Genomic DNA, 144,179 nt, shown 5'->3' on the forward strand with positions numbered 1-144,179 from the left:
GGGCATATTTTCTTCGGCATAACAGCTGGCCCCTTACAGCGTGTCCAGGTCATATGTATATTTAAGCGTGTGAGATTTCTTTTGCCCTTCATCCAGATGGTTTACACAAGGAAAGGAGAAAAAAACAAAACACCAGAAGGCCTCGTAAACCAATGGCCAGGTTTGCGCGCACGCGGCACGAAAAATCACCCATCAAAAGCCAATGATGGAACTCTGATATGCACGACTGCAAGGGGCGTCGCCAAATCACCTTCAAGATCGCCCGAGTGTTTGGACCGTGTCCAAGAACGAGTAACCTTTTGGGCGTTGTGTTTCGTATCCGAGCGTTGGCACGTGCGACCCATGACCGATTGTGATACGCTGAGTATCCACGGCTTTTGTACCTTACCACGTACATATTTAAGGCAGGGCTCGTGTTGCCAACTTTCATTCAGAAAAAACTAAAGGACGCCTCCCGCAGTGCCCAGGGTCATGACCATCAAAGGCCAGTGGCTCGCCAGCAGTGGTAAAGTCATAACTTAAAATAGGGTTTCAAAGAAAAGTATATGGTTCACATAGTTTGAGCTACTTTGTTCCCAAAAGTCACTGGAAATAAGATGTTGAAATTGTATAGAAATATTTTCATTTAACATATTTTCACACAATAACCAAGAAAGTTGCAAGATCGATGGCTTTTACAGGGGAATTGAATGAACAAAGCTGAAAAGAACAAGCGTGAATGGGTTGCGCAATGGTATTGCTTGCCGCTAAGCAGATTATGATTTTGAACACAAACTCTTTCGGAAACGAAAGTGAGTTTGCGTCGAAAAATAAAGTGACGTTCAGGACAACTCGGAAGTACGGGACAAACCCCGAAACCGGTCGCACCATTTCATGGTCGAATACGGGACGATTCTGTATTTTAAGGGACGCTTGGCAACTCCACACAGGACGTATTTTGAGCTATACATTGACATTTACTACACATTTTTATTAGGCTGCAAGAAAGAAAAAAAAATCGCAGCTGGTAGCTTCCCGCCCCCTCATTTAAGACATTTCACATGGAGGGGAAACAAGTGTAGCTAATAAGGTCACTGATGTCAGAAGACCGGATGAACATCTGCCCGGCGACACACATGCCTGGGCCTGCACGCGGTAGCGCAGCCCAACGTGCAGGCAGCCGATGCTTCTGGACATCAGAGACACACACACACACATCTCACACACACACATCTCACACACACACACAGGAACACAGCGGGAGGAAGAGGAAGTGGCTGCCAGAGAGCACTAAAGCAAACAGCATTTAGAGCAGGAAGTCCCCATAGGAAGCTTGTTGCTCAGAGGAAGGAAGTGCGCTCGCCGGGGTTGTCGTACTACAACACACACACACACACACACACACACGACAACCCACAGCGTCTCTCCGCCCTGTGTTGGTATCGGAGGCGGCGCGCGTCCCCCGCAGTTCAAAATTCGGTCAAAAGAAGCATCTGCTTTCCTTCGTGCTGCGTCGACGTCGTCCAGCGAGCCGCTCGGCCAGTGAAGGCCCGATTTATTAATGCAAATCCATCCTCTTACTTTGAAAAGCTCAATTATGTCACGGGCAAATGGCGCAGATAAGCCAAGGGTATGGCGTTAAATGGCGAGGGGGAGGAAAAAAAAAAAAAGCCTATTACGGATTTACTTTTTTTTTATTTCACCTTTCTGCGTGTCGAACAAGAGACTTGAATGGGTTTTATTCAGAATGCGTCTTTTTGTTCACTCTTGCCGCCCTGCTCTGGCCCAAAAAAGTTGGCGAACCGATAGGCTTTTAATAGAATCCGGTGAGTGATGACTCAGCCGCTGACCGCTAACTTTTTTCCCGAAACCTGAAGATTTCCTCTTTGTGGGAGGACGAAAAAAGAAGACGAAAAGAAGAACATCTGAAAGCCGAGTGATCTTCGGACGGTTTAGGTGTTCGGCCGTAATCCTCCGAGGAGCTTCCTTAAAAGTGAAAAGCCTATTTACTTTTTCTTCTCTTTTTTTTTCCCTTTCCCCTTTTGTGTCACCGTGTACGTGTCAAAGGAAGCTCCAGTGCCACTTCAGTGAACCGCTCGTGTCATCTTCACCCCTATATTTTTTTTTTTGGACGGGCTGCCGAAAGTCACACTTGCAGGAAGTGAAAATGAGCGCGACGGCTGGAAATATCGGACCCGTCTGCTTCTTCCAAAAGTTTTTCCACGCGCCGCACCTGTGGCAGCTGCCAAGCGGCGACCGACGGCTTGAGTCCACTGCTGGCATTCCGGAGTGCTGACTCGCGTCAAGAGATTGTGAATAAAGTGACAAGAACAGCTGATTTTATGGTCATTTGGCTGTTGGCTTCATTGATAATTTGTTTCTTTTTTCCCTTTTTTTTTTTTTTTTCTTCCTTACTGCATCAGGCACTGACGAGCTCTATTTTTTTTTTTTCTTCTGCAGAATTCATTTCACCACACGGTGCCCGTCTTTTAAAACTGGAGCGACGGCTGTATTGGAAAATACACCCAGCGCGAACCTCGGACGCGGCGGAGAGCCGTTGTGCGAAAATGCAAAGATTGACAACATTGATTTGGATACACTTGTTACCGCGGGAAAACAAACAAAAGTTGCGTAACGACAGACTCCTGTATTTCCATTTAAATTTGCCTTCCATTCAAATGTGCCCCCCCCCCGGAGTCGAGCCGCTGCTCTCGGTGTAGAAATGCTGTGGAGGATTGACTGGATTGGAAGTCATTTGCTCCGCTTTGCATTACTGTTTTGGCAGCACAGATATACACTTATTTTGTGTGTGTATGTCTCGGCTAGGGGTGGAGGTCGGTGAGAAATTTACAGATTCCAATTCCATTATCGATATCGCGTTATCGGTCCGATTCCTTATCAATTCTCAGAGTGAGCGGGGAGTGGAGTACAAATGGTCTTATTCGCATTAACTCAGTTTAACGCATAGCAATCCTTGAAAACAGTCATTTCCTGCCAGAGCGTCCGCTCTGTTTTGCACTTGCAAGTATTTTTCAGGCTTTTTTTTTTTTTTTTTTTTTGCATACAGCCACAGGAAATTGAATAAAAAAATAAAAATTTATTCCAAGAACTCTAAAAACAAGCAAGTTTGGCTGATGAAAAAGTTTGCCTCATTATTCGTAAAATGAAAACAAGTTTACGCTGTAAAATAGAGCTAACGCTAACCTGGTCTGGGGGAGATTTGTCCTTCCTGTTTATATTTGATAGTCTCGTCTCCTTGTATTTTTCGGTGCTTTTTTTTTTGTCGCCCTTTGATTTTGTCACGTGTGTCTCGTTGTCTGTCCTGCCCTTGAGTGTCACCTGTGTTCCCCTATCCACTTGTGTCAATAGTCCTCGTCTCCCTTTGTCTTTGTCGGGTCACGGTTTCATCATTGCTTCTTGTCTTGGTGGAATCAGGTCTGTTGTTTCATATTTTCCACACTTTTCATCATGTTTTTTTTTTTTTTTTTTTTGTCCCGCTAGCCTCGTCTGTTTTTTCCTCGTGAAGTCTGCCTGTTTTCACTTCATTCTTTTCTTTGAGGACAACCTTGGTTTAGTTAGCAGTTTCGTCGTTGGCAGCAGCATCGGCACGTCGGCTTTTGAATTTATTCACGAGTGAATCACAGCCACAAAATTTGTCTCACGTTCGTGTCGGCTGCACGTTCCGAATCAAACAACAGATTGCGTGGCGTGGCGTGGCGCTGCGCGGCGCGCGACGTCGTCCCAGATTTCGCGACGTCTAGATTTCCCATCTCTCTAAGGCTGCGTTCAGACTGCAGGCAAATGTGATTCCAATCCTTGTCGAATCCGATTTTTTGTTAGGGCACTCCACTCGTTGCGATCCATGCCCTGGAGCTTAGCTTGAATGGAGCTCTCTCCCCACAGACTGATGAGGCAATGAGTTCCCTCCTCTGTCCAGGGACTGCTGTTTTCTACCGCTTCTGTCTCCTCCATTACGTTACAGCTCCGCACCTGGAATGGCGCCCTCTGGCCTGGCGCATTGGGTCTTGCGTCGCGCAGAGTGACGTCACTGGACGGTAAAAACCCATCGGTGTGTTTGGAGCATGTTCACACTGAGACGCGTCCGTCCAAATGCCATTTGAAGCTACCGCCCGAAGGTGGTTTCAATCCGAAAATCGGACTTTGTGTGATTTGGGACTGTTCAGACTGCAAAGCAGCAATCCGGTTTCAATCTGGATTGGCTAAAAAAACGGATTTTGGCTGGCAGTCTGAACGAGGCCCAATATCGGCCGCTCTGTATTCTGTGGAGGCGGTCGGTGGAGCTCCGCTGGAAACACGTAACTTGGCTTTATGTCTTTGAGTGGCGAGTAAGGCTGCATTCCTACAGTTCCAGTATAGCCTCTTGGCTCCACCCCCATCCCTCCCCCCCTCCCTCCCCCTCCGCCCGGCAACCCAGACGTTAGATCTCGCTGGTGCGATTTGCGCTTTTCTTCGTAGTCCTTGTTGCGAGCCAATATCCCCCCCCCCCCCCCCCCCCCCAACCCCCCCCCCCCCCCCCATCTCGCGGCGATAGAAAGTGAGATATTGTATTTCACGCGGGCCATTTCTCACTGTCAGTAATGCACATCAAATCCCACGAGCGGCAGGGCTAAGAGGCCTGATGAGCTCTAATGCCTTTACCTACATTGCGGGGCTTAAGAGGGGAAATCGCATCCAAAAGTTTTTTGGCCCTGGCTCATTGTGGGGGTCGGGGGGGGGGAGGGGCACATCTGAGCCTCGGCTCGCTTGACACATTTTTTTTCCCCCGCCGTCCGTAAGGCCCTCGAATTTAGAGCTTCCCTCCCTCCCCACTTGATCCGTCTTGATCTCATTTACACAACCAGTAGGGCGACTTCGTTCTCTTTTGCTAATATTTTCCTTGATATGACGCCACCACGGTGGGAGGTGGGGAAGTGGAAGCAGCTTACGGAGGTCCTGGCCCGGTCCAACTCGGCTCCGGGGTTATTTTCAGACTCGGGACTGGCTTGGAAAAACAGCACGGCGGTGATATTTTCCTCTCTTCGCTCAGCTCGTGTTCCACGTCCTTCGTCCTCCTCCTCCTCCTCCTCACCCCCCTCGTCCTCCCGGCATTCAAGGTGTCCTCGCACGACCGCCACGCTCTGCCTGTTGCCTCCGTTATGTGTTCTTTTTTGAAAAAAAACAAAAACAAAAAATTAACCTTAATTTATCTACCATGATGAAGTCCCCCCTCTTTATGAATGAGACAGATTGTCCCGTCCGTCCCAATAAAGTTCAATTCAGCAGTTAACGAACGTCTTCCCGTCTCATTTCTCCAACCGGACGGCCCGACGCCAACCCCAGGGCGCACTAGATGGCGCTGTTGACAGCGGCGAGCCGTCTTCCCATTTGCTGAGTCCCACCCCCCCCCTTAATCCAATAAATCAGATTGTGCATTATGCAGTTTTGTAATTACACGACCACAATAAACACAGTTAACAATGCACAACGGCTCCAGTTTCCACAGCTGTTGCTGCATTAGATCAGTGGGGGGGTGGGGGGGGGTGAGATATGAAACAAGATATCAGATTTGGGCGATCGATGTGAAACACGGAGATGATCAGATCACCCGCTCCTTTTTTTTCTTTTCTTTTTTTTCCCTTCCCGCTCCCCCCACCGCCGGCCCCGGCCTTTTTTAATGGCTCATAATGTCGTTAAATTTGACTGCCATTATTTGCAAATACGTTTAGCGAGTCCGCGGGGGCGGGGGGGGCGTTTAATGAAAAGTGGAGTCTTATCGTGCGCTGATAGCGTTTCGTGTAGGCCGGAGTTATTTCGTCGTTCTTCTTTTTCATTTACCGTGTTTTTCGGACCAGTCGCACCCGTCGAAAAACGCTTCACCAAGAACCAAAAAACATATAAGTCGCACTTTTTGGGAAATTTATTTTACAAAATCCGAGATCCAAGAACCGACATTTAATATGGAAAGGTGAGTTATTGTTATAATAATAATAATAATAATAATAATAATAATATAATAATAATGCAACGATTCTTTAAATAAACCATATAATGTTGTGTTTTGATGTTTGAGTCCACACTAACTGGCCGTTTTAACAGCCACGAATGAACAGAACATATTATTAATGCTAAATGACTTTACTTTAGATAATTACTTAACAGCCAACTTACTTCATCCAGTGTTTTGATAAAACAAGTTTTCTATCGTCGTCGTTCTACCTACTGTTACCGGGGCCAAAAAATCTCTTTCCGCCTGTGAAATTACCGACATGTGAAATTACCGTAAAAAAAAATGTAATATATAAGTCGCATGACGAGCCAAGCTAGGGAAAAAAATACAACTTATAGTCCGGAAAGTACAGTATTTATTTTTCCGTACATTTACGTCTTTGTGAAAAGTGTACATCATTTTTTTTGTAAATAAAGCGTGGTTGTAAACACATTTATTTATTTATTTTTTTAAATCTTCCTCTTCTGCTGCTCTTCTTCCCCTGCTGTCTGTTCACCCCGCACCTCCCTCCACCTCCAGCCCCGCCCCCCCCTTCTTGTTTGTCAGCTCGTCTGCGACTTCCCAAACCCGTCCTCGCCCGTTCGTCTGTCTGTCTGTCTGTTTGTCTGCCTTTCCACGCGTTTCCTCCCCTTTGTGTCTGGGCCCGTGGGCAGGTTTAGCGACGGGGGCGAGGCGGGGCTGCCCCGGTTAGGCCCCCGACGCGGGCATCAAAAGGTGAAGAGGGAGACAGGCGCTGACACATTATGCCCCCCCATCCTCCTCCTCCTCCTCCTCCTCTTCCTCCTCCTCCTCCCCTGCATTTGATTGAGAGTAGTGATCCAAAGCTGATGCGGGAGAGGAGCCGGAGCTCACCTCTTGTCAGGCGGCGGCGGTGACAACGTTGGATACGCTCGGCGGCTCCCTGACAACCTCCTTCGCACGTTGACACGCTCGCTGATATCTCACTCAGTGTCTCGCTGTTGTCTTAGCCGGGGGGAATTGATTGTAAAAGGCGGCGGGATTCAGAAGGGGGGGGAGTGGGGGGTGCGGGCGCTTAAGCGTTGGCTCGGCAAGCGGGGATTCCCTCGAAGCCGGGACTGAGCACGGCGGAAGGGTTTGAAATTGCGCGGATTTGCGTTTGGAAGAGTCGGAAAACGAAGAAATTCGCGATTCTCGCGTGTTTTTTTTTTCTTCCCCGAAACGAGAGAAATGGAGACGAAGGAAACGCCGCGGTCGGCATTCGTGAATGGGGTTGCACTTTGGCAAAACGCGTCGCGCGGGCTGATGGTTTAAAAAAAAAAAATAAATAAATAAATTTAAAAAAAACCCAACACGACGAAAATGAATTTAGATTTCACAGTTGGCTGCGAAAGTGTTCCCGCCGTCGCTTCCTTATTGATGACGTCGCCTTTGCCAGGGCTCAAGCTCATTGTTTTGTCACGCTGGACGTGCCGGTGCTTCTATTCGAGCATGTGCTGCTGACACATCTGATGTCTGAAAAATGATTTAAAAAAAAGAAAAAAAAAAGAAAAGATATATTCCAGCCACATCTGCACTGCCACCCTTACATCAGAATAAAACAGAGGGGGGGGGGGATGGTCTGAATTGAGCATTTCCGCAACATGAAAAAAGGGAAAATTACTTTGCAGAAGTAAGAGAAGGCAAAAAAATATCAAAAAAATATTCCGACTGTTGGAGGATTTTCTCAACGTCTCAGCAACCACTTTCAGAAAAGAGATTTTTTTTCCCGTCGACTGCCGGATGTGATGGCAGATTTTCGAGGGACCTCTCAAGGATCCCACCCCCCCCCCCCACCTATTTCCCACCCATCTCCAGCGAGAGTTGAACGTTCATCCCTCAGAGACTCATTTATTGCAGCGCCACCGCCGCCGCGGCCACGGGCTCGACAACCGGCCGTCTGCGTGAAATATGCACGACTTAAAGAGACGTTTAAAGGGGGGGGGAGGGGAGGCACGCTTGGCAGCTGCCATGTGTCAACCCCCCCCACCACCCCCCCCCCCCCCACACACACACACACACACACCCACACCCCCACCCGCCCACACACACGTACACACTTTAATGTGGTGCGCCCCGGCTGATTGGCGCGTCATGCGGCTCAAGGAAAGGAAAGGACCGGCGAGGAACATCCAACGCCGTTGGAGACGTTTCCTGCGCTAAAGAGACGTGTGTCTTTTTTTATTTTTTTTATAATTTTATTCTTCTTCTCCTCAGCGAAACTTTTCTCCGTCGCCGACGTCCCAGCGCTTCTCGCCATATGAGGCCTACAACTGCTTTTGTCTGCACTATTTCTTCTTCTTTTTTTGGTTGAACCCCCCCACCACCACCCCACACACACACACACACCACCACCCTCACCTCCCCACCACACGCACACCCCACAGCCCTCCCCCCGCCCCCGACTTACTGATGACTCTCGAGCGCAGCAGCACATGGTGAGATCATTAATTTCAAAAACCCTACCGTTAAAGCGCTTCTTCCCACACACGCGCGGTGTTTCATTCCCCCCCCCCAACCACCCCCCCTCGGAGTATCCGTCCGCATGTGGAGGAGAATTCCTGCTCTCTCTTCCATTCGGTGGCTTTGAAAGAGAGAGAAAAAAAAGCTGCACTGCCCTGCATTGTGGGAGAAGAAATGCATACATATATACAGATACTGTATGTATGTGTAACGTCTATATATACACACACACACACACACACACACACATGTAGCCTGAACAGATTTGTGTTGAAAAATGAAAAAGAAAGAAGCTCAATACATATATATATATATATATATATATATATATATATATATGTATATATGGGAAAAAAAAAAAAAAGGTTGCGGATTTGTGGAGCCGCCGTGGGCTCACGCACGCCCCCGGTGCTCCTAACACCGCGGAAAGCTGCACCTTTTCACGGCTTTGGCAGCCGTGAATTATTGGTGAGGCCGCGGCCAAGGAGGAGAACCCTTGCGCACGCCTCCCGCCCGTCCGCCCCCACCCACCCACCCACCCCCCGCGCGCCTCCCGCCCGTCTGCTCGCCCGCGCTCTCTCCCCTCGCACTTTTTAATTTTGAAAACTTGATGATTATTAGTTCAAATAGGACTCCCGCTCCACAGCAGGAGGAGCGGTGGTGGTGGCGGCGGCGGCTGCCGCCTCCGGTACCCGAGCTGCATTTTTAACAAGTAAAAAAAAAAAAAAAACAAGGAGAAGAAGGAGGAGAAATCCTCAAGTGGTGGTGCCGAGTGAGGGAGAGAAAATGAGAATAGACACGAGGAAGAGAGTGCTCTTCCACAGTGTGTGTGTGTGTGTGTGTGTGCGTGTGTTTGGGCGAGCGACTGCTGCCGGTCCTGAGAGCAGAGCCGAGCTGGAAGCCCGCTCAAAGCCCTTCACCTTCACAGCCGAGCTGGCACGGTGTGCCTGGCTGCCTAGCTGGCTGCCTGCCTGGCTGACTGCCTGGCTGCCTGGCTGGCTGGCATAGCGCGATGTTTATCGCACAAAGGCGCGATCAAAGAGCGCCGCTATCTGGCTGCACCACTTTCATCTGGGTTCCCACAGCTGACAGTAGCATCCGTAGGGGGGCTCTCCTCTGCTTTTTCCTCTTGCTTTAATGGTCTCCTCTAGCGCGCGCACCCCCCACACCCCCCGCCCCCCTCCACACATTTTATCGCTGCAGATAAAGAGACTTTATTTGAGATTCCATAGCCAGCAGAGAGGGAGAGAGAGAGAAAGAAAAAAATTCTCAACCCTAATCAATTACGGTTTTAGAGGCTGCCTGTGGATCAGCTGCTGGTAGAGCGGTATTTTCCTGTCTCTCTGCGCGCGAGGGGGCGGGAGGGGCACTAAAACTTGAAGGCCCCACATGATGCAAAATATGCTTGACTGATGTTTTCCCACACTCGCGTTTGTGCGTGGAGGGGTGGCAGCGTCGGTGTGTTTACATGTAGCGGGTAGTGAGAATGTCTGCGCACGACGGCCAGAAGGTCAGACAGCAACTTATACATATGTATATATATATATATATATATATATATATATATATATATATATATATATATATATATATATATATATATATACATATACATACATATATATACTGTATATACATATGAAACAAACTGACGCATTGTAGTTGCTTGGGCTTCATAATGAAACTATGCATGTATGTTTTCTTACAAGAATCTGTCGTTTGTTTAGAAATCCTTTATTCAAAACCAGAATAATAGACAACGTAAAATGTATTTACAATGTACTTCGCTGTTGTTTCTAAACAATAACTAAAACAATTTCCTGTCAGTAGCTGCGTTTCCATTACCGCCTAGAATCGCGCAAAACCTAAATATCGCAATAAAAAAAAATGTAATGGAAACTTTTTTTTTTTTTTTTCGCATTTACACATCACCGGACATGACGTACGGGCGTCACGTGACCAGTTCAGAAAGGGGAAAAGTCTACTTGCTGTACGCTAAAGCGCTGGAAAGCAGCCCTTTGTGATGTCACCAATTCCTTACCATGACCTTCCTAGCCCAGTGTTCCCTGCATGTTCTGAGACTCTGAGCCTTGCTTTTATCTCCTTCCAAAAATATGAACGCTCCGTCAATGCGTCGGCCTCGGAAGACACCAAAGCCCAGCGCTTCGCTAAACAGGGGGCTAAATATGCCATTTCCTGGAGACCAAAGGAGCATTAATGGATAATTATTAATGCCAGGATGCTCCACTGGGGACTGCAAAGAGAAATTCTAATGTCAAACTGGTGCTTCCAACAGGCCATTCAACACCAAACCCCCTGATCTTTGTTCCTGCAAGCCTACATGGCTGAAAGCGCAAAAAAAAAAAAAAACGCTTTTGATTCCCCCCCCCCTTTTCTTTCTTTCTTTTTTTTTTGGCGTGCATAAAGTTTCTCTCTCTTTTTTTTTTTTTTTTTTGACAGTTCCAGCGTGAACTTTGACAATTGGTATGCAGCCACCATGTTGCCGAAAACGCAGCAGGCAGCTGAGCCCAGATCTGAGAGAGTCACAGCTGGAGAGGCGTGCTGGTCCAGAGCTCCCACAAGAAACCGGGGGGGGGGTGGGGGGTTGGTTGGTGGTTGGTGTGGTTTTGGGGGTGGGGTGGGGTGGGGGTGGTGTTTATCATTCTGGAACAGCTTCAGTTTAGGATTCAGACGTGCCGCGGGAACAGCCAGCAAAGTCCTCCCCCTTGAACTGAGACATTAGGCGCCCCCCCCCCCCCCATCTCACCTGACGCGGCGCCTTAAAAAAAAAAAAACCCAAAAAAACCGACGCAAAACGTGCGCGGCTGTCGCGGCCGCATCAAACTGCCTGACGCTGCCAAGACAAACGGTCCATCTTCAGCACAAACGCGGGGTTGTTGTTTTTTTTTTGTTTTTTTTCCCTCTCTCTCTCTCTCTCTCTCTCCCTCTCAGCCTCTCTTCTGAAGCGCGCGCCCCCGCTCGCCAAACGGCGCGGCTCCCCTCGTCGCAATCAATCCCAATTTTACAGACGGTGGCTCAAAGTCAACCTTCGGGGAGCCGCGGAAGCTGACAGGTGAGGACTGCGCTGCCATCTCTCTCTGGCTGGCGCACATCAAAAGGTGCGGCAACGGGTGGCAGCGGTTCCAATGGAAGACAAGCGCTGCTTCTTCTTCTTCTTCTTCTCCTTTCTTTTTTTTTTCAGAAGAGAACAAAGAGACTTGAAAAGAGGAGAGTGCGCGCGCGACTCGTCGGGAGACGGGGTGGGGGTGGTGGTGGTGGTGGGGGGGAGAATGGCCGAGAGGCTGAATAGCAAAAGGGCATGAATACTGAAAAAGGTTCCATCTGCTCCGGTGCAGATTTTTTTTGGAGGAGGGAACCGGGATTGAATGCAGCAACAAATTCAATACGATGTTGGCTGCACCAGAACATCTGCTTCCCAAGTCAATTTCCACTTCCACTCGCTGTTTCGCTCCCGACGCATCCATCCGGAACACGTTTGGACGGTGCGCTCCCGCGCCTCCTGCTCAGTGTGGGAATAAGAGCTTGAAGCACCTGTGCAGGTGGAGACAGTCTCGGCATTGCCGCACAGATTATCAGGACTTCATTTGGTTTGGTTGCTCGGACTTTACGCTCCCAGTTACCCGGACACATGAGGGTATTCAAAGGTCAAGTGTGTAATATTTGGAGATTTTGAAGAAGAAGAGACGGCGACATCCTTTTACCTTTTTCGATCGTAGCGCTCACCCTCCCTCTCCCCGAGCTCGCCAGTGAACTACGGTGGTACCTGCGCGCACAAACCTGGATACCTCGTCCACCTTCTTCTTCGTTGGTTGATTTGAGGACGCAAGCGTTCACCCTAAATACGAAACGCAAGACCCTTATTCATCTACTTACATTATTATACATGAATGAAAATCCTTTCTATGCGTAGGAACCACATGAATGTTACTGTTCTGCGAGTATACGCTTTTATTACTGTATTTGTGAGCATTCTATAAAGCTCCAAACAGTACATGAATGATAATTTGGTGGCCAAGTTGTACACGCTGGACCTTGGAAGGGCTGTCCATGTTGAACACTGCTGAAAGCTGACCAAAGCTGTAAATCTGTGGATTTTTTTTTTATTTCTTTCGTTGGACCTACCAAAGTCCAAACCAGTGTCCGTTTTTTACAGGGTGCTACATTTCTATTTATAGTTAAGTACTTTTTCTTTTTCTTTTTCTTTTTTTAAATGTAATTGTCTCACGCTAAAAAAAAAAAAAAAAATCCACCCGGGTGGAACAGCCACTTCTGAAAATTTGCTGACGCTAACCCGTATTTGAAACCACCTCCGTGTTTCCAGCTTCCTGGGCCCTGAGTGTCGGCTGATGGGGGTGACACGGTGAGGAACAGCAAAGCATCTTAAAAATGAATTAGGTCACTCATCACAGCTCTAACCGCTGTCATAACTTAACGTTTATATATAAATATATATATATATATATATATATGTATGTATATATATATATATATATATATATATGTATGTATATATATATATATATATATATATGTATATATATATATATATATATATATATATATTTCCCCCCACCTCCACGAGACCTCTGGAAATCATTCGGCTCCGCTCAGCGCGCTCACTTTTTTCTTTTTTTATTATTATCTACCAGCTGTTGGAAAACTTTACACTCTAAAGGCGACAAAAAAGGAACGGGGACGTTCTCTGAGGACCCATTTGCACAGCTCCAGCAGTTTAAAGACGCCGCCGCCGCCTCTGTGCTTGCAAGCAGGTGTGCACCCTTTATCTTTTGCCTTAATTCAACTTCCAGAAGGAAAATGAAAAAGAAAAAAAAAAAAAACCCAATAGGAAAAAAAGAATAATCGTGTCAAAACAAAAGTACGTGTGAGCTTTTCGTGTGTCTCTGGTACTTTCCTCCGCCCTCCCCCCCCACCACCTCCAGCTGAATGTTTTACACCCACAGGTCTGAGCAGTGTCTTAGTGAACAAGTTGTCAATACCGTGCGCGTACAGAGAGAGAGATCAATACTCTCTCAGGCAGCGGGTGAACAGGGTGGAGAAGTTACTCAAGCCAACACGGGGGTTGTCACGCAAAGCAAAGCCCCCGACGAGGATGGAAAACGGACCCGGGGAGCTTGTCTATATAAGCGGCGCCTTTCCGCTCGGGTTCACCGCGCCAAAGCCAATTTGCAGCCCAAATAAGAACAAATGTAATTCTTATTTCGGTTCCCCCCTTTTTGTCTGGGTGCAACCTCCATTCCCAATGCATTTAAAAGAAATCCAGCAAAAAAAAACAACAAAAAAAAAAAAACAGGGGTCCATTTCTATGTGTCGCATGATTTCCGTCCCATCTGATTACACCTCCGCCTCTGTCTCTGGTTCCCATCCAATCATTAAGGGCGAGTATCTTTGGAGCAGGAAGCAAAGATTGGAAGCATTTAGATCTCTCGCAGATCTGCTTAATGCTGCCCATCGATTGCTTTTCCCTTTTAAAAAAAAACAACAAATGGACAACTCCGATGGTCCAAATGGCCCTTTTCCCCAATTACAGGCTTGGGTGGCTTTCAGTCCTCCTGCAGAAAACACTCCAGGCTTTCAACTCCAGATAGCTGCTAAGTGGTTAGCGTGTGGGATTCTTCTTAGCAATGTGTATAAAAAAAATACTCTCTCTCGCTCTCTCGCTCAAACACACACACACACACACACACACACCATAGCCCTGACGAATTTATTCATCTTTTCAGGCTTTTTCCATTAGAAAAAAATTTCCTTTGGCAAGGGGCGGGGGGTAACTTTTGTTGTTCAATTGGTAATAGGATTATAATCTTCTTCAGCTGTTTCATTTTGTATTAGGGAATAACTCAGGCTGAGGCATGCTATCAGATATTGAATTGGAGATCAAGTGTTATGGTTGCACTCAAAGGGCCGGTTGTAATAGTAAGACTGTGGGAATACATTGAATCCTTTCTGGGGAAAAAAATTCCATATTTGACTATTATTTATTCCAGCGACTATTATGTGTATGTGTGTGTGTGTGTGTGTGTGTGTTTAATCACGATTAATCACATTAGTGACCTGAGTTAACTTGCGATTAATCCCAAATGAATTGCAGTTTTTTTTAATATGTATATTTATTTTGCACTGAGCCAGTTGCTCGAACAGACAAGCCTTTTGACAGCCCTTCGTCCGGACAACATGTCCAGACGGTGAGAATAACCTCTCACACGATACAGATGTGGCAGTTTTATTTTGAAAATTAACCGGGTGCAACGACCTGAGCTTCCTGTCGCGGATGGCTCGTGGCTCACTCACAAAATAGAGCAGACGCCGAAAACGGGCGCTGCGCAGCGCGAGCCGGCCACAGAGGTGCGCGCCGCTTCCAGTCTGGTGTGAACGGCGCCATTGGTTAACAGGGGCGCCGGTGTGAACGCACGCACCACATGGAGAGGGAGTTGTCTGAAAGGGAGTAAACACCAGCTGAGCAGAAGTGCTCGTCGACCGTCAAGGAGAAACGCGTGTCTGCTTGATTTACGCGCAATTTATTTAAGCTAACACATTACTAACGCGTTAACTTCAACAGCCCTAATATATAGATATATATACGTGTGTGAAGAAGAAGAGGAAGAATAAGGTGACGAAATCGAAACCAGAGCTCCCCCCCATGATCTTAAATTTAAGGAGGCCTTATCCAGGGTCACAAACCTGACCCCTCTTTCCCGTCAGGCAGCCAAACAAAGCAGGCCCCTCACCACCAGGTTGGCTCTGTGTTGTAGTTAATCTTGGATGAGACGGCAGCGGCAGCAGCACCCAAGGAACGGGATGAACTGGGGGTTGGAGGGTTGGAGTGGCTGGAAGAGAAAGAGAGGAGTGCTGCTGTCAACAATCTCTTATGGTGAACAGATGTGGGGGAACTCCCTCACTACTCCTTAGCCTGGAGGCACGCACGCACACACACACGCTGAGAGAGATACTGTAACACACACTCAGGAGGAGTAGCAGGAGAAAAACAATCATTTGGAGTAAATTCCTGGGATGACTGAAATGAACGTGGTGGCCAAAAAAAAAAAAAATCATGGCCGAGAAAAACGCAAACAAGAGGTCAGTAAACTAAGTTGTTTCATTCCGTGGTGTGGTTTTGGAGGAATGTTGCACTCGGTGAGGCCAGGGTGAATGAGGAAAGCTGCGCCACTGGGCTAGCGCTCCCCGTTGTGCATTTATCCTCACAGGGAGGTCTTCTTACGTAACTGACTGGGTCCTGATTTACGGGCTCGCTGAAGAATCCGAGTGAAAGGTGCGTTCCCAACACCGTGTGTGGGGCCCTCGAGCGTGTTTCGTCAGGCAAAGACATTTCACAGCCTTGTCCTCGGGCCCATGCAGCCCTTTAGTACGTTGGACCCATTTCCATTCGGGGTTTAGGGTTCGGGATTACAATTAGGGTTAATGGCAAGGTTTGAGGTACTTCAATCAAGCCAACCCCTGTCTCCTGTTTCCAGCATTCACAATGCATATCTGGAACCCCCCAAGTCTCAAGTCACAAGCGCCCAGTCAATGACCAACAAAAAGGGTAAGTCCAACGCAGCTATAAGCGAATGAGTTCCTGGAACGGAGGCTAAAGAACATAATCAGTTTTTGTTATTAAAATAATATGGACCATCCTACAAAGATTAGACGGTAGAAGTTAAGTTAAAAGAAAATTTACGGTTAATAAAAAAAAAAAAAAAAAAAATGCTCCCAGTCCATTCAATCGAGTTCTTGGCTGAGCTGAGAAGTTTTAAAGCAATTTGTTCATTAAGGTGGTAAAAACAATAACTCTGACACTGCGTCTGCATCCATCCGCTTGCACAGCGAGGTGTCGCACTGCGGCCAACGGGACATTTGACACCCATCATTTTCTTGCTTACTTGCCGTAAGGATTTTGATTACCTTAGCTAACCTGCAATATTGCACCCTTGTCATCCGACCTTGGCACAAATCCATAAGCCAAATTGCATTAGCTGGAAGTACCCTTTGCCTGTTTTTTTTTTTTCCCCCCTCACAGTGCACTTCAGGCTCTGGCATATACAGTATGTAAACATTTGGTCAATAGACCTTTCATCCCCTCGACGTTGTAAAGTCATTAACCCCGTTTGGAGCCGCCCGCAGCTCTCTAGCCCTCGCTTCCGCATTGTCCGCCATCGTTCCCATAGCTATTCACTCGACAAACAGCTGTGTTATTAGTCAGAGGGCCCTCTGCAGGCTCGGATTAGCTCTCCAGGCTTTCATTACTCGTCGATTCAGCCACCTTGATTACTTTCAATTGGCGTGAACGCCTCATTTTGCACCATAATCTAATTCAATATCATCTCATTTAGGCGCTGATAGAACGAGACGCCGGATAATTTGCTCACTTCGCTGAAGCGCTAGGATTAAATGTTTGTCTTGCAGAGCAATAATGATAATGTGCAGAAAATATGCGCTTCTATTAATTTTACGTCCACACTCAGCGAGAGGAGGGGGTTGGGATCGGGCGGGTTTGCACAGGTTGCATACCAGAGGCAGAGGTATCTGACGTGACCTGGTAGGAGTCAGTGACTCATTCCACCTCGGGGCGCATACGCACTCTTGTGACAAGAGCTCAAAGAATGTAAACAAGTTTTAAGACTCGCGCAGATCTGGTCTATTATCTGAAAGACTGCAACAGAGAAAGATTTGCCTCGCTGAGGACTGACTGTCTGTTCCTTGACAGAGGAGAGAAACATTCTGATCTGACGCGAGATTATGTGGTATGTCAGCCAACATTCCTCCTTTTCTTCCCCTCCCAGTCAACCTTGGAGTACCTTTGAAACTCGTTGTAGTTTAGTTTGACTTGTTTGCTGCCTCCTTGTGACACCGCGAGGGCAAACACCGCAGCGGTGAGGCTGTGAGTCCTCCTCGTCCGGCCCCAGTCGGACCTCCTGGCGCTCAGGGAAAGTGATCGCCGTCTTGTTGGTAGGAGACGAGAAACGTGACTATCTGTCAGCGCGATCTCATGTCTCTCAGCTTGTGGTCAGAAGTGCGCCCCCAGAGGTCAATCAGTCATCGGGACAGCTGATCCAAACACAGATTGCACCTCGGGCCAAAGGTGGGCCCAGCCTACCCAATTACCACAGCCACTCCTCCACTTTAGCCTCCATTATTCTGCCACTGCATTGTAGGAATGGAATGTTACCCGTATAAGGAGCACTTCCATGAATGGCGAAGCGCAAACATGAATCAGTGCGATACCTATACCAATATTTGCACGCCAATATTTACATTTTACACACATTAAGTACAGGAACAATGAGGCAAGGTCAATATTTACTAAAGGTCAACAAGATGGCATTTAAAAAAAAAAAAAAAACTGAGCAGCTTCGAGAAATGACTCAGATTCCAGATTGATGTCCAAAATTTGATCGTACCGGTGCACTGCACGACTCCCTTCAATTTCCTGTGGCGTGCGGTTCTCGGTCTCGACATGCTCCATTTGCCTCTGCCACACTCTGAGGAGCCTATCCCAGCTATGTTAATGCGAAGTTGGAGTGCATCCTGGACGGGATGCCTGTTCATCCCAGGGCCAACACAGAGGTGCGAACAACCATTGGCCATCACGCGCATGGATCATCAAGCCGGTTAGCCACATGTCTAATGCTTTAGCACTGTCCGACCAAATTACAGGCAACTGTGCAGTTACCAAGACAAACAATTGCAGCAAACAATCAGGAAGCCTTTCTTAAACTACTGGACTTCCATACCCGTCATCTTTCATGATATTGGCGTACAATAATGCACCCAAACTACGGTTTAACTTTGAAAGTGACATAATCGACAGAGAACACGCGTTGACGTTCCGTGAGGTCACACTGACCCCAAGACCAAGTCGTGGCAAGTAGTACAAGGAAGTGCCCTGCTCAATAATGGCACCACTAGCGCACAGCTCCTAGAGTTTCTCAGCCATTCATACATTCATATTCTCTTGTCTTACATATACTTTCTGGTCCCCCCCCCCCCGATGTAATCCAATCAAAATACAGGGCAAGAAAAGGCAGGAACTGATCTCTTATCTTTGGAAGATGCTGCATCCCCCCCCCACCCCCCACCCCCCCGCACAGACAGCATTATCAGTCATTTGATTACTCCGAGTAGCAGCAGCAGCAGTTTGGGCCTCTGGAGGCCTGACGTGCATGTGGAAATCCAATTGAATGCTGTTCCTTGCGTATTTGTTTAAGATTTGGAAATAATTAACTGGGCTAAAAGCTGTTCTAGCCGCACAATAGGATTACGCCAGACACTGAAGTTTTTTTTTTTTCATGCCTTTTTTTTTTTCCTTACCTCTCAAATTTTATACACAATTACCAAAAAAGCCTCTGTGTACAGGCACGTTTTAGATCCAGTGGACATATGGTCTTTAGATGGGTTTTTTTTGTCTTTTTTTTATGCTGCATGTGTGTGTATGCACACTTATCTCACACACACACACACTGTACTTAAGCCTGGGGCATCGGCAGGCTAACAGATGTTGGTCACAGAGGACAGCTGATCCTATGAACCGACTGCGCTGCCAAACGTGTTTTCTCTGCCATCCATCTGGACAAAACACATGTAGCTCGTAGCCAGACCCATGATGGCATTTAAGACCACTTAAGGACATCAAAATGGATAATAAACTTGGTTCTGCTCTGGGGCGAAAAAAGGCTGAAATAAAAACCAAAGAAATACATACATTTTTCATATGGAACATCTGGAGCGCACGGCATTTACAAGTCTCTGCTTTCCTTGAACGGAATCGTCAAAGCCTCTCATTTGGACTCATGATCAAGTGGTTCTTGATTGGATGGGACTTGGGCCGTGGGGTGTCGAACCAGTTCTTTACATTAGCTTTGCTCGATATAGTCAGTCATTTGTCTTTCTCCTGCGTCATTCTTGGATATTTTGGGGATTATTTGTCGGCATTTCACGACTCAATTTCGAGGAAACGGGATTGGAAACCTGAGGTGTAAACGTTGGATTTTACTTTGTCGGTCACAGAACCAGCATGTATTATTGTTATAGTTTACGCTCAAAAGCGCTATATACTCTGCTTTGTATGTGTAATACTGTTTAAAAAAAAAAAGGTATCTTAAGGACTATGCGTCTTTTAAGATCTTATGAACGGCATAGAAAGACGTGCTGAGTTCGTCCCAAAGGGCCTTGAGTTTGACACACGCCGTCCGGCGTTTGACCTGGAACAACCTCAGCCGCCTTAAACTGCACACGTCCCTTTTGTTCTGCGCTTTCCTTTCTTGCTGAAGTGTCCTGGACGTTCCACGGGCTGCAATCGCAAAAAAAAAAAAAAAAGAAAAAGAAAAGGTAATTGCGCTGGCAGATCACGGCCAAGCTTTGGCTCCCCTGAGCTGCACCCTGAGCGCAGCGTAAGGATGTGATTAACTGCCGCGTCCCGTCATTAACTGTGAGGGCTTTTGGCAAGCGGCCTCTCAATGTGAGTAATTGTCATATTAGACCCGTTTCTTGGTCGGAGCGACTATTGGAATCAGGTTCCTGGGGTTCCTAAAGGGGCTGTGGGATTGAACAAACTGTTAGCTACCGTGATATGTGACTACGGAGACACCATCCAATGTTACAGGCGCTAATACAAGCCAACACAGAGCACCAACGACGGATGAGAATTCCCTCCAATTTTTATTTTATTTTTTTTTCTCCCTCTCCACACACGACGACTGCCCCATAGATCAAGGGGCCAAACATCTTTGGAGTGACATCCAGCTGCATTGCTACTTTACTGCGCACAACATTAAGCGCCGTGGGGATGAATCATTCGCGCTTCGCCGTGACACCGTAACAACCGCAAGCTGCGCGCAGACGGCGGGGGGGGTCAAGACAAATAAAGTGGAGTGCGGGCCGTTCACAGAGCTGCAGAGAAGTTGTTAGTCACTCTGTAAAGGCAGCGCGGACCCTCCGCTGCTTTGGCGTTAACTGGCAGAAGCGGGGGCATTGATCTCTCCCCCCCCCCCCTTTGGCTTTCTCTGCGCTGTGATGTCTCTGCAGACGGATGGGAGGGTAGCGGCGGCGGTGGTGGAGGCGAATCGCACAGAGACGTGCGTGCTCAGTGCCCTCTTGATAGTACTTCAGAGATGAGCCCAGATTTTATTTATTTATTTATTTTTTTGGGCTTGGACCCCTCAATGGGCTCATCGGGAGCAGTTAGCATCACTTTGTAACCGAGAGAGAGCTTAGCGACGAGGGTGGAAATACTTTTTTTCTTTTTTTTTTTTTTTTTTAAACACAAGGAGGTCAGTAAGAGGGGAAAGGGGCGAGCGCGACAGTCTAGCTCAGACAGATTTGAACACAACAATAATGAACAATAATTTTCCGCCTGAAAGGTTTTAAGCGGCGCTCCAGTCCGATGTGCGGATGACGAGACGGTTTTGTTCCGTGCCCCCCCCCCGCTGCTGGCGTGACGTTCTCCATTCGATGGGGATTTTCCTCTGAGTGGGGATAATGGAGTGTCAGAGGGGAACCCACGAGGAAGGATTTAGATGTGTTGGAATTGACTCAGATATTTTTTTTTTTTTTTTGAAGTGTCATCGAGCATGTCCATTTTATCCCCCCCGCCCCCCTCCTCTAACCACTAGTCCTATCTGTGAAGGAAGAGATTTGCCTGTGTTTGAACACGCGTCTCGGCTGGTTGGCGGAGCTACGCGGCTTAGCAAGGGATCGGTGCTGACTTGCAAATATGATAAATACCCGCCGCAGATCGGGAACTTGACTTTCTCTCAGACGAGGCAAAAGGTTGTGTGAGGTGAGCGTGGATCTGACGTTTGGGTTCATGTCTGGGCCAGGCGGCTAAATGAAGGTAGTGCTTCGGTTTTGTTAAATCCAATACATTTAACGTGAATGTGTGGTATGGCCACCAAACATCGATGGAAGCAACATTTTTGAGTCTTTTTGTAGCAGGAACTGAGAAACACAAAGTCAAAAAAATGTAGAGTCCACTCATTGTGAGCCTGTTCTCAGCTATGCCGATGAAGGTCTTGGTTACATAACCCTTCTGGAATCACACTGAGTGAGAGATTTCCACCGAAGGCGATGAATGAAATCTTCAGGTGGCCATTTGCTCAAGCATCTGAATCACTCCACAGAATGATTCATTGTCGTTGGCGTGGCATTGTTCAAGTCTCTTTAAGATTTTGCAGACTGATCTGACTTGAAACGGCTGTTGGCATCGTGCGAGCGAGCCATTCTTAGTTACAGACACAAAATCTGTGAAAGAAATTTGACCCCTGCCGCAGCATGAAGGCACGTTATAATTTCCTCTTCTTTTTTTTTTTTTTTTTAACATTTGATAACATGCCAACCAAGTATTTAGTTGAATTTATGCATCTGCCACTCTCACACAGCGCAGCAAACCAAATGGTTGGAGAAACCGCAGTCTCATATAACATATGTAGCATCGCCCTGCAGACGTTGAAGGACCTCTTCAGAAAACCCGGGCAGTAACTTTGCCCATTCCAGTTTATTGCCTGGATGGACCCCCCCTCCCTCCCCGATAGTGTCCGCAATAGACCCCTGGATGGAAATTGGGATTAATGGAACCTTGGTTCCTACCAACTCCTTGGTCTTGGTCACGCTGAGCTGTCTCATCACCCCAGTTGATCCATGAAACGACGGCAGAGTCATCAGGGGACATGTGGAACTGGCAGGGCTCTGACTAATAGCTGGAGCCTCTGGCGTAGATGGTAGAGTGGAAGTGGTGTGTGGCGGGGGGTGGGGGGGAGAACGGTCCCCTCGAGGGGCCCCACGGCTACTGACCAATTTGTCTGACGCACACCTCTGCAGGTGCACAGTGCTACCAAAGTGTTCCAAGGCTTCTGTCAACACAGCGGTCAGAGGGAAATGTTTCAGATAAAAAGAAAGTCTAGAATCGGGATATCGTAACAGACCAAAACGCATGCATTTCCATGTTTATGTACATAGAATAGCAATAAATATACAGATATAGTCATGGGAGTCTTACTTTCTTTCTTCGCCACATTAATTCAAGTATAAAAAAAACAGTGCTTTGCCACCAGAAATAGCGCTTTGCTCTAAAAATGTGTGAATTCACGCCCAGAAATGGAACAGGAAACCCGCCCGGCCATCTGCTCTGAGCAGATCGCGCGGGTCGGACGGAGTTAGCCGCCGCCGCCGCCGCCGCTCCCAGCTGCTCCGTTTCAACCCACCGCACCTTCTCCTCATCGGCCGGCCGGTTCGTTTTGGTTAGGGGGGGGGAGAGTGTCAGTGTTTACAGATCCCTAACGTCTGCGTGTGCTGCGTGTCTAAGGTCAGGGTCTCGTGTACGTCCTGTGGCGTGTTCATGCTGAGCTCCAAACTTGGTGCTCTATGGCCGCCATCGAAACGCACCTAAGCATTGCATTAGCGAAGAGTTTTGCATCTTCGGGATAAAAATCTAAATGGAAAAACTTAACCTCTCTTACCCAAACGATTGTGGATTCAATGCACTTTTAAAAAAAAATTTTAAAAAAAATGTGGAAAGAAACATGTAAATAATTAAATGTCATTCCCTAAACACTTCAAGCAGGGAACAGTAAAGCGCCCGAGAGATTGCAGGTTGGAAGGATACGGACGGCGAGCAGAGATTTACGGACTATTTGTTCATCTGACACGGACGAGGAATTTGTTACATAAGCCCAGAGGCAGAACAGTGAAGACTTTGTCAACACGCACGCTCGCTGAACTTGCACACTAACACACACACACACACACGTACTTTAGCTATTTGGAGTTGGGTCATGAGCGGGTCAGATTGTGCCAGGTTATTCGCACGGTGTCAGAACTCGTTGCGCCGAGTCAAAAAAAGCAGAGGGAGACCATGTGGCGTTTATCTGAATACTCCCTTGTGACCCCGCGTCGTTGTATTTGACTTAGGGTGGGCAGATATCAGTAGAAAGGGGGTGAAAAATGAACAAACAAACACGTGTACATAGAAATAAAAATGGATAAAATGCCATTCTTACTGAGAGAAAAGAGGTATTAAAGGACTTGGACGCATTCAAATAGGAGCAGAAGGGAGTAAATAGTATGCGATGCGGTCTGTAGTTCATGTTGTGCGGCATTTTGGGTTAGCGTTTGTTGTTCTTAAGTGCGCCGTATACATAAATTGGATGGGATCAGGTTAGAATTCATCATCATCATCATCATAATGATAATAATAATAATAATAATAATAATAATAATAATAATTGTGATTTCTCACACAATTACTGACAGAAAATAGCCTTTAAGTGGAGGAGTTTTGGAGTGCAAAACAGAAAAACAAATCATGAAACGCTACTGCCAATTGAGAACTCAGGCAAATTACTGAACACAAGACCAAATTTGAAAAAAAAAAGGGGGGGGGGTCAATTAAACAACAACAACAAAAAATAAAAAAAACACGCAACTTCAGATGATTAAACGCAACAACGTTAACTTCTATTGCAAACGGTAGCTTCACCCAGTCAGCAATGACTCATCTCACCCACTAGCGCCCTAGCAAGGAGTTAGCGCAGTCGTGGTTAGAGGATTCTCTGTTGTGTTTTTGGACTTTTTTTTTTTTTTGTGGGGGCGGGGGGGATGTACTGTTGAGAAGATCCCACGGGCCGCGCTCTGCACCGAGCTAGCATGATGTTGTGACTGCAACTATAGGAGGTCACAAGAAAGGAAACGCATGTCGCAAATAATTACCGGGGACGCAGAATAAACAATCGGGAGGGGGGCGCGTTGAAAAACGCAACGCAACGCACCGCACCGCACCGGTTCAAGTCCAAGTGGAAACAAAGTGCACGCTGTTCGCAGGACCACGCGCCGAATGACTCACCGCACCGGTATCTAACATCCGCCTGGGGCTCGGCGTTACAACTCGAACAATGGGCTGCGCCATTGTTTGCCGCGGGACGCGGAGGGCCATCGAGGATACGGCGAACATCCTCTGAGGGGTCCGATGTCAACGAGCGGCGAAGAGCCGCCGCGTGCGAGGCGGCGCGGCCGCACCCGACGCGGCTCGGCGGCCGCGGGCTGCAGGAAACAGATGCGGCCTGATAAGTGGAGAGGATGTCACATTGTGCCCGTCGGATTTGTCAAAGTGCGTGTTTTTCCGATTGTAAATACGGCCTCTGTGTGTGTGTGTGTGTGTGTGTTCCTTTAGCTTCCAGCTGCTTCCCCCCCCCCCCCTCTCCCTCCGACTCTGTCCGACCCCTGCCAACAAATGTTTCGGACCAACGTGTGCAGCGGGCTGCTCTCAGGGAGGCCAAAAGGTGGTGGTGGTGGTGGTGGTGGGACGGCCCGGCCCCTCCCCCGACGTCTCCGGCCCGCCCGCCCGCCCAAAAACGTGGAATCGCGCGGTGGTAAATCACGCTTGTTTATATGCCTTCCGTCCGCAGCCCGGGAGCGTTTCTTCTCACTCCCGCCGGCGCAGAAACAGTGCCGCGCGGTACCAAGCGAGGAGGTGCTGCCCCCCCACGTCCCCCCCCCCCCAACCCACCCCTCTCTCTCGCAGCCTCTGAAGTTCAGAGTGCAAACGGCGAGGGCTGCGAGTGGCCCCCACGCCGCAGCTTTTAACGCCGGCGCGGGAGCAGAAAATGGAAAAGGGAAGTAAATCACAGCTGTTTATCTGGATCGCTCAGGCAGCGGGTGCACGGATTGTCACGCGGGGAGATATGGCTTTGGCTGTGCGCGCACGACGTCCAGTGTACACACTGGTTCCGCTGCAATTGTTTGCGAGTGCAAAGGGAATGAGTCACTGCGTCGCTGGGACGGTTGGGAGAACCAGACGGGCGGACGGGCCATTTAAAAAAAAAAAAAAAAACACCCACGCCAGTGCGAGTTTTTGGCCGTGGCAAAGTCCCGTTCATGGCGTCAAAACGGGCGAGAGTCCGTTTTAAGCAATCCTGAAATTGCACCAGATGGCGAATTGCACTTGCGTTACGGTTGTGTAAGCACGAGTGTTGGGCACGAGGTCATACCTCGGGGAGTCGCGAGCACGGTTGAGGTCCAGCGGTACGGTATCACACATATACATGCATATGACTGAGGATGAGGTCACGCAATATAAAAGGGTTAAGATGGAAAACTACGTTTAACGACTAACGACATAAAAAACTACCGCAACAACAAACATTTTTAATCCAAGAAGCAGAAATCACCCCACTTTGTACAAGAATGCCACAATAAAAAAAAATAAAAAAAAGTACTGCAAAACATTATTCAGTAGTGGACCCTGGAAGTGCTGCAGGATATCAACTCTTATCTCCTTTAAGAAAAAAAAGAAAAAAAGAAAAAGTGACCTTTATATAAAATAAGCATGGACCCTCCCTTACATGATGTTAATGCCAGGCAACATAACGCAGGTGTTGGCACTGAATGTCAATGCCGCTGTTTCATCCTACCCCCCCCCCCCCCCTTTTTTTTTTCCCCCCACTCTCCCCCGCAGGTTGCAACTTCTCCCTCAGAGCAGAGGGAAACTTTCCCCTTGGTGATATGGACTTGGTGAAAGATAGACCTGTGTAAAATTCATGAATTCATAACTTTTGAGGGTATATTTCACTACTGATCTATTGGGCCGTGATAAGAATTCAAAGGTGAATGGAGCTGGAGGACATCTTCAAAGCGGCGGAGGACATCACAGGAAAGCCAATGAGGCTCGTTGCCCTCCTCTGACATCCTTGGAATACATTCCATGTGTCTCCCCACGATGCGCAGCGAAGGGGGGAGAAAGGGGGTGAAAAAAAAAAGAGAGAAAAAAAGACACACACCATGCCATTAACTTGATTTACTTGTGGCGATTTTCAAGTCAAATAAAAAAAAAAGAAAAAGTTGTGTCATCTGCGAATTTCATCACTTTCTGCTCTTTTTAATTCATGCAACGCCGTGAAAGGAAGCGACCCTAAAAGTCGCGCTGACACTTGAAGGATGCCGTTCGTCAAAGGAAACGTGGATGTACTGTGCACTAAAGCCCCTGCTCTCTCTTTGGAGCACAGGCCCTTCAGCTGGCCCTGCTCCTCCCCGGCATGATTATCAAAGCTAACAGCCTTTAGCATGGGTTGGTCGAGGCAAGATAACCCCCCCGCGCCATACAAAGGTACACCGGGGCAATCAAAGGCAGTTGTCTCCACGAGAGTTGACAGTGGTCAGCTTCTGGAGGTGATAAAGGGCTTTGAACCCGAAACCTGGCTCGCGGCCTGCCTTTGTGCCCCCCCCCCCCCCTCCCCCCTTAGAACCTCCACTCTCTAATTCCCTTCAAGTGCAGCCACAGTGGGGTCTGTACTTTGATTTTTGGGCCCCCGGAGAGCCGAGACACTTTCTCTTCATCTCCGCGGGAGACAGAAGCCAAGAGACACAGGGAAATAGTGAAAAAGAGCAGATCTGTCAGCTCGTGGTCCGTCAGCGGCGGCAACTCGACTGCAGCCCAGGTCACCGTGTTTGACCCCACACGCTTGACTTGGGAATGCACAGGGGTAGGAGATAGATAAGTGCATCTGCAAAAGCCTTGCAGCCGCCCAATGATGACAGCCGTACAGTGGCGTAGTCCCCCCCCCCCTCCCTTTCCACCATCTCTAAAAGAAAAAAAAAAACTGTTATCATGGTTCCCCATTAACGCAAGCGCTGACTTAGGCCAAGGTCAGATTACTTTCCACACCACATCCTAATCATCAATTCCTGCCTTCGAACTGGCTCAAACACAAAGTTCACAGTGGTCGTTCAAGGCCGGCCGCGCTCGCCTAACTCAAAAACGCCGGAGCGGAGACCTTGAAGCGCGCGCAAAAAAAAACAAAAAAACACCACTCGCAGCGAAGAGACGCGCTTAACGATTGGAAAAGACTCTCGCATGAGAAGAAAGTCCCAGAGAGACGTGTAGAGTCGGGTCATGTGGAACGAAAACACGTTTCCCCTCTAAAATATTATTGCGGTTTGTGTCGTGTCTGCTTGGCAACCGCGCTGTCTACATTGGCACTCGGCGAGAGGTTCAGCCCTGCTCCTCGATACGGGCGGACGCGGAAATTGAATAGGAAACACATTGCGTGCCGATCGATCCGGTGGGAGATGTTCCTCCGGCACCGTTTTTAATCCCACCTGCTGGCTTTTTAGCAACCAACCTAATGTGTTTTGACATATGGCGTAATCGTTTTTTTGGCCTGAATTTTAGAGTAAACTGGTGAAGGGCGATGGGAAACATTTGAAAAGATTAATGGAAAAGGTTTGACATTCAATGTAAGGAAGACATGGTGCAAATATTGACCTCTGTGATGTATTGTAATGAATACTTAACCCACGGGGCTGACTATTTTGCACTGACAATACCTTAATCGCCCGTTCAAATTGTGTTCGACGCAGACGGTAATAGCTGAACTGAGGGGACAATTGCAACTTGCCCGTAAAGAAATGGACTTATTTCATATCCCTCCATGTTGTTTGCTGCCATGGCAACCATTTTTAGAGACCAGGTGTGCAATCCGTACCTTTTCAGTTATGGTACATTGTCTATGCGTCGGCCAAATCCCTTAATATGATAGAAATGCACCTAATTGCCGCATCATTTTGTTGCGGACAGTTCAAAGATTACTTTCCCATTCACATGGAAAACCGACCCATTTCGTGAAATGCAAAAAGGGGCCGGCAGGGAAGGAATGCAGATAAAGGTTGAAGGGGTCGCAGGTGAGCCCTGCCTCCAGGGCAGCTATCAGTCATCGGACGGAGAGATGGGCGCAATCCCAGCGTGCGCGCCAGCCCGGCCTGTTCGCCCGTTGCCAGTGCGCATGCATGCGTGGAGGTACACATATGCATCCTCGACATATAACAGAGAATCTATAATTGCATCTCGGCTCCGGCGCAGGAGGGAGGGAAAATAACTAGAGGGGGCCTCGGCGAGCTGATATTGCTGCAAAGTCAGAGGATATTTAAGCAAATTGAGTTACGTCTGGCTGAGCATGTTTGTCTTTTAGGCTTACAGTTCATTTTAGACTCCTCGGAGGACCGCAAACCCCTCGGAGCTTTATGTATTGAAAGGACGCGCCGAGCGCTGCTTGCTTTCTTGCAGCACCGGGATGCTAAAAATGTTAGCCCGGAGGGGGGGTGGGGGGGAAACAATAACAGAAAATCACAAAGCTGAGTATCATTGACTCGATTAATCAATTTTACAATGTGTTGTTCCTTGTAATTGTGGCCACTTGGGGATAATGACTCGCCCTCGTATTGGAGTTTACCTGTGGTCCATTTTCCCGCCCGCCCGCCCTCCAAAAAAAAAACAAAAAAACAAAAAAACAAAAAAACGTGTCTTTGTATTTGTCAAATTCTGCGACGTGGGCGTTGCAAAATGGTGCCCCTGATGAGGCGAGGTAGAGCGAGCGTTAATTATTCAAAGTTCAAATCGGAAAAAATAAAGATGGCAAAAAACAAATTGTTGTGAATAATTTTCCTCGGGTGTGTGTCTGTGTGTGTGTGTGTGTGTGTGTGTGTGTGTGTGTGAGCGTGTCAGGGGGGCCGGGTGGAGGTGGAGGTGGAGGGTAGGGGGCGTGCGCGGCGTTGGCAAGCCTCCGAAAAACGCTGTTTGAAAATGCTCTTTGAAGGTAATGAGGCACGCTCGTGGCACACAGAAGTGGGGAGTGGTGCCATGGCAGAGCGGCATGTTCTCAATCCACACACCCCCACCCCCCTCTACCCCCCCCCCACCTTCTTTTTTTTTTTTTTTTTTTGCTTACATACCACTTTAGCGCGGCACATGTGGAACATCTCTAATGAAGCGCAGGATCTTGCCTTGCCCTACCCCCCTGCACCCCCCAACCAACGAACCCCACCCCCCCACTAAGGGCATGCGTGTCTTTTAAAAGAAGATCTGAGGGAAAGGAAGAAAAAGCAGGAGCAACAGTACAGAGGAAACTTTGTGCCATTGGGTCCTAAACTTCCGACAGAACGCGAGAATGCCTGAGATGGCGAATATTACGTGATAAAAATAATAAGACGCCGAACTGGCAGGGAAAGAGAGAAAAAAAGAAAAGGAAGACATTTTTCTACCTAGTAAAATGTAATTTCACCCTCAGCTCTATTAAAAAGCACAGCTCCATCTAATGCAATGAGCAAAGCGGTTATATTAAACCGACTGTCAGGGCGTTTTTATGGGTGATGACAAATGAAAGGGTCTCCTCTCTAGTAGTTAATAATACATGAGAGGTATAAGGGGGTAAAAATAATATTTTTTTTTATTGTATCTGCAAAAAAAAAAACCAACAACCCTTCAGAATGTGATGAATTAAAGCGGTGGAAATCCACTCGTAGGATCTTTTGGTGGTAAACCAATATGGGCCCATAAAAACACACACAAAAGGAGTTTAAGCTCCAGCTATCTTTTATTTCCTGTATGTTAACGGATAGGCGTGATCAATATAAATTCTCTGCAGAGTTTTTTACGTGGAAAAACGGAAAGGCGCGAGGAAGTTCTTTGTGTTCCTGCCTGAGCAGATTCCTCCAGTGATAAATGAAGCCACCTGTGACTCGTTAGACTCTAATGGCTAGGGGGCGGAGTCATGAATAAAAAGATTTATACATATATATTTCACCAAATCCAGAGATTGAAAGCATGTTTTGTTAGATTCTGCTGTGCTTTATGTTTGTTTTTCTTAATTGTTTTTGACCTGATTCTGGAAGGGGGGGGGGGGACTTCAACCCCTTTCCAGGTAAATAAGCAGATTGTATTGAAAATTGAATGGAAAATGAATGCAAACTCAGTAATTGTATTCATCGAAATATTGTTTTGAAACTACTACTTTGTAGAGAATTAGGGTTCAGGCGACTTGTTGGTGTTTTTTTTTTACCTCACTGTCTCACACCACCGCAGTGCTTGCAGATGTACACATTTCATTGGAAGAAAGTAGATCAAAAATGTTTCCATTTACACCAAACGACAAACTACCACAATCAATACCCGCTGAGACCACAAAGTCTGCGCGGCCTCCATTGTGCCCTACAATCTGACACACATATATTCCGAGGCACGCGCACGTCACAACTTCTCAAAGTTGCCACGTGATCCGACCAGTTCGTGATTCTGGGTTATTTGCCCCAATCGTCGAAGCGCGTCACGTCGCAAATTCCATCAGTAAACTGTTTGTGTCTGTGATCTTCCGCATGATCGTTTTGCTAGTGGTGTGTGTGTGTGTGTGTGTGTGTGTGTGTGTGTGTGTGTGTGTGTGTGTGTGTGTGTGTGTGTGTGTGTGTGTGTGTGTGTGTGTGTGTGTGTGGCACAGCAAGACTTGGCATCAATCCCATACCAATTAAATACAGGGCTGGTGTCACCGACAGCGATACTGATCACGATACTTTTTAATCAAGGTGGACGCATCGTCAAATTGCTTAATACGATGTTACCATCGCCTTGATGGTGGTAATATTAACGATGGTGATCATTTCAATTTTTTTGTTGTTGTTTTGAATAGTATGATGAGTAGTAGTAGTAATAGTAGTGGTTGAAAGTACAGCTGTCTGGACCTGGACTGGTACCTTATTTTACTGTCGCGGTATTATTTACGTATACTTTGGCCAAAGTGAAAAATGTCCGGAGGTGCGGACTGACCACCCCCAATTGTTAGATTCTGAAGTCAAAATAAGACTTCCTGCCTTACCTAGAGTGATATTTGTGTCACGAGCCGCAGTTTCGTTTCTTCCTGTTTTATTTTGAAAGTCTTTCTTCAAGTTTTTTTTTTCCTGTTTTGGTTTTCCCGCCTTTTTTTTATTTACCACCTGTGTCTCGTTGTCTTTCCTGCCCCTGATTGTAATGCCCTCTTTGATAATCCTCGTCTCTCATTGTCTGTGTTAGCTTGTTGTTTGTAGTCTGTGCAAGTAGTGATTGTTGCCCCAGTTTCTTTAGCTTCTTGAGCTTGTTTTGATTTTTTTGGGGGGCTAGTTTCCTTTTTGTGTACGTGTGTGTCAGGTATTTCGTGCTGGAATAAATGTCATTTTGTACCAATAATATATGTGGAATATCTGTTGGTCTTTATGGCGAAGGGAACACTGCATTTCAAGCTAATGTCAGGTACAATTTGTGCTTCCTGTGTCTGAAATTTGAACGCAAACACCCCGATCTTTTTCTTCATTTTTTCAAATGCACGATCTTCACAGAAACAACAGCCCTCAAAAGCCTGCCCCGCTCCCAAACAGACGAGGAGGAGGAAACCAAATCCGGCTAATCTGTAATGCATTAGCGGGCACACTAACAGTATGTTCCAGCCCATTAGTGGTTAACAATGATAGCTGATTTTCAGATGGCACAGATAGCCATTACAGTAATTCGCTGCAGCCCGCGTCAACCCCACAATGACAATCGCCGCTTCCGGCCCTGACATTAGATCAATAATGCATCCGCCGACAACCAAACCCCCCCGCCCCTCCCCCCCGCCTCTCAAAGTTCCGCCACGCGGTTTCATTTTAAAAGCGCTTCCTCTCAAACTAATGACGCAGGTTAATTGGCTTGTCATCGTTTGAGAGTTTACGGGGGAATGGACGGCTTTAAAAAGGAAGAGGCGGGTGTGTGTGTGTGTGAGTGTGTGCGCGCGCGCGCCGCGAATTCTCTTTGTATTGCCCGTGTAGCTTTTATCGACGGCTTCTCCGCGGCTGACCACCAAATTGCCCGACTTTGCGCGCGTGTTGCTCTTCGCCAAGGGTCAATACAACTTAAAAGAAAACAAAGTGCCAGGGAAACTGCAAGGGAAGCAGCCCGGAAAACAAAGTTCAACACATGCTCGATGTTTTCCCTCCACACAGAGCGACAAATTCAGGAAAAAATAAGCCGCGGAAATAAATCAGCGGAAGCCGCTGACACACACCCCGCACACCCCGAGCGAGTTCAGCGGGTCAAACATATGGTCCATTAGAATCTATGTCCAGTCTGGAGGCCTCCCCGGGGAGGCCTCCACACCTCCACCCTCCTCAAGCCCCTGCTTATTAATCACTTATTGGACGCCATTTGTTTAGCAGCTCTCAAGCAGGATGCCATTAGCGCGTCACCATTGCGCGTTACCCTGAATAAGTAATGAGGCGGCCGGTAAAGCCGCCACTTCCTCCGCACATTATCAGCAAATGACTTTGCAGGGGAGGAAGAAAGAAAAAAAAAACAAAAAGAGGAGGCACATTTAGTTAATATGCATGTGTGATGGGGGGGAGGAACGGGTGGGGTGGGGTGGGGGGGCGAGGTAGACGAGAGGAAGAGGAGGGTGGGAGGCAGAGAGACGAGCAATAAGGACGGGACAAACTCAAAGTCTCCACAGAGAGAAGGACTTTCAAGATCAATTGGCGGCAGAAGATGCAGACTAAGTGCTTTTGTTGCAGAGAGAGAGAGAGAGAGAGGGTGAATTAGGACTGATTGCTCCAATACATCCAGACCTTGAATTTGCTTGAAACGCAGCAATTTTATCCTTGTTTTCATCAGGATGTTTTTAGTTTGTCTGCTTCTTCTTTTTCTTCTCCCCCCCTCCCGTTGTTGTTCCAACGGCATTGGATTGCAAATTAGAGGCCGCATTTGGTGGCATGGGGAAACGCGAAATGTCGCCGGTCCTGCTGAGTCACGTTCCAAATGACTGAATGCAAGAACAAAGCGCGTAAGAAGAATAGGGGGTCAAAATGGGGCCTGGAGATGGCTTTATTTTTGCGGGGTGTTTTTATTATATTACCCCCTTGCTTGATTCAGTAAAGGTGCATTTCTTCTTTGTCTTAGAACATAAAGAATAGCTATTTGTGTTTGGGTCTATCTAGTTAGTTGTGCCTGCAAGCCTCCCAGCAGCCAGTCTGTCCTGTCTCACTGAGACCCTTGAGGGGACAGCTTGATGGCCCCTTGAAGTTAAAGGCGGAAGGAGCTGACTGGCTGTTTTAGCTGTTGGCCAAACCAGTAAAAAAAAAAAAAAAATCATAGTAAGTCCAGAATTTTTTTTTGGTCTTTTCTACTACAATACTCTAGATTGTATTCCTCTTATCAAACAGGCACCTTGACGCTTATCTGCATTAGCGCATTAGCATTAACAGTAAATGTCTTGTCAGGGCTGTTAAGCACAACACCAGAACAGAAAAAACATAATTTAGAAAATTTGCTTTTTAGAAAAACATTCTAACCTTACTGTGGTGCCCATTTTTTATTTTCCTTACTCTGTAAAACTCTGTTACATTTATTAAATTACTGCTTTATTTATAAGTGTCATTAAAACTTTGAAGTTTTCAAGGTGTCCCGCTATTTATCGGACAGACAACGACTAATTAGCTTGGCTCCCGATGAAGGCCCACGTGAATAAAAACCAAACTACTTTGAATTGTTGTAAACACCGGCAAACAAGCTTCGCGGCGCTGATCTGTCGCGCGACAGCCCCGACAAAATAAAGCGCATCCGTTCAAAGAGACTTGGGGGCTTAGGGGGTTTTAAAGTGTCACGCTGGTCGGCTGCTTTGTTAACGGCTGCAGGGTTTTTCTAATTAGGCAAATTCTGATATTTGGGTCTCGTAAATCCCGCAGTTGGGGAAAAACATAAGTCAAGTGTTCGCAAATCTTAATGTAGCACGAGGAAGACATCAGCGCTGGTTGTTAGCGTCGCTCCCGCTCTCTTATTTTAAGTCGTGTGTCATTTCGGGAAGATCTCAGCGCGTCAAGGATGGCGGGGCGTCCGCTGACCCCTGCTACGCTAAAGCCGCGCTCCAGCTGGCTAGCAGATATTTTGCGCTGATAGCGTCTACTGCCGGGGGAGCCAGTTTCGGTCCTTGTCAATAGACGGGGGGGGTCAGAGCCGAGGGTATGGCGGGCGGGGGGCGGGGATTTGCAGTGTGAAAATACCACTGTGGCATTTACAGGGAAGGTTTAGCCTGCGCCGCCGAGGGAAGAAGGTGCAGTTAACTAACTCAGTGTGGAAGCAATCGAACTTATAGGTTCCCCCGACCCCCCCCGACCCCCTTCTCTTCCGCTGACATTAAAGGGAAGCTCCTTCTCTGATGTTTCCCCTTCCTGCTTATTTTTCACGAGGCGGGCCGTAATGCCAAGAGGAAGCCCCTGCGAGCGAAGAAGAGGTGCGGATGTCGCGTTGGCTTGGGGGGGGGGGGCAGTTGTTTACAAGAACCCGGGCTCCCTTTTTAAGGAGGCACGCGTCCGGGCCTCGCCGACGTCTCGGCGTTATGGCCGGATCATTGGTGCCAATGGGTTCTGGCTCTGGTCTGAACTGGCGCTTGATTTTTTGTGGAACTCTCTTTCCGATTGTGGCAAATAGGGGGGGGGGGGGGGTCTACGAAAACTACAATAAAAAGGAGATGATACAGAGCAGAGGACATTTCCTTTTTATTTTACTTATGAAAGATCCTTGTTGGATTCATTCCACCGGACGTAACCTACGAGCAAGTGCATCGGATCTGTTAATAGTGGTGTTTCATGATCCGCCTCCGATCCGTCAAGCAAATTTGAATCTGGCGAAGGCTTTGCGATAATGGAGCGATATACGCTACAACCTGGGAGGTTGCTTGCAAAAAATTGGAACGCGAAATTTCATTGCCTTTTTTTTTTTTTTTTTGATTTATTTTTACATTTTTTTTATTCCTGGCAGATTCGAAGTCACCCACACACCGACCAGGCCCAGCAGCGTGGAGAATAATGCTTCCTGGCAGGAGAGAGCCGGACAAACCGGATGAATGCTACTCCCCCTCAAGGTCTGATAATTCACTTATTTATTTATTTATTTCTCTTTGGTTGTTGCCCGGCATGTGCGCGCAAATCAATCAGTCCCCCTTGTACTAATCAGTCCCACTTATATCACCCTGCGAATAAATGACACAGTTCAAGAGGGGAGATCGATCGGAGATAAAGGCGAAAGTCTCTCCCTTGCTGCCCCCGCGGGCCGGAGGGTTGGGATGGATACGGCAGTGGGGTGAAACCTCGGCGGCCTTCCGTGAATTTTTTGGCCCAAAAAATAAGAGTATCAAATAAAATCACATCAGTAATGAAAGGGTTACTGTCCAGCTGGCTCATTCATCGGTTTGGACTTCATGAATCCAGGAGAAGGTCAAGCTGTGCGTCTTGGTTACCAGGGTGAGGAGTGAACTGACCAATCACGGCTCGATTTCAGGCTGGTGGGTCAAAAAAAATTGTGGATCTTTCTTAAAGTCCTGACTTTTCTGTCTCAGATGCAGCAGTGTTGTGAGACCAGTAGGGGGAGTTGGAGAGCGAAACGGCGGTAGACGATAGCCATGCGCGAATTCTCGTGTATTGTGCATTTGAAATTTGATTTTATTTTGATGGTGAGAGTGAATCTATTGGACACGGTCAGTGTGGGGAATCTTATTGTCGTCACAGCCCAGGAGTTTCGAACCGAGGGCTCGTTAGCGATACATGTCTCTCACGATGACTGCATTCCTGCAATTCTTCACACGGATAAGTAGTGAATGAGCAGACAGCAAAAATGAAAAGACTGATTTCGAAGTTGGGGAGTGGGTACGTACTTGGGTGGATGAACATTTTTCCCGGGTTTCTACCTTGTACACGTTGTACAGTCGGAGGGAATCCGGGATGAGGACTGTCGGAACGATGTGCGAGACACACTTTTTCCTTCCTCCAGCCGCTCTCAGCCGGAGCTGCATCCAGCGGCCAAGCCGCGCTTGGCTCAGGCAGCTGCTAATTGAAGGACGGTTAGAGTGCTTTCAGCTCTAATGACTGTCATATCCTTTCATAACCGCCGCCGCCTCGTAGCAAGGCGGTTCCACCTCCGACCCAGAGCCTTTCCGTGCCACGTTCGCCCATGTTTTTCCCTAGTCCACGCACGTCCTCTCCGGCTACTCGGTGTGCTTCCTCCGCGTGGCTCTCTGCCATGAACGACGTAAGACCATAACTGTAAAAATCTACAATAGAAAGAGTTGCTATGAATCTCGTGTCAGGTCACAGACGTCCTGTCAGCCTTTATAAAGGCGTTCCATCGGAATTTTTTGTTGCAGTACCTCGATTGGCCACTGGGAAAAATCGGCGAACCGTATTGCCAGTCCGGTATCCAGTTCTTACAATACATACATACGTTTCTATGTGTGATCTTAATTTAAATAGCGAATGGGAAATATTTGGGCGTGCATATCTCTGTGGGCTTTGAGGTTTCTTGACACAAATTGTCGACTATTGTCCGATTTTATTCAAGCACTTTCCCCAAGCTGGCAAAAATGTAAAAAAAAAAAGAAAAAAAAAAAAGATTTGTGTGTGTTTTAAATGCACATTGGCTAATTTGAATAACCCCGACTGTTACTTCTTCAGCCAGAGACACGCCGCCCCGCTTGTTAGCCGCTTGCTGTACGCGTCATACCCGGTGGCTGCTTGTTGTCATTCATGCTGCACCGCTTTCATGCAATCCTCGGATTAAAATGCTGCTGACAAAACCTTTTTTTTCTCTCTTAAACAGAGTCCTTCTCAGTAAGTCACATTACGGTTGGCCCGGAGGTGATGTTTTTCGCCTGCTCTCGAGTGCTCCGCTGCCACCACCCCCCCTCGCCCCCCCCAAAACCCCGCTGTTTGTTTGTTATATTTTCTTCTGGAGAACAGTTGAGGAAAGGCTGGGTTATCTCGGCCTCAGCTTGCAGAGAATACAAATTGATAACAGAGAGCCTGCAGTACAAACTGTAGGTGTGGAAAATAGAGTGGGGGAGCAAAAAAAGCAAAGGATTTTACCAGACAGAGGTGGTGGGTGTGGAGCCGGGTGGGGTCAAATAAATCATCTTGTTGTATCGTGGGAAAAGCAGGGCCTCGCCGCTTTTTGGAGTCGCTACTTCTTCTCCTGAGTTTAAAATTCAGGATATTTTATTGTCTGCTGCTTTTTTTTTGTCTGAGCCCCGTCCTTTCTTCTGCGTCTCGTGAGCAGCCAGCCAGAGTTTGTGGATCTGACAAATCGCTGGAAGATCCTTTTTGATGAAATCACCAGCTACCTGGGCGCAGACGGCGCTGGTAAAAATAGTAAAAAAAAAAAAAAAAAAAACCTTCAGTGAGTGACTGAGACACTTAGACGCGGCGTCCTGATTTGCGCGAGGAAATCGCGGAATGAATGGAGACTGTCATTAGTTTGAATAGCTCCCAGGTCAGCGGCGCACTTCTAAAAGCCCCGTGTCCTACTTGTATTAATTTATTTATTTCAGAAGTGACAAACACGGTTGAAAATGACGCTCGGTGATAATGGTGTTTTCTTCTGTCCGTGGTTTCGTGGGCGAGGGAAAGAGCAGAGTTAATGAAACTTCCTCTCGGTGGCGGACGCTTCTTAGTATGTGCATCACAAGCGGAGCTCGGTGGTGAACTCTGATCCAGGATAATAAAAATAAAAAAAAATTATTACCGTCAAATCTGGCATCCCGTTCGACTGATTGGGTTTACGAGGACTTCAAACGGCGTCTTGTGCCAGTTTTGATCTCATCCTGCGTTCACACGCGCGGAGAGAAACCTGGGTATTTATATCCCCCGCGCGGTAGCTTTCTGCGACACGATGACGGGAACAAGCGAGCCACTTAAGTTCCCGGTCGCGTGTGCGTTAGCTCGTCGGCGCGTTCGTTTCATCTTCGACAATGGAGAACGTCGTCGATCAGGCCGTCACCGTGGGCGACGCGGATTCAACCTTGAGTGAAGACGGCGTCGTAAATCTGCGCACATGATCGTGCAGCGAGTGCCAACGTTGATGTACATTGGACTCTTCATTTGCTTCCAAAGAAGACTTGCCTCCAAGGACTCCAAGGTTTCAAATGGCAATTGACGTATTGGAAGCTGATGAGGTTGTGCCAAAAAAGACGGACAATCTGATTTTGTCGTACGCCCGGGTGGGAAAAATGCTCTCGATGCAGCCTTAAAAATTTCGGAAATTGCGCCTTATGTCAATCAATTAACCGGCGAATCAGTCAATTAATCAATTTGAATCGCTTTACACGGTCAAATAGAAACCAGCTGATCCCTTCAGAGCAAGCACAAAGCGACAGTAGCTTCCCCCACACTTCCCCCAGTGGGAAGAAACCTTGACCCCGACTCAGCAGGGCAGCCATTGACTTGACTGGCCGGGGTGAAAAGAAACACAAAAGAAATGAAGAGACAGTAGCTATGTTTACGTGCGCAAATTCCTCCAATCCGATCTAAACCTTGGTCGTAAATTCCAAATCCGCTGTTTCCATGCACAGCTAAATGAAATGATCCGACCATAACGTGCGCATACGTGCACCTGTGCGGAGTTGTCTAATTTTCCGGAAATACGCTGACGTAGCACACATGCACAATGGAGATCATTTTACCCCAACCAGGACGACAGGATCCGTATGGGTGTGTACATTCGGAATAATGATCGGCACAAACCACCTCTCTTTCGGAACGAAGTTTCTTTCCGAATGGAACGTATCGGATCGGAATCTTCCGAATGACGTGTTCGCATGAAGCATTTTCAATCTGATTGGGCCTTTACTCCGATTATTTGCGTCCACATATACATGGCTAGCGCCAGGCCGGAGTGAGTGCGCTACACTGTGCTACATGCTACAATAATAAAAGATTGGTTAAATTAACAGAAGGTTTCACGATTTCTGAAGAACACGGGGCACTTATAAATCAATCTTGCATTAAAACAAGATTTCCTGAGGGAACCCAGGTCACGGTGACATGCACCAATGACCGTCAAGACTGCCCACTTGGCAAACGCTCGCCATTTTTTCTCGACGGCTAGGTTTGCACGCGGAGACCTCAAAAACCGCCTGCCGGGTTTGAGCCTCTCGCGCAGCTCCGCTCCCTGCGAGCCAAACGGTGAGCAGTGAATCAGATATGCTGTGACTCAGAGAGGCCCGGGAGGCCGGTCAGCCAGTCGGGCCAAGGAAGGAAGGATGGCGTTGACTGAACGTGAGCCATAAAAGGTCCAGCGATAAAACTCTGAGCAAAGGGAAGGTGCACTGCCCAGCAACCCCCACCTTCATCTCATTCCTTTATATGATTCATGAATGACTAAAGATAAATGCGAGCCGGCTCTATTGTCTTATTGTTCTCGCCCGCGGTCCGCGCCAGCTGAACTTTGAAGAGCCGCACCATCGGCAAACTCCGTAGGGGAGGGAGAGGGGTTTGCGCAGCACTTGCGGTGTCCTTTGGTGCGGCCGCAAGTGTTTTCCTCCGCCGGCTGCTTGACGGAGAAAGTGGCAGCGGCAACTCACAGAGACAAAATCAAAAGGGAGAAAGTCCAGAGTCAGTCCCATGGCATCAAAGTGTCTCCCTCTGTTGCGCGAAAAATCGGATTTACTGCGTAAAAGAAACGAATCAAATCCACATTTGTGCTTCAAATAAAAACACATTGTATGATCCGCTGTAAGACAGCTTCAACTTCCATTGTTTGATTTCATTTATTTATCTATTCTCAGTTCTGTTGAGCATCTCGGGTGGCCACAGTTGAAACATTATGACTTCCTGTGACAGACAGCCATGGAACTCGCACACACAGCCGCCTGATTCATCTCTGCCGAAGGGCAGTGACTCATAAAAACACATTTTTTGAGGCGAAAGGAGAAGCAAAAACATAAATCGGAGGTCGGATTGAAAGCACGTGAAGTTTCTGCCTTCACGCAAAATCACTCGAATAACAGTCGAAGTGTGTTTGGACCAACCGCTCTGCAAAACACCAGCCTGTATTGCAGTCATGCCTTCGGAATAACCGCATTAAACTGCTTTTACCGGCTGTCTTCCTGGGTGGCTGTACTGACAAAGTAAGACAAGAAAAAAAAGCCTACTTTGCACTTTTTTTTTGGGGGGGGGGTGCTTTTCTCTGGCAGCGGGCGAAAGCAGGAACTCACGTTAACGAGCCGGGCCTCAAATTGAGACGTACGAGATGGATTCCCCTCCCGCCCGCCTTCATTTAATTATTTACCGCGAATATATAATTAACTATTAATAAAACACTACTCGCAACATGTTGGGCAGTTTATTTTCTCTGCCTCATTACGAGTCTGGATTTAATCTTTTCCTGCGCAGCAAAGATCAGTGAGGAGGAAAGGAAAAAAAAAATAAAAAAACGCGGCGAGGGCAACGTTTGATAAATTGGAACCAATTACATAACAAAAATACTGTATGGTACACAGGCTGGAGTAATTACAGTTTGACTAATTCATAATGCAGCAGCGTGGATCCCAGGCTCTGTGTGTGTGTGTGTGTGTGCGTGTGTTCCACCTTCCTACATGCTGCCGAAGAGCACATTAATATACCGAGGTGTAAGAACAGTTAATGGCCGGACTTCCTGTTTTCAATCGGCCATCTTGCTCGGCTTTAAACCAACATGGGGATCCACATAGCTGGACTCACGCGAGGGGCACCAAACCGCTAATATCTGAGGACACGCTGAGAACGTGTTGAATAAAGGAGGGGAGGAGGACTGAAAGCCAATTTGGGGGGTAGGGAGAGGGGTTTTTTTTTTGGGGGGGGGGGTGGGCTAGCGTGTAGCCGCTCTGTGCCAAATGCAAAGTAACGCACATTAGCGGAGAAAAATAGAAAATAAATTAATTCCACCGAGTAATTTTTTATTCAGTTTTAACTCTGGGAGTTTCTTTGATCTGGCTAATTTTGATCGTGTAGCTGTTCAATGGTGAAATAAGCCCTGTTTTATTTATTTATTTATCTATTTTTCTTATTCCTACGCAGCCTTTCGCCGCTTTCACTTAATAATCTGGCGTGCGAGGATTCCGACTGCCCATTGTGTCGGACGCGGGGGGTGGGGGGGGAACTCCCTGAACCGGCGGTGATATTTTGACGGCGCTGAGAAATCCTTTCCCGCGCGACTCTTAGCGCCCCCTGGGAGGGAGAGAGCGTGTGTGTGTGTGTGCGTAGCGGGGGCTGGGAGTTTGTCGCGGTGGGTTTAAAGTTCTTCCCACGAAGCCGGGCCCCGCAAAGGTTGAGCCCGGTCCCTCTGACATCATCGCTTCCTCGCAAGCGCCACAGGAAAGAGGGGGGGGGGGGTTACGTGCGGTCACGTCGGGTTGGATGCCCCGGCTCTCTTTCTGTTTTTTTTTTTTTTTCTTGTTTTGTTTTTTTCTTTTCTCCGTGTTCTCGCTCCGGCCAATGAAAACAGCAGAAGACGGCACGTTCCCATCAGCTAAAGCCCGCTGACACTGGCGACCCCCCCGGGGGGCGGGGGGGAGGAGGAAGCGTGAGTAAATACCAAAGGCAAGGCCACGGGCTGCGGTTGAGAAGGGGGCAGGGCGGGATGTAGCGGGGGAGGCGGTGGGGAAGGTCGGTAGGTAGGGGGCAGCGTTGAGGCGGCCGGCAGCTGCGCTTCAATTCGGTTAGGCTCTTAATTGGACTTTAAAAGCTCATTTGTTTTCATTTTCTTTGCCCGGCTGCCCGGCTCTGCCGAAGGCCGACTCTACCTGTCGCGTGTAATTGACTCCCCGGGGGAGGTGGCCGCGGTTCAAGACCCGCAGGTGACGTGGGATTTTTTTTTTTTTTTTTTTCTCTCCCCCCCCCCCAACTTCCCCGCCCCGACTTTCTCACGTTACCTGATGTTTCGTCTCGGGGTTGACCTTTATTTTCGGTTCATTCCCCACGGCTGCAGAGAGTGGTATTTAATACCAGCGTTGCGGCGCGTTAAGAAGGTCGCAGTAAGACGCAACGCGTTCGGGGCTTTAGCTTCTTCAGCGTCTCATTTTCCCTCCCCTGAACGTCGTCTCCCCACCGATTGACGGATTGTTTTGTCACTTGAATTTATATAAGACGTTCCGGCGCGCATCCCTCGGAGGGCTCGAGGAGACAAAATAGCACGCACATGTTTCCAATTACGCCTGCGCCGTGGCTCCCCGTTTGCCTGTGCGGCCGCAGCGGGCGTCGCGACGAGGGGAGCTTCACCGAGCATTCGAAGAACGGCTGCAAATGCTAAGGGGTGGACGACAAACTGTTTGCTTTCAATTAAAGGCAGATGATTAATGGGGGGGGGGGGGCGTCCTGACACGGCTGGGATGCATGGCAGGCCAGCGTGTGCCTGCATCCAACCCAGCGAGCATTGTCAACGCCAGGCAGCTCGTTCACGATCTTTCTTGTCGGTCGGTTTCCAGACAGACCCTCACTTTGCTTTCTTTTTTTTTTTTTTTTCTTTTTACCGTCGTGCTCGTATTTAGACATTTATGAATTGGACCCTGGGAAACGTATATGGAGGACAGGTACACATGTGTAATTCCAGTTGCCGCAGTTGACACCCGGAGGTCCATTTTGGACTCTGTTACAACAAACTTTGCAATCTAAAGATGTTCAAAGCGAATGCAACAACAGGGGCAGGACAGATGTTTCTTTCATGTATGGCCAAATCAGGGACCACGACCTGATACTTGGAAAGACTGGAGGTCTTTTCAGGGTGTTTCAATAGTCAAGCAGTGTGTGAGCGGTTGTTTGTGCGTGCTTTCACGGATATTCCTACCCAAAGAACGCAATTAGTTTAACGATGGGATTTGTTTGCCTCGCTTTGATAGGTAATGTTCAAAACAAGCTTTTGCTTTTCCTCAATTAGAACACTAATCCTCATACTTCCAGCTTTCATTAATCCACGTAACTTTTATTAACTCTTTTTTCTTTCTCTCTCTCTCTCTCTCTCTCTCTCTCTGTCTCTCTCTTTCTTTCCCTTTCTTTCTTTCCCTTTCTGGCACGTCCAGCGACTGAAACAATGAAAGGTGTGGACGCCCTTACAGTGCCTCCGAGTGCGATCCCGATAGATTGTCTCAGGATCCACCCCTTGCAAAGCTCACATTTATTTAGTGTCAATATCAAATTGTGACAGTGGCTCAACAGTACGAACGGCGATACAATATAATGGCAAAAGATGACGCCTGTTTGGAGGAAGATTTGGCTCAAACAGCAGCTAAATGGAAACACAGTGAAACGGGAACTGAGCTGAAAGGTAATAACCCCTGCATCGTCATCATCATCATCATCATCATCTCGAATGCGGGCGTGAATGGAAAACCCACGATCCAAAACCTACGGCTGTGAAAACATATCGATGGCTTCGCATCGTGAGACTCGCTACACGGAGTCCTGGGCGTGGGTCGCGCTTGAATCACAGATGGGCCTCGAGTAATGATATACACCGACTGGTCAACACCCTGTGAAGTCACTGAATGTCAAGCCGTGTAATTGAACCATGTTTTTTTTTTTTTTTTTTAGGTCTCACTTAGAAAAAAAAAAAAACCCAAGCTAGCTGGTACATTTACAGTCATCCCTTCCAAAGACTTCAGCTCGGCTTGCGACCTGTCAACACAGGTTGCGATGACCTGAAATGGCACCGGCGGGTTCTTGCGCCCCCGGTTGGAGGGCGTATCCTTCCCAGGGAACAGCGGCTTCCTCCGACGCCGCAAACAGGACGAAGTGTTCTCAATGTGGGAAAAAAAAGAAAGGAAAAACACAGAAAATATGCCTGGCAGTGAGTCAGACCTCTGTATGGAAACCATGGGGGGATATCCCTGCTTCCACTCCCACACATGATCGCACCCAGAGCGAATGCAGGAGTGGCGTGTGCGGGCGTGTGTGTGTGTGTGTGTGTGTGTGTGTGTGTGTGTGTGTGTGTGTGTGTGTGTGTGTGTGTGTGTGTTTGGGAAAGCGCACACCCCAAGCATCTGTGACTGTCTCCTCACCTCTCCCCTCAAATCCCCAAAATATTCAATCCAAGTTTGCTTCAAATTTTTTTTTTTTGTCAACTTCCAAAAAAAAAAGAAAAATCCTTGAGCGTTTTTTTTCCCCCCTTTTTTCCGAAAACCCTGCCCACCGGACCCCCCCCCCCCGAATACATTAAGAGGCTTCCCCCTAATGCAGGGCAACAATTAAGTTATAAAACGGACGCGCGGGCATTAGGCGAAAAAACGCGCCGCCGCATCGGCAACAATTTGAACTCTGGCGGCTTCCTGGAAGTGCAGACAAAATGTCAGGGTACAATATTTCAAGGCTATTAACTTGAGTGCTTTTTTATTCAGTCTCATTACTTTTTAAACAGCGCAGGAAGTCACGGAAATGTAATATTAATTTTTACATGGCTTTCATTTTCATTCCTATGGAGCCTGTTTAAAATTCAGGGATTTTTCATGCGAAAGAGGAGGAGGAGGAGGAGGGGGAGGAGGAGGAGGAGGAGGAGCAAGAGGAGGTGGAGGAAAGCCGATATATTATTCTATATGACAAACTCACATCTGCGACGGATTGGTGCGTTGGGGGGGGGGAAGCGGAGGTGAAGGGTGTTTTGTCGAGCGCAAAGTCATTCCGCATTCGGTGCTAAACGACGCGACGGCAGACGTCGGCGGCGCAGCGGAACCGGCAAGCAACGCGCGGGGAGCGGCAGGCGGAGTGCTAGCGTCGCGACAGACGCGCGGGCGCACCTGCGCATCCCGCGACCGCGTCTCGCGGGGGTACACAACCACGACGACGGCGGCGGCGGCGGCGTCAACATTTATTTGCATATTAAGGCCAGACGCCGACGCAAAAGACGGAGACGTAGTTCATCAAGTCTGTGTTTTAGAATTCTGGAAGGAAGGGTGGGGGGGGGGAACTACACAAGCCCAATTTTGATGTATGAGAGATCCTTAATTTAGGCCCTAATGAGAACTTTTCAAATGTCGGGGAGTCTTCTCGTGAAAAATGGCCCCGGGACCATTAATACTTTATGGGGGTGAGTTAATGACAGAGATGAGTCCTAATTGAGCTCAACAGGGCCCCGCCATCCGGCGGTCCTGCTCCGCGGCTTGCATAATATCATGCACCGAAACTTTCTTATTTTCATCTTATTGCGTTTTATTTGATTTTTTTTTTTTATCTTTTGGAGGGGGGTGGAGGGGGGAGCACAGATAGATGGACGGATTGATTTATGGCCCTCCAAGAAGAGGCGGCTCAACGTCCACAAGTCTGAGGACCGGGATGTGTTGGCGTGACTTCTTGTTGCGCAATGATTTATTCCCTTTCTTAAGAGCAGGAGTTGAATGAATCACTGCAGACCCCCCCCCCAGCCAAGGCAGCGAGGGTCCACGCTGAGACTGGTAGGTTTGGGGATTGTGCGATCCGTCGGCGGGGTCATACCAAAGACTGTTCAAATGGTACCCGTTGCCTCCCCGCTTGGCACTCGGTATTCTGGGTTGGAACTGGGGGCACATTTTGCATCCTTCCGGGATGTGACAATCACTGGGACTTTAACTTTTAAAGTTGTTATACCGGGTGTCGCGAGTTACCAGGGAGATTCCATGGAACAGGTGCATTTGAGAAAACTGCCTCCATTCCAGTCAATTTATCCCTGACGGACATTTTTGCACTCCTGTGCAAATTCTTTGTTGGGTATGTAGTTTTTAAGGCAGAGGGAATATGTCGGTTACTCTTTACTGTTAGAAAAAAAAAATTGCGAATTTATTATTTTTTCCCTCTGCATTTTGGCACAGCGAGAGAGGAGACATTCCCAGTTTTGACATTTTCGACGACAGCTTTTCCACATTTGCATTTGTTTCGGCACGGAAGGTCGTCTTGAACGAAATGCTAAGAACAACTTTTGATTCACTCTCACTGAGATACGGTGGGATCTTTTGCGCGCATCAGTCATAGATACTGGTCTGACTTACCAGGCTTTGCTGAGTTATCACCCTGGAAGCCTCGAACGGTGAATGGTTTGGGAATATAAGAGAGAACTCGACACAAGACACAGTTGAACAGTAGATTCTAATGTGTATATATATATATATTTATATATATATATATATATATATATATATATATATATATATATATACATATATATATATATGTGTATGTATGTGTATGTATATGTATGTATATGTATATATATATGTGTATGTATATGTATATATATATGTATGTATATGTATATATGTATCTATATGTATATGTGTATGTATATTAATATGTATATATGTATATATATGTATATACATATGCTATAGCTATATATACATAAATGTATATGTCCGCTTATATTTTATACTGTGATGCAACTCCAACGGGGAAAACAACTGTTGTCGTCTCTGTTATGAGGCCGTTGCCATGTCGCCGTGGTTTCCGCGCGGCCTCAGCGTGGACCTCCTCCTCCATGTGGTCCTTCCCGTGGCCCGGCGCCCAACCAACCGCAGCGGGGCCGAGATTCCTCAACGCGTGCGCATCGCAAGTGCAGCTGCGCGCCGTTATAAATAGGCAGGACCACGTGAGTGCGTCATCCGCCAGGGCGGTAAACAGCGGCGCGTCGCCATGGCAGCGGCCCCAAAACAAGCGGCTGGCAAAACAGTGAGGGTGAGGGGGTGGGGTGGGGGGGGGGAGAGAAACAGGAAGGGATTCCCTTTCAGCTGAGTGACAGCGTGCCACGCTGGTTCCCGTCAGCCTTAACCTGGCACGGTGGAGGGATTTTCCCTCGGCGTCTTCCTCCAATGTGCCAAAAAAAGAAGAGAAAAAAAAAAAAATCACCCACAAACCCACCCACCGACTTCTGAACATGTGGCAGCTGCAACATTACGGCAACACGGAGGACTTGGCTCAGAAAAAAAGACGCGAAATGGAACATTCATGACTTTAAAGGACCAGTCTGTAATATTTGGCTTGATTTATGATTTTTTTTTTTTTTACATTGGTAAAAACTCAACATCCTGCCCATAAATGCATTAAGAATAGTGTATTATGGCAGTACAATAAAAGTAATATGGATTTCCTACCCATAGAACAGTTCTCATTTTATGTAAGAATGTACATATAACATATGCTACCAGTTAGCTGCCATCTTGCACCCCCATATTTCTAAGGAAGCCTGGTGTGGACAATCCAGCTGCCTGACAGTGCGTTTCGTACTTAGGTTGAAAGCTCACGTCTTCAGACAGACCAACAAAGAAGAAGAAGATGAACGAGGTGTCCATGTTTGGGTGTGCAGGCCACTGTAGTTCACAGGCAAGTTCAGGAGGGGGTGGGGGGGGGCGAATGACTGCAATGTAAACGCTTGATGTCGCCGTTTCTTCTTTCAAAATCTCCAAATATTACGCGCTCAACCGTTTAAACGTCGGACCGATATTGGGTTTGCTGCACTGTTTCGGACGAATGCGCTTCGCTATTAATAATACTTTACAAGCCGGCAAAGACTGCAAATCCCACTTCTGGAGAGGGAAGACGCGGGCGACTCAGTGTATGGGTCCCGCAGAGCCGAGCTGAGGGCAGGATCCAAAGGCGGCAGATGGCGACGGGCGAGACAGTCGGACGCTCAGAGCTCCAACTTGAGGTCGACGTGCGACGTCTGCGGTTGTCCCACAGCGCCCCGATCGCTCCCGACGGCAGCAGAAAATGGAAATCAAACGCCCTCCGTTCGAGCGCGCGGACCTCCGTCTTGCGATCCGGAGCAATGGGAAACAAATTGCCGCTATCGCTGTCGTTTGCACGTCAAAACACCGCCCGCTCCGTTGCCCACCGTTTAGTTTGGGGGGAATCGGAGTAACACTATCGCCCCCCCCCCCCCCCGGTGGCTTTTTTCGGCTTTCTGTTTCTCGTTTGGCGGTTGGGGGGGGGGGGGGGGGGGGGGAGTGGGCGAAGATAAAGCCTCTCTGGACCCCGCTCTGCTGTAGTGAGGGGAGGACGTGGAGGCATAAATAGCCCTTTCCTGTTTGAAGCTCAAATAAACAAGAGAGCACAATGTCACCCGAAGCTTCCTAATGGTGTAGAAAGATTCCCCCCCCCCCCCTTCCTGCGAAGTGACATTTCGACTTGGCCGGTCGGTCGAAGCGGAATTTCAAGACTGTGTGTGTGTGTGTGTGTGTGTGTGTGTGTGTATCCAGGCTATTTGGTTTTAAAAATGTGATATAACACCCAGTCTCTGCTCGCTGCTTCCATCCTAATGATCCTGGAGCCCGAGACGGTCTCACCAAAACACTTTTTAAAAATTCAAGAAATTAACATTGTTTGGTGGAACTTTTGCGCTCAGCACATCTGCGAGGCTGCATATCTGAGCAGGGATCCCCAAGTGGGAAGTTCACCCCCCGCTTCCCCAGTCTTCCCCCCCCTCCCCCGACAAAAAAAAAAAAAAAAGGAAAAAAATAGGGCTCAGATCATTTGGCGAAGCTCCCCGCAACTGAGGGAATTCCTCTCAGAGATGTTTGCTTTTTTTGTTCTACTGAGGGAAACGAGGGTGAAGAGAAGAGGCAAGATTTGGGGGGGGTGGGGGGGACATTACCAAAATCAAATCACCATGGTAACTTTAATAACACTCCCCGCCTTTGCGCAAAAACACACACGCGCGGAAAATGAGCCTCAGAACCGAGGCGGCGCTTCAGTCGTCATTTGTTTGGCTCTTGACGCCTGCCAAGCAACACAGACATCGTTGACTTGATAAGAACTTAAGAGTCGATTTTTTTTTTTTTTTTTTCTTCCCTCTCCCCCGAATCTTGTTATTGCGTCGCGAGGCGGCCAGGCACCGCTAACGTTGCTAACGGCTCACCGGTCCTAACTGCTGGCAATAAAGGAACATTATGAAAGTATTTTTTTTTTTTTTTCTTCTTCTTCTAACCCAATTCTGCGCTTCCCGAGTAGTGGAAGGAGCCCTCCGCTTGCTCCCCCTCAATCGCTCTTTCCGCTCGCGCTCTTGCCTAAAGAGGCATCTCGGGAATGTGGAGGTGCTGTCAGAAGCCGCAGGGCCAAATTTGACAGGGGTGTGAAAGGAGGGCCCGCTCCGTGGGCTGCGGCGCGCGCACATCAGAGGATCTGCACATCACAGACCGGAGAGAGGAAGTCAACGGTGAGAGGCACTAGTTTGAAGGGATGCGTATATAATCAATACGCGAGGCGTTAGCATGTTGGTCAGCCTTTTTTCTTTTTTTTTTTTTTTGCTGTCCTTGCATTAGTGGGCAGCCTGATGGGAGTCATGTTTTTTTGTTTGTTTTTTTTCTCCCCCCGGCAAGGTTGATCGTAAAACTGTGTAAACGAGATGATCAAACGACCGAAGGTCCTACCGGCGAAGAGGTGTTTTAGCAAGAAGCTAATGATAAGAACTAAGGATCTGAAAAATGGGACGTTTAATATCTTAGCACGGGGAAATGGATCCGGGATATGATGTCGATGTTACGCCACGGTATCGCATCGTCGCATCATCCAAACACCCGCAAACCCCCTTTCGTTTGCATCCGCCAAACGTATCCCCGGGCTCACGCGAGTCCCTCACGTTTTTCCCGAGGAGACGACAGGCGGCTGTTAATGACACTCTTGTCTCGGTGTGTCCCTGCTATGCGGCATCTTCAGGATGCCCCATAACGGTCAGCTCCCCCGTCGTCCCCGGCCTTTATTTCCACCATGTGCCGCCGGGCCGTAAAGCTAAAGATACCTGACGCCATGTGTTTGGCGGTGCGTTAATGACTGCTCCGAGCGCGGCTTTTATGGACGTCCTCTGGTGGCTCGGGGACCAGGGACTGGTCCCAGTCTCAATTAGAGCCGCTGAAGAGAGCCAGCTTGCTTACCAGTAGCGGCTTTACGTTGTTAACACCCCTCTGGTGCCCGCGTGTTTCCGCCTCGTGCTGCGATATTAAAAAAAAGAAATGCATGCGGGCTGCAGTTTGATATTTACAACAAAATCCAGGTAGGGCCCTAAGGCTGCCCATATACTGTAGACTTTGAGAAATCTTGTGGTTTAATTCCACCTCATTCTGTATAAATCAGTCATTTACGAGGGGAAGCCCTGCCGTGGACACAGCGCCCCCGACAGGCGGCGATCATAATACTACACTAACACTAATTCTGGTCGCCTGCCCGGTAAACCCGTTACAAGAACGAGCTTATCCGGCCTGGATAATCATCAGCTAGCGAGAGCGTTTTTTTTTTTTAAAGAAAACCAACCAAAGTAAAATTCTACAAGTAAGTACACAAATAAACGCCATTTCAACTTCTCACACTGTTCGGTGTTATCGTCAAGCACTGACATGAGTGCCCGCTCTGTACGTGTGAAAAAGTCCCACCTGCTCCTTCTGCCTGGCTCTGCCATTGACAGCTGTCAATAAAGATTTATTTGGAAGCTCCAAGGCTGTCTCGTTTCACTAGCATGCTAATGCTAAGTTTGAGCTATCATTTTTTTTTTTTTTGTTGCCACGATGTCTGAAGTAAGAGATTCCTGTAAATGTTTCAAATGGCTTCAAAGACCTGAACAGTGCGACCTGACCAAGCTCAGTGGTTAGCTTGCGAGTTGTGCCGTTGTTGATTTGTAAGCTAACATTAGCTGCGCTACGGGGGCGGGGGGGATTCTGGTTGAGGCCTCGCTTTAAATCTGATCTAGAGCACCAACAAGAAGGACAGCTTGTAAAATCTATAGTGGGTGAAATATGAGTCTGCTGCAATAATGGTACGTCATAAAAGAAACAAAAAAAACAAAACACAGGAAGTAATATGTAGGGAACAATGGTACTATTGTGCATGGTAGGCTTAGCAAACATACACTTTACTCAATCTTTACTTTTGTTGTATAATTACACAAAAACTGAAATAGTTTTAACTGATCTTTTGATGGGGTCTATTCATTTATTCATGATATAGAAACACTGTTCACCGTAAAATTGGAATAAAGTTTTTTTTTTTTTTTTTTTTTCCCTGTCTTTGGGCTGATTGGGAGACATAAACAGAATGCGCCTGGTCAAAAGTGATCATTGAAGCATTTGAATAGGATTAAATGGAGGACAACAGTGTGTGAAAAACAAAAGAAACCCAACTTCACGGGTGACAGTTTAGATACGATCACGAGCAAAGGTTGCTAACTCCGGCACAACACGTGACTAAACAAAAGGCAAACCGAACAGCGGGGGAGAAGAAAAAGTATGCAGAGACGATCAGTGGCGGCCGGATGAGGACAGGGAGAAGAGGAGGGAGCCGGGAGGAGGAGGAGGAGGAGGAGGAGGAGAAGGAGAGACGCGGAACGAGAAAAGACAGAGATGAAGACGGAGGCAGAGAGAAGCGAGCGAGACCAAAGGCGCGAGGGGTTCACCATCACTTTGCTCGGCTGCACTGTGATTAAAGCCAAGGCTCCCCGGAGAGCCGGGCGGCTCCGGGCCTGCCCAGTCAGTTCTGCCGCCGCCTTGATCTCCTCCGCATTGTCGCCCACAGAAACGTACCGACAAACCTTCAGGAAGACGCCCCCTCCCCTGCCACCCCCCCCCCCCCTCTGCCCCCCCTCCACAGAAGAATCTGCAGAGCAAGCACCGCCGAGTGTCACGCAACCAGCTCCTCTCTCTCAATTTGGAGGCAGGAGCTCAGTCTCCACCCGGAGAAGGTTTTTTTTCTTTCTTTTTTTTTTTTTTCTCTTTTTCTTTTTTGATGTTTTAATCAAGACGGCGGTGGCTCGTTTTTTTTTTAAAAGGCGCCTAGTTACCCGTGAACTTGTCAACCTCTGAGGTCTAGGTAAAAAGAGAATTTTTTGGCAAGTGATTCCTCCCGTAGTTTCTGCCATTAAAGGCAGGGGGAAGTTGAAATAAGGCCTACTTAATCGCCAGGAAGTGTGCGTGTGTGTGTGTGTGTGTGTGTGTGTGTGTGTGGGGAGGGGCTCCTTTCCCATTCGATTGAAGCATCTCAACCGGGGTACGCGAAAAAGAATCTGTATAATTATTTTGATTTAAAAGGTAGTTTTTTTTTTTCCCCCCCTTCCGTCGGAATTCCCTTTCTTGCACGTTTAATTAGCTTTTCTAGCTTGAAATTCCGCCTTTTCGCCGTCAGTCAAATTTCGCCGGGCCCTTTGATCCGGCGCCCCCTTGCGACGTGTCTCGAATCGACGTCGGGAGCGCTCACGGAGCGACGCCCGCTCAGTTTCGCACATTAGTGGACCCCCGCACCTCCCGGACCTCCCCCAGGCTCTTCATCTTAATTACATCTAAACCGTTCTTTATGTGGCGCCCCCTCCTCCTTACGCCCACCCACCCTGACCTTTTTTTTTTTTTTTTTTTTCCCTCTCGCGGTCAAGTGACCTTCGCCTCCCGTCTGTGGAAGCGTCTGACAAGGTAGAAAGCGCCTGAGGGGCGCGCGCGGGCGGTGGGGGGGGGGAAGAAAGGCCGTGACATTACACACATCCATAAGCCGCCGCAGCCGGGATAATTACACCGATAGGCACTTAACATGCATCGCAGGCAGGCCGCTCATTTATCAGCCGCCGTGACCTCCACCCAAGGATCTCTTCCTCTGATATGTCTAATTATTCCTCTGCTTCTTTTTTTTTTTCTTCCTCCTTTTCTTCTCTCCCCCCCCCCCCCCCCGTCACCGTTTCCATTCTGGCACCCGGTGGCGAATTGTGGTAAAATTGAAAGAAAGAAAAAAAAAAAAAAAACTCCTCGTACGCGCAAATCGTCGCAAATCCGGAGTCGAACTTGTAAACATCGCGCCGTGCGTTGATGTTTTTTTTTTGCGCGAGGTTTTAAATTAATTCCGCTCCCCGCCCGAAGCTATTTTGTATTATTTCTTCCTCCCAATGATAAACACTGATCCAGTTTTCTTATTATTTATATTTATATTTATTATTTATTTATATATTTTTCAGCCGGCTGGAGCTGGCTGGAGCGCTGTCGAGGGTTTATGGTTGTCATAAACCCTCAACAGCAGATTTATTTGAGAGGGGGATCCCCCCCTAAATCTGGTTGAGCTCACCATACCAGATTTACAGACGCGCAAGCACACCACGTGGAGCAGCTGATGTCCTAATTGCTGGTAAAAGTTAATGAGTGTTGGCGCTAAAATATGACTAGAACGCCGTCATGGCTTAAGGTTCTTTCAATTAGAGGCCTATTTTACTTTAAGTGCAGAGTTTTACCTCTTTAAAATGAGGAATTCCGAAGTGCGCCTTTGAGGCTCACCATTTGGTCTTTTTTTTTTTTTTTTGCTCACAAATTAAAAAATTACTGTCAGCTAGTATCCATACCGGTACCGCTCGTGCTGTTCTGGATTTTTAAGCTCCAAACTTCGAAACCTGGCTGGTTAAATTTTAACGCCACCGTCTATATAAAGTATCTGGCAGTTTTCAGTACCCACGCAACTGGGAAGCTAACCTTTTGCAAGCGCGCGATGATGGGCTGACAAAGAGAAAACGAGCGCAGAGAAATTGTAAAAACATACTGCCGAGTGACGGCGCTTCAAATTGCGATGATAAAGAAACAGCTGGAGTGCGTCCATGTTTCTCATTTAGTCCCCATTAGCAGTGACGAGGATGATGAAGAGGAATATGACAAGGAGGAGGAGGAGGAGGGGAGCGTCGGGATGAGGTGGAGGGATGCGAGAATGACGATGAGTAATATGAAGATGAGATGAGTCATTTTTATGCCTTACATTGTCAGGTGGGACAGACACTTGTAATTGTGTTTCGACGTATTTGGCCATTGAATCAACATTGCGTTAAAATGGAATGAATTGCACGGTGAAATTCAATAAAGCGCAACACTTACGTTTGGCGAATACATTCCAGGGCGGCCCCACGGAGTGCAGTGCGAGTCAGGCATTTTAGTCTAATGGCGTGAGAGGCAGGTGGTCCTCGTGCCTGGTTTAAAGACACTGTTTAACAGGCATGTGATTCTCGGGGGAGCAGAAGCTGCGAGATGGACGAGGAGCTTTATCACCCCTGCGGATTGCAGAGACCCTGTGGTCTCTGCTTACAATCTGCCGCGCCGTCTGCGTAGCAGGAAGTCACGCAGTGCGTGCCGATGCTTCCAACGCTTGTGTAAGTCGTCGGTCAGATGAAATCCCGGGAATCTGTCGCTCTGAGATGACCGGTGGAACGTGGTGGGTTTTCCCCTAAAATTTCGAAATCGACTCTTTTGCCTCGCCTAGTTTCGGGTTTCGGGTTGTGGGTTGCGCACCGCGAGACCGGACGTTCCACCTCTACCGTGTCTGCAAAGTCGTCCTTGTCGCTTACGAGGACGTCGTGAGTGTAAGAATTTTTCGGGCCCGATTGGAATTGTGGTGAGCAGATCAGTCAAGAACGGCAGTGGGCTCAGGACACATCCTTGAGGAACGCCTTGAGGTTACTACTCATCATTTGTTTCTTCCTACTGCTACTGCTACTGCTACTACCACTACTACTACTACTACTACCACCACCACCACCACCACCACTACTACTACGAGTGGTGGTAGTATCAATAATAATAATAATAATAATAACATAATAAAATAATAATAGTAATAATAATATTTGTAGTAGTAGTTTTGTTCTGCCTAGTAAGAGGATGAACAAGACAATTCTGTGGCAGCCTCTGCAACTTTGGTTCCCCTTTCCTCGGCAGGGGGAACCAAAGTCAGAGATCAGGCTGGGAGTCGAGCCAGACGCCGTGAAACTGAACACTGCGTGCAGCGCTCGGCCGAGAACCCGCGGCTGATATTTCTGGATCGCGAATCCGTGCGGGCGCCTCTCTCACCGCTCTAACCTGTCAGCCTGTTACATAACACACGGCGGCCGAGTTTCCCCTGTGCATTGTGTGTAAGTTTCCACTCTGCCTATGCATCCGTCTGGTTGGCTGCTGTGTAACACGCCGAGGAAGACAATTTCTCACTTTTGAAGCCGCCGCCGACGTGAAACTAGAAGAACGAAGCAGGGAAAGGCGGAGGCTCCAGTCAGTCCCCCAACTTTTCAACCTGTTGTACATATTCCACTTTTTTTTTTTGTTAACCATCACCGTGACAACTTTGACAGCTTTCGCTGTGTCTTTTCTGAGGGAACATTACGTTGACGGGTGGATGGTTCGCTAGAAAAAGTGAAAAGGAGAAGCCAAAAGATCAGACTAAGGGTTCCAGGGAGCCGTGATGTACAACCTTCTCTCAGCTCTTGACAGTCTCGACTGCGTATTGTGCATAATTTGGTCCACATCTCGAATACTCCACCGCGCATTTCAACTGTCTGCGCCATTCCACAAGCATACTTTGGAACCCCCCCGCCAAAAAAAGCTGCTCTTTGCGGTGACTATCGTTCAAAAGCCGTGCAGGTTTCCGAATGACTCATGAAGTGAGCTGTTGGCCAACAACAGGAAGTTGATGTTGGCATGGAGACGCTGTTGGTGTTGCTGCTGCTGCTGCTGTTGCTTCTGCTGCTGCTGCTGCTGCTGCAACAGAGATGTCCTGTTGTCTTTTGCGCTATACAGGGTTTCGGTTTCGGTCCTCGTCTCCGGCAGCACCGTTCCTGTGTGCGGTGTGACACCAAAATTTTAGGTGACGCTCGCTTTCTTGAGGAGCAAGCGTCCTTCGTTTGAAGATACTCGGGGCTGCCCTCTTGGGCGGGCCGAAGCTCTCCATGCCCTGAAAAGCACTCTTCTTTAATGTACCATGACTCCATCATTAACCGCATGGATAAATAAGAATACATTAGCCCATATATGTAGTCTTAGAAGGATGCCAATGCTGATTCGGGATGTAGCAGCAGACGATGCCAGTTGGGACTAATTGTTGATAAAAATGTCTGTTCAGCAAAAGCATTTGTTGTTTTTGGTTGATGTCTTTTTTCGGACAAGAAACACAGTGGTTTCAAATACAATCCCTTAACTGACTTAACTCGATCGACTGGCAGAGTCTGACTTAACCTTTGTCTTGTGTTCGATTTGCTTCCATCCCCTATCTGCCTTGGATAAGCCATCAAATACCCTCAAAACAAAACAATCATTTTTGACCCCATCTGTTTTGAAACTCTTGGTTACATCGCATTATTATTTTTTTGTTGCGGGCCTTGAGTGGCCTTGAATTGCTGAATACTGTATCTGGCGTAGGTTTTTCTACTCCGCTTAGAGGAGACCTGACAGTCTAACCCCCACCTGGCCGAAGGACCTGAAGGCAGAGTCAAAGGGGGGGGGAGTCTGACGAAGGAGCGGCCACAGCATCCAGGTGTGGCTGAGCAAGGCGAAGCGTTTCTTGAGCCTGCGGCGGTTGCTAGCCGTCAGAGTTAGCGAGGTCCTCCCTGCTGGAATCGTAATACTTAGAAAAGTACATTTTCTCGTAAATATGACAATAAAGTTATTCCCCCATAGTCGTCATACATTGTTGCATAAGATCCACTTGGTTGCGCTGCTTTCAGTGTTGTATATTTTTAGAGTTTTTATCCAGTCATCTTTTAGCTGTTGTCGTCAGGTTCTGTACAACCTGGTTCTGTCATGATCTGTGTTTTTATTTCGATAGTCTCGTCTCATTGTGTCTTTCCGGTGCTTTACTTCCTGTCGCTGTTTTCCCGCTCTTTTTTTTTTTTTTTTTTTTTTTTTGGTCACTCCTTGATTTCAACACCTGTGTCTCGTTGTCAGCCCCGCCCCCGATTGTTCTCACCTGTGTTCCCCTGCCCTCCTGTGTAAATAGTCCAGAATCTTCATGAATTTCAAAAATAAAGAAACTTATTTGGAATCCAAACACAATCAATGCAATAAATGGTCACTGGGACCGACTAGATGCACTTCCATGCTTGTCATTGTGCATGTGTCAAGACAAAACCCATCAAATTCTTCAGTACTAGTGAAATACAAAGGAATGAACAGTCCAGTGTGTAAAAAATTTGAAGGCAATGTTAGGCAGGCTTCCTTACAAGCAAGACGCTTGATCTATGTGTATTCGTATATTGGGCAAACCTAATGACTTTCACTAGTTTTGTACTGCGAGTATACACTTTTATCAATGTATTCATGGGCAGTATGTTGAGCTTTTACCACTGTAAAAATCATAAATCAAGGCAAATTTTCCACACTGGACCTTCAAAAAAAAAAAAAAAAAAAAGAGGCTACACACCCCTGGTTTAAAAAGAAAAAAAAAAAAAAAAAAAGACATCCTTCACATCCCGGCAACGGGAGCTTCCCTACGACATTCCACAAGAGGACACAAAATGTGTTTCAGCCCGCAGGCCCCCGGGAGGAAGCCGTCACGCAGTGAGTGCGTCTCCTTGCACATGGATATTAAAAAAAAAAAAGAGTGAAAAATGACCCCCACGTCAGAGCGACGGAGAGCCGCACCGCCGGGGTCGCTCCCGTCTCGTCGCGCAGATGGTGCGAAAAACACCTTCTATTTTAGCGAGCCGCTAATTGATAGGGACGCGCGGGAGGGTTCGATCAAAAGCGGGGGATGATTGCACGAAAATTTGCGGCTCTCTGTAAATCAGCGTAAAAAAAAAAAATACCATCCATCACCCTGGGGAGGGGGTCTTGTCGGGTTGGGGGGAGGGGGGGGGGAGGGGGTCAAAGGGCAGCGTTATGTTAGAAGGTCTCTCCGCTCCCAGGGGATGAATTTGACCGGACCCTGAGTGAGTTTTGTTCGCCGTGGCTCGACCTTTTCGGGGTTTCCAGTCTGTCGCTATTGACCGTCTGCCCGGAACAGAAGACGACGAGGAGGAGGAGGAGGAGGAGGAAAGAGAAGAGGTTGAACGTGAACATCCCCCCCCGCCCCCGGTGGAACGGCCCCATCACGCTGAGTGATGCCTCCCTTTGACAGCGGCCAGTCTTTTAATCCACGATCGCTGTGCGGCCTCGCCTACATGTGGATCGGGGGGGGTTGGGGGGGGAGAGAAGTTGTCACTACCCAGGTTCCTCAGCACTGTGTGGACATCATTTCCCCCTGCAGTTGACTTGTTACTGAGAGATTAATGATGACTGTGCTCTATTGAAGTAATGTAGATGTGGTGTTTCTAGGTTTGAACGTTATTGGTTTGTGTACTGTGTATGTATGTATATATGTTTGTGTACGGTTTTCATTGTATGTGGACAGTGTTGGCGAGTAATCTATTACAAAGTAATCCACTACTGTAATTAAACTACTTTTTTTTTAGTAACGGAGTAATGTAACAGGATTACTGTAATTGTATCATAATTACAAATTAAACATTTTCGAAAAACAACCAAAAACAACGATGTCGCAGATTCGTGATGCAGCCGTGCATGCAACGCCATTGATATGTGACGACGCACCAAAACAGGCATGGCGGCTTCAAAAAAAAAAAAAAAAGAGAGAGAGATTGTCTTTGTAGCTGGAAATACAAACATTATTTTGAGTTCATCTCGTCCAAATCAAAGAATATTGTGGTTCGTTGTGCGCTCTGTGTAGGAAAACAAGGCGTTCTCAACTGTTACTTTATGTTTTTTTTTAACGAAAGTAATTAGTAATTGATTACTTGTGAAACAAAGTAGCTAAAGAAGTAATTAGATTACTTTTTTAAAAGAAGTAATCAGTAACCAGTACTTGGATATACTTTTATGGAGTAATCCCGACAACACTGTATGCGGACCCTAGCTGTAGAAGCTAATGGGGATCTGAGTAGAGAATAAAGCACAAAGAATTTTGCCATCAGGTAATGGGGGGGGGGTGGACAAATTGCACAACCGCCACCCTCGCCTGCCGCTGCCCTCGTCATTGACCTCATCGTGGTTATTGGCAAGAGGAAGACGCCAGGAGTCCCTGAAGTTCAAGCGCTGCCGCCGGCGTCGCGCTCAGCCGTTATGTGCGCCGTTACTGCCGACTAAGCGCGCCGTTATTGCTGTGTCAAGAGCGTTCCAGGAATTAACATCCACGTGCAGCGACGGAGACGACCATTTTGCAAAAATTTGCAAAAAAATAAATAATACAAAAATCCCTGACACACATCTTGAATGCAAGCAGGCGGTTTCAAATATTAATGGGCTTTTTTTTAAAAAAAATTTAATTCCGAACGCGATGCTAATCTTGCCACGTGGCAAATCTTGCCGCTATCTATGTTTCACCGTGTAGCTAACCAGGAAAAACCAGCACTTTTTTTTTTTTTTTTTTTTTTTTAATGAGCAGCACACCGCCCTCCTCCGCGTTTCATACGGTGGTGGTGGTGGTGGTGGTGGTGGTGGTGGGGGGGTTCTCAAGAGAAGAAGCAGCCTTGAATTTCGGAGCGGCGCAATGATACTGAAACCGAGAGCTCGCTCGAAGGATTCCACCCCGTGTCAAACAAGCCTCCTCCTCCTCCTCCCCCCTCGCCTTACTCCTCTCCCTTCCCCACGCGCGTGCAGAGCCAACAGAAGAAGGCTTGGGGGATGAGGTGGTGGTGGTGGGGGGGGGGGGGTGTTACGGGGCAGGTCGGCTGTGAGAAATCAGCATTTCAAAAGCCGCTCCACTGTCAATTATCCTCTGCTCGCGCTCCCTTCGGTCTCGGCGTTTCGGGTCAGGACGCGCAACGTCTGGGGGGGTGACGTCACCCTCCCCGGGTTAGACGGGGATGGGGCAATTGATGCAAAGAGTCGGGGAGGGGGGGGGGTGGCTTGTATCTCATTTCACCGCGGCCCGAAGCCGATGCAAAAACAACGATAAAAATAAACAAGACGACGCTCAACCGTGCCAGGAACGCTTCCCAAATTCCATTACTCTGACCCTCCATTCAGACACATCCCCGCCCCATTATCTGCAGATGTCACCGCTACATATGTGAAAACCGCCTCACGCGGCCTGCCAGACTGTAGAATAATTCGCTACTCCCCCCCCCCCCCCCCACCCCCATTGACTGTTGAATATGAAACATGCGCTCGGAATCAGGCCGCTCCCTGTCAGCGGGCCAGCCGAGTGTAGCCGGCGGGCCGGCGAGGTTCCCCCGGACTTGCGAGAGGAGCGACCGCACGCTTTCAAACAGACGCATCATGAGAGTGGATGTCACGCATTACACTCGGGGGAGCGGCGGGACAGGCTGGTAATTTCCATACGGGGCTTCTGTTTCGGTGTCGTTTGAGGCCGCGGCGGGGTCTCTCTCTCTCTCTCTCGCACGAGTGCGACCAGCTGCGTGAAACGTCCCGCTTATTAAGTCAAGAGTGAGGAAGGCCAGACGGGGAGCAGCCAAAAAAAAAAAAAACAAGCAAAAAAAAAAGTGAGAGAAATCCTCCCGGCAGCATTCTGCAAAGGTGGTTTTGACATTGGAGTGAGTCAGATCAGGGCGGAGGCGCAGGACGGGCGGGCCGGGACGTACAAACGAAGCGCTACCTAGCTAGCCAGCCACGGGACGTACAAACGAAGCGCTACCTAGCTAGCCAGCCACGGGACAAAACAGCAATCTCGGCGAACCCTCGGTGAGCTTCCAAATACGATTCACCCATCACATTGGATCGGCTGGATCGCGGCTTATATAAGTCTTCGTGCTGTATTCAATTTCTCCAAGGCCTCGTGTGAGTGCAAAAGTGGCCTCCAACGAGCAGAGCCGACGCCTGACGGGTGCTGTCGCGGCTCCATTTCGTACCGCCGTGGCTTCCGAGAAGTAAACGAGGCGGAGAAAACAGTTCCTCGGATTTCTGGATTGCTGATGATTGCTCTGAAACGGACAAAACGAATAAATTCTGAAGGAAAATATGAAATGTTTAAACGCTTGCAGGCTAAACCGAGACGTACAACGACGAGCACTTCCCAAAAAGCACTTCAATAAAAACGGGAAATTCTTCGGTGTTCTTTTATAGCCGAGAGATGCGCCCAGCCAGATCCCTGCTAATGCTGCTTTTTCAGTCCTTTGCAGCTGACTCTTAAGCTATTTTGATCCTCTGACTAAACTGACATGTCGCACTTAACGGGCATCGCCGCGGCAAAGCAGAACCGCCCGCGATCCTTTTTTCGGTCCGACGTTTCTGCTTTATTACACAACATTCGGCCTCGCGTATGGGGAAGGAGGAAAGCAGCAACTTCCTGCGTCGCTTTTCATTTAACTCGCGAGGTCGATTATAAACGATCGGCTCGGCCGACGCGAGTCGCGCACGTTTAAAATAGCCCGATAGAGCCTCGGCTCCTGGCAGTGTTTTAAGCGGACAGGCTGTTGGAGCTAATTCGTGTTCCAAAAGTCTGCGTTCTAGTTTCTCCCCTCCAGCCCACATTTACTTGTAGTTTACAAAGTTTTCCGCATTGAATCGCCGTCCTTAACCTGCCGCTCATTGATTCGGTCGGGAAATCGGTCTTCAAGCGATTCACGTGTCCGTAGTTTATCCGTACTTTTTAAACGAGCGAGGAACGGAGTTCGGTCTCGAGAATCAAAATAAATCAAGCTGAAGAAAGGGGGACAATTTAAAGCTCCACTGCATTGTAACTGATAACAATTGCCCACGGCTGAAACATAAACAATACACAATAGAAAGATTTATTGTGAACCGTGTTTCAGGTTGGAACAGGTGGTGTGACACTTTTAGCTGCAGTACCTCGAGTGGCCACTGGAGAAAAAGAAAATAATTTGCTTGCTTCACATTTCAGAATGCTCATCAGTTTTGCTTTGACTTTGTGGTTTCCCCCTCTTCCAAACATGGAGAATGTGCATCAGTGCTAGCGGGAAGCTAACCAGAAGGGCTAAATATGCCTAATATACTGAGATCTATTTTACATCTATATCCATAACAAGGAACCTGGAAAAGCACAGCGCATCTTTACACATTTGCTCGGAATATTATTACTTATGCAAAATACTCCACGCTTGTTTGACAGAGCGCGACACTGTGCAGGGGGGGGGGGGAACGGGCTCAGGTTATTAACCGCGTGCGTGCACCGACACAACTCAGGGTCATCACAGGGCCCTGAGCTCTGAATACACAGAGCCACAAGAGACAAGAAGAAAAAAAAAAAGCCTCCGCAGCGTCATTACATTGATTTGAGCCCCTTCAACTTCCTGCTGAGCCACATGTGACTCATCAACGGAGTGTGTGTTCTGCGGGGGGGGGGGGGGGGGGGGGGGGGTGGAAACCGGGAGGGTTTCGCACGAGCCGAGCCTCACCACCATGCGCCTTCTTGCATTATTCAGCAGCGTGCAGCGGTTGAGCCCGACCGGACTGGAATCTGTTCAATTAAGCTGCAGAAATGCTGGGAGGGGAAATGTGCCGTGAAATCTAAATGGTTTCTTTTTTTTTTTTTTTTTTTTTTTTTTTTGTTGCCCGAAGCGTCGTCGAAGAGGTTTGGCCCTGTTGGCTTGCCTCGACGTCCGCAGTCTTGAGCAACAGTTTAGCAGTATTCGTTTTTGTGCTTTTGTCTCTTTCTCTCCCTGTCTCTATGTTTGAAATGGCAGCGAAATCGAACTGAAATACTCAGTTTAAAAAAACAAAACATCAACAGCTAGCTAGCTAGCTAGCTTTCAATGTTTTGTTTTTGTGTAAAGATGTGCTGCGCTTTGCAGGTCCTTGTTATGGATATAGATGTAAAATAGATCTCAGCATATTAGGTATATTCAGCCCTCTGTTTGGCTTAGCTAGCCAGCTAGCCGGCGAGCGCATTGACAGAGTCGCAAAATAACGTGGCTATCGCCAGAGCAGCACGGAATGAAATAGAAACTGACTTGATAGAGAGCATGACATGAAAGAAAATTGCATGTTTTGTGACTCAGAGAACAAGTTGAACTGGCGCAAGACAGGGAAGCACCGAGTTTGCAATACACAAGGTGAGGGGGAACTAATAGAAACAATCGACGGAAGAGCAGAATCGGGCCAGTGGGAAACCCGACACGAAACGGAGTTAAAAGTAATATAGCTCCAAATAAAACAGAAGCTGCTAATGTGCTGTAATTTAAATACAAATAGCTCCTCGTTCCTATTAAACTACCGTACGTTTCCGACTCATCCTCCTGCCGCTCTTCTTCCAGCCGGCGACCTTTTTAGCCCTTCCATCCAACATCTTAAGCGCACGTCGTCCCCCCGAGTCCTCACTGAATGATGAGCTCACAGACTCACTCCCCGTGTTGAAGGAAATTAGAACTAAAAGATGACGCGCCCGGCACCGTTTATTTAGCATAAATCTCCTAAAAGTTGGTTCCCCCCACAGCCCAGATGATGCATGGATCCCCGGGTGTATTTACCATCTAAATTGCGCCTCCACAATGCCAGGAACGGTGACAGAGATGAATCTGCTAAAGACCCCTAAATCTTCTTTCCCCCCCCCCTCCCCCGGCCCCCCCTCCCCGCCCGTCCCCTCGCCTCAATATGGCGGCGCGTCTCGGGGGCCGCACATTTCCGACTTAAAGGCGGCATTTGTATTCCCCGGGAGCGTTTGCCTCTCGCCTGCTTTATGATATTAGCGTCGGGAGGTGCGCGCGGGAGGGGCAGGCAGGGGCCTCGTCTCCGCGTGTGGGGGGGCTCCAATCGGAGCCTCATCCATCGCCCCACCGCCCGCCGCCACCCGGCCGTACTATCTTTTTATCATTACGCAGTCTCATAAATGTGCCGCGTGCTCTGTGACGCCGCATCATACATCAGGCAGAAGTAACCCGGGTCAGCGCGTTGGCGGCCGGGGGGGGCGGGGAGGGGGAGGAGCGAGAGGCAAGGTTAGCCCGTCTTTCTCTTCCTCCCTTTTTTCATCTTTTTATCGGCGGCGAAAGACGCTCGGTGACAAGGCAATAACCTCCCGGCTGTCCCCGCTTTGAATGTCTGACGGCTGCGTCTCTTACCGAGGGAGGTGGCGGTGGCGGTGGCGGCGGCGGCCGTGGCGGTTTTTTGATCCCGGGGGCCGCCCGAGTGCGGCGCCTCCTCTTATCTGAGCAGCAGGTTGCCGCGGCTATCACCGCGTGTCCCAGTGTTTTCTTTTCTCTGACTCGGTCGTGGCATTATCCGGGTATTTTGCCACGCACGCTGCAGACGGAGAAGCAACCGAGATATCGTCAGTGTGTAATCTATGGAAAGTAGCGTTTCTCAACTGGTGGGCCGCAACCCAAAAGTGGTCGAGGAGCTGTTTTGTCTTGTTTTGTTCGTGGGGGGCAGTTTTCATATATAAATATATATATATATATATATATATATATATATATATATATATATATATATATATATATATACATATATATATATATACATATATATATATATATATATATATATACACACGTATATGTATATACATATATATATATATATATGTATATATATATATATATATATATATGTGTATATATATATATATGTGTGTATATATGTATATATATATATATATATATATACATATACATGTGTATACGTGTATGTGTATATATATACATGTGTATATATATCGAAGTTAGCGAAAACTCCTTGATTTTTTTTAACGCCTGGTTTACACCGGCCGCGGAAGCGCCACAAATAGCCGCGGAACAGCTAGATAGATAGATAGATAGATAGATAGAGATATATGTATATATTCAAAGAGAAAATGTTGGGCATTTATTTTGCAAGACACGCAATCCAATCCAATCATCATAGTTTATTGACTCGACGTGATAGAAAGTGCGCTCGCGTTTTTATTTTTTGTGGAATGATTTTAGGTTGCCACGTCATTGTCAGGGGTAAGAAGAGTCTCCGCCAGTGGAGAACCGCTGATATGAAGGAGTATTTCTTTTGTGTGCGATTTCAAAATAAAGTTTCCGCGGATTGAGGTCCAAGAAATACACATTTCACTTTCGGGGGCCCCCGCGTGATCTGTCAAAACCCGGCGGCGCGCCGCGTGCCGCTTGTCTCCCGCCGATCGCTCCTCTGAAGCGAAGAAACCCCCCACCCCCACCCCCCACCAGAAAGCCGAAGCGCTGATTGAAGCCAGATTGGAACAAGGCCTCCAAATCAAAGGGACACGCTCGGCGACATGGTCCGGCCCAGTCCAGTCTATTATCGCCGGGGATTAACCCGCGCCGGTTGGCCGGTTGGAAGTGCTCTCCATCGCCGGGTGAGGGGGATGGGGGGGCGCTGGATTGTTACGTGACAAAGTGCCGGACGGCAAATGGTCGCAGTGGCACGAGAGAGAGAGAGAGAGAGAGAGAGAGAGAGAAAAGAGGAACAAACAGCGCTTGATGTATGGCCGCTGTGAGATACTTGCCTCGTTTAAATCAGTCAGACATGCTGCTGGTAGCAGGGATGAATAGAGTGTGAGTGTGTGTGTGTGTGTGGAGAGAGGGGGTGGGCAGGCCTCACTCCCATGAGGGAGGGGGGGTGGGGTGGGAGGGGGTGGGGGGTAATGACTGTGCCACTAATAGAGAATCATTATAAACAACTTAAGCAGATCAAAGAAAAGATGCATTTTCTATAAGTCCACAGAGGCCAAGCTAGGGCAATACATCAGCAAGCTGTTCCGTGTGTACACCCCCACCCCCACCGCCCACCATCCATCCATCCACCATCCACCCTCCACCGTCCTCCGCTCCGCACACCAAAGCCGCAACGTGACGTCTCGTGCAAACCTTATAAACGTCCAAACCGGGTTTGACCACCGAGCTCGTTAACTTTAATAGCGCGCCGCGGAAGATCCAATAAATTACTGCAAAGCCGAGGCGGCGTCAGGTGAACGCAGCCTTACATGGAGCCGGAGAGTCCATCCGAATCAGATAGCGGCGAGGTGGCCATGGAAACGGCCAGACTTCAGTTGGGTTTATAGAAAACAACGGCGCTATCTGACCTTTTTGTTTTTCTCAACCGAGAGCCACTTTAGCCAGTTAGCTAACAGCTAGTTTTACATGATAATGACCTATCTGCATACTTGCTATGCACATTTTTTTTTTTTCTTTTCAATAAAGTTTTTTCAAATCAGTGCGTTCAAGGGTTTTCAGAAGTAGATTCGCTGAACTGACTCTGAAGTCTTGCCGGCCCATACGACGTGTGCGTACGTGTAGGTGTGTGTCCCCTATGTGTGTGTGTGCACGTGTGTGTGTGTGCGTGCGTGTGTGTGTGTGTGTGGCACGTCAATGTATTTGCACTGGCACAGCTGCACGCATTAGATTTCTGTTGTTTTGTCGTCATCTAAGAGCAGTAATCCTCGTGGCTAGCTGACCCGCAAGAGGAATTACAGCTCACCCAATTAATTCCTTAAACCCCCCCCCATCTCTTCTTCTGCAGGTTTTGTTTACCTCCGCCAGCGCAAGAAGTTGTGCCGTCCTACTCTTTTAAAGGTTTTTTTTTTTTACAGTGTATATTCAAAAGTTTGGAGTTCACTTAACATTTTTATGGAAACACTCTGAACTTAATTGAAGGATTGTTTTTTTTTCCAACAGCCAAACGTCTCCACACTGCTGCAAAAAACACAGCCAAGGTGGAAGTAGCCTAAAGAAACTTTTAACAATGCATCCGCGCTTAAAGGTCTCATTTCCTGCAAAAAAAATCACTTTAGCCGTGTCGTCTAATCCGTGCAATCCATGCGATGTGTGTCTCTTACCGTTTGTGGGGAATGAACCCTTTGTGATGTCACGAGGCACGGCAATGATGTGTCAGATTTCTCCAAGAATCTGTTAAAAAAAAGAAAAAAAAAAAAAAAGAAAAAGTGGGCTAAATGCTATGCTGCTGTTTTGGAACTTTTCACTTGAATTGCTGGGATGAAAAAAAATAGTAACCTGGAAAAAGGGTAAAATATGGAACCTTTCATATTGTAAAGTAGAGGATGGCAATTTAAAAAAAAAAAAAATGACGATGACTCACAGTCCATTCTCCAATGATCTTGGCACTAAAATTGTCTTTCTTTTTTTCTTTTTCTTTTTTTTTTTGTAAGGAATGAATAAACAGAAGACTCTCATTCAATTGCAATGCACATACCACATGGACCGTGGCCCAAATACAACCACGGCACAACTCCACAATTTTCGCTTAACTCAGAATGTCAAACGGCAGTCAGAGGCGATCTTTGGAATAACGACGGCGCTCCGCTGTGGCAAAGTGCCGCCGGCCTCGCGGAGCAACGCGCTGGAATTCGCGTGTGATAAATTCCATCCTGTCGGTTGTTGATTTACAGGTCAGGTCGACACATTTTAAGTGTGTGAAAACGCCCGTGGCATTTTTTTTTTTTTTTTCTTTTAACGACGATGTGTGCGCGCGATGTATTCAAAAAGGGGCCTCCGACTGTTTGCTCCCGGCCCTCCGCGTATCCATTTCTTCACTCGTTACCTTTTTAATCTTTGATTACCAGGCGGCGGGTTTGCCCCAAAATCCTCCCAACGGTTGAGCGATCCGCCGGTTATTATTTTCCCCCTCGCCGCGTCCTGCAGTCCGAGCGGCAGGGCTCAGCCCGTCCGAGAACTGTTAATTACTTAATTATGGAGATAAGGAAGTGGTCGGGAATTCAAAATGGCAGTGATTAATGCAACATCTGTTCGCGCCTCGCGCCTCTCATTAGCATTCCGCTTTAGATTCAGCCCCCCCACCCCCTCCGCCGTCACACCAAAAAAAAAAAACGCATTTGAACTTGTTGTTTTAACCTCGGATCGCCGTCTCCCGGTTTCCGGCTTCCCCCCTTTTAGCCTTTTTGTCTCCGCGCGTTAACATTCCGATGAAAGTGCGTCGGGGTGGAGGGGGCGTGCGCAAACAAGCGACCGTAGTATTCGTCTCGCTTCTTTTGCCTTTTTCTCCATTTCATTTCAAAATGAGAATCCGCGTCTGCTGCTACCATTTTAGGAAGCAGCTATCGCACAACTCTTGAAAACCATTACTTGTTTTTCAAGTATTAAAGATTCAGGACCCTCAGGCGGCGGCTCAATTCAGGGTCTGCGTCCTTCGGAAGGAAGCGTCCTCGAAGGACGAAGCCAAACCCGTCTCCTCGGTAAACACATGGGGACGGTCTGGCCTTCGGCGTATTCCCTGCTGGCCAACCCCGGAATTGATGTTTTTATAGCATCAAGCTAACCATTGGTTCGCCATCCAACGATGGCGTTGGATGTTCACATAAGTGAAAACCCTGCGTTTAAAAACTTCAAATTTTCTGCAAAGTCTGTACCGTAGCGGCGTATCCTAGCATTTGGAGGGCGCATTTGGAGCGTCCTTCGGACTTTTGGGGAATTGGGACGAGCCTTCGCGCAGTGCCACGACGCAACCGGCCTTCAAACGCATGCTTCGAAGGATGCGGACCCCGAATTGAGACGCGGCCTCAGTCTTTCTTCCGCTCCTCTGGTTGGCAACGGACGCATGTTTGCAGCTCAGTTTTTCAAATGAGCTACATTGTATAGCCTTTTTTTTTTTTTTTTTTTTTTTCCCACGGATTCTTTGATCACTGCAGGACCTCGATCTTCTTCTCCCCACCGCCACCGGTTCACTCTCTGGTAGAGAAAGTGAACTGCGCACGTCCCAGTGTAATTCCAGGGGTGAGAAGGCAAGAATTGGAAGGCATCGACAGCCGAGCCCTAGGAAGTGTGTGTGTGTGTGTGTGTGTGTGTGTGTGTGTGTGTGTGCGGCCGCCGTGGAGCAACACAGGCATTGTGTCAGCGTGACAACGATGCCATTATCCAACCTGCTGGCCCGCGGGGGCTTAAGGCAAGCTATGACTGACTTTGAGGCGCTACGTGTCAGATGGGATTTTAAGCTCGGGCTTGTGTGACACGCTGCTCCATATTTCTCCCCCCGAAGCAGGCTTGTGAGTCGGGGGGGGGTGGCAGGGGCAGGCCCCTTCTTGCCCCGGCTGATTTATAGTGCTTTGGTAGTAAAATGGCAGACTTGGATAACATGGGTGGTAATAAATAGCTATAAGACGGCGACTAGCAGCTGTTAATGCTACAGCCATTAGCCTGAGAAATGAAAGGCAGCAAAGATTTCGTCAGATTTACACATTTCTTTTCCTCCTCCTCCTCCTCCTCCTCTGCTATCCATTAGTTTGTGTCATGGTCAAGTGGAGGCCATGTATATGAGCATTAATCGTTTGCCAACGCAATTTGGTCGCGGCCAGAATACGCCGCCGTATATTTCTCAGAGGCGTGTGTTTATAGGGCGCCGCAAACGAGGAGCAATACGAGCAGTTTCCCCCTTTTTAATTCAGACCGAGTTGAGGCAGCGGCCTTTTCATCAGTCGGGCATCAGTCCCGAAAGCGAGAATTAGCTCTCAAGCTAGAAGAACCCGAAGTTAGCCGAAGCCGCCTCTGCACGTAGCCTTCTCGGATGACTAAAACGAGTGACACAGCAAACACGACAACCAGTCCTGACACGGCAAACACACCTGCAGCCGTGGATTTGAGGAGGATTTGATGAATCAGTGCGTGACTGTAGTCAGTGTACCCCCCCCCCCAAAAAAAAAAATCTTCCACTAGGATTGATTCGAACGGTCGGCCATCGCCAACAACTCCACCGCACAACACACACACACACACACACACACACATCTGGGATCTGAGAGGATTTCGTTAGTTGTCTAGAGGAAATTCACAGAAGTTGGCTCAGATCTCATTTTTCCACTTCCACTGATTTTATTACTATGTAATAAATGCATATGTGTATTTAAACATAAAAAAAAAAATGGATTGTTTCAAGATGTGAGATGTGTCATTTAAGCGTTCTTTATCATTATTATTATTATCATCATTATAATTATTATTATCATCATTATTATTATTATTTCGACTTTCGACGTAAACTTGAAAATAGTAGCCTGGATGGTTTGCAGGATTGCTGTAATGCTGCAAACCACATTGTGAATAGATTCGTCACTGGACGTTTGCAAAGTGCTCTGTCTCTCTAATTGAGGAAATCTTCAAGAATCATGACATCAGCGGGGGGGGGCGGCAGTTTCGTGGAAAGTGAAACATGTTGTCCGAAAAGGGAAAATCCTTCCGTGACATTATCAAAAAAAAAACCCTCATGTATTGAACAATAAGCTGCCACACGAGCGAATGTGTTTTGCAGCAGCTTGCCTCACAGTCTCGGTCTCTCTCCGGTTCTCTGTCCCCTCTTGGGGCTTTGAAGGACTGTGCGCATTTACATGGTTCTTGGGTTTTCCCCCAGCTGACAAGGTATTTTTTATTACAAATGTCAACATTAAGGCCACTTTTAGTCACATTGGGTCCGGCATCATACATCCAATCAATTATAGAATAAAAAAAGCTCGATCGCCATTTTTCTTCAAAACCCTTTTACATCTCTAACACCTTATCGTAACGAATCCATCTCAGGGTATTTCATATGTGAAACCGTACCGGACTCTTCCTGCCACCGGACTCTTCCTGCCGATTGCTCCCACTGGGATGAAGCTCTGAGGTGACGGAGTCAAGGAAAACCTGTCCTTTTTTCTTTTTTTTTTCAAGGCAGAAAACCTTGAGTGGATCCTGAACCAAAGGTGGGAGGTCATCCATTGGAACTACAGAAGGGGGGGGAGAGGGTGTAAATGCTCGAAAACTCAATACATACAATACAATATAAAGCTATGAGCGATATTGTTAATTCAATGTCAGCCGCCGTAATTGATTGGCCAAAGCAGGTGGCTGCAGTTACAGGAGTAAAGAGAGAATGACAAATTAGCAATAGCCAACGAAACTGGCCTTAAAGTAGCCTCACGCTGACCCTGAGTTTCGCCCTGAGGCCGGGTTGGGAATCACAGTTTATTGGGGGACTGTGATTGCGGCGATGACAGCAAAAGCCCTGTTCACATCCCTCGTCGAGAGACGAAATGGACTGCGCTAACATAGCGCTTAGCAGCACCTTCACGGTAGCCCCAAAGCGTTTTACAATGGCCTCACCCATTCACTCACACACACACTCATACGCCAATGGGAGAAATTTAGTGTCTTGCCAAAGGACACTTCAGACGCATGGACGGTTGGATTTGCCAGGATTTGAACCGCCAACCCTTCGATCGTCAATTCGCGAGCCGCTCTACCAACTGAGCCGCAGCTTCAGCTTCAAAAAAACAACAACAACAACAACAACAACAAAAACAACCACTGCGTTCAGTTTGACTTATAATTGAGCAGTGACACACCAACTGCAGCGAGGCGCGGCAAAGGGGCGTCGCCGCGTCATCACTTCATGTTTATCTGCGGGGCGTCGGAGTCCGAGCGGGCGGAATTGGCAGAGGTAATCAGAGACTCTTTGATGGCCACCGAAACAAAGTCTCCAACCGGCATCTTCTGATGGTGAGCGAACACAGCGTCGTCTCTCAAACAGGGGCGGCTTTTCATGCGAGGGGACGCACGGCGGAGCCGGGGCCCGTCCTTGTGCGCTGATTAAAGGCGATCCACGTCGACGGAGTGGGGCTCGGCAACGTCGCGTTCGCAAAAAAACAAACCCGAGCGGGAGACAAAACTGCCTTGAGAGTTCGCAATGAAAGCAGGCTGCAGCCTTTCATCCCTGCATTTGCAAAACCCATCGCTCTTCTTTTTTTTTTTTTTTTTTCTGCCCATCCAATTTGATGAGCCAATTTAAGTGGACCTTATTCTGCACTAACTACATCCATTGTCTCTGACAGTCGGCAGTAAGTACAGCAGAGGGCTTCACATCCTGCAACAAATACAGACTCAGGGATACATCTTCATATATATGTATATATATATATATATATTTTTTTTTTTTTTTTTTTTTTTTTTGCCATAATGCACATATGCCACTTTGGACTTGATGGGGCACATGTCCCCTTCCATGAGTCGCTGGATTAGCATGAATATTTATGGCGTCCGCATGATGGTGGCAGCCTATGAGGTAATTACATTACAGATGGAGAGAATAGATGTGAGTCGAGGCATATTTCACTATCTCGCGTACAAATTGGCCATTGTGGGGGAGATGTAAAAAGGGCTCCTTGAATTAATGGCGCCCAAATGAGCTTGGTAAGCACAATAAAGGATTTACTTTCAAGCGGACAAGCCAGCCGTGGCGCCGCGCTCTAGGTTTTTAAGCGGCGCGTTCCCTTTGTTCTCGGAACAAAGCGGGGAGAAAACGCAAGAACGTACGTTTGGAGTGCTGTTTTCCGATATAATAACGGTCTCTTTTTTTTCTTTTCTCTTTTTTTTAGTGCCATTTCATTGGGTAACGTTGCGTTGATGCTCGGCGCGAAAACAAGGGGAGGAAATCATCGCGGCGCACTTCCCGCTAATGTGTCCATTACTTTGTAATGACGCCGAGTGTTCAATTTCACAGCAGTGGCATGAATTTGTAATTACCATATATAGATTTCCCCGCGTATCCTGATTTCGGAAAGGAGCGCGCCGCACTCACCGCCGCCCCAGGTCCAATAACCAGATGTGGAATCCTCTCCGAGCTTGCCAGCAGCAGCCCTCCCAGATGAGCCCCAGCCGGCTCCAATGGGAAGTGTTTCTTTCTTTTTTCTTTTTTTTTTTCTCCCCCTTCTTCCAGTTAGCGATCTCGCGGCAATCGATAACCCACCTCCTCCCGTAACGCCGAGAGAAACCCAAACTTCTAATGAGGGACTTTTTGTAAGCCGTGTTCCCCGAGCGCGTGGTCAATACGGGGCTGCGTGAACTCGAGAGGCGGGCGAGGGGAAGGCAAGGCGGAGAGAGAGGTCCATGGCACTGCTCGATAATAAGCGCTAACAGCCTGGCAGCAGACTGGACCTGACCCAGATTCAGTTTACCTCTGACTGTACTCGCTGTTCTGTTTCTGATTTGTTTGTTTTTTTTTCTCCTTCCCAAGCCTGCTTGAAAAAGAGGGGCTCTGGTTTTCTTAATCCGCAGTGAGCAATGGCGTACATAATGCCAGCCCCCCCCCCCCATTTGTCAAATTCTGATTCGATTTTTTGGGGGGAGAAAGGTTAACAGCCGTGCGCTCAACAATCCGGAGCAAAAATATTTAAGGAGGGCCCCTTTTCTGACTTCTCACAAATTGGCCAATATTCCAGGTTCCGGTTTCCGATATTTCCCGGTGACCTTTTGTCAGAAAAGAGCTGATTAAACTGACAGAGAAGTCAATGTCACAGGGAGACAATGCAGTTTTCTTTAAAAAAAAAAAAAAAAGACGAAAGGCCAACTCCGTAAGTCTCGTTACCGCAAACTTCTTTCCCCGGCAACGGCAGCGACGAGCTGCTAGCTTTGGGGCCGGCCGTTACGGATTGCAGGGCGGATCAATCAACCGTACAGGGGGGGTTCTGTGCAGACGATTGAGAGTGAGCAGAAGAGGACAATTGGACAGCTGACCAGCTCTGCCCTCACTTAATGGGGTCTGATTTGAATTTGGTTCAGCAACATGAGGTCAATTCTGGCTCGGGTTTCTCAATTTCACAGACGGCTCAGATAATCAGTCTTTTTTTTTTTCTTTTCATTTTACAACCTTATGAAAGGGAACAAAACCGCATTTGCTATGAAGGCCTCAACAGGTCCGTTAAGAATAAACAACATGAAATTATGGATGTTGGTACACAATTAATTTTGCATCAAACCACGTAAGACCAGCTGCTGCTTTTTTCACTGTTTACATAAATAAAAGTTTCACAACCGAAAACTTTCTTTGACGGCAAAAAACTAAAAAAAAAAAACTGTACAGCCAGCAGTCATGGCAATGCAGACGTCCTGGATCTTCAGCGGTGAGGGAGTTTCCTCATCTCGCGTTTCACCAATGGTTCCGAATAAAGTGCCAGGTGACGATGGGACAGTTTGGGGGACTTCTGTGTCTTGTTGTGCCCCATCCGAATTTGTTCCAAAGGAAAATTGTAGACTTTGCTACATATAGCATGTGTATATAGCATGCGATACTATATAGCACATATAGCATACAGCAATTCATTGCAATATATAGCATACGGCATCATGTGATGTATTGATGATGTATGTGTTGTTGTGTATGAAAATAATCGAAAGCGAATGAAAATTGGGCCACGTGCAAGCACGGATTTAACACAACACGATTTGAAAGAAAATGAAACAGTCCAAATTAATCGCACAAAAAAAAAAAAAAAAACGCACAAGTCTTTAATCTGCACCTCGGCTGCCTCGTCTTGAAAGTTTGAAAGTCGGCTAATTAGCGCAAATTCACACTGTCGTCGGCTAATAGAGATTAACTCGGCGCACCTGAGTGTCCCTTCCCCCCGCAGAACAAATGAGGAATTAACGGCTCCTTCACGACCCGCGCAAATGTTAAGCTGAGTTTAATGCGGCCGGGGTTGATACATTTCGCAGGTCTTAGCGCATTAAAAAGAGATTTTTAAACAAGCTCCGAAGATCAAACCGCCGTGGGGCGGCGAGGGCTGGCTTTTGTTCTCCGACGGCCATGATTTATTTAGAGGAGCCATGCTCAGACGAGCAGCCGAGTCTTTCATTCATTTATTTTTATTTTATTTATCTTTTTTCACCCTCTCCGTAGCGCCGCCCCGGCCGACGGCCGGATTCATTTGTGTCGAGAAAATGCCACCTGGCTCCGGCGGCGAGAAGAAGAGGGGGCTTTACAAATCAAAGACGACCCCTCTCAGTATCTGCGGATGAAGTGTATGTTTTTTGAGAAATGAATAGCATTTCCTGTTTCTTTCGATATCCGTTCGACAGAAAGGGCCCCTTTTTTTCGCGCCGAGAAACTGCCTTTTTTTTTTGGTCCCGGCGGGCGCTCGCAAGAAATGTCACATTCATGCCGGCGATGATAGTCGGAGAAGGGGGCGCGAGGTGAAGCCCTCGACGCGGTTATTGTAGCACACCCCTTTGTGCAAAACTCCTCGGTGACACCGGCGGTGGCGGCCGTACATCAACCCTCCTGTCACTCTCCGGCGCGACGGGTGACGCAGGCGAGGCTTCTTTTCTTTTTTGTTGTTGTTGTTTTTCCTCACCGCTATGACTCTTTGCCCGACTTGCCCGCAAAACGCTCCGTGTGGTTCGAACCGCCGCCGTCCTTGCCCGATGCACTTTGCTGCTCGGCTCGCAAACAAAAGTGACAAATCCCCTCAAGTCCAGAAAGGCAGGGGGGGGGGGAAAATGGGTTGGGGGGCAGGGAGGGTGGGGTATTATCTACTGCTTCTCATGCACCGCGGCATCCGTCTTTTTATGGCCGCATTATGTGTGCTCACATGAAACATGTTTGACCGGGGAATGATGGATAGTGCTCGATAGGAAATAGATGTGCCGAAACGTGGCAAGGACAAACAATATGGCGCCGGGCTGTTATTGAAGAAAATCTGAATCGTTAGGGTGTGGGTGTGGGCGCGTGCGCGCGCGTGCGCGTGCGCCATGACGATCCATCACATGTCCTCGAGGAGCCATTGATTATAAAAACAAAATGATTGGTATTGGAACAGCAATATACTTTACTTTACAGCTAAACACGTCTAGTGATGACACGCCTAGTCTTCCAGATCGCATTTGAAGTAATGCCGTGCGCTTTCAGGTAGCTATATACATATATTACACACACACATATATAGATACAGTATATATGTGTGTGTGTGTGTGCGTGTGTGTGTATATATTAGGGCTGTCGAAGTTAATACGTTAAAACGTTAACTCAAACTCCTTTAAACGGCACTATTTTTTTTAACGATAATTTATTGTTGTCCTCTCCAATTTTTAAAAGAGTATAAGAAACACAATAAATACTTTGTAAAGTTACATATAGAGCAGGGTAAAAAAAAAAATTGCACTTAATTTGCCATTAATCGCAAGTTAACTCAGGACACAAATGCAATTAATCGCGATTAAAAATTTTAGCCCTATTTTTTTTTTTCAGCCCTTACATATATATATATATATATATATATATATATATATATTTTTTTTTTTTTTTTTTTTTTTTTTGAATTTGCTCCACTGAGACATAAATGTCATGCCCTCCAGTCAACCTTCCGTCATTTGGAAATGCATCTTCCAAGTCAGCCGACATGAAAATACGTTGCTATCCCCCTCCTCCCTCGGACCACGCCGCCCCACTTCTACCTTTCTTTCCCTCCTGAGCGATGCCGTGTCTTCTGCCTCCCTGCACAGGTTAACGGGAAAAAAAAAAACGAGGCAGAGTTTAATCAATGTTCCAAAGGACCAGACGAGAGACGATGCAGCCGGACCCATTACTATGCCTGACCCACTTTGGGGGGGGGGTAAAAAAAACAACAAAAAAAACAAATGGCAAGACAGCCGTAAAGCCGTGTCTTTGTTTGTTTGTTTTTTTTGTTTTGGTCAAAGCACAAGTTTTTCTCATGACTGACCTATTGGCACAGAGAATAAGGAAGTGTGAGTCAGCTCTCCTCAGTTAAAACTATTAGCGGCCGAGAGGTCTCCATCGTCTTTAAACTTGGATACACTGGGAACGCGACGCGCCAATAAATCTGTCCACCTTTCAAACGGAAGCGGTCGCGGCAGAAACCCAAATGTTGTAACTTTGTCAAATTTTGGGGGGATTCGTCATTTTTGCCCATTGGCTCCGCCTTGCGGTCTGTTCGCGGGGGTTAACAGAAATGCGCTCGCGACAGAAACAGGAACTCCTCACACCTCAAGCGCCGTCTTTCTCTCATACTATAAATAGGGCCAAACGCGGGAACACGTGAACCCGTGAGGTTACGCAAGCGAGGTCGGGTAAAGTTGCATTGCGTGACGATCGCTCAGATGACGAAGACGCTGAACCCTGAGCCGGATGACTAAAAGTCTGATGACTCCCGCCGAGGACCTGATGGACGTGCGCACGTAACACCGCGTTGCCAAATTGAACCATCACCGAGACAACGGAGCGCAACACTGAGCTTTACTATCTCAGTAATGTAATTTGAAAGGCAATTTAAAATGCAGAGGACTGAAAACTGGGAAGAGCACCCCGTGTTGAAGACATCTGCACCGGGGCATGTAGCATGTAGCAGCAGCCGTCTCGGTGGGGGGAACTGAATGGTATTGAGCAAGTGCATTAGAGGAAGGTTGCGCACTTGCGCGCACACACGCACGCACGCACACGCACACACAAAGCAATATAACCTCAGGCCATACGGAGACAATCTGTTTCCGAAGTGTCATGGATCTCTGTCGGGAATGAATCAATGCCAAAAAACATCGTAAACAGGGAAACATATGTATGGGCATGTGCAGTTTGGTAGCGGGGGGGGGGGGAGGGGAGGCAAAGCGCGCCGTAAACGTCTTTGTTTATGTCTTCCACCACCGCAGCAGTTTGTCAAATGTACACGCGCGGCCACGCGGGCGAGCTCCGAAAAGCGCTCAGCGCGACGAGGAGCTGCGGCAGGATATTGTGTGCGGCGCGCGGGCGAAAATAGAAACCAGATGTCGCGCAAATTCAATTCCACCTCACGGTGTTTGTACAAGTTGCGGAGCGGCGCGCTGCTCAGAGGCATGTTCCCCCGCGAAACCGGTTCCGTGTGAGTCATTCAATGAGCGGCTTACTCATTCTTATGCTAATGTTATGGGTTAATATTTGTTCCTCTGATTTGCAATAAGCCAAAGTCCACCTCCTCTAATAAGCCCGATGAATAATGCACAGTGCTTATACAGTGTTTAGAAATGCATATCTTTGGAGATGGAAATCTCCGCCAACCCTCGCCGTCTTAATGGGTAAAGACGGAGCTCCCCTGAGGACGGCAGGGATGTTCTGCAAAGTCCGGTAAACACTCCGGCCCGGCTAATCGAAGGGCTCACACTCAGGCCATGTTGCATGTTTGCATAGCTGCGCTCGGTTTTGAGGGGAGAGTTAATCTTTTTAATGTGGGTGGGATTTATTAAAACTTTGGTCCTAATTGCCTCAACAAAAAAAAAACAAAAGAACAAGGCAGATGCTTAAGAGTTACTTTTTTTTTTTTTAGCAAAACAGAACTGCTTGTTCCCTGTTAGATACTGTACCGCGTTGAGCTTTGCCTATTACTGCCTCTTCTGGGGGAGGAAAAAAACACTGAGCTCGGTGATATGGATAAAAAAAAAGAGGAACCCGGGGCCTAACTGGAAGAACATATTCAAATCAAAATGAAATTTGAAAAGTCATAAGGGTAAAATTAACTCAAAGAGCCTTTTTTTTTTTTTTTTTTTTTTTTTTTGGAATATCAAATCTAGATCAGCCTATGTTTTTTTTTTAGGCACAGTAAAAGAAAGATGTTCTTTGGGTGAAGAGATTAGATTTCTGGGGGATGAGATGGAAATAGTAGCAATCAAAAATAACTGAAATACCAAAATACATACCTCCCTTTGCCATTTCATGATGAGACATCAGTGCTTCTTTTAATGAAAATCTCACCAAAAGCCTCAATGGGCCCCTCCTGCAACTGATGCCACGCTTAACTTTTCCTCATGATTTTGAGAAAACACACAAAAAAAAAAAAAGCCGAACCAAATCACTATGAAAAGTTGATTTGGGCAGAAAGTAAACCAATCAATACAAAAGTCCAAGGGTAGAAGGTGACAATGTTACTTTGAACATTTGCGCAACCGCAACCCTCCCAGCCTTCATCACCCAGTCGGTGTGATGATGCGATAAGCGTGTCAGTCGGACTCAGTCGGTCTTGCCTCGTGACATCACACGAATCCGGCCTCACATCTGTCAAGATCAGTGGTGTTGGCTGCGCTCCTCCTCCGCTCCGCCGTCAGTGTCTTCTCTCCATCTGGGGAATAGTCTTGTACAGCCTCGAGGATGACTAACGCTGGAAAATATGATGTCATGATTTGTTCACATATTTCTTTCACTTTTTTTTTTCCCTTTTAAGTCGGCGAGTGAGGCAGTTCGTGGGCTTCTTTTAGCTGATTAGCCTGTCTGGCCATATTGTACCTGAATGATACTGTTTGTTGACCCTTGGTTCAATTAGTTTATACATTTGGACTATTTTTGGATTATTGTTTTATTTTCACATCAACCGTTCAAATACTATCAAAAGCTAATTCCCTGTGTCGCATATGATGAAAACGTATTCGCTTCATTTAAAATCTCTTCAAAACAAGACGTGCTTATGTATGAGGCGTTTCCACTGGGGTTTCTTTTTACATGGGCCATTCCAGACAGTTTAAATGAACAGTCCGCAGTTCTGCCATTCTAAACGTAGGGGGAGACCAGTGCAACAAGGGTTGCGCCGCCACAATCCGTCTCAAGTTGAGCTCCAGCCACTATCTCAGCGTGGGACTCGCGTTTTCATCGGCTCCCATGTGTCTACATCACATATACGTCTCACAGCCAATGATGTTTGGAGGAGTTGGGGGCTGGGGCGGGGGCTGGGGAGGTGGGGGGTGGGGGGGTAGAGTCTGGCACCGTTTCAAAAGCACACACCACCACCACCACCACCACCACTCGCTCAACACGTAACACTCCCTCCTCGAAAACAGAACACATTCCGCACTCTGGATACCCATCTGCCCCGCAGCCAAATTCCAGACGGGTTCTTTGGGGGAGTTTGAGCACCAGGCTTTGGTGAGCCCCCCCCCCCCTTCTCCCGTTGGTGAACGTCTCCAGAGTCGGTGGCGGAAAAATCCGACAAATGATGGAGGGAGTCGAGAGACGCTCTCTCAGTTATCTGGATTGTAACGTGACAGACGGGCAGGTCTGTGTGGTACTTGGAGGCTTCCAGAGATGTGCATCTTCTGGATGAGTTGGCCTTGTTACGTTAGCCATTTGTCACCGAGTGCCTTGTTGAATATTTATCGAGGAAGCACAGTCCAAAAAAATACAAATCCTGAAAATGACTCATGGCAGGTGACGGCGATGAATAAAGGAAGTGTGTTGGTCAGTCCTCATGAGGAAGTCATTGTGAAAATACAAGTTAAAGAGTATCTGTACTCTTTAACTTGTATTTTCACAATGACTTGTTGGAACTCTTGAAATTAGAGCACAGATAGCTTCCGGCGAAGGAGGAGAAACAATTTTTACGACCGAAGCAATTGTAGAGTCAGTGATGTTGGTAACGCTAGCAATTAATATTTAATGTACAGTTTAGGACTCGAACCCTGTGGATTATTTTTACAGGCGAAGCGGAAGAAGCTGTTTGATCGCTGCAGCGATTACGTTTCTGGATGATGATGTACAGCCGGCAGTTAGTGATTATTACCATTGACCAATGATTACGCCTTGTAGATGTCTTCCGGATGAGCAGGCCGCGTTGCGTAAGCCGCTTGCTTGACACAAGGCGCGGCCATGTGAACCCGGAGTAAACAGTGACCCAATTACATTTGCATCAAGGAAACGCTTGGTTTCGGTCAAATGGACCGGTTCCGAATGTCAATCGGGTCGGAGGAGGTGGTTTAACTTTGCCTTTGATCCAAACAGAGTCCACGTCAGTGGTGCCGTGTCATCGGATTTTCGCCACTTTGCGGATCAAGGTCATCAGATTGCACCCGCTTTCTTCCTGTTCATGTTTTCAACAAAGAGTGAGTTTCCAGTGGTGTCGCACTTTCAAAAGAATAGCGAAAAAAAAAAAAAAAAAGGAAACACGGGAGGTTTGATTAGCCTGGCTAGCATCTCCAGCTGAAACACCAGCAGGACTACGGGGGGGGTAGCCGGGCGTGGGACTGCATTCAGGGGGAATTCACGAAACAATAGTAGATCAGCTTGATGACGTAAATACAACAGAGCTCGGCAGAGAGGCTCCTCCCCCCAGCGCTATCGGGGCTAACGGTTCATCCTTATCTCCGCTGATGAACCCTGCCGGCCCTGACCTGGCAACCGTCAAGCCAGCTCCACCGCGCAGCGCAAGAACCCCCCCCCCCCCCCCCCCCGCTCCCCCCCTGCTAATGAAAGGCGAGCAGATCGGCGAGCGAGGAGTCGGCCTCCGCCGCCGCCGCCGCCGCCGCGCGTTATCCGTCGAGCGGCGAGGCGGCAGGAAGCAGTCGCTCACAGCTTACGCCCATTAAAGCCGAGGCAGTTCAAATGTCTTTTGAGCTTCGGCTATATCGCAGAGTGATCTGCGTATCTTCCATCTTCTGCACAGCGCTGGAAGTACGTCCATAATTCCCAATGACATGCCGTACTTTTCATAACCTCTTAACTGCTTGCTCCCTCATTCGTCCGGCCTTCAGGCTCGGTTCATGCATTTAAGAGCTTTTATTTCTCATTTTTTCAAGATGTACTGATCAAATCATTGTATCTCATCTCTACTAAAAACCCAGTGGAGCTCACGAGGTTGTTGTCATCGGCTTTTGTGCGTTCAACCGGGGCACAACTTTCCGAGCGTGCGCTCGCCCACCGGCCGCCCGCCCGCCCGCCGGGGAGTTTGACGGACTCGAAAAGTGCCGCACTCGCGCTGCGTTCCCCGGGCCGCCCTGCACCCGTTGCACCACGTCAGCTCCTGTCGTAAGCGAAAGGAGGCGAAGGCGGCACAGAAATCATTTCCTGTTATCGCCACTGTTTGGTTTCCTGGTAACGCAACATCGGAGAGGACGACTTCTGAGAGCCACTTTGATCCTCCAACCTTCTTCCCTAATAGCCCTCATCACACAGCGCAGATGAAATGTTAGATTAACACCCCCACCCCGGCCACCACCACCGCCACCACCACCGCCACCGCCACCACCACCCCGCCCCCGCTCATAATGAGGCTGCGCCGTCGGGACCAGACGCTCCTATCGATTGATATAATGAAACATTTTGTCCGTCATGGAAGTCTGAGACAGATCAATCACTTCTGAAGTCCATTAATCACGGACATTGGACTTTGCCCGCGTTGGTCGCCGCCGCGCTTGCGCCAAAACCAGCTCCATAGAGCGCGGGGGCTGCGCAACAAAAGCCGGAAAAAAGACACACAAAGCAATATATTCAGTCATATTCAGCCATGAGCCAATCTGTGTCCCGTGTAAAGTCTCAGGGCCGTGGATCCATACCCAGGATATCAATATTCTCAATCTGGGCCCGGTGAAAACACACCATGGGATCAATGCGTTCAGCCTCCAGGCCCTGAGATGTTCTATTAACTGTTTCGCGCAGCCATTTGAATCCGCGCAAGGGGTATCGATCCCGAGTCATGGATGATGGTTAGTTTTTATGACTGGAATGATGAGTGTGAATAACACAGCAGCCGGGCCGGTCATTTGCTCTTTCGCGTTTGCGAAGGAAAGCGAGGCCGCTGGGAGCGAACGCGTAATTTGGCTTGAAAGGCGTAAAAGAGAGTGAGAGAGAGAGAGAGAGGAGAAAAGAAAAAAGTGATTTATCGAAGGACGAGTGCGGGGTTCGAGAAAAGACCGCGTGGAAAGTGTCCCTTTGGCTTTGCTGAGTTTAAAATGTATTTTAGAACTGGACCCCCTCACCACCACCCCCCCCCCCCCCCCCCCCAAAAAAAAAAAAAAAAATACTCTGGCCTCTGTCTTAAACTGAGACAGCAAAGAGTTTGATGAGGGGGGGTATGGGAGGGGGGGGTCAAGCTGTGACCTGAGCACATCTATCAGGCTGACGTGAGTCTATTTGACAAGCAAGGAGTAATTTATATAAATGCAGGCCTTCGATTAAATCACGCCTCAGTTTCACTGGGGTGCAGCCACTCTACAGTATAATACTTCCCTCCTCAACTCAGTGTCGGAATTAAAGAACAGGACTTTTACACATTTTCTTAAATCCACACACGCTCTCTCTAATACTGTCCCTGATTATGTGACGTATAATAGAGAAATGCATGAATAACAATAAAAAAAAAAAAAATTGAAAACATGATATAGTTGTTGGATGTTTCCATCAGGCATACGGTGTTCTTAACCAGAGAACTGCATTCCAAAGAGGTGTTTAAAAGGTGCAAAAATGCACAAAGTGATTACACAATTTCAATTGCAGTGAATAACAATCTTACTATAAAGAAGAAAAAAACAAAGAAATCAAGAGACAAATACCTATTCATAAAAATATATATTTTGAATGTTTTCATGGTCATTTTATTGTGGCACTTTATCTCCATCGTTTCTGATATTTCTATATGTAGAGTGATACATTTCATTTGCAACAGTTTTGCGTGTTACATTTTCCAACCCCTTTTCAGTGCAAAAAACTGGAACCGACCAGGTTGTTGCGCACCTCCGATTATTTTTAGCCACTGCGTTTTTAGGGACTTAACACTTGGCCGATTGTGACTGATGTCGGACGGAACTTCCTCTCCCACGCAGGAGGGAGGTGAAAAAGAACAATGCGTGTGCGCGGTTCCCCCCGTCTGTAATCTCCGCACGCACCCTCCAGGCCTCTCTCGCCGCTCTCTGTGTGTGTGGCGCAGGTGCATTGCAGGAAAACCGTTAGTGGCTCTAAGTCAGACCAAAGGGCAAAGTTAGCCATTAGCAGGACGACGAGAGGAGTTAAATAGCATTCGGTGATAAACATGCTTCATTTGCAGATTTTAATCCCGGTGGGTGCCGGCAAACCTTCAGTTTGGACGGGTTTGGCGGGTCTGAAGCTCATGGATGAGCTCGATTCCCGATTTACACGGAAAATAAAAGGAGCGTACACGGCAGTAAGTAGGAGCAACGCCTCCATTTTGGAGGGAAACACTCTGAACGTCATCCTGTTTAGCGCAATAAATGCGAACCACTATTCGGTTTCCTTCGCGGACAGCCGGATCTCCGGAGTGCAACTCTGCAGACGCTGCTTGCGACAAGAAAAAGTGGGCCACCCAGAGCAGAGGACAACCCCACACATGGCGAGCGGAGACCTGTGTGGACCTAATGACAGTCCAGGAAGCCCGGCCGAAACAAAGAATAACTCGAGAGACAGAAACAATGGACGTCAACTCTGGGTGGTGGTGGTGGTGGTGGAGTGGGGGGCCGGGGGTGTGTGTGTGTGTGTGTGTGTGTGTGTGTGACTGTTCCTTCTGACTTCAGCTTCTGTTTATTCCCCCATCATTCCTTGTGAGCGGTAATTGCGCCGCGCAACATCCTGTTTTGACGTACCTAACTCAATAGAGTCACCGCTCGCCATAAACAATACAAATATTTCCTAAGCTGTGCAATGGCAAGAGTGGCAAGGAAATGGCTTGTGACAGAAGAATGTGGCAATCGGAGTTAACGGAGTCCAACATATTTTATTGCCGTTGTGCCAGAGCAATGCAATACGGATCCGTCTGTTTTTGTGTTTGTTTGTTTGTTTTTTCCCCCCCCCCCTCCTCTTTATCCTTAACAAGAGGTCACAGGCTGACTCGCCGCCTCGTTTTTGTGCCGCTGTCCAGATCGCAGCCCCCCGCAGGATGTTGTGGATAAATTGATATGATTCCAACAAGGGTGGAGGAGAAGGTGTGATTTATGCCGGCGGCTTTCACACCAGGGTGACGTACCCCGGAATCAGGGGGAGGAAACGTTCCCCAAGGTTGTCCGCTAGATTAAGTGCACAGACTTAACCTGTCACTGGAAATACAACCTCAACTGTTGGGAGTTTGGGACAAGGCCAAGGCGGCCAACAGAAAGCCACCACGTACACGAGCACAGCGCTCTCGCACAGGGAAACACTGGTGAGTAACACTTGCAACGGAAGCGCTGCAAGACATGTAGCACGAGACCATCGCCGCTGTGCGGGAAATGCTACTGTGCTAAAGGTAAACACATTACCTTTGATGTTACGGCACTTTTGGCGCTGATAACGCCGTGAGACTACAAATCAATCTTGTTCGATGCATGATGGCACATATTCATGACAATGCGAAAAAATCACGATACAGTGAGTTAGGATGACAGCAGAGCGAGCACTGCACAGATAGCAAGCCTTCACCTAACGTTAGCTCGGTTGCAAATACTCGCATGGTCTTTTTTTGTTTTTTTTGCAAGAAAGTGCAAGACTCTGAGCTTTATATAGATTGACTTTTTTTTGTGCGTTTGTTACCACTGAGAATTCCATACATTAAAGGTCCTTACACACCGGTAAATAGGCGAAGCAACGCGAATAAATGACGCGAAAATGCTAACTTTTCACCGGCTAGTTTTTCCTGTACGCACCTAGCGCGGGGCGGATGAATAAGTTTGGGGCTCTGTCTTTTGGGCCGAAGGAGAAGCAATGGAGTTGACCACGTGCTCAGCTGACGATGTCCTGTTTATGCTTGAATTAAAAAAGAAAAAGAGTAAAAGTCTTTGGGTACACCCAATATTGTTCTTGCCAACAAATTACAGAGAGCCGATTGATCGGAACAGCGGCTAGCTACATGTCTGAGGTAAGGTGTTAACATAAGGCTAATAGGCTATATTCTATTCAAGTAACAAATGAGACCAAGTCCTGTTGTCTAGTAACTGCTACTTAGGTCTAGCCGTTCGCTGCTGGTGTGGAAGTTTGCATTGACTTCAAGAGTTTGTTTTTTTTAAAGAGGGAATTATTCACCTTGCAAATATGCTCCCGGTGTGTAAGGACCTTAAGAGAAAAGTTCAATGAAATGCAGTATACAATATACCACCACCGCCGCTAAAGATACGGCATAAAAACTGTATGGTGCACTTGTTCTGCCAAGACCTCGTTGTCCTGAGGTAGTTCCAACACACGAACACCCGCTAGTCGAATGGGAAGGGTGGTGGTGAGGGATCTGGAAACAGGAAGATGATGCAAGGAGGCAGGTGCTGTTTCCTGCTGCTGAGGAACAAGCACGGAGAAAGGAAGAAGGTCAGCAGGGGGAAGGGAGAAAAAAAAAAAAAAAAAAAAGAAAAACAGATGGTTATTCTTTTAACTGTGGAGGGAAGCAGAGCTGAGAGGGGATACGATCCGAATGGCAAAGAGCGGCGGACTGAGGAGGAAGGATGTGTGAGTGGGTTCCCCGGAGAGCATGAGGTAGTGGGGTTATCCACCGGCTGGGGCTGGGCGTGCTCACTGCAGCCTGGAACCATGTGAGAGGGGAGTGGATGGGGGTGGGGGGTGGGGGGGGCCGGGAGAAGAACTTTGGGAATGAAAAGCTCAGCGAAGATGAAGCGATAAGGACGCATGATGGATTTTTGTTCTCCTCCACGGATACGCGGTAGAGTTTTTCATCATCGGGGGTGTTGCAGAAGGAGGTTGACATTTGGAGGAAATATTTTCTTTTTTTTATAAAAGAAGAAGAAATGGCTATAAGTTACTGTCGGGGGGGGGGGGCACTGATGCCGTAGAGAGGTGCCAGAAGACTGGAGAGAGGTTAGCTTAGCGAAGATGTTTATGAAGTAAAAGGTGATAGATGGTGAAGTCCCAGGAGCATCTGTCTCAGTACCAGCCTTAGCAGACACCTTGCTTATGCAATAGTAAAATAATATGATGATAGTATCTGCAGCATTTTCCCCCATCGATATTGCGCGAGTTTTCTCTGAGCTTTTGAACCTTCAAGCAGTCGCTCTGGATTTTGCACGATACGCAGTCCGGGTGTAACAAGACATACAAATCCACCCAATGGAAAAAGCTCGGTTTTCAATCGGCGGGATTCGTCGGGCAAATTAACAGACGACTGGAAGGTCCCCCCCGCGTAGCGTCTAGCAGACACTAGCGACGCTCCGCCACAATAGCAATAATTGGCGGCGCTTGGAAGCCGATCTGTTTGTCTTCTAGGTGCAGCCAAGAGTTCCTTATCGCCACGCTATCCAACCCAAGCCCTGATAAGATCCAATATGCCATTGTCACCTCAAATAAAAGGCAGATTTTACCCGCTATCAAAAATGTTTTATCTACTCAATATTGTAAAAGGTATTCGTTAACGCCCTCCCAATCTCAGGACTGATCTTCCTTTCATCTGCTATACAAGCTTTTGAGACACTGCAGCCGTGAGTATTCTTTTTGTCTTCCCAATGAGGGATCAAATGGGTCCGTTATCTCGTCGCGTGTGTTATCCAGGCACACAACGGTGCCCTTTGTTGTTTCCAGTCACAGCAGGCTCTTTGCTTGTCAAAGCCCCGACGATGCGCAAATGACTTCGCTGAAGCGTCGGCGCCAATCATTTACAACTCGGGGTTGGGTTTCTCGTGGGCTTGAGCGGCAGGGTTGGGTTGGGTTGGGTTGACAGGGGGGGGGGGGGAAATCAGTGACAAATTTTTTATATAAATACCTAGAGACGCAGGATGGCTGTAAGGAAGTTCACACTTTAAACACTCACCTGCACACTTCAAATTTGACATTTGAACCCGTGCAACATTGTGCCGGAGCACATTCGAGCCACATCCCGTCCCGAATAGATTATTGCATTGATCAGTGATCGGAGACACTTTAAATTACAAAAAAACTAACTAATGCAACTGGAATTTCGAAAACATTGTTAAAGTTGAACATGTTCTACCATGGGAATAAATGCCATTTAACAATAAACTTACAGTAATATGCTACGCTGTATATCATTGCCATAATATACGTAATATTGTTATGTCACTGTAAATGTATTGTTGTAGTTGTTAACAATAACAGCAATATTGAATACAGCCTAGCTAATGCCATTTGATTGCATATAAGTAGTTCTGGTTCAAATTTGACATCGAACAATGAACGAAACAAAAATGTTCGTTAATAAATCACGTAAAATAAAATTGCAAATACATGGTTGTGTACTTGACAGAGAAGTTTCGAGTCCATTTCCATTCATCCACGTAATCTTTCAAACTTCGGTCATCGCATGACCAGAGTACACCATGAATTCATTTAATGATTCATTCATTTACCATTCATTCCTGTGCACAGTTCCCAGGAATCGGCAAATTCTACCTCGAAATTCTGCTCGGAGAATTTGCATAGTCGCGTGTCACTCTCCCAAATCTCGTCCTTTTTTGTCCCTTCTCTCTTTTTCTTTTTCTTTTTTTTTTTTGAAAATAGCTGCGCACAAAAGTGTAATCAGCTTTGTGCCGCGCACAAAAGCAGGTACACAAAAACTAGTGAGCGGGGAAAGAGGGGGGGGAGCGGGAGGTAGCGGAGCGGCGCTTGCTTTTGCATCCATTTCACCGGCGCACCTCTTACCCGAGCCTCCCCCTCGCCAGACAGAAAGAAAAAAAACCAAAGGGAAACACTGAAGATGAGTCCCTGAAATAGATTCTCCTGCTCAAAGCAGCGGGAAACTCGGAGCTGTTACTCGGTGCCACCTGTCTTCAGACGTCTTGGATGACACAGCAAGCACACACCCCCCCCCCCATCCCCCCCCCTTTTTTTTTTTTTTCTTTTTATTGACGAGTAGCAGAAATCATCTCCAGTGCTAACAATGTGTACCACTTACAAGTCTGGGAAAGAAAAAAAAAAAAAGTGGGGGAAAAATATTCCCTCTCCCCCTTACACCACAAAAGAAGGGGGAGGTGGGGGTTGGTGGTGGCGGTGCGAACCCGAAAAGAGACGAGAGAAAGCCGTGCATCAATATTCATTCATGCAGAACATGCACTTGTCAAGTAGAAATAGAGGCAGTGATGAGCGCTGCATTTATTTGTCATTTACCTCCTGGTATGCTAATATAATGAGGTCTGCACACCAAATAACCGAAAGCCTGCATGAATACTGATCCCGCATCGTGTGTTTTTTTTTTTTTGTTTTTTTCTTCTTATTTTTTTCTCCAAATGCAGCCGGCACAGCAGAGAACGCAAACACTGCCTTAAGGCTTCTCCTCTTCTTATTTTTTTTTTCTCTACCCCCGCCGCCACCACCTCCGACTTCCTCGAGAGAATACTTAGTGATAATAGTGGGTTACGGTTTCCTTTCAGGCAAAGACCAGGAAATAATATTATCCCACCGGCGCAAGGTTACTGCGTGGCGTGTTCCTGGCCTACCTCTCCGAGAAGGTAAGGCGTCGTGCATCGTGCATCGTGCAGCGGGCCGGCCGTTAGAAGGTGAAGCACGTACCCGGCGTGGCTGACTGAGGAGCGGACGTAACGGAAAAAGCTCAGAGAGGCGCTCGTCTGTTTTTCGTTGATGGCTCCGCTCTCGGTTCTCGGGACTTAGCTTCTGTAATGAAAAAAATACATCCCCCCCACCACCCCCCTCCCCGATATGCACTTTAGTGGTCTATTAAATCTGCTGTCTTCACTGGAACATTTCGACCTGATTCCCTTTTTCATCGCTTTTTTTTTTTGACCACAAATTATTTTGCCACCTCTCGGCGAGCCGCGGGCGGAAGGAATGAGTAAATAGATATTCAGAGAGCGGATGATGGCAAAAACAGAGCTGCCGTTCGCTTGAACTTTCCACACTCTGAAACACTGGCACGTACGATATGCAAAAGAAAAAGTAAAGCAATGTTTTCAAGCGGTGCCGCAAGCCACCGGCCTGGGCGCAGGTTCGCTGCAAAGCATCTCGTTTGCTTCCCAAAAAAAAAGCCCCCTTAGCAGTGTTGTTGGGATCGCTCCATAGAAGTAATCCAACTCCTGATTACTTCTTGAAAAGTAATCTAATTACTTCTTTAACTACTTTGTTTCACAAGTAATCTTAAGTTAAAAGAAAGAGTTAAAATAACAGTTGCTCAGTGCTTTGGAATGAACTTTATTAATGTGCAATTCCAAATATTGTCGTCTTGTTTCCTGCACGTAACGCACAACGAACCACAATGTCCTTTAGATTTAGACGAGATGAACCCAAAATAATGTTTGCATTTCCAGCTATCAAACGCAATCGCTGTTTTGTTTTGTTTTTTTTTCTTTTGCCGTCGCCATGCTCGTTTTGGCGCGTCGTCGCATACCAATGACGTTGCATGCACGGCTGCGTCATCAATCTGCGACGTCGTTGGTTTGGGTTGTTTTTTTCGAAATTTCAGACGTTTTGTGGATATTAGGACATTTTTAGCTTGCAGAAATGTCCTTTTAGCTCGGAAAAAGTAATGGAATCGTTGCTTTATGAACGAATTGTGATAGAATTCCCGCTCTCCCCACAGTGATCCCCTTACATTACTCAAAAAAAGTTGTTTAATTACAGTCGCGGATTACTTAGGAATAGATTACTTGCCAACGCTGGCCCTCAGGTGTTTGTCCGGCCGCCCTGGACCTGCCTTGTTAATGTTCTGTCGTTTGTTTCTGCAGTTTTACAGGAGACTGCAAACAGAGGGCTCAATAAGATGTTTCCTGGTGACAGATTATTTGTGTACGGCTGCTCCAGATTAAATGAAAAAAAAAAAAAAAAAAGATCCATGGTTCATAGGGAATATTTTGATGATTTCCTGTGGCGGGGGGGGGCATTTGGAGCAGCATTGGAGCTCCTTGAATGGTCCTCAAAGGTTACCCGAGGTCGTCCTGAGCTTAATATATTCAAACTTCATTCTTATAACAGAGCAATACCCTCATAACCAAAGACACACATTCGGGAGGGCTTCTCAGAGGTGACTCAACATACCCTCTGCTAAAAAAAAAAAAAAAAACTCATTTTATTCAACACTATCCTCTGGTTCTTCTGGTCTGACAAAGAACTCAATCAGAACTCTCACCTCATACTTTGTGTTTGCACGTGTGTGTGTGTGTGTGTGGGTGTGTGTGTCTCTCTCTCTCTCCGTCCGTGCGAGCACTGAACTCTCCAGCACCTTTGCCGCACACTGAAAAATGCGCGCACCAGCTTTGCCCACGGTGTCCTCCACCTCCTACTTCTGTGGACTTGGGCTCCACCTGAAGAAAAGACGGGCCTTGGCGTCCCTCGCGCAGCGGTGCAGAACTCCATTTGCAGTCCAGTCCATTTGCGCATTAATGGTTCGGCGGCGGACAGACGGAGCCCGCGTCGAGGGCCGCGTCGAGGGCCGCGACGGTGCCGAGACCTCGGCAGCAGGTCAGACAGTGCCTCCGTCTGTGTCCGCATTTGTCCGCCGCCGTCCGCAACGCGCGGCATTATCTCTGGGACGGACAATGCAGCGTCGCGCCTCAATAACATGTTTACGGAGACGGAGTGAGTCAGGTCCCGAGGGGGGGGGGGGGTGGGGGGTTACACAAGGACTCGCTTGCACGCCTGCGTCATCTCAACCATAATGGAGCCTTCAAGTTAAGCTACGGCCACGGCGGCAGGAAAACACAGCGGGGGGGGGGTGGGGGGGTTGGGGGAGGGCGCTTTGTGTCAGGTGACCTTGGGGGCCGGGGGATGTGGGGTGGAGGTCGGAGCTTGTTCACCCCTTTCGGCCTTGACACCGGAGTCCCGAGCGGGAAAATGAAACGTCCGCGTTTGGAGAAGGCTAATATTTTTTCTTTTATCACCGTCTTTGCCGACGATTCAATTCTCTCAGTGAGATCCGACATAAAGCTGGAAACCCGGCATGAGGAATGCCGAGCCCAAATGTCACGGTTGTAATTAAGGGGATGTTTCCACATCAACTGCTGATTCCTCAGGAAAAACCTGCAAGGCCTCGCCACCCAACCCCAACCCCCTTTTTTTTCTTTCCTCTCCATGTGAATGACATTGTTTATGCTTCACTTATCTCTGGCAGATGTTAGCCGAGTGAAATTGAATTCCTGGCAACGAGGGGTTGGGGGGTTGGGGGGTTGGGGGGGGGGGGATCACGGCGTGCATCCTTTTTTTTTTTTGTGTCTGGGGACAGGATTTCTCCTCGCCGGCCTTGATCCTTTTGATTGTCTGCCCCAGCGATGCTGTCGCTGGATAATGACGCGGGGTCGAGGGTGATGCAGGCTGCTTTCCTGGGGCCAAGGAACCTGTCACGTCCCGGTGGTGACGATCGGATACGCAGAGACACCACTGAAAGCCGTCAGTGGAAATGTTTAATTCTTTGACCCGGCGGTTTTAATGGATTGCAGATAGAAGTCGAATTCCGCGTCGCGTGTGTTTTAAGACTTCTGGTCGTTCTTCCACATGCTGGGGCGACTTGTAAATCTCCCCCCGAAAGAAAGATAAATCCCTGCGGTTGTAAAAACCTACCCCGCCGCCTTTATTGGTTCCCCCGAGAACGGACGCGAAGGCGGTAGATGAAATTGCTCCCTGCCAAAAAAAATAAAAAATAAAAAATAAAAACAGCGGCAAAGTAAAACGGGCTTGGCCCGAACGCTGAACAGCGAGCGTTTATCTCAATGTTCCTAAATTGCTCCTCCCGCCGCAGCTGATCACCTTTGTAGAAATCGCTCGTTTATGCGCTGCGCTGCAAAAGCAACAGGGATGCACGTGTGTGGGGGGGGGGCGCACAAACAGTCACGCTTGTTTACTGTTTACAAGCTTTTCCCCCGAAACCCGGGACAACGAGCTTGAGGGGGTGAAAATAAAGTATATGACTATCATGTGCATGGTGCGCAGATGACAGTCATTACTGGCAAGCAGGAAAGGACGGGGAACACCCCCCCCCCACCTCCCGGCTCTGTTCTTGCTCAGCTGAGAGGACAGTGTCCCTCGCGCACAGACGCCACGGGAGCGAACGAGCAGTGCCCGTGAAGGCGTTCCGACCGCAGAGCCATAAACTGGAGGCGAAGCGAAGGCGCGTCGCAAGGTAGTCGTTTCCCGCCACCCGCTAATTTGTCGCTCGCTGCCCTGCAGTTGTTACGTAATGCTCGCACAAATAACCCGATGTTTTGCCACGGCAAGCAGAGACGTTCCCGAGCGACGTACAGGATAACCCAAAAGGGACAGCGCGTGTGTCTTTATTTTCTTTTTAATCCCGCGCACTTCTCTTTCCTTCACTTGCAATCACGCTATTTGTTTAGAGTTTCAAGTATTGGCTTAAAGCATTTAAGCGAAGGCTTTATTGGCATGACAGCTCTGTGGAGTAAAAGTGCCCAAATAATACCAAACAAATACATGATCAAATAATTACTTCGGTGTGTCCTTCGTGGATTCAAATTGGATGTAAATATATCAATGGCTAATTGAATCATTAAAATACCAATTCATTTTACGTTAAAGACAATCATTTCACAGTACTCCATGATCTCGTGTCGCAGCATTTCATGAATTCATGTTCTCGGTCAAGCTCCTGTTCTGTGTCTTCAGTCAAGTGCAACTTCATGAAGATCTGGATCTGGTCCTTGGGCGAACGCTCGAAACAATTTAATTGTGTGTGACTGTGTCTGCGTGTCTCTTCTTTATCTACTTTCAACTTTCAAATTTGACCCCATAAAAATACTGAACAAATAAAGTCATCGTGGTTTTTGTTACCAATATTTGTAACCTCTTTTGTCTTTGCAACAGCAAACGTGACAGTGATCACATGGAATCTCCTGACACACTGGAAGCCCTTCTAGAGCCAGAAACAGCACAAACAAAACACGCCAAGATAAGGTAATGGATTCCATAGTCGTGAAATCCACGCGCAAGTTGACATGAAACTAAAACTCCTGACCGACGGCTTTATCTGCGAATTAAATTGACGAAAATCGGAGCGAGTGCTGAGCTGACACTATAAATATGCTTTTGTTGGACCCCCGTGTGCTGGTTGCTGACAATATTTACACTAATTCTCCACTAATGCAGATTCACAGCACGCAGGCAGGTACGCATTCTCTGGAAGCGTGGAAATACAGCAGTGCATACAGTATTTATCTGCCCTTGACGAAACAGATACGGGCCTCTGAATGGAACAGCAACAGTTGGGCACGTTGGGAACTTCCAGCAGCCGGTAAATAAATAAAATCCCTCCACTGTAATAATTCATCCAACATATCTTGTCTTGGCATCGCGGCGAGCGAAGCGGCATGCTTCGGCAAACGGCTAAACAGTGGCGGGCATGAAGGTGCCCTTCAGGATGCCTGAATAAAACGCAAATTCCGTACATTGGGAAGAAGCGGCGGCGGAACTAAACCTGTTACCGTTTCAATTTGATCCCCGGCAGCATGAAGTTGACCCCTTTATCTACGCCACGTATTGAATTGGAGTAGCAGCAGGAGTTTGCACGGAGAGGAGTTATCATTCGGAGGCGCCGCTTGAGGGGGGGTCCTGTGTTTTTAAATGCACAGATAATGGAAACGAGGGAGGCGCATTATGAAAGAAAAGCATCGCGAGCAGGAGGGTGGCGCCATCAGTCAAAGGAGACATCAGAGATTTCAATCAATCCCGCGATATTGGAAAAGCATATGCAGAGCGCGGCTGATCTCCATATTCATATATGTTACTCCGGACTGTGTCATTAATAATCCCGAAGCCGCTCCATAAGAACCCATCGGCAAAGCAACCGGAATTCAATAGCGGCAGGAGCGCCGAAGGCGCCGGGCCTTCAGATAGGTGGGGCGCAGTTTTGATTGGGCCGCACATATGGGAGGTGGATAAGGGGAAGATCCACATCTGCATCCCCACAAGAGAGCTTTTGGGAGGGGAAGATGAATATGGATTCCCATTAGGAGGCGAGTAGTTCATATCCAGGTGATTCGTCGCGAGGTGTCAGCCGTTCAAATCTCGGCTTCGCTGCGGTGCCTTCCATCATTTCGCAGAGCGCAAGAAAATAAATATATATATAAATAAAAAAAAATCAGTCGAGTGAAGTGGCAGGTGGCAATCGCGGCCCAACCCGTGTTGCCACCGTCTTCCACTTCCATTCGCCTCTCATCATTTCAAATCTATCTCTGAAAAAAAAAAAAAGAAAATAACCCCCCCCAAAAAAAAGCACCTGCTCGAGATTTTGGGAATGTCGGTGACAACGCCACGCTAACGACCGCTGTCGGAGACGAGCGTCTGAAATGGAAATGCGCGCCGGTGTCCCCCAAAGCGAGCGCCACCGACGAGGCATCATAATAAGGCACCATAAATAATAACCACTCGCTTGAGTACTTTTTGACAAATTCTTGGTGGCGTGCCCTGAATCGTTTTTTGTTTTTTTTTTGTTTTTCTTTAGGGTGGGCATAACAATGCCGCAGTGCGGTAGAAAGCGAAGTTGTATTCTTGGCCGCGGATGAGGCGCGTTCTCGCAAACCGCCTGCCCCGGGTTTTCTACCAGATACAAGCCATTAAATCCAGCCTCCACCCAACGGCGAGGAAAAGCATTTTCAAACTCCTCTCGTTTTCCGAGAAGAAGAATGCGAAAACCCGCTATCAGTTGCGAGAAGTGGACCTTTTTTGTCGTGGCCTTGGGGCGGCGTTTGTGAATGGCGCGCCGGGGGTCAACATGTTTTTTGCACAAAGAGGAGACACGTCAAGGTCTGAAGTTTATCAGGACGGAGGAAAATGGCCATTCAGAGCGCAGCGCCGGCTGACAGACAATGGGGGCGAAGATGGAGATCGCCGGCGGACAATGCCGCTGACCCCGGCCGACCCGGCTCTTCTCCTTTCGCCACCGTGCCGTTGCGCCGCCGTTCCCGCGTCTTCACGCCGGATCGATGGGACTCAAAATGACCTGGAAGAGTGAGGACGGAAAAAAAATATCAATACGTGGAGATAATGTGTCGCGCACGTGGCTTTATTGCCGCGACTGTAATCGAAGGCCATTTTCACAGCATTTGTTCAATTACCTTGCTAAATTCCCAATTGCGGTGGGCGGGAAAGGACAGCCGGTGTATTGGTATTAACGCACGTGGCTGGACGCTGTGGTATTAGCGTAACGAGCAAATAGCCTTGTTTTTCCCAGCCGGCGGTGTTTACGTCGTTTCAAAACCTGTTTCGACATAAGTAAGGAAGTTGTCCCCCCCCGCCCCCACCCCCAATACTATTCGACTGCTTCATTTGGTCACCGACAAGTTCCAACTGAGCCGCCTCAACCCTACCCCACACCTGCCTCGGTGTGTCCCCATCAGTCCGCGGAGCGCGTTGTGTTCGCACATGAATAAGTCTGAGCTTTTGTTGAGCAAATGAACAGAGATCGGCGTGTGTGTGTGTGTGGGTGTGTGTGTGTGTGTGTGTGTGTGTGTGTGTTTACAGTGGCCGGTGCCAAAGATTCCTGTCCCGGGCATCTCTGACATGCAGGTGTTTGCTCACGAGCGCCTCATTCTTTCCACGTCCCGATTCCAGTCGAAGGAGTGAGTTTTCCAAGAAAAACGGCCGGGGGAGGGGGAGGAAGAGGGCGAGCGAACATAAACACAGATCCGCAGAGTGTAAGGAGTGTGTTATTATATAAGCCGGCGCTCGTGCGCGCTCGTTGGACGGCTGTGGGGGGGGGGGTGCGGGCGGGGGGGTTGGCACGGCGCACTCCGGCGTAAGTGCTCCGCAGTGACTCGCAGGTCTGCCAACTGTCAAAACACCTGGCGTGTTTCAGCACGCCTCCCTTTCCGAGCGCGCTCAGTGCCGGTGTTTTGGAGAGGGGAGGACTCCGAGCATGTTACACAATACTCCGGCTTGACAGATGCGCGCAGCTCCGCGGAGCACCAGACAGCAACGCGGGGACGAGCGATGTTGACTGGTTTTTTACGCTTTCGTGAAAACGGCGCCTCCGCCCGCCCCCGAGGTGCCGCGCAGAGAGATTAGCCACGAGGCTATTTTTTTTTTCAAATTGTTGCTCTGCCAATTAAAGAGAGACTGATGGAGCTGTTGTTAGTCTAATTGCTTGCCGGAGGGGCCACACTGAAGTGTCTGCTCTCTGGCACTAAGAAATTCTTATGAACAAGTAATCACAAGTCCAGTTTGCTTTGGCAGACCTTGTCGAGAATTTCCCGTGGCCCAACCAACACTTGTGGGGGTTGTTTGGTCCCGCTTTGGCCTTAAGATCTCTGCTCCGCAAATCTGACGTGCAAAGTCACAGCCATTTTTTTAGCTGAGCTCCCTCGTGAGATTTACTCGTAAAAGTGTCATCTTGAACAAATTTTCACGTCATCACGTCTAGCGTGAGACAGTCACTCACTCGGGGTTGGGTATCAGTGAGGTATCAGTCGGCCCCGGACGGTGTTTTAGCACGGACCTTCTCAAAAGTGCGGTAAGCAAAGGAAGTAACGGCTGGCCACTGGTGAAGTTCGATTTGTGCATTTTGAGGCCGGACAAACACCTGAGGGCCATTGTTGGCCAGTAATCTATTACTAACTTTGAGGTTTAGTGACAACACTCCCTGCCAGGTGTCCCTGTCCCCTACAGAGAATGTTCTTTGTTTTTATGAGGAAGCTCTAGCAGATCATCAAAGAATTTTAGCAGGAAGCGTAAAAAAAAAAGGGGCTAAATATGCAGTTTTTTAAAATGATTTATTATTATTTATTTTTTTTGCTTTGACATTTAATGTTGCAAAACTGCCCCCGATGGCCTGCGACATGAGGAGTTTTTCATATGTGTATATATGTGACATATAACCAAATTAAACCAGTCCCACCGGCATCAAAATTGCCATCGTCTAAACGCACCAAAGTAGCTCTCGGCAAAGTTTAGTGTTACAAAGTGCATTTTCTCGTGCCCTCCGCCCTTTGCCTCACCCTCTCTCGGGCAGAAGGTCCCATCAGCGACGCCGTTCCTCCCTCGCCGCTGTGACAAGGCACCATTTGGCCAGTAGATGTCTGACCATGTCCCAGGGCACCAGCTGGCACTCAAGCACACTTCACATTTCCCTCCAAAGTGCGCCTCCTGTCCTACTGGGGGACGGGGTGGGGGAGGTGGAGGGCGGGGGGGGGGGGGGGGGGGGGTCGCGGTGAGAGGGAAGGCGGGCTCGCAAGCAAACACTAAAGGTTACATCCCCGTTTCACATCAAATATCCAGGACGCCGATAATTACCACACGCAGCTGAGAGGTTCCAAACGCCAGGGTTGGGTATCTCTCCTATCTGACCTTGCGACGGCCGCCAAATGAAATTCTAGGAGAAAGGAAAAAAAAAAACCTTGAAAACGACACGGGCTAATTGCGATGCGCCGAAAGTGCACCGTGCCCCTAATTGTGTGTCAGGATGTGTCCAGTGTTGCCGTCTCCGCGGCACGGTGTTCACCAGAAGGGAAAAAAGATCTCTCCCCGGATCTGATCCCATCGCCTCAGCGCAAACAGCGCTCACCTCTCTTTGTCAATGTCAACCCCCCCCTCACCCACACACACCCCTCTCACACACACACACACACACACACCCGCAACCCTCCGCGGCAGACTCAACGGCAACTATAATTCACGTTGAAGGTTAAACTGGAAACACACATAAAGGAGAAAAGAGGGATTAAGTTGGAAGGGGGAATAAAGAGGGAGCAGGAAACTGTCAGGGTTGGAGGAAATTCACTGCTCTTATTGACATTCCCCGGGCTTTGCTCCGTGTTGCGTGTGACTGCAGCGGCGGAATGAACCCGGGGTGCGAATTTGTGAAGTTCCTCTTTGTGGGTGGGCACAGAGGGCCGAGGGGGGGGGGCCGCGGGGGCCACATGTGCTGCCGCTAGCTGGCTGGACTAATACGGAGTCAAGCGGGACAATTTGATCCTTGGTTCGGAGAGCTTGGCACATTGTTAAATTCCCGGATTAGGCGGCTGCAAAGGGAGGGAACGTCAACTGCGCTGGTCAGCAGGCTGGGGGCGGTGGGAGTGGGGGCGGCGGGGGCGCGGGGCGGGATCAGCGCGCTTTATCGAGGCTGCTCGGTGTGGGCTGACAGCGGGCGATAGTGGGGGATGACACGCCACCCTGCCGCATCACTCCCCATTGACCCACATATCACACCTATGTACAGAAAGTCCCAAATAACCGTGCTAGAATCTGCCGCAGCTGTTAATTACTTCTCACATTAGCTCAGCTGCGCGCGGGTGAATGTCGGACATGCTCCGACTGCACCGGAATTGCTGTTGCAGAAACGGCACGTCTGCAAAAAGGCTCTCCGTCATCCAGGACATCGGTCATCCTGTGGAAGCGGAAGTTGTTGGTGAACTGGACTTAGTTCTTGGTTATTTGTTGATGGGCCACACTATCAGACAGCCAAGGAGTTGCTTACAACTCAGTTAAAGTCCCAGTGATTGTCACATTCCCAAGGATGCCAAATTTGTTCTCGGCATTTGACCCATCATCCCTTGAGGGAGCGGTGGGCAGCAGCGGTGCCGCGCCCAGCAATCATTGGGTGATCTACCCCCCCCACCCCCCAATTCCAACCCCGAATACCTGAGTGCCAAGCAGGGAGGCAGTGGGTACCATTTGTACAGTTTTTGGTCTGACCCGGCCGGGGATCGAACCCACAACCTACCAGTCTCAGGGTGGACACTCGACCACTCGACCACTGAGCCGGTCCAACTAAGTCAAACTTGCAAAGAAGACGATGACTGTGCCGTGACTTTTTTGCCTTACAACATGAAGGCATGAATCCAACTTCGGGCCTTTTTGCATCGAGCTCACATGCCCGTCAGTTTGAGTTCATCCAGCTTCCTCCCACAGGTCGGAGTGTTGTGCGTTCGGCTACCTGGCAACTCTGAATTGCTGGCAGAGGGTGGACAGTTGTTGTGGTCTGACTCCCAGTCCTGGATCTGGAGCGAAAGACCCAGGAGCTAAAGATTTCTACTTCGGCTGAGAACGGAGACGACATGCAGCCTCTGGCGGAGGCACGTGCGCGCAGCGTGTCTCGGGGTGGGAGCGAGGTGTGGGAAGTCTCCGACGGAGGATGATCAATTAGGAGCTCACTCTGCTGGCCCCGCGCGCTGTCATGGCTTATTTGGCTTGTTGTTGCTACCGCTGCTGTTTATTGAGCCGCGGCTATTAAGGGTACGGAGCCAGTGGTGCACGTCTGCGCCTCGGGCCCCACAGACCACCGCTGCTACCTCGCCTTTCCTGTCGTATCCCCCACCTCCCTCAGTCCCCCCCCATCCCCCTCCTCCTCCTGGGGAAGGCAGCCGCGTCCCCAGTGATTACAGACCATGTGTGTGAAGTCAGTGCGTGTCAGTCTTTGGGAAGCTCCCCCAGCCTGCACTTGCCCGGTCTGGAGGCAGTGGCTTGAGTCATGGCTCTCTGGGGTATTGCCCCGGCCGTGTTTGCCCGTCTGTTTACCTGTCTGCTCTGGTCCGTCAGCCTGTCCATCTGTCTCTCTGTGTCACCTTTCTGCCGCTGCTGCTCTGAGCCTCCCTGCTGGCGGGCTTCAAACTGACACTGATTTTTTTTTTTGTTGTTCTTGTCCTGTCTTGTGGCTGGTGACTTCTCATGCACCATTGTTAGCGTCAACGTCTTGCGCTGTGGTGGAGGTCCTTGTTAGTGCAAAAGCACAGGGTGGCGCACCTATTGAACAGCCTGGAATTAGTTTTAAAGTGGCACCGTGATCACGACACGAGGTTCCTTAGTGTGGTGTTGTTCGCTCCCCTTTGTGACAGTTGACGGTCCTGTCACTAGTATGCCTCCAATTGATCATGCGCCCTGGCTACTTGGCCAAGGCCTTTAGCTGGTTAAGCGCGCATGACTCGTGCCTTGCCACATGTAGTTTTAAGGAAACCAGAACTTTTACCCACCTGCAATGGTGGATATCCTCTAAATGGCTTTGACGCCGTTGGCTGGAACTGATGAAGAAACAACAGACAGATTCAATTCAGGCAATTGTAAGCAAATCTTTCAACCATGGTGAAAAATGAAAAACTAATTTTTCTTAGTGCAGTTTTATTGGGGTAGTGGGGGTGAGGATGTCTTTTCTGCAAATCCTACTAATGCACATTCTGGTTTAGCTGCTGAGCCGCTGCTCTGTGTGGGAAGCTGTCGCTACGGGATGGGTTTTTACAAAAATAAATAAGTCTGATATCACCCCGTTCATTAAAAAGCTTTTGCATGGACTGCTTTTATTTAACAGCCAGAAGACGAGAAGTTCAAACCTACCTCCGCTTCGCCAGTCTTTGCATTAGTATAAACGTCCTCAGCTGCCTGACTGTCAGCACAGAGGCATAACAGTGGCTTCACTCCTGTCAACCTGCTCCGAGAAAGATGGCAGAGAGGTATTATTCTATAGCAGATAAACCGCGGCAGTCAGAGTCACAATATCGCGAGTCAAAAAAACGCACCCTTAATACGCACTGCCGAAATGTAGGCAGAGCGGCAACGTTAGAATTCAGACGCTCCACAACATCTAAAGAACACTTCAAGCTCCAGCCGTCGCTGCGCATCGCCCCACTTCGACAGCCAATTAAGGCCATTAGTCTGTGCAGTTTACACAAGGTGTATTTGTTTATGTCAGTCCTGTTCCCTGAAGCCTGACGTGGTGCGACGGCATAATTCCCCTCTCAGGGCTGTATTTCCCGAAACTGCTGATGGGAACAACGGGCTTCATTGGAAAGCAGTCATGAGATATGAATGAGTCATTCTCAGCTGCACGCAGCTATCTGCTGAGGGGAGCAGGCCGAGAGGTAGAAAATCTCTGATAGTGGTGATTATCATCTGATTGCCACAGCAGCCAGCCAGCCAACATGTGTTTTGTTTTTTTCGCGTTCCTTTATATTGCCCCCTGCAACCCCGCGCGGTATTTATCAAGCCTGTGTCGGAGGTGTTATTCTTAGTCTCAATTAGAACCCAATCCTACAGTGTACAAGGGTCGCCTCGGATCAAAGTGCTCACTCGAGTGTTCCCTTCCCAGAGAGATTATGTAAGCTTGGGAAAGTGGACTCAGAAGGTTCAAATGAAAGGCTCTAAAACGTGGAAACCATTACGCTTAAGAGGAAGAAAAGGAAACTCACAATGGGTACAAAACAAAAAGCAGCGGCATAATGGGTTACGAGGCAAAACAAGTGGTTTCGGGATAGGATTTCCTTTGGATACGGAGAGAAAACACACGGGAGCGCAGGGACACGAGGGGGCGGGCGATGAAAGGGGAGGAACTTGGGAAAGGAAATGCCAATGACACACAGCTCAAATAAATGACATAACTGTTCAAAGTTCACTGGAGCTCGCCCGGCAGGTGAGGTCATCATGGGCAGGATTTGTTACGTTGGCAACAGCAAGCTGCGAGCCTGCCCACTATCTGTGTCCTAATGTACAGACAGGCGCTGAGTCAACAGAGCTGCTGTTTGGAGTCAACCTTTAAAAGTCACGACCTTAGCGAGAGGTGCAGAGGAGCTGATGTGTTTCCTATACGGCACCAGCGCCTAAAGTTCACTCTGTGCATTGGCCACATTTGATGAGTTTGCCCTGACAAAAAAGGCAACGCAAATTAGCATATGGTAGCGCCTCATTGTGAAGTATTTTTCTTCCCAAAGTTCATCCTGGACGCTGCTACAAACTTTGCTTCGATGAGTCTCATCTTGCAAACTAATTTGCATTCTAATTTGGCGAGAAAAGGCTTAAAAAAAAAAAAAAAAAAAAAAAAAAAAGACTTGTTCGTGTCACCAGTCTTCCTGTTTCAGTTGAAATGTGATCACATGAAACATACTTAACAAAAGTCCCATTTTGTGTTGAACGTGGCACTACCTGCTTGATCCTTTGTATTGCAAGGGTTTGGAGATTTGTCAGTCCCCGATGAGCCACGTCGTGTCTTGCAGCTGCTGTGTATTGCAGTCCGACGGAGCTCTCGCAACGTCAAGCGACAGGATTCTCACCGACAAAAAAGCCTGCGTCGACGCTCTTAGCTCATCCTTCGCCGTCAAAGCACCACGTAGTTCTGAAACTACCGCTACTGCAGCAACCTGCTAATCTACTCCACCGAGGCAAAGAGTCACTTCCTGTTTTGTTTTTTTCTACTTTAGACTTCTTCTTGGGCTTCTCAAGGCAACTTGCAGCAGCTGCTTCCTGCTTTCGTCACAACTTTTTTTTTTTTTTTAAACAAAGGAAGCTCGTTGTCGGTGGAATCCGTAAAAAAGAAAATTTGGACCGATGAAACTTGACATTCTGAGGGTGGAAATGTGAGTGATCCAGGTGCCACGCAACACGTTTGTATACCAGCATGAACACAAAAGCCTTTGTTTTGTTGTTTTTTTGGACCTCATCTCAAGTAGCGGAATTACATAGAACTTCATCCAGAACCCGATCTGACCCAGATCTGTGGCAAAAAGCGACAAGATCTCACTTTGGATAAACAAGATAAGCAAACGCCACCATTGTTCACAGCTGTGTGAGGACAAAGACCCCCTGGGCTGAGGCCTCCCACCCTCGACACCCTCTCCCTACGCTGGGGTCACTGGCTCAGGGAGGGATGCCGAACTGGAGATAATGCTGCGATAGGGGCGGCCCGACGCTCCTTCGCGAAAACCCAGATCTGCTATCGGATACACTGGGGTGAGTCGCAGTCATCTGATCGATTCTGCGACGCGAGCGATTAAATCTATCATGTGAGGCAAAAGGGCCGCAGCCACAGGTCCCGTCTCAGTCGAGTGCGTGTGATTAAACATTTTCAGGATTAGTCATAGGCCCGGGATGAAAGGTCAGTCTAAGTATGGAATGGTGAGTTAATGAGTGACCTCCCCACTCCAGCCCTACGTGTGCGTGCGTGTGTGTGTGCACGCCTGTCTTTTCTGTGTAGCGACCGCAAAATACAATAAACAATGAACTTTGAGTCACATTTTTCCCAAGTTTTGCAAAATGCTCATGACCTGGAAACAATCCGGGTCTTCTCAGCGTTCCGTAGCCGAGGTTGACAACCTTTGCCAGGGACAAAGTGACGGCATTCATTCATTCATTTTTATGACATGACATTAGCTTCAAGGAGTGGGGGGGGGGGGGGGGGGGGGGGGACATACATTGGAGCCATTGTCCGGTGACTTTTTGCAGATAACGTGTAAAACCAAAGGAACTCTAGCGCACTAACTGAAGTTAAAGGGCGCATTAAGTTCTGTGGGGAGTGCAACAAGACTTGCAAACACACAAATGAGACTTAAAAAAAAAAAAAAAGATCCATGCCAAAAAAGCAATTGGCTTGCTTATTACTCAAGCTCTTCCGCGTCGATTGATTTGATAACTTCAAACGTCTGACGAAAACACATTGTCTGGATGCTTGTTATATTTTGTATCCTTCTTTTTGCAGCCGATATCTTTAAACTATGAGTCATAGCTTTGTGCGCCGCCCAGCTCCTGTCTGATAGCAGGCCCACTATCAGAGTCTGAGAAAGGCCACATTCAGCTTGCGTGCTCATGGTCAGGGTAACCTGATCATAATCCCCCGTCCGCTCACGCCCCCGCACCCGAAAGTATATGATGAATGCATCCCAGTTGGCTAATCAGTGGGTTGGGTCCGTGTTTACGCAATAGCCTCGATAAATACCACCCCCCCGCCCCCCAAAACAGCCAGGAGGCAGCGGTTCCCACAGGGGTGCTTGGCTGAAAATAATAAAATACTTCGCATTCCTCCACCTTGTGTCATGGCAGTAGCCTCTTAGTTCAGAGTTGGCATCACGCGCAGCAGTTTGACCGCTGTACCGTCTCCCGGATTTCCCATCGCTTTTCAAGATGCGCCTCTGGAACCCTCTGAGCAGCGCGACTGCGATGTCAAACTCGCGTTTACACACTCACGGGCCCCCCCCGTGGTCGATGGGAGGCAGATGAAGCTGACGCTGGAGAAGTTCGAGGGAAGGGGTGGATGACAAGGCTCCTCCAGCTGTTTTGGTTCATTGGAACTCTGATGGATTGCCAATTTGTGTGCAAATTGTTTCGTTTTGGAGGACAGTCAAAATCAGTTTAAGCCAAATCCCCACCCCTTAATAAAATAGTTGTTGCTCTGTTCTTCTTATTATTTACTTGCAAAGTCCAGAGAAATTGGGTCCTTTATAGCATCATCAGTCCCGAGGCGATGTGCGAACTAGCGGTCCACAAAGCGCTAACATACAAGCCAGTGCTACAAGTAGTAGCTTGGAAGACCCATTAAGATATTCAAAAGGAAGTGAATTGATTTGGTGTAATTTTTAGCGATTATAATGTCTCACTTGGACTCAAACATTTTCAATATTTTTCAATCAAGTGGAACAAACCCCATCATGTCCAATGCAAGATGTTTGATGGCGCTTGATAATTGGAATGTTTGGCACTATGTCTAACTAGTATAAATAAATTATTGTTTATCTCATTTATTTCTATGATACAACTCAAAGAGTCGCACAGCATTTATTCTGATCAGATCCCGGGGAAGAAAACCATAAGCTTGAGTGAAGCGTGATTGGTATTTAACGTTTTGAAAGCTAAAACGGCGCAAGGATGTCATTTTACTTTACCATCCTACTACTTATTCCTGCTTCTTTATACTCTATATATCTCTAAAGCCGGGTGGAGGAGCAGAACGTCGGGTGAGATATTTTTTTTTCTCAGCATCTTTCAATAGATCCAAGGACGCTTTCCATAATGGGGCTCTTTGGTTGCACGGCGGCGCACCGCATCTGTTCATGGACACCCCCAATCGTTTCATCTTCAACAATTCATCGATCTAACCTTTACAAGTTTTTAGAAGACTATTTTAGTCGGCTGCAAGATGTTTTTTGGAGTCGCGGTGAATCTGGGACAATTGTCACAATAATCCAACAACACCTGCTTTCAATCGACTGTGTGTCGATTAACGTGAGATTTCAATTCACAAAGATGAACTGGAGTAGAATAGATGCACTTTGTTGATCCCAAGTGAGGAAACTATACGCTGTTGCGGCGCGAAAGACAATACAAAAAAAATAAACTATGCAGTAATTACAGTGATTATTAGAAACATTCAAGTAAATCTATATATAACAAACAAACAAGACAGTCAATTGTGCAGAGGCAGTGATAAGCAAGGCTTTTATGAACCGTGCAATAAAGCCATTAGCGCAACTAATTGAAAAAAAAAAACAAAAATCTTCAGAAGTCTACCTCTAACAACAAAAATGATATTGTGCTGTCGGGGTTTGTGCCGCTCCAGAAAGCAGCGGTGACCAAGAAAGGACCTCCATCATACCGGCTGGTGGACGATATTGATTTCCACCCCCAATATATCAGCCGGGCTGATACATCAGTCGGTCCCGAATGCGGCCGCACAGACCAATTCGCAGTCCGCCATCGCCAAACATTGCAGGACCGTCTTGACTGATTGCATGTTGTCCCACGTACGTCTGCCCCGCTAAGGCCGCCTAAGCGCGCATATTTACACCCACCCGCCCACACACACACACACACACACTGGGCCCCTACTTGTCATCCTCAAGGTCAAGGGCTGCTGGGAAGGCTCCTTGACGACGGACTGATGAAGCTGACACCTCGTAACCCGTTGTACACACATGTTGATCTGTCCCCAGACGTGGCCTGACAGGGACGCCCGCGCGGGGGGGATGGGGGGCAGCAACGCGGCTGCACCGCCAATGCATTTCAATGAGAGGATCTCGCCACGCACGTCTGTCTAGTGTGCATGGGCGTGTGTGTGTGTGTGTGCGGGGACTAGCAGGAGACTCGCGACAACGCCAAACACATTTGCAGGCAGCAGAAGTGTCAGCCTTGCCTAGTACGTAATCCAAAACCAGGCCAATGATTATCTCCCCTCCCCACCAGCGCTGACTCAATTCTGATTTATGATCGGGATGAATATCGATTTTCTTTTCTTTCTTTTTTTTTTTTTCCCAGGGATCACCCTCCCACCCCAACCACCGCCACAACCCCCATTTCTCCTTTTAACAAAATGGAGTGAGTGATGTACGCGCATTGATTTCCAATCAATTATTTTTTATCTTCATATTTATTTAAGCTTGGACAAATTTTCAAGGGGTGTGGGGGGGGGGGAGGGGCTCCGGAGAGGGCAATGCATCTCTATCAACGGCGCGGCAGCTCATTACTAACCGGCTCTCTGATGGCGAGCAGGGGAGTAATGAGAGCACGTTTAATCCTGCGGTCTGGAACGTCTTCCTCGACATAACTCGGCCATAAATTTGCCCGCCGCTGACAAATGTCGTGATTGCACAGGTTAACTCTGCTGCTCCACTGTGTTTGGCGGAAATGCTATTTGACAGATTTGTGCGTAAATCCTTTGCGCTCCATGCATTTTTCTTTCTTTTTTTTTGCACAAATTTAGCTCATTGAAGGCCTCCTTTTTCGCGTTGCAACTGTTTTGAGAGCAAACTGTTGCACTCGACGAACGAAATGTATTCCAAATCAGAAGAGCGGGTTTTGGGAAACTTTCACGTATGTTTTAAAATAGCCAAAATAATCAAAAAAAAAATTCTATTCTGTTTTTAAACCATAATGACAAAATTACTGACGGTCTCTCACTGACGACAAATATGGCGTAGTCACAATTGCTGTGATTTATTGCAGTTGTTAAAGTGATAACGAACCGGGTGGTTTACGAAGAGCTACTGTGCTTTTAATTTTGTCAATTTAAAGTTTTATTTTCAGTAATATGGTCCAACAATCAGCACAATAAAACAATGGCATCAATGATCATGTACACAACAAAGTAATAATTACCCTCATCTGACATTTGTTTATTTTTTTAGCTGCTTCAGATGATCAAATCGAACACTGAGCAGCAGCAACATTTTCAAAGGGTTCGAGTTCCGGCCCCAAAATTCTGATTTTCTTTTATTTTTTATTCAATCTTTCAACAATCAATCTACTGATACAAGCAAACAGCAATTTGCGGCCCAGGTGTCAAGTGCACCTTGGGAACCCTGGGAAATAGGGGGGGGGGGGACCTTTAGACAACTCACTAATTGGGTTGACAGTGATGCATTAAAATGGGTCATCCTGTAATTGCTCTTTCCTGTGGCCACTGACGAGGCTGGGATTACATAACGATGATAAAGCTGTGGACCTGGCCGTCCGAGATAAAAAGCTGCCGCGCAGGACCCTGTACATTCTCTAAATGCCTCATCGGACGGGGCTTCTGAAGGCGGCGATTACCGCAGAGCCGCTCCGCTAATGCCCCGGTGGGACCTGACGGAGCATTTTGGTATTCACCAGACATGCGGCGGGAGCCTTGGCAACTTTGAAAATGCACGGATAATGAGCGGACGCGTTATTGTGCAATAATAAGCCGGGGCCATTCAGCCTCATTTTCACGGCGCGACAAAGGGAGTTTGAGCCGCGGTTGTAAATGGGGATGGATCCAGTGAGTCTTCGCTCTTCAAAGCAAGGTGTCCCCGAGTCCTCGAGGGACATAATGAATGGCCACATTAGTAACATGAAAGGAAATTCCTCGGCGGGGGCTGCCGAGGACAGCTCCGGGCTTCACAAGGCATTCCCATCACCATATGACCGAATCAGATGCTGCCGGTGACAAATATGGCCTCGCCGTCGAGGGCCCGGCACAAAGGACGCTCAGTTGTCTGCCCGGGCAGGCCCGCAGAAAATACTGCCACTCGGAAGACAATGCGTCTCCTGTGTGGAAACGTTGTTTATCTCGCCAGCAGCAAGGGCCCCCGCAAACAGCGCCGGGTCGCGCGGCCGACTTACGCAACGGCGGCAAAGGAAGGAGAGGCTCGAAGGAGGCCCGGCGCGGGCCGGAAACGATAAGAATGAGTCGGCGATGATGCAGCGACGTTGTCGCGCGCGTGGTGGAATGCCGCAGGAATGAAGGAGGCCTTTCCGACAGGGAATGCAGCGGAGAGCGCAGCAGGCGGTGGCGAAATTGGGATCATGTATGGCACTCGGTCAAACCCCCCCCCCTCCCCAAGACAAGACTGATTGACGTGTCTGAAATGAAGTTTGGTTTTGTTTATTTTTGAGCTGTTTTGGTCCTAATTGGCGTTTTAGGTTTTCAAGCGCGGGCGTTCTGCGGAGGCGCCCGTCACATAACTTTGACACTTCGCACTGAAAAGTGTTTGTGTGCGAAAACGAGTCGATTAGATAAAAACGGTACTTTAATGGCGTCCGAAAGAAAAACTTTACCACTGACCTGATTCTCGGGGGTTAAACCACAGCTTTCAAGTTAAATAATGCTGGTGTATATATAAACCAGATGCTGTGGGGGGAATAATCAAGTGCTAAAATATACAGGACCTTTTCATGTATCATAATAACCAAAGTGGGGTAAAACAAATTCTTTAACTTTGGGGAGGTCCCTCAGAATATTAATTCAGTTACATGCTCTTTTAAATGCAAATGATGCCGATAAGAGAGAAAGTCCCCCCCCCCCCCCCCCTACCCGAACTCTCTTTCAATTTATATTAAATAATTTATTTTCTGCCTCAACTAAGATGACTGCTACTCTTGTGAAACGTCTCAGTAATAAAAGCAGAAGTATTTTTTGTTTTGTGTTTTGTGTGTGTGTGTTTTTTTTAAGCGGCAGGGGAGAAGTGAGTCGTCCTGTTTCCTCTAGAAACTCATGGTGCGCTGATAAATAACACGCCAGCATCCTGCCTCGAGCGATTGCGTCTCGTGACCTCGGCTCACTTTTTTTTTTTCTTTACTTTTTTTTCTTTTCTTTTTTTTCTTTTTTTTCTTTTTTTTAACGGCTGATGTCAACACACACACACACACACACACACACACTCGCGACCAACTCACTTACTTTACACGGAGGAAATGTTTTCGAGGGAGGACCGTTCGCTCGCTCGTTTCGGGCTCACAGGCGCTGTCTGTGGCCAAAACACACACACACACGCGCACACACGCACATACACCGCTAACAGAAGGCAGAACTACAGCGAGGAGCGAGCCGTCACGGGCCACATATATATACACGCCTATAAATAGCTAGCCAATGGGCGTCGAGCCGCTGCGAGTCAAACGTGCCAATGGCGGAAGCTCACTTGAATTCGCAGCCGCGCCGCTGATTGGCTGCTCGTGATATCATTGGCGGCGCCTTACGCTCCTCGCCGCTGATTGGCCGGGGGGGGCGGGGAGAAGGGGGGGGGGGTGCAGCGGGAGTAAGGAGGTGGTGGTGGAGGGAGGAGGGAGGGGGCGGCGGAGAGGGAGGTATGGAGGGAGGGGGCGGGCCGTCAGGGTTTGAATAGGGAAGTTTGCGGAGCTCAGTTGTTCGCCCCGTCCAGTCCGGCGCCGTGTTTGCAAACACCTTGAGCGAAGCGAAGTGAGCAGAGCCGACCGAGGGAAGGCGATAGAGAGAGCCGAGAGGAGAGGAGAGGAGAGGAGGGGGGCTCACTCGCTGACTGACTTGACTGACTGGCTTGGCTTGCTGGCTGAGTGACTGAGTGAGTGAGTTGACGGCGGTGGGGAGATAAGGACGCTCCTTGCAAACGCCGCTGCCCGAAAACAAGCGCCTCTCCTCGGTGACGGGGAGCGAACCCGGCCGCCGCACCGCTTCTCTGTGACTGCCTTTTTCCCCGGAGAGACACACTTAAAGTGCGGCTTGTTTTTATTTTTTCTGCACGAGACAAAACGACAGCGCTTTTGTTGGGTTTCTATATTTTTTTATTATTATTTCAAAAAAAAAAAAAAAAAAACATTTTGTGGACAAAACCAAAAAAGATGGATGTTCTACCCATGTGCAGCATCTTTCAGGAACTTCAAATAGTTCACGACACGGGCTACTTCTCAGCCTTACCGTCTCTGGAGGAGTACTGGCAGCAGGTGAATATCCACGCCGCCGTCACAACCGTCATTGTTATTACTGCTCTATTTTTATTTTTCTCAACGAACTCCGGCTTCATCTCTGCTCTCTGTGCGCCGCTCGCGGCGCCCGCTCAAGTTTGCGTTGCAGGACGCACGACGCGCCGGTTAACGGCTCTCTAAACCGGCCAGTCACGTCGTTATCTTTTTTTTTTTTTTTTTTTTTTTTTTTTTTAAATCATTATTATTTGTATCATTTCGTTCTCACGAGGAAGGCGAGCGCGCGCGCACGCGGACTGAGCGCTGACAGGCTGAAGTAGATCAGTGTGTCACTCTTTGACAGCTGGAAGCCGCTGCGTCCCTGCGCCCGCCGGGATGAATGGAGCTGTGTTCGCTGCTGCTGCTGCTGCTGCTGCTGCGCCTCCTGATGCAAAGTGCAGGAGGAAGTGGAGCCTGCAAAAAAAAAAAAATCACATCGTAGATGCACTTGTGCGTGCGTGTGTGTGTGTGTGTGTACAACCGGGGATCGACTCATCAGGAAAAAGAAACTAAAGGCGATTTCGTTGCGGCTTTTACGGGGACTCCGTTTTTTCCAACCAACTAACGTGATGCGTTCAGATGCCTGCGATTCTCTCCCCCCCCCCCACCCCTCCCAAACCCAACTCACATGGCCAGTACAGCTGAAAAACAGCCAGGAGGAATTTGTTCGTGTGTTTCTCCTCCCCCTGCGGCATTTAAATAAGGTCCGCCGTCTCCGAGCAACACGTAAAGCCGTCACCGTCATCAGCAAACTTTCGGGGCGCGTTGCAGCGGTGCGTTTCACAGAGTGGGACGGGTGTGTCAGAAATAAGGGGGGGTGATAGTAGTGGGTTTTATTTAAAAGATTTTTTTTTATTATTATTATTTTTTTTTTGGTTCGGTTCATTTATTTATTTATTTATTTTCTTGCGAGTCAACGCGGGGCTGAAGTGACGGTGCACTTTGGCACGTTGGCTGCGTCCAGGTACAGGAAGAGAGGATGACAGCGCTGCGCCTGGTGACGCATGTTATGACGATGATGATTGATTGATTGATTGATTGATTGATTGATTGATGAAGAGGAGGTGAAGCCTTGCATTTGAGATGAAGATGATGATGATGATGATTCTTCAAAGACCTCAATCACTCTTTGAATGAAGCCAACAAGCTGAATTCAGACTCTTCAAGTCTGAATTGAAGCTGTGTCATTTGAAATGATAGATAGATAGATAGATAGACAGACAGACAGACAGACAGACAGACAGACAGATAGATAGATAGATAGATAGATAGATAGATAGACAGACAGACAGACAGACAGACAGACAGACAGACAGATAGATAGATAGATGCTTTATTGATCTCCAGGAGATATTTCGGAGAATTGAACACACTTTACATTACAAGCACCCCCCCCCGATATCGGCGGCGTCTGAGCCCACGCCTCACCTTCCTCTTCCCCCTCCTCCTCCCTCCTCTTCCTCCTGGCTGCTCACTCACTCCGTCTCTCCCCCCCCACCCCCCTCGCACTGACAGACCTGCCTGGAGCTGGAGCGCTACCTGCAGAGCGAGCCATACGTCTCCACGTCGGACCTCAAGTTCGGAGGGCCGGAGGACCTGTGGAGCAAGCTGATCCTGGCGTGCGGCGACAAGGCCGCCAAGGCCCAGTCGGACCCGGAGTTGGCGGCGGCGGCGGCGCTGGAGGACGACAATCAGGACGGCCCCATCTTGGACAGTAACAGCGTGAACTCGGACGCCAGCAGCGAGGCGTCGGACAGTTCCGAGGAGCTCTCGCCCACCCACTGCTTCGCCTCCAACCCGCTGGGCGTCCTGGTGGGACCCTCCGGACCTTTTAGCCCCTCCGTCATCAGCACGCCGCCGTCCTCGCCGGAGGCCGGCGCGGCCACCAGCGGCTGGGTGGCGGCGCACCTGCCCGGCAAAGTCAGGAGCGGCGGCGGCGGCGGCGCGGCCAAGGGCGGCGACAAGACGGGACTGGTGTGCGGGGGGGACGCGTCGCCCGACGGCCGGCGGCGGGTCCACCGGTGTCAGTTCAACGGGTGCCGCAAGGTCTACACCAAGAGCTCGCACCTGAAGGCACACCAGCGCACGCACACAGGTGAGACCCGGCTGCAGAGGACAAACAGGAAGTTGAATTGGATTGGATTGAATTCCTTTTGTTGTCATTATACAGTCAAGTGCAATGGGAGGTAAAAGGTGCCCTCCGTTGGTGCATGGGGCTCATAGATCTATAAGAACTAGAATAACAGTCAATGAAACGCCAAGCAGTAAATATGAATGCTAGTAAATCATAAATGAAGCCATAGTAACAAACACACACACACACACACACACACACACACACACACACACACTCACACTCATGCCACATTCATAACATCACATTCTGCTTACACAGTCGCACAGGTGTTGCGCTGAGGTTGTTTGTCTGCCAGCGGCTGGTGACTCACCTGTGCAAACATATGAACCCAAAATAGACGCTTGTGTTGCAGTTTCGACCTCGATGGCAACGTTTCCGCTGAGTTTTTCGTCTCGCTGTCGTCGGTTCCGCACTGTGGGCATCGAGCGAGTTGACAAAACGGCACTCACAACACCAAACTGGATTTGCAATTTCATTGAATCGGAACTGAATGTTGCACAGTCTTACCTTCATTAGTTGTGTGTGAAGTCCACGTTGCCTCACTTTGCGCGTCACTGCCCCCTATCAGTGCGGCACGGTACTTTCCCTCCTCTTGACTTTTCTCATTCATGGCCGGTTACAAGGACCGGATTTGTCGCAAGTGTTCATTAAATATACTCGTCATTCATGTGAAGTGCATGAGTAATCAGACATGCACATTGTCCATGTAAGGAAATAGGTGGCGCTTATCGCTGCCTCGCCTCGTTGATTTGAACAGCAAATGCGTAAAAAAATGACAGATTTTTTTTTTTTTACCATAAAAATTGCTGAAATCGCACAGGAAACAAGTGCACACAACAGTCCAGCGGCCAGCATGGGTTTTCTCTTCTCGTCCGTTGTTAGTATTTTTTTTTACTTGGCCGTTTCCCCTCTGCTGGGTTTTTTTTCCCGTCAGGAGAGCCTTTATGTTCCGGCCTTTTCCGGTGTGGCACAATGCAATTAAAGGTCCACAGTGCACGGCGGCGGCCCTCAGCTGAATGCGCGAGTGAGCGGTTAGCTCCGCACGGCTGGATCGCTAAACTGTGACCTCATCTCTCTGGAATGTTACCGAGCGAGGCAGCCAGAGAGCGAGCGAGGGAGGGAGGCAGCCACAAAGGGAGAGGGAGGGTGGGAAGAGGGGGGAGGGGCGGGGGGGCGGGGGGGGGGGGGTTGCACATGGGAGATAAAAGGACTTTAACACAGATTGAGTTTCACCATGGGAAAGGGGTGAATGGGCGGGGAGCCACCGGGGGGGGCCCCCCTGAGCTGTCATTTCGGCCTTGGCTCGCTTGTGATTGGCCGCGTTGAATTGCAATTGTGTTTTCTTTTCTTTCTTTCTTTTTTTTTTTTTTTCTTCTGGGTTTGTTTCGTTTCGTTTCGTTTCGTTTTTTCATCTTTTCCTACTTTCATTATGCTGCGGCTTCAGAGAGCCAGCCAGCCAGCCAGCCAGCCCGTCCGACAGGTTCCAGCGGAATCTGGGTCTGGACTGGCTCGCCATCGCCCCCCTACAAGGGTTTTCCTAGATGATTGATTTGTGCCTCTTTTTTTTTTTTTTTTTTTTTAACCTCTTGACCTTTTTTTTCCCCCTCCCCCATCAGGTGAGAAGCCCTACAGGTGTTCCTGGGAGGGCTGCGAGTGGCGTTTTGCACGGAGCGACGAGCTGACCAGACACTTCAGGAAGCACACTGGGGCGAAGCCGTTCAAATGCAGTCACTGTGACAGGTGAGCCCGCGCGAAAATTCACGTCCGGCCTTTCCTCGCGTTTAGCCCGTTTCTGTACGGCCGACGATGCCTTCAGTCTTTCAAATTAAAAACAGGAGTAGTTTTACTTTGAAGATACACACACACACACACACAGGCCATGCTTAACAAGCAGGGGCTCTTTGTGGCGTCGGCATCAATGTTACGCTACGTCCTTACGCTCAATGTCTTGAGTTAGGGGTGCAAATGATCGATTAATTCATTAATCGATCATTTGATTGACCGTGTCGATCGATTAACGATTAATTGGTAAGCGGCGACTTTTCCTGAGAACCTGAATTTCACTCTGAAAAATGTGCAAGGAACACATGATTTAACCCTTAAATAATGTTGAGGGTCCAATGTCACCCGTTTTTACATTACAGAACAGTAAAAAAACAACCTAATCATTTATCAACCTAACTTTAAGTTGATTTCTAATGGGTCACATTTCAATTTTTTACTTCTAGGTGTATTATGACCATCACAGTATCTACAACTGAACTGAGAAAAAAAAAGAAAGAAAAATGTTCGATTAATTGCAACTAATTTCATTTAATCGATTAAATTATTAATCGACGATTAATCGGCAGCCAAATTAATCGCTAACACCGCCCATCTCGAATCCACGCCGCATTTTGCGACATGCACACACTCAGTTTGACTGGTGGTTGCACACGCCGAATGGCGCAAAACAAATTTCCCGCCACAGCCAAAATGAGCCGCTGCCAGAGTTGCACGACCACCACAACTACGATTGGAGAGTGACGCGTGGCCATACTTCCCATTTCTATGCGTCAATGCGGCGCACTTCAATCCTGCAAATTCGACGTCGGTAGTCTTGTCCCAAATTCAGTGCAACGCACGCGAGAAGTGAGTTTTGCACAGCATAGACTGTCGTATTCCACCCTGGTCAGGCTGCCTATCACCCGGCTAACGGGCTATAGCTTTAGCATCTGATGTCACAGCGCTACATCGTGTGACGTTTGTTTCGAATGTGAAGTGTTCTGGATACCAAGGCTGTTATTCTAGAACATTGCATTTATTTACTCACCTTAAATGCATTTTATTGTACTTTTATTTTACTTAGAATTTTGTACTCAAGTACACAATTTGGGACACATCCGTTTTGCACCATTATAATTGCTCTTCCCGAGAAAGCGCTACGTCTCTACGGGACATAGCTAAAACTGTTTCAGATGCCTTTTTTTTTTTCTGTTAGTTTGTATTGGGGTTTTTTTTTTCCCACTGAAAAGTATCGTTTTGATCAAACCCAGGAGAAAGGAAGGGAAAGTTTTTTCCTGCTCCATCTCCGCTGATCCCTTACGGAAATCATGAGTCATTGATATTTAAATCCCTTCCCCTAATGAATAAAACTGCCCGTCCGCAGTCTCAACGTGACTCACCAGGTCTCTCTCTCTCTCTCTCTTCCCCCCCCCCAGATGTTTCTCCAGGTCCGACCATCTCGCCCTCCACATGAAGAGACACGTCTAGGAGCGTCGGCCCGGCACCGTTCGGAGCAGAGCCACGGGACGGGACGAGGCGAGACGAGGAGGGGGTGGGGGGGGTGGGAGGAAGGGATTTTTTTCTTTTTCTTCCCGGAGGGGGACGAAAGGAGGAGGAATTCTAAAAAGAGAACCCTGAGGAAAGGGAGAAGGCCGTCTCCCGACCACGCCGTCTCTCGCTTGAACTGTCCCCGGAGCAGAGTGGCGGGGGGCGGGGGGGTGAGGAGGAGGAGGAGGAGGAGGAGGGCGTGTTCCAGCCAAAGCATGCCGTTTTGCACCATGAACTGAAAAACCCAGTGCCTGCGGGACCTCTCTTTGGAGAAAGGCGCTCTGAAGGTTGTCCGTCTTGCGACGAGAGTGGACACACACACACACACACACACACACACACACACACACACGTGGGGGGGAGGGGGTGGGGCTGTTTGACAGAAGATGGACTTTACAACAACAACAACAACAACAACAACAACAACAACGGGGGAAAAAAAGACACAAAACGATGAAAAAAAAAAACAAAAAGACCAAGAAAAAAGACGAGTGAGTGATTGGTATGTGTGGTGCATGGCGGGTGCAGATACACTGGTACTTTACAGGACTGTCTGAGGCGAGCATATGTGCACTGTGAATGTCTGCCATTGGCCGACTGGCTGACCCCCTAACCCAATGGAAAGGCAGCATGGATGGATGGATGGATGGATGGATGGATGGAGAAAGGGCCATTGTTGCCAATGTTGCTGCCAACCGACTGGCGGGAATCATCCCGCTTTGGGTTCCCCGGCCCCCTGGTGGCGGCGCGGAGGTGGTGCAAGGTGGAAATCCTTGTCCATCCCGAAGTCCAGGGGGTGGGGGGGGGGGGGTACGGGTGGTCCGATGCCCCCCGGGGTTCGACGTAGTAACAACAACAAGACCCCAACCCTGCCTCCCCTACGCAACCCCCCCTCCACCCCCCATCGGCTAGCGCCACCACCTGGCCACTGTATGACAGGAGCTCTTTTTTTTTTTTACGTTTTTTTTTTTTTTTTTTTTTTTTTTTTTTTTTTTTAAGGTTTTGGTGTTTTTTGGTGCAGCTACTAAATGTGCAATGTGTTACGTAGCCTGGTTTATTTTTTTACGTTTTATTTTTCACAAGCTACAAAAGCTCATTTTGTAGTCCAATTGTATAAGCTGTGTGCTTAGGGAGATATAACATACGACTTCAGTATCATAGACAGGTGTTGCATGGTTTTCCTAGAGTTTGTTCATTTCACGTTCCCACTGTAATCAGGACTGCAGATAGTTCCAATAAAAGTGCAGCTAAAGAGTGCGAATGGTTAATGTTACAATAACTGTACATAAAGCCTCGACGACTCCCCCCCCCCACCCCCCACCCCCCCGATGCTCTCTTTCACATCCGCTTGGCTGGGGTCGGGTCGGGGGGGTGGGGGGGGGTTATTGTTTTGTTTTTTTTTGTTTTTTTATTAACCTCCCCTCCCATCCCGTCCCGTCACCCACCTGCTCACCCATTCATTCAGTCCTCTAGAAGTACTTCTGATTCTTACTGTTCTTCTGTCTTTAATGGAATAATGCACTGTTGACCTGAATGGTGCCTTATGCAAGTGGCGCAGCCCCCCCCCCCCCTCTTTTTTCTGTGGTAGCGGCGGTCACGATTGTTCGTAGTGGGCGATTCGGACGGGGCTCTGTCGAGGCTCGGCCACGCCCCCCCCCGTCGATGCAAAAAAAAAAAAAAAAAAATTCAACTGTAGGGTTAAAAAGCACTTAAGCGAATCTTCCGCGTGCAGCCTCGGGGGGGGTTATTACGACCGTCCCGTCCCGTCCTGTTCTGTCCCGTCCCGTCCTGTCCCGCCTGTCCCGCCAGAAGGAAACAAACAAACAACGGATTTATCGTAATGAACGGGCTGCGGCGGGGCGGCACCGGCCCGGCCTTGTGCTGCCGCTCCGTAATGAATAGCTGAGGGCTTTGTCGGCGCGGAATCTGTCACACAGACTGCTGACTGCGTAGGCCCGGTTATTGACCCCCTCCCCCGTCCCGTCCCGTCTCGCCGGCAACAGTATTATGAAAAGCACCGGAGCGGGAGCGTTGACAAGAGCTAGCGGCAGCTTCTCTCCCCCCCACCCCACCCCAACCTCCCCCTTTAATTGTAAATCTGTTCCGTTTTGTCCGGCCCAAAGCGGTGCCAGCCGACCGCTGGCGTCCCATCCCCCCCCCCCGGGCGTATAGATTTCACATCCAGGCAGGAAGAGACGGGAGGACGAGTGCAAACTAGAAAGTGCTTTGCCACGATAGATGGATAGATTTTTTTTTTTCTTTTTTCATCCATTCTGCGATTGGGGGGGGGGGGGGGTTGGGAGGGACTGAGCCTCTCATTGAGCCTTGATTGAGCCCCCGTGTTTGCTTGCTTCTTTTCCGGCCTATTTTTTTTTGTCAGTCGTCTCGCCCCCTTTTCATCCCCACCATCACCACCACCTTCCAAACTCTTCTCTCTCTCTTTTTCTCTCTCTCTCTTTCACACACGCACACACACACACACACACACACACACACACACAGCTCTTTGTTCCCAACCGAATCTTTGTATAAAAAAAAAAAAAACAGAAAGAAAGGACAAAAAAAAAACTTTTGTAAAAAAAAAAAAAAAAAAAAAAAATTGTTATGTTTATGCTTTATGAAATTTTTATTTGAAATTGTTTTGCAAAATTGTTATATTTCTGTATGAATGTATTTTTTATTGGAATAATAAGAAATTCTTATCTGACTTTGGGCCCCGCCTCCCTGGTGTTGATTCGTCCGACTCGCTCCTGGAAGTTTTGTCGCTGCGGCTTCAGCCTCCCCCCCACCCTCAACCGCCCCCCCCCCCGACAGCAATAATAAGAACACAATTAGATTGAGGTCAGGATGTTGAGCTCCACGAGTCGTATTAGTGGAACTCTGGCATATTCTCTCTTTTTTTTTTTCATGTCCAGCTCTTTAAAACGAGCGCAAAATAGCTTGAGAAACACCGCCGCCGCTCCAAATTGCCTCTCGCTATCTTGTAAATACCAACCTAAAAAAAAAAAAAAAGTTTCCACGAAAAGCTTGCCGCCGCCGCCGTGGTGTTTCAATCCCGACTCGGCGCTCCTCGGAGCGCGCTAACTCTCATCAAAGCGGTATAAATAATTTATCTGCGTCTCCTACATGCCCATGGCATTTAATTAGGGAGGCGCTTTTATACATTTGTTGGATAATTACTCCACTTGACACAGATGATTATACAAAACAGCGGTGGATAAACCAAAGTGCTCGGTCTCGGTCGCAAACTAACAAGGAGCGCTTTATTGTTTTTTTATTCCTCTTTCCGAGGAGACAGACAGCGGCCTCCTCTTCCTCCCCCTCCGCTCGCAGCGATGACCTTGGATGGGCAGGGCAATTCATCAGCTCCTCTGATTTTTTTTTTTTTTTTTTTTTATTCCAGTAAAAGCTCTGAGACTTACAAACGGAGCCTCGCCCGCAGTTGCTTAATTAGCCTCACTTTTTTTGGAGCACCGCCCTCGCGTTGGAGTGGCGTAGAGCGTCGGAAGATCTGCAACCCCCCCCCCTACGGTGCTGAAGACGCGCCGGCCTCCCCCCTCCCCTCCCATACACCCCCCCACTCCCCAAAACCGATGGTTTCAAATCTACAAAGGAGCGCAAAGCGTGTCGCCTCCAAGCTTGAAGTCAATGTGAAACCTCTCAGACTGCGCAAGCCCTCAGCAGCGCCTCTCTGGTGTTGCAGCCACATCCGCCCGACGAACCCACAGCCTCGACTTACGGGTAAAGGAGAACTGGCGACTGGTTTTGAGGTTAGCAAACCTGTGGAAAGAATCGATCTCTCGAGCGCAACTGCTGCTGTGAGGAGCAAATGGACACGTTGAAGGTTCAGAGTGTGTGGATAAGCATCGCCACCTCTGTCGGTGATCATTTCTAATGTTGCACCTGCGGTGAAGAGCAGCGTTTCTAAACTGGTCGGTCGCCAAGCTGTTGCTATTGGATTGCGGCGAGTGGGTAGTTTCTAAATTTCAAAATAAATGTATTTATAGGATAAACGTTGGGCATTTATTTAGCAAGGCACACAATTCAATTCAATCATTTATCTACTAGACGTGATTGAAAGTCGACTAGCGTTTTCATTTCTGTGGGCTGAATTTGAGTGCTGTGGAATAAATCTGATGTGGGTCCTGACTGAGACACCACTTTCGTGGGTTGATCACATGATCAGTTCGGTTCGAAAACGACGAGCCGACTCAATAATGTCTCGACTATTTTGTCAGTGTCTGACCGGAGGTGAGCTCGTGAGCTCGCTGGATGGAGCGTTTCTTGAACTGACCAGATTGGGTTTGCATCCAAAGAGAGGTCAAACCCATAGAAAGCAACTTTAAATGGGAGTGGGCGACTGGGTGAGCCTCCAGCCTCACGCAATCAAAGCGGAGCAATTTTCACTGCCAGGTGGCAACACTGAGGGGGGGAAGGTCAAGTTTGATTAAACGACAGTCGAAAAGTCAACAGCGTGAACCTCTTTTCCAGCATCCTGCTAATCTCCTAGCAGCAGCTACAGGCTATCGTTTGTTTCTTCTATGTCTTCTTCTCTTTATCCGTCAGGATCCGTTATTAGCATCTTGCTAATCTCCTAGCAGCAGCTACAGGTTAGCAGTTGTTTCTTCTGTCTTCTTCTCTTTGTCCGTCAGGATCCGTTATTAGCATCTTGCTAATCTCCTAGCAGCAGCTACAGGTTATCGTTTGTTTCTTCTTTGTCTTCTTCTCTTTGTCCGTCAGGATCCGTTATTAGCATCTTGCTAATCTCCTAGCAGCAGCTACAGGTTAGCAGTTGTTTCTTCTATGTCTTCTTCTCTTTGTCCGTCAGGATCCGTTATTAGCATCTTGCTAGTCTCCTAGCAGCAGCTACAGGCTACATTTTGCTTCTTCTCTTTCTTCTTCTCTTTATGTCCCTCTGCTTTGGCAGCATGCAGGGTTTTCCTTTCTGTTTTGTCTGAGCAAAAGAGAACGCAGGCTGGTTTCCTGGAACCCCCCCAGCAGTAAGTCTGTCTGTCTGTCTGTCTGTCTGTCTGTGAGACCTGCTAGCTGCTGAAAACACTCTCGGACCCGGAGTTCTTTTCTACATTTCGGGATATTTAGGGATGTTGATGTTCACGGCGGCGCCTAATGCCGATCACTCGCAATCACGGCAACTGTGACTGTCTCTTTGACTACACAATTGCGGGGAGATTACTATTTTATCATTCGCTTTGGAGCGAGAGAGCCCCCCCCTACATCCCCCTACCCCCCAGATTGTGGATGGTAAAATAAATCATTATCCAAAATTGCTGTGAAATAACAGATGTGGTGTGGCAGTCTGAGATTGCCTGGTCCCCCTCCTCACTCACTCCAAACACACACACACACACACACACACACACACGCTCGGCACGAGAAAATGGACTGTGATGGAGGCACACAGTGAGTTAAATGAGGGGAAATAATAAGGAAAGAGGAGGTTATCAAGCTCTGCGCTGGCTTCATTCATCCAAGCCAGACTGCAAGTCATCACATATGCAGACTTCACTCTGAAAGCTCCCGAGTCAGGGGTTTCTCCTCCCCCCCCCTCCGGCTCTCTGTTAATGGAGTCTGTTCGGACTGGGGTTGCGCACGTGTGTGTGTGTGTGTGTGAAATCAAAGGTCACGGACCCTCCTCTATCCCTGCCGTCCCCCACCAGGAGCACAATCGCTGCCACTGCCACTGTGCCATCATCATCATCATCACCATCATCATCGTCATCTGCATCACCATCATCGGCGGCAGCCTCATCATCATCATCACCGCTGTTGCTGCTGTCTGCCTCCCTATCATTGCCTCTGCACAGTGTCATCATCATCATCATCATCATCAACTCACACACACACACACACACACACACACAAGTAAATTACATTCTACACCTAATTAGCATGTTGCAATTAGCAGAAGAGATGAGACGGGGATCCGAGCGTCGCCCACAACAAAGTGCGTCAGATTAGAGATGCAATGTTTTGTTTGTGTTTAAGCTCCAGAAATGTGGATAAAGCGCTAAATCTCATTTGCACTTTTTTTCTCCCCCCCCCCCCCCCCCCCGACACAGATTAATTTCTACCCCCCCAAAGCAAGACTAAAAAAAATTTAAACAGAGACAATCAGTTCTGTAGGAAAAAGGGAAAAATAAACAAAAAAATATAAAAGGAGACAAAATAAGCTCCAGGAAAGAGATTTGTGGGCGACACTTGTTAGCAGAGCAGCCAGCAGGGGGTGACGGTGACCCCCCGCCCCCCACCTCACCCCTACCCTTCCCACCCTCCAGCTGGTGTCACGGGGTCTGGGTGTGAAAGCTCAGTCTGTTCTTGGAAAGTAGCCAAGAGTGGATCCAAGTTCCGTCTCGAAGGATTTGATGTTTTTCTTTGTTTGTTTGTTTGTTTGTTTGTTTGTTTTAATAGCGGAGGTGAGCTTTTACCGTGATGGGTCGGTCATAGCCACAGTTCGGCAGTTAAGAGCAGATCACGTGCCTCGTTAACTGCAGACGGCCTGTCAAATTACCATCCGCGTTGCATTGAGCGAAACTTCATCTCGGTGAGCTCACTTTGCACTCTTTGCGCGAACCTGCAACGAGGCTCTGAACAACAAACGGCCGACTGTGGTTTGATTTGGTTGAAATTAAACGTTTCCTCAATGTTTTTTTAAGGTAAAGTCATCGTTCCACACACAAGTTACCGATTAAAAGCGACAATATTGCAAATTGCTGCTATGGAGACAAACGCGAGCCGTGATTCCAATGGTTTGCTGTGAAAACAAACCCGTGAAACGTTGGCAGACTTAAAAATCATACTCTGCCTCTTTGAAAAAGTCACCAAACCCATTCGGTACAAGTAAGCACATATTTGTACTTATTACAATTTGAATTTAATTGAATCATCTTTTACCCTAATCAGTTTGTAATTTGCAGAGAAACCAAATTATGCCTATGACATAATCTGATCATTTATGTAAATATATATTTATATCTACATATGTATCTGCCGACAGTAATAATCACCCAGACCTAATGAAGACAGCTTGGCTGGGATTATGTGAATCCATTTAAACGGACTAATGAAATCGGGGGGGGGGGACCATGATGCGTTCATCTGACAAATGAGCTTGCACGCCAATGATAACTCTGCGCCTGGTTGTTTGCACAAGCGTGTGTGTGTGTGTGTGTGTGTGTGTGTGTGTGTGTCTCGGTGACTGGGTGCGCGCACACACACATACACAAACACACACACGCCAGCAGACAGCAATCGAGAGACTTTTTTTTTTTTTTTTTTATTACTATCATGATGTCTTTTCACGCTCTGTCGTCAGATGACGTAACTCCGAGGCTCAAGGTAAATGAGTCCATTTGAATACAAATCCGGGTCGGACGGGGTTACGATGGTAATTGTCTCCGTAATTAGATTGACTCCCCGAGTCTCTGGCTTGTGTCAGTCCGGCAGACGGGTGGCTACTAGTGCACTTTGGAGAGGAGGAGACCCAAAGTATAGCTGGGGGGGAGGAGGGGAGGGGGGGTTGGGTGGGGGGGGGGGGGTTCGAACAGTCAAGAGGTGAGGACATGCGAGTGCACAGCAGTCCGGTATAATGGTCCCTGGTGTAATGATATTTTTGTACCCTGCCCTTTCCCTCTCTCATTAAGGCATTCTTGGTAGGTCGCACCGACATGGATGCAAAGCTCCGCCGGTTTGTGTTGCGCTAACGATCCCGGTTGTTATGTCGCCGCCGCTGGAAACAATGCGGTTGCCGTGTTGTTTCCGGGTCGCCTGTAACGTATGGAAACAATAATCCGTAGTTACAGGGGGGGAGTATTTCGCAGCGTTGACATCAAGCCTCGCTGGAGCCGTGTGTTACTTTCGAGTGCCGTTAATTATGCACACTCCTTGACTGAAGTCCAGCTCCTTAGATTCTGCGAGGAGCCTTCGTCTCCCTCCTCCACAGGTGAACGCTTGCGCATTTGCATTCATTTCCATGACAACTGTCATCCGGCGGTGCGCCCGGGGAGGTTCGCCCAGTGCGGAGGCAAAAACTCTGTCATTTCGCAAATGTTCGCCAACATCTCACTCGATGCGCTGCTAGCTTGGGTGGCAATGATTGCGGGGGAAAGGACGAGGTCACGGTGGCGTCCAGGTTGCAGCACCTGGACAGATCTGACCAAAAGAAATGCAACTTCTGACGGTTCACCGTTTGAAATAAGTCGGTCGATGCAGAGATGCTGAATTCTGGGGATACGTCCTTGACCAATAGCCACAAGTGGAGCGTTTCCGCTGCTAAGTTGTGATATTTGTTTGGACCCCAAAGGTAGCTAGTGAGATCAGCCGATTGGTCAAGCAACATCGCTCTTGTGCGACAAGTGTGAAGCACGCAAAACACAACGGCAACCATGTTTCAGTCTTCTCTTCTCCCGGAGTCTGTAGCCCGCAGCCCGTAGCCCATGCTAGTCTGTCTTTCTACGTGGCCTTGGGATGAACAATGAGCCGCCCGATGACGGCTGGGATCGGCCGCAGCAAGCCCTGAGTGCAGGAGAAAGGCGGGCGTGGAAGAATGCCTGAACGAACGTATGCATTGTCTGCGAAAATCAATGGACGCCCCGACACTGATTCCAAATTATCAATAAAGCACGCGGTCGCCCTGGAAACACGCCTCTTTGTTTCGTTAGCATAGAAGTCAAAGCCATAATCGTTACCTATGCAAGAGTTAACTTTGCTAAAAGCCAGCCCCTCTCCTCTTCCATTACAAGTATGGAAATGAGCTCTGATAAGTCAATCACGGGGGGGTGGGGTGGGGGGGGGCGTGGGGGGGGCTTTATGCGTTTGATATTTACATTTGGTTCCATCATCTCTCATCAGAAACCAGGGGCTAAACACACACACCCGCGGAATGTTAATCCCGCCGCCTCGACAATTAATTCTCGCAATTCCGCCCCCGTATTCTTAGGACTAGACCCTAATTAATTTTCGGTCACGCTAATTAATTAGCAGCCGAACGACGAAGCCGAGCGCGGCGGAAATATTGTAGCATCTGACATCTGACGCGCGAGATAAAAATCAAGTCGGCGTCGGAGGGGCGACGCTCTCTCAGAGCACGGTGGCATTTTTGAAACTTTCAGAATTCCCTGAAAAGCACATTAAGTCACTAATGGTCATACCCCAGTGTGTGTGGTGTGTGTGTGTGTGTGTGTGTGTGGGGGGGGTCCTTTTTATTGTTACTTCATTTTATTGTGTATTTACCTGTCTGTCTCTGTTTGTCCGCCTGTTCTGTCCCCTGGTCGCCGCCCCCGCCTTCACTCTGTCACACCTGCTCTGGCTCAGCAATCACGCTCACCTGCTCCTCGTCAGCCAATCACCACCTCAGTCTGTAAAATCCACTTTGAAGTCGAGTCCCAGTCAGACCGTCTCTGGCTGCACTTTGTGTGGTTGCTGCGCCGTTGGGGCCAAGCCCGAGTTGACGAAACAGGTCGACATTTTAGAGCCGTCTCCTCGATTCCAACTCCACCGTCTCACCCTTTTCTTGTTTTTATTTTCATTCATTACCCCGCCTAACTGCCTATATAAAAAACACTCGTGTTTTCTGACAAGTGTCTGAATTTAATCAAAACACTTTCTGCGGTCTCTCAACAGATGGACCTCGCGTAAACGCACTTGGAGCACATATCTCCGATAAGAGGCACAAACCGAGCGCAACGACTTAAGATAAATCACAACAACAGCATCGATATCTAACATCATGAAGCGAGGCAAGTCATCAAGTTAACAAAAAAAAAAAAAAAAATTGCACCAATAAAGCGTACGAATGAAATAGGAAATTCCGCCAAAGCGACTTTTTCACAGGGAAGCTAAAACATTATCGGACGCTATAAACAGAGGGGTAAATATTGAAATATTATTTCAAAATTTACGATAATAAATTCGACATAGTGGTTAGCGCTGCCGCCTCACAGCAAGAAGGTCGTGGGTTCGATTCCGGACCTGGGACCTTTCTGTGTGGAGTTTGCATGTTCGCCCTGTGTCTGCGTGGGTTCTCTCCGGGTTCTCCGGCTTCCTCCCACACTCCAAAAACATGCATGTGAGGTCAATTGAACACTCTAAATTGCCCATAAGTGTGCTTGTGAGTGTGAATGCTTGTCTGTGTCTATGTGGCCCTGCCTGCGATGAACTGGCGACTTGTCCAGGGTGTCACCCTGCCTTCGCCCTGAGACAGCTGGGAGAGGCTCCAGCAGACCCCCGTGACCCTGAATGGGAATAAGCGAGTATAGAAGATGAATGAATGAAATTCGAAATAATTATTATGATCCGTGCCAGAGAAGATCAAAAGCAAAACCGTGCAAATGGACAAACCAAATGGACCTTTTTCAATACAAAGCTTTTTCAAATAGAAAATGCAAAAGGGTCAACGAGCACTCGTGCGCTCGATGTCGGGGAGCAGGTAAAAGTAACCAGGAAGCTTCTCCAGCCACCTCGCGCCAGTCTCCCATCACGTCCAATCACCCCAGCGGACGGGGCAACAGGTCACTTTGCATTTTAATTATGAGAAGGTCAGGCCGGGGGTTCGTTCAGCGGTGTTTGCGTTTCGTGTGATTAAAGGAGGGACCGGGCCACATTATTTATGGGGCACGGAGGACGCCTCGACCCCATTGTGATCTTACAGTCTCTCCCACAAGCCTGTGTAAATGACAGCCGGCGGGCGGACAGACAGAGGTTGTCACAGTGAAAAAAGGTCGACGTTTGGGCGATTTCACGAAATCGATTCCTCCAAAATAAAGTTTTGATAATCGTTGTTCTTGCTGTGTGTGTGTGTGTGTGTGTACATTCCAGGCGTAAAACAAAGTCTAAAGCGCACAATTCCTGTCGTGTGGTTTTTGCGTATTTTTTTTTGTTTGTTTATCCCCCCCCCCCCCCGCCCCTTTGTTCGCCGACAGATCCAGCGTTCTCGTTCACACCGAGGCCTCTACGCGTACACAAACGCGAGGCGCGCATCGCACTGCATTGCTGACATGGTTTACATTCTGTCCACATGCACCCCCCCCACCCCCAACCCCCCACCGCCACCACCACCACCCCAACCCCTCGCCAACAACAACAACAACAGCAACAACATAAGTGGGACCTTTTATTCGGAAATGTATTTCCCATGGGCCACTGCTCCAATTAACGCCCCCTCCACCCTCGGCTTCTAGGTGCCATCCAGTGTTCCCCCTGAACAAGTAGCCTTCATAAGATCCAGTTCTCAGCCTTTTTCCACCCCCTTTTATCCACCTCCGTCTTTATTTGCATACTGTTACACAGCAGGGGCGGGGGAAGGGGTTAACTCTCTCACATGGGGGGGTTGGGGGGCGGGGGGGGGGGGTGCAAAGACTGTGACATAATTGTTGGCCGCATTATTAACACCGAGTGCCTGTGAATGAAGCCCTGCCATGCTTGGGTGGAGAATAGGATCTGGTAGAAATTGGACATTTTAGCAGGAAAAGAGAGAGTGTGGGGGGGGGCAGCAGGGTGGAAGGAGGCGGGGCAACAATGAAAATTCAGCAGTTGAAATGAGAAGGAAAAGGGTGGGGGGGGGGGAGAGCAACAACGTGCAGCAGCCCCCAGGGGTCTGGCTCGGTCGCTCATAATGGTCTCATCGGTGAACGGAGACAGTTTGTTCTTTACGGACGATTGTCTGCCGTGGGTCAACATGAACATTTTATCCCCGCAATGTCATTCATTTATCTTGGGTAAAAAGTATTTTCAGCCCCAGCCCGTCCTAAAAGTCGCATTCGATTTCATGGCAAATCAGCTTCAAGCCAAGTTCCCGTCTCTGCGCGTTGTTGTTGTTGTTTTCAAGCAACTGTTTTTAATATTGTTTGTTTTTAATAGGAAAAAGTGTTTTTTATTTTTTTATTTTACAAAAATCATTTCATTTCAATTTCCTGTGTGGGATAAAAGACACAATCCAACTTGGTGGCAAAATGAATCACCTACCAGCATTGGAAACTGTTTTTGGCGACGCTCTTAAAATTGCATTTGATTGTTAAACTGATACACTCGTCTCTCTTAGTTTGAGCAGGTTGGGTTGAGAGAAGCAAGTGTTTCCACCAGAGAGCCCAGGAAGACGTAGCTACCAGTAGTTCCGAACAATAGCAATGTTTAATTTCTCCAATCCGATCCGAGCCTTTGGCTGATCGTGAATTCACGACTTCCCTCCCGCCGTGTTTTCCGCTGCCGCAAAAAGGTGGAAACGCGTCACTCTGACGTAGCACATAAGCGCGGTGGAGACAAACAGATTTACGCCAACCTGGAGGACAGGATCCCATTTGGAGCCATTTGGAATAATGATCGGCATAAACCAGCTCTCTCTTTCAGAACGAAAGTTCTTTCCTAATGGACCGTTATCGGGTCAGAATCCTCCGATCGACGTGTTTTACATGAAGCATTTTTAGTCTGATTGGGCCTTTATTCTGATTATTTGTGTCCGTGGAAACATAGCTAATGGCTACTGCATTTTTACTGCATGCTACTGAAGTAGCGGGTTTGGGTTGTTGTTGTTGTTGTTGTTGTTGTTTCAAACTAACTCTTAGATGACACTGAAGGCTTCTCAATGTTTTGACCAGTTCTGCTTTGCTTTCACCATTGAGCCATTGAGTCACTGGTTGAGTGACGCCACCAGCCACCAGTCACCAGTGGTGGCGACGCGTATCCAGTTCACCAAGAGGAAGCCGGCCGCTGGATTTAAAAAAAATAAAAATTATCAAAATGTGATTGTTCTGCTTGACTGTGATAGACGGCGGGTTTCGCCCAATCACCTTGCAAGTTTTGCTTCCCTATTCTAAGTGGTTCCTCTGCGGTCTTCTCTGAACTCTGTATCAGGTGTATGAATGAATGAAGTGAATCCACATGATTCTGGAAACATCAGCTGACGTTCTCGTGATTTCCAAAGATGTTGGCGCGCTTCCCTTCTGAGGAAAGCGTCAGGCGAACAATGAAGGTGACAACAGCGACCCCCCCCCCCCCCCCCCTCCCACCACCACCACCACCACCACCTATTTCTAACCTGACCCCGCTGCTGTTATTACTCTTGGCCTTTGAGGGCCTCTGGAAAATTCCCCTATGATGAGCCGGAGGCGTCTGCTCTCGCGGCGAGGTGATTTCCATAAAGCAGGTCGCAGCGCGAGTGGTTGGGGACTCGGATGGCTCACATCCACTTCAGCGCGAGTGGATGCCGCCGCTACATTCCCTGCTGCGCCGCGGGTGGAGGTGGCCGCCGACGCCGAGGTGCTGCCCCCGCTGGGGAGGTAAAGATAAGAGGACCAGGACGACTGCAAAATAGTTGGCGGTTTCCTCCTTTAAGCAAGTAGCTCAAGTAAAGTAGCTAGCACTTGCTAGCTGTGTGACAGATAATTTAGACTCAGTTTATTGCACGGAGTGAACACACACAGTGCTTCAAGTGAGATCTTAAAAACTGAGTGCTCTTGTCTGACACGATCCGGGGTCATATTTTGGGGGATTTGCGTCAATGTAGGACGCACGAAAAACAAACAAACAAACACACAAACGCTAAGACGTTGTAATTGATCAGCTTTAGAAGTGGGAATCTCTTGTTTATTTGGTCTGAGGGCGAAAGAGAAGGCGCTGTGTTCGCCGCCGCGGGCCCGCGACTCGTCAGATTGATGAACGTTAATTTACGGCGGCGCGACTTCAGGGCGAGTTTGTGTTTTCATGAAACGTTTGGAGTGCCGACGTATCAACCAACGCGACGTCGAGCGACGGACATTTTTTGAATGAAAAGCTCCCGTGCTTCATGCGGCAGCGGCGGCCGTCAAAAAAGCGGCACGCAGAAGAAAGTCCGTAACTCTCCCCACTTTGTATTTTAATTAGTTTACCACCGTCGCATATTACAAATCACAACTCTGCCAACGCCCCAGCGGTTAATGGATCCCAACAAATGAAATGTACATTTTGAAAATTGAGCAGGCACGCTTCCAGGATAAAGGCCCAGTTAATCAAACGCAGACAGTCCTTCATTGATTCCCGCCCGCCGCCTCGGCTTCAGATACGGAGCTTCCTCATTCTCCACCCCTCGGGGGGTGTTCGGGACGCGCCCCCCCCCCCCCTCCGCCGGCGTTGTTTGTTTTTTTTTTGTTTGTTTGTTTTTTTTTTTGTTGGTGAGTATCCTGTTGTTTTGTTTGGAGTTAAAGGTCTTTGGGAGAGCGAGACAGCCGTATCAGCCCTGCTTAGCATAAAGCTCGCGCTTTGGCCTCATCCGCCGTCTAATGAAAAGTAGAAGATAGGCCGCGCTTGTCATGCTTGGCCGGCGCTGTGATCGGCAGACTGTGGGCTGCTACTCACCTCGCATGCCAATTAATCTGGTCCTCTGAATTTCCCACCGCCCCCCTTTTACTTTGTTTATTTATCTATTTATTTATTTCACCTCCTAATGGGAAAAGCAGTCTTGCTTTTATAACAAACTCTCGTCAGACCTTTGGATCTTCGCTCGCACGTCGCGAGCTTTTCACAGTTGTGCGTTTTTTTTCCGTGCCGGGCTGCTTCGCAGACGAACTTTGGATCCTAATGGTTTAATTTAGCCCCAGATAAAAATGAGGAATCCCGGGGTTGCGCGGGGATTAGAGCTTTCAGCAGGCTGTTACACGCCCCTCAGGATCTTATTTTCCACCTTTTTGATATGGCGCGGCCGGGGGTTAAGGCGCAGCTCTCGGCCCGTATTAGCATGCAGCTCGGCGAGCGGCGGCTCAACGGCGTTGGACATTATTATTCCCTCTTATTTATATGTCGGAGTGGTGGGAGGGACCGGGAGTCCCGGCTGAGCCTCCAAACGCCGCTGGCTCCGTCTCAAAAGGCGGCCCGGGGTGTCTTTAAACGGCCAGTCATCACCAGCGGCGCCCGGATAAAGATGGATTTCAGCGAAGGCGGACCTGAGCTTGCTGTTTTGTTTTGGGTTCCCCCCCCCCCCCCAGATGCTCAGCATTCGCCGAGCATCATCATGCCCGCAATGGAAAATGAATAAAGTCAGAGAGAAATCACTCATACTGCTATTTTACAAATCAACAAAGAGCTGACAAAAGGCTGTTGGCCATTAATAATAGACGACCTGGCTGGGCCCGACAAGGCAAGCGAGCGCAGAATCCAGGTTACAATTTTGTGAGATAAATATTTCATCACTAACATCTGTCTGTATACTCTGTGCCAGTGCGTCTTCTTCTCTCTCTCTCTTTTTTTTTTTTTTTGAAGATGCTACAAATGAACGTCAAACGGAAAGTAAGCGAACAAGCCGGCGAGGGAGCAGAACAAAGATGCGGCGGGGCTGGGAAGAGAGGAACAGGAACAGGAGGAGGAGGAGGAGGGAGAAGATTCGTGGGGGAGAAGGAGAAGAGACACTAACTGCAAACATCCACCCCCCCCACCACCCACCCACGTCGCCGTCGCACGGAGAAAAACAGAAATTAGGAGAGGCGACGAGGGCAAGGGTGACAATCTGGAGGAGCCTTGAAAAGTGGCCGCTTGCTTCTGCTGCTCATTACTTTTTTTGGAGGCCAGGTACTAGATAAACTGTTTATGCCCCATTTTTCTGACTGCAAGACGGAAACATAGTGTATGTAGTGAAACATGGTACGAAAGCGCATCGCTGCCACACTAGGAGAAAAAGGACATGGCTTAAGTATCGCGATATATCGTGAAAATTTCACGTTTTTAACGTCGGGATTTTCTTGTTTGTACATGGAACTACTGCGTCATTTGGTGGAATTTTTTACATTTTTCCGTGAAGATTTTACATTTTTTTACGTGAAAATTTTACATTTTTTTACGTGAAATTTCCACATTTCTACACGAAACTCGCGCCTTTTTTTAAATAGTGAAAAGCCTAGCATCACGTTTTGATGTGTTAAGCTGGAAAAACCTTTTTACGTTTATTAGAAACAGTAACATGATAGTTTCACGTGAAAATGTGAACATGATCAAGTAAAAAAGGTGAAACTTTCACGTTGTAACCTGCTTTCCAGTCTGCCAGTATTGCGCTTCCCTGATGTAGCAATATGTCCCTTGCTCAAATTTAATAGCCTGCTTACTTGAATATGGTCGCCAAAGATTGGACTGGAATGCCGGTTAAAAGCCGCGGAACGTGGGTCGGGATGTCAAACGGGACTCTTTTGGATAATTTTTTTTTTTTGACGTTTGACATTTGCCCCATTCCTCGTTTTCAAATGGAGCGCTCACTCGGAGAAATACCAACAAGTAATAAATGAACAATTCAAATGGGCACAAGCAGCTTCTATTCGTCCTGCCCGCCGGCTCCCGGTGCCGTTGTATAATCAACGGGGGGAGAAAAAAAAAATAATAATAATAACGCGAGCGCATGAATATAAAGTGCCCGCAGCAAAGCACCACGCTGGGTCCACAATGAAGCAGTTGCCACATCGGAGCACATGTGAAATGAGTCACTGATCAGGTTGTTTCCTTTTTTTCAGCCGTGGCAAATACAATAAAAAAAAATGAAACCCTTGCAAAAAAATAATATATATATATAAAAAATATATATATATATATTTATATATTTATATATACATATAGGAAACTCTTTTGATGCATTCGTCCTTAAGCCGCTTCGCAAGTGTTCTCGGAAGCGCAGCGAGCTGGATAGATTCTTGCTCATCCGTCTTGCCAAATTCCCACAAACGTTACTTTCAAACTGTCTTATCAAGTCAATGGATTAAACAGAACAAAGTCAATGTACCTCAGGAAAACAAGGTGAGGGACGAGGCTGCTCCAAGCTGCTAAAAAAAAAAAAAAAAACAAGCCAAAAAAGCTTCGGACCTTGAAGCAGAAGCGAGTGACGTCGGTGGATGCTGCAGTTATTGCGCTTTCAGAAATGGAACAGAAATTGATGGTTTTTAAAAAGAATGATCACTGTCTTCTCTTCGTCCTCGCCGCCGCCGCCGCCGCCTCGCTCTTCATTGCCGGCGAGTTCCAAGTGTGCCGCCTCGCTCGCAAAACTCGCGCTCATTTTGTTTTTTGGAACGAAAATCCCGAGACGGATTCAGCTCGGAGGCTGAGAAAACAAATTCAACTGAAGGTCATGTCTGAAAAGCGCTGAATACCACTCCAAGTTCAAAAGCGTTCAGAGATCCCTCCCCCCTAGCCCGCTCCCCCCTCCCCCCCTCCCCAACACCCCCACCTCCTCGTCTGCATCCTCTTGAGGCAGCTTTTCTCCCTTTGAGTGCCGCGAGGCCGCAAGGACGACTACAAACAGTCCTCATTTGAATGTAGTTAGAGGAGGAGGAGGAGGCACTTCCCCGCACGCTGGGCCCCTCCGAACGCGGAAAATGAATCAGCAGTGGGCGAAAAATCTGGTTGGTGGACTCGGAAAGCCGGCTTAATGTGATGCCGTTGAAAAAAAAAGAAAAAGTTGGGGGGTGGGGGGGGATGTGACGTCGACAAAAAGGCTGCGTCGCGGAAACAAATGTGGCCAACTTGTGAAAGAATGACATCAAATTCAAGTGAAATTTGTGTCCGCAAGTGTAATTTTTTTAATAAAACTCCAGATCATTTTCACTCGATCTTAGTGCTTTTGTGTTCTTACCCTTTCAGTTGGTGGCATAGCGGGGAAGGGACCGCAAAAGAGAAGTGCAGGAGAAGAAGGAACTGTGCAGACTGTCGTAGCTGCAGCTAGGCTAAATTAGCTGATTTTTCAAAATCATTTTTTTTTTTTAAATGGTTCATCCAATCACCTTCCAGGTCTTTCAATATCCAATCCAAGCAGCCCGGGTTGGTATTTCACAAGACAGACACACAAAACACATGCACGCCGCACTAATCTTCTTACCGTACTTGAGGCCTGGCTGAAGAGCCGTCTTCGGCCCCGCCCCCTTTCACCGCTTCAAATGCGAGCGCAACTGTTTGGGATCAGTTTTCTCAGCAGCCTCTGCATTTTATTTCCATGGCCAAACTCTCCACCTCACCGCCGCCACCCAGCTGAGCGAGGCGGTGGGCTGAACCAATGGAGAATGCAGCATTACATCATGTATCGGGGTAATCTGGAATCCTTTTTTTACGCCCGAGTCCCTTCAAAAAGGATCGGACCGGAAAAAAAAAAAGAGGAAAAAAAAAAACCCGGCTTTTGCTGGTCGGCCTTGGTCCCACCGTCGCCGTCCCCTCCTCCCCCCCGACCCCTCTGCGTCCTGGGAACCTGGAGAAGCAATCATATCGTTTTTGCGAGCCCCCTTTCTCAAGCTCCTCCGATTGATTTTGTGGGAACGCGGCCGCCGCCGCCGCCGCGAAAAGGAAGGAAGGAAGGAAGAAAGGAAGGAAGTCACAGGTGTTTTTGCAATCAGGACAACCAAAAAAAAAAAAAAAAAGAAGAATGGGGGTAAAAAAAAGCAAAGAAACGAGTGCTGAATGTTCCAGAGTCTCCTGCCGGTGCAGATAAACGGATGTTTTGCTCTCGTTGTCGCACGAGGGGCGACACGCCCCTTTTCATCAGTTGCGTTTATGGGCTGGGTATTCATGAAAGTCACCACTCGGAGGTCCAAATGGAAGAAAAACAACCAACTAACTTTGACGTCTGGCCTCGTTAACGCACCTTTAACCCTTTTGTGTGACTGCAGGGGAATCAACCAGAGTTCATGGTCGTCCACTGTCTCTAAAACTCTCGAGCAGTTGCCGCCGCCGCCGTCGTCGTTGTTGTTGTTGTTGCTGTTGCTGTTGTTGTTGTCGTCGCGGCCCCCAGCGCGTCTACAGCAACGACGAACCCGTCACTTAAAAAAACACAAGGACGCGCCAGGTTTATTTATAGACGACGCTCGCCCGACTGACGCGCACCACGGGCGATGAGCGCGCGGCGCAAGTGCGGAGCGGCACCTGTCACTTTAGTGCAACCTGGAGGAGGCGGCGTGTAAACGAATAGCGGGAGGGGGGGGGAAAAAGAAGATTTCTCCCTGCACGTTAACGCATTTTCACTGTGTACACATTTGGAACTTTATTAGCAGCGTCCTCTTAACGTGCTTTCAATGCCGGGTGCTTGGTCTCTGCGTGGCAAAACCGTTTTGAAGGCTTCATTGCCTCATTGGAGAGCCACTGGTCGCCGCATGCTAAGCAGAGTTAGCATGTTGCGTAGCGATCCTTTGTCGAGATAAAGTTAGTGGCGGGACTCCTGGTATTGTCTGTCTTTAGTCTTTTTTTTGAAAGTCGTGGGCTCTTCCGTCTTCTCACTGGGCCTTTTCCTCTTTCCAAAGACGTTAGCTAGCGCGCTCGCTAGCTTGCTGGCTCGTGGATTTAATCTAGCGGCATAACGTATAACAAGCGCCTTGAAATGCGTCAGGGGTTGAGCCGGAGATGGACGTAACGGAGAGAATCCGGTCATTTTTCAAAATAAAATTGTTCAGACTCAGATAATAAATAGAACGGAAGCTAATTCATCTTTCTGTGCGGGCCCCGCTGCGTTAACCTCACTGCGATAAAGGAAACCAACGCTTTTTTTTTCTTTTTTTTTTTGTTATCATTTAACCTGATCTGTGACAAAAGCACACCGGGTTGGAAAGAGGTGATGTTACCCATTTCAACCCGCCGCCGCCACCGCCGACGGCCCTTTGAGGTTCACCGGCGCCGCAAATCGATGGCGACGTCGAGGCTTTTACCAGGTTTATTTTCCAGAGCGCACATCACGCCGCGCTCCGCTTAAACCTTATTTTCAATTTGCACAGTTTCGCTCCGTTCACTTGAGGTCAGGGTATCTCAGCGGGTGGGTTGGGGGTTTTGGTGGGGGATGGGAGGTAGGGGGGGGGGCGCTGCGGCTGGTGAGGGAATCCTTCCATCTCCCGACTCCCGACTCTTTTGCACTTCAAAGTCGCGCCGCTGTACCTTGAGATCACCGACTCTGCATCTCAGATGGAGAATAAAAGAGGCGCGTTCCGCTTTGAAGAAATTGATACCCCCCCCACCACCTCCACCACCACCACCACCACCTCCACCTCCTCCCACCCCCCAAAAGATGGATGTCAGCCAGTCGCCGCCACTCGTGGGAGGCTGCGTCTGCGTCTTCCTTTAGCGCCAAAGCGTTGCTGTTAGATGTGCCTTTTGCGAGTCAATAATCCTCAACCGCCCCGCCGCCCCGCCCCGGTGTTGACAGTGCGCTGAAGTGTTTTTTTTTTTGGGGATGTTGTGCTACCCGAGGAGAGGGGGGGGTGGGGGGGGCGTTGGAGAGGAAGTGCGCGGCAGCATCTCGCGGGGCAGCTTTGTTTCCTCGCACTCAACTCTTTTGCTCCCGCATTGGGAAAATTGCAGAAAATCCGCGCGTCTCCGGCGGGTGGAAGAAGTAACGAGAAGAAGAACCAGCGGTTTGGCCGCGCCGCAGCGCACCGAAGCGTGTGCAGGCACATTGCAGCATGCCTGACCTGAACGTGACACGCGCTCGCGGCTCGCCAAAAAAAACCCAAACGAATGGACGCGTTACTTTTTGCAAGTCTGTTAGAAAAAGAACAGCATATGCAAAGATAAGGGAGTTGTGGTGGGGGGGGAGGGTGCAGAGGAATACATTATCAGCAGCTAGGCTGAAATGACAACATGCATTATACGCTGATTAGTTTACACAAGGTGGCTAATGGACCCGATCGCGGCGCATTAATAAACAAGACACTCAGCTTTGTATCCACCTGAAGAGCCTCATCAATCTTTCAGCGAGATGGCCGCAGCTGGGCCCGGGCAGCGCCGCCCGGCCGCCAATAGTGCGACGGCGGCAGGGGGAGAACAATGTCAGCGCCACTCTGTCTTGTGTCAACGGAACTGCCGGCAGCTCTGCTGCGAAAAAGTGCGAGCGCCCGCGACAGGAAGAGGAAGCGGGCCATCCTTCTTCCTGTCTCGCTGCGGCGTCCACACAATGGACACGGCGATCGGGTCCGATCGCTGATTGGATCGCCGATCGATGCGAATAAATCACGGGCAACGTCTTTGTGTCAGTGTGGGACTTTTTTTTTTTTTTTTTTTTTTTTTTTCGAATTTTGCCGCCGGAGAAAATATGGAAGTTAAATCAAAGGTTCATTGTGTAAAACTTGGCCTCATTTGTAATTATTATGTTGGTGAAAGCCTAACATACTGCCTATAAATATATTGTTAATAGTGGATACTTGCAGCACAATAATAGTCATTTGGTTTTCCTATTCTGGCGTCTCCAACTAACCCAAAGAAGAAGAAGGTGAATGCGTTTTTTTTGTGTGCGCAGGCCACTGTAGTTCACCGGCAAGCTCGGGAGGGGAGGGGAGCGAAAGAGCACTGCGGTTTAAAATGTAACCACTTGGCGTCGCTGCTTCTTCTCAAAACCTACAAACATTACACACTGAACCTTTCAAGTGATTTTCCAACAGGTGAGGCAGATGAACCGCGAGCGCGTTGGCGTGAAATCAGAGTTTGGAATGTCACAATTTTACCTTTAGCGCACGTCAAAAGGTCCCTCAAGTGAGCCTCAATTCTTTTTCGCCAAAGTTTTCTCTCCTCTGTTCTAACTTTGCAAATCTTACCATTTCCGTGGCCCTTTTATGATCAAAAGTAGGTAAATTTCCAGAATACGTGGGCCCTCAAGCTGGTGACGCTGTATTATTTCATCCACATTTTAAACCGTCAATCATCTTCTTTTTTTTTTCTTTTCCTTTCGGCTGTTCCCTTCATCCCGGGGGTCACCACAGCCAATCCATTAAGCCTCTCCGCCGCGTCTTCTCTCACCCCAACTAACTTCACGTGCTTTCATGCGCTACATGCACACATCTCCTCTCTGGCCTCCCTGCAACCCTTCCGCCCGGCAGTTGCAACCCTCGCGTCCATCTCGCGGCGCGTTTACTGTGCCCTCCTTTTGTCCGCGTCCAAACCAGTCTGGCCTCAGCCACGGAGACGAAAGAATCCCCATTCTGAAGGCAACAAAAAAAAAGCAAATGCCAGAGCTGTTGTCGTAGCGCTTAGCGCAGTGATACATCATCTACTTACCGCGTGCCTCTCTAATTAGCCAACTTGTCTCTTAAAGCGCGGCCTGGGAGCGGAGTGGCGGTTGGCGGCTGCTGGTGTCGCGCTGATGCGATGCTTTTCAACAGTACTGATGGTGACAGACAACAAATAAATGGCATGAGGGGGGGCAAGGAAAAAAAAAAAAAAAAAGGATACGTCGATAGAAGGTGAAACTGCAGCGCTGTGATGGAGTATCACATCTTTCTGGCTGCCTTTTTTTTTTTTTCTTCTTTTTAAACACAACCTCCCCACCACCACCACCACCACCACAGCTCTCCTTGCAGGCACAGGCAACAGAACTCCTGGTCTGTCTACATGCGCAGAGATCAATCTGTTTATTCAGTCTATTAATCACCCCTCCCCCCCCCCCCCCCCAAAAAAAAAAAAAGCGTGTTTATCAGATGTCTGGAACACTTTCATTCTGATGGATTACATGCATTACGTATCTGATTTGTATTCCACTTTGTGCTGATTGCAAAATTACACTGCTGAGGCATTGTTTTTGTTTCCGTTTGGTTTTGTTGTTTTTTTTTTGGGGGGGGGGGGGTTGGGGTGTTACTTGTTCCAAAGATTGATGATGCAGATTTAACATCCACTGAAAGGAGGAGGGGGTAAAAAAAACAAAAAAAAACGCATACCTGCAAACAAATAAAATGCTAAATACGAGGCAAAGGCGGGTTGTGGAAGGGGGCAAGTGAGGCTGATTAGGTGGCTGGTGGACCGGCTGACAGGCAGCAGTCAGACAGGCAGGTATAGGCGGCACAGCAGCTGAGTGGCAGATCGGGGCGGTGGGGGTACGGGGGGCTTTCGGGAACAGAGTTTCTGGCTTTTGCTCCAGATTTTTTTTTTTTTTTTTTCCCCGTAACTCAGGGGCATATTCCCCGTGGTCGGCAGACAACCCCGGGCTGTTCTCTCAACTTCACCAAGTCTCTGTCTGTCTCTATCAGCTTGGGATCAGCACTGCTCCGAGCTCATGTGTGTGTGTGTGTGTCGTGTGTGTGTGTGTGTGTGTCGTGTGCCCACGCTGTCTGTTGCTTCAATGAAATGAGCCAGAGCAGGCTGGGACTAGGGGGAGATTGACAGACAACACCGGCTCACAGGCACACAATAATAATGCAGCAGCGGCAGTGCAAGAGTGTAGCACACACATGAACACGCACATACGCATATACTGCCGGTGCGTGTGTGCGTGCGTGCGTGCGTGCACTCACGCGCGGAGTGGCTTCGCAAGAGCTCAGCCACACCGCGACATTCTCTCCTCTCAAAGACACACGCCCACACTAGCAAAGTGTGTGTGTGTGTGTGTGTGTGTGTGCGCGCGTGTGCGTGTGCGTGTTTTTGGGACGTAATAGCAGGCCCCTCCTTCCCTCGGGTGCCAGGTGCCGACAGGACATCTTCTGCTGGAGGCAGTTATCTGAGGACGAGCCGAACAAGAGACAGCGAGGGGGGGAGGGGAGTGGGGGCCTACTGGGTGAGGGGTGTATCCAGGCGGGGGGGGGGGAGGTGTCAGGGAGGCGTCTCTCGTCGGAGTGTCGCGGGCGTGCTGTCGCAACATGCAAAGGTAAAAAAAAAAAAAAAAAAAAAACGCAACAATATCAGCGGCGCGCTGCTAAGTGCGCAACAGACGGCATGCAAATGAGTGCATCCAAAGAGAGTGCGGGATTGCATGGAGTCTCTTTTGTCGGGCTCGCAGGCAGATAAGAGGAGTGGTCGCGACGCCCCCGTGGTGGATATCCGGCACGCGGGGGCCGTCGCTCCTCCTCCTCCTCCTCCTCGCTGACCCGCGAAGTTCTCAGGATGCAGACAATCAGGGAGCTTTCACCCGTCGCGCAAAAATGAAGTGGGCTCCTAGTTTTGGCATTGGCATGCGCGGCCAAGCCTTTGCATCTCGGCTCTTTTCCTGCCGGTGATGAGGGGAAGGCTTTTAGCGTGACGCTGCGCGCAAATGTCAATACATCGGTCCGAGGGCGGGTGCAGATACGAAAGGACGGGATGAATGCGTGTCAGTCTGCATCTACGAGGAAGTGACGGCTAAAATGTTTTTCTTTTTTTTTTTTGTTAGGGGGAAACAGTTTGGGGGGGGGGGAACTGTCAAGAGTTTAACTATAAAAGGGGAGCAAAAAACCAGAGCGCGGAGCGCCAAGATTCCTTTGCCGACTCCTGCGGGGCGCTATCCAGTAAAGGTCAAGGACGCACATCAAGAGCTCCATTCAGACAAGCGGGGGCCAGTATGAAACAATTCCGCAGAAGCTAAAAATTACACTCGGTTTCATCACTTTAAATGTTCAGTGATGAAATTTTGAGAGGTCTCACCTTGTTATGGTGGCCTGCTGTGATCGCGGTTAGCTTGCGGTAGCTTCAACATTGGATACGCCGGGATGTGTTTGTTTAATTAGATAGAAAGACAATGGGCAACACGAAGGAATTTGCATTCCAGACGGCGAGGTTGATAAGGAAACTTGGTCGTGAAATGAGGAAGTGCAAGAGAGAGTACGGTGGCAGGGGTTGGCCAAGAAGAAATGAGACATTGAGAGGTTCTGACGAGAGTAGACAGGAGTCCAGGAAGATGCAGCTTAAGGTGAAGGTGGCAAAGACAAAAACAAAGAGCGCACAGTAACTCATACACTCGGTTGGACAGTAAGTGTCTGACTGATGTGTACAGGTTGGCGAGGCAAATGGATCAACATGAGGAAGTGCTTGTGCGTGTAATTGTGACCCTCTGTATATAATGCACAGGATGTAGACTTTATGCAAAGATTTGTGAGGGTAAAGTGAGGAGTCCTGAGGACAAACCAATGGAGGTACGGAAGTATCCATCAAGGTGGCAGTAGAGTCTTTTGACAAGGTCACTCCATTAAATATGAGAGTGTGGGAGAAGTGTCCCAGTGCTAAGTTTTTTTTTTTAGAACAATGGAGGCATGGAGTTTTGGTAACTACATAGGAATAAAGTTGAAGAGTCATGCAAGTCGTTCTGGTAGCTTAGACTATTGGCAGAAGTATTTTAGAGAGTGATGCAGGACAGTTGGAGGACAGTTGGAGAGGTGCGTTGTCCATGTGCCAAGGAGTTCAAGGTGGAGGTGAGACAGCACCAAGGATCAAACTCTGAGTGCCCTCGTGTTAGACAAGAGGACAGAAATCTCCCCGGACTCTTATGTTTGCAGATGACGCTGTGATGTGTCCTGAGAGCAGGTAGCAGACGGAGGAATATCTAGAGATGAATGGAGGTACGACCTGGAAAGGAGAGGGATGAAGGTTAAGACGTGTGTGAACAAGAGGGACCCAAGTGGAACACAAGAGGCTACAAGTAGCTTGAAGAAAATAGTGGTGGATTTACAATACCTGGGTCAACAGTCCAGAACGACGGGGAGTGGAAAAGAGGTGAAGAAGTGTTTGCAGACGGGGTTGGAATGGGTGGAGAGGAGTCTCCGATTAGATGTATGATAAGAGCAAGAATGTCAGGCACGGTGTGCGGGACGGCGGCGAGAGCAAGCGAGGTTGTTTGGTTTGGAGGCAGTGGCAGCAGGGGTCGCCGGGGGTCAAGCTGGAGGTAACGGAGATTAAAATGTCGAGGTCCTCCTTCAGAGTGACCATAGGATCAGGGGCCGAGAAGAAGATCAAAGGGGAGATTTATGGACGTCTGTGAAGGTTCTCAGTCGCCCAGGTCATCGTGGTCTGGCAGATTAAGTCAAAGGCAACTGGACCGGTGTTTGGTTTCTTGAAGACGTTCCGCCTCTGATCGGACAGGCAAAAAGGTCTTGAAGATGCCCGACGGTACCAGAAAAACCAGCCTGATTGCTTTTCACTCGATCTTCATTTTATTTATGGGCGAAGTGAACGGGATCATGCAATATAGCAGACTTGTTAAAAGATGATACAGGAGATTGGGTTGCATGGAGGCAGATGAGTTGCTGCCGCCGCAGCAGCTGTCGGTGGTTCCACGTGGTTCCTTGAATTGGAATTTCACGAAAAATCTGGAAATTGTTCGAATTCGAGGGTCACACCTACATGGAAGAATATAATAATGAGATTTTTTTTAATTTATTTATTTATTTTTTTGCTTTGCTGGCAGTTTCCATAAACTGATAACTGAAAACCAAACGTATCTTGGAAGGCGTGCGGGCGGGCGAGCGGGTATTACAGCGCGGAGCGCGCGGCCCCGCGCATTCACGGACCCATAGTCTCGCTGAGAATAGTTTCTGCAGCGGCGGCACCATGTAGGATTAGGGAAGATATGCAGCCCGCGCACGACTACAAAGGGCCGGGCGCTCTGCGGAGGCCTGTTCAGCGCCACCTTGTTTATGTCCGGGGAGGAGAGGTGGGAGAAGGGGGCGGGGGGGAGCCGGGCCGGGAATCCTCCACGGTCATGTAATCAGCCGCCCCCCCCACCCCCCCCCGCGCTCAGACACACAGGCACATGAAGGACGGGCTTATCTCCGGAGGGCTGCTACTGGTAGGCAGGCGGGAGAGAGGGGAGAAGGCGGAGAGGAGGCCTGATAGATCTTTTATGGTCGGCGCATGTGCTCTACAATTCATCGACACCTACCACCACTGCCGGGGCAATAAAAACCCCCCACCCCCGCCAATGTTGCCTCGCTCGCGCAGCGGCATTTGCATCTCTAATACACAGCCGGGCGATCTTCCAGGTGCTGGTGGCTGGCGGAGGAGGTTTTTAAAATGAGGCGGCAGGCTCCTGGACAAGATTCTGTATCGTCTCCTTTCTCTTTTCTTTTTTTTATAAAGAAAAAAAATTGAAAAATTGAAAAGGACAAACATCCAGCAAAAGGTTATGATTTCCCGAGGGGTTTTGAGTATTTTTGTTTTTTTCTTTTCTTTTTTCAGCGTTTCTGATCGGAGCAACAGCAGTTTAGTTAAAGGCGGGAGTTTGACATTTTCCCGAAGCGGGTTAAGTGAGAAGATCAGCGCCGCTGAGATGGAGCGAGCCGCCGGGTTTTTTTTTTCGCTTTGCATAAAGACCCGAGACGGGGGAAATCACTAAAGTCGGAGAACAAATCTCGGCGTAAAGATCAGCGTGCGTTGTCAGCGTGTCATATCAGGATGTCAAACTGCAGTTTGGACTACTTGGGCTGTTAGCAGAGGGCAAGTAATGCTGTTTTTTTTTTTTTGTTTTTTTTTTGGATTTACTTCACCCTTGTCCAGGACTAATGGGTGAAATATGGAACATTTGAAACTTTGAAAACCGGTTGTGCTTTCTCTCACCTCATCCATGCCCCAAGCTATGAGCAAAGTTATAGATTGTCAGTAGATAATATAGCATTGTTGCCCAAAAAAAAACTTGCATTAAGAATATATTTACTACCTGTACACGCGCCAAGGGCACTCACATATTAATGTTTAATGCAGCCTGCATCGTCAGCGCAACCCCATGTACTGCCTGTAGACTTGACCTGAAGTTTATAGATTATTTTTTTTTCCCCTTTCATTTTCTTTCTAATCGTGTATTCTATACAGGATACAGCTCACAAGAGGAATTGAATTTTTTTGACAGGTACACAATTCCAAGGGTAAATTAACTGTCCCCTGTAAACTGCACTACCGTGAGTGGCCACTGGATCAAAAAAATAGTGTGATTGAAGCAAAGCATATATACATATATATATGATTTATGTAGCATTTTCACAGCACTTGACTCGTTCTGTGAAAAAGCTAGCATAGGCGCATCCCTATTTTTAAACAATACTACATTCATCATATATATATATATATATATATATATATATATATATATATATATATATATATATATATATATATATATATATGTATGTATGTATGTATATATGTATGTATGTATGTATGTATATATGTATGTATGTATGTATGTATATATGTATGTATGTATGTATGTATATATATATATGTATGTATGTATGTATATATGTATGTATATATATGTATGTATATATGTATGTATATATACATATGTATGTATATATGTATGTATGTATGTATGTATGTATGTATGTGTATGTATGTGTGTGTGTGTATATATATGTACATACTTAGATTGGAGCAAACAGTGAGCACGTCCAACAAGAGTGAAAGCAATGCAAAGCATGAGACAGGTTGTTATTGTTCCCGCCCACGAGTGCCGGATCGCGCTTCATTCTTCTTCTTTTTCCTTTTTCTAATCTTTACAGCCTTCAGCGTGGCAGCTCCGCGTTCATGCCTGAGCCTGTGATGCCCTTTGGTGAGGTTCCACCTCCTCTCCCCGAGGACTCGTCACCCGGTGTCACATCACCCAGAAATAATGCCTCCCAAATTCACTTCCCACCAGCCTTTCACCCCCACCGTGTTTTTTTGCGCTCCATGGGCGGGTCCCGAGCAAAACAATGAGCCGCTACATGCTTCTTGACTGTTGACTTGTCTGGACGGGAGCCAGAACGAGTCAGTTCTCACACAGTTTCTCACGCACCCATGTTTTTTGGGGGGGTTTTTGTTTTGTTTTAAATAGGGATGCGCCGATACCAGCATCGAGTATCGGTACCGATACCTGGGTTGAGTACTCTTTTCGTACTCATAAAGTACGTGCCGGTACCATGACACCGACACCAGTTGTACACATGTGTGTATGGCAATTTCGTTAAAGTTGTGTTGGTACCGCGGTGAAACTTGTGACCCCATGTTCGCGAAAAACACGCTGAGGAATGGTGTTCAAATAACAGAACATCTGTGGGAGTACCGGTGAGTACTTGCTTTGCAGTACTCCTACTCGACTCGTTCTGCGGAAAAACTAGCATAGGGAAAATCCCTATTTTTAAACAAT

General features: G+C 48.3%; 1 protein-coding gene across 1 annotated transcript; it reads left to right on the forward strand.

Moving 5' to 3' along the window:
* Positions 1 to 3,190: 3,190 nt before the first annotated feature.
* Positions 3,191 to 118,106, forward strand: LOC142880890 (Krueppel-like factor 6). Its single transcript, XM_076014869.1, has 6 exons — positions 3,191 to 3,201; positions 109,585 to 109,932; positions 111,466 to 112,045; positions 113,704 to 113,827; positions 115,288 to 116,358; positions 116,399 to 118,106. Exons 2-5 carry the CDS (start codon positions 109,831 to 109,833, stop codon positions 115,337 to 115,339), a joined length of 858 nt encoding a protein of 285 aa, XP_075870984.1. The 5' UTR covers positions 3,191 to 3,201; positions 109,585 to 109,830; the 3' UTR covers positions 115,340 to 116,358; positions 116,399 to 118,106.
* Positions 118,107 to 144,179: the final 26,073 nt, after the last annotated feature.

The sequence above is a fragment of the Nelusetta ayraudi genome, unplaced genomic scaffold (genome assembly GCF_046127955.1).
Source record: "Nelusetta ayraudi isolate G7.1 ecotype Tasmania unplaced genomic scaffold, CSIRO-AGI_Nayr_v1 ptg000174l, whole genome shotgun sequence".
NCBI classification, from domain to species: Eukaryota; Metazoa; Chordata; class Actinopteri; order Tetraodontiformes; family Monacanthidae; genus Nelusetta; species Nelusetta ayraudi.

Coding starts and splice junctions, on each gene's coding strand:
- LOC142880890 (XM_076014869.1), top strand. CDS start 109,831: ATGGATGTTCTACCCATGTGCAGCATCTTTCAGGAACTTCAAATAGTT. Junction 109,933..111,465: donor TGGAGGAGTACTGGCAGCAG/GTGAATATCCAC, acceptor TCGCACTGACAG/ACCTGCCTGGAGCTGGAGCG. Junction 112,046..113,703: donor ACACCAGCGCACGCACACAG/GTGAGACCCGGC, acceptor CTCCCCCATCAG/GTGAGAAGCCCTACAGGTGT.